Below are 143,082 nucleotides of genomic sequence, written 5' to 3'. Positions count from 1 at the left end.
GGACTGGATCAAGGGCTCCATCTTCCTCATCATCGCCACCTTCGCCTGGGCCTCTTTCTTCATCCTTCAGGCCATCACTCTAAGGAAATACACGGCTCAGCTGTCTCTCACCGCGCTCGTCTGCTTCATGGGAACCCTGCAGTCCATTGTCGTCACCTTTTTCATGGAGCACAGACCCCACGCTTGGGCAATCGGATTCGACATGAACCTCCTAGCTGCTGCTTATGCTGTAATTTCTCATTTCCCAAATCAATTCAAAAACTCCCACAACACCATCAACCAACTAACTGTATTATTATTATTATATAATAATAGGGTATTGTCTCCTCGAGCATTGCCTACTACGTGCAAGGACTAGTAATGCAGAAGACAGGACCAGTCTTCGTGACCGCCTTCAGCCCCCTGATGATGATCATCGTCGCAATCATGGGCTCCTTCATCTTAGCCGAGAAGATTTATGTCGGAGGGTAAATATAATTAGTGCCAGCAATAATTCGTTTAGTTTAGTTTAGTTTAGTTTAATTTACGAATTAAAGCGCAGGCTTCTCGGAGGAGCTTTGATCGTGGTGGGGCTATACTCGGTGCTGTGGGGAAAATACAAAGAAACGGAAGCGGAGGAGATTCTTGAGCCGGTGAAACAAGGCCAGGGCATGGATATTGAGGCAAATACAATGCAAATTCACGGAGATGACGAGAGAAGGATGCCTGCACCGGTCATCACGATTAGCGCGACGCCGATGCTAGCGGTCGAGGCACCCAAGCCATGAGTTTTAGTTACCACTTTGAGGAGGAGAGAATAAATTTGAGGTGGAAGCTTTTTTCAGTCATTGTTGCTTCCCTTTTTTGTTTTGGAATTAGAAATTAAGGAAGCTTGTAGCGTTTGAGAATTTTGTTAAATCAAGTCTTTTTTTATTGATGGATACTTTGATGCTAGTGTTTTTCCTTATACAACTCCACTAGTGGATTAAATTCTGTCCATTTGTTCACACACTGATTCATATTCGCACTCACGAATTACACTTCCAATCGTGTCTCATCTTCAATTTCATCAACATTGCTTATATATATGAGCATGTGTTTTCTATTTTTATATATTCCACCCATCCTATAGAAATATGTCACTAATTAAGTTGAGTCATATTTCTTTTTGGATGTCCCAGCTAAGATGAGTCATTTTTTTAAAAAAAAAAAAAATCCAATCACTCTTACTTTATTACTTGGTAGCATTAGTTAATATGTGATACTTAGGGCTGACGAGTGATAAATTGTAATACGGCAGTTTATGGTTTTTAATCGTGTATAACATTGTAATAGGAAGAAATAGATTTTACATAACTAATTTTGAATGAATACGAATCACTGAAATACCACATATGATACTCCTTCTATTTCCTTTGTAATTTATACCAAAAAATCTCATTAATTAAATTTCGGTGACTATACTATTCAGCAGGTACAATATGCACAGTATCAAAGTGTTTTTTCCTGAGTGGAAGATGGAATCTGAATTTATGAAATGGACAACATACATGGGAATGTTGGCCTAAATGCTTATTGCTTTGTTCACTTGATTCCACCCATCTATCTAGACGCATATTATGATGATGTAATTCATGTAACTAGTATAATTTATAATAAATTAAACAAACCCCTGATCACATATTTATTCGATAGAGATCGATTTAGAACATTTTAATATTCATATGGATCAAGATTGCAAACATATTGTGCATGTATATATCTTTATGTGGTAGCAAAATGTAGTACGATTTGATTGATTATGTAAAATCGTGGGTCGATGAAAATATATTCTTGAAGAAATTAATTAATCATCATATGTCGTCAAATTTGAAGATAGCATATTGCTGTTTATGTTCCTTATGAAGTACTCATGTAGAATACGAATTACTCATTAAATTAAATCGGCTGTAAAATATTTAATTATTCTCTCCGTCCCTTATAATTTGTCACTATTTGACCCGACATAGATTTTAATAAATGGAATGAAAAGTGGGTTAAAAAAGTTAGTGGCATATGAGTCTTACTTTTATGTACTCCTTCCATCCCATAAAAGATGTCACATTTCCCTTTTTGGAAAAAGTACCCTCTCACATGAATATAAAAATTATATTTTCTCTCTCCATTTAACACACAAAACAAAATCTTCTAAAATCCCGTATCGTCCCACAAGTGTGACATCTTTTGTGGGACGGAGGGAATATTAGTTTTATAATAAAATATGAGTGAGAATGAGTTAGTGGAATTGTGGGGTTCACTACTTAAAATGGTAAAAATGAAAGGTGACAAATTTTTAGGGACAAACAGAAATAGAAATAAGTGACAAATTTTCAAGGACGAAGGAATATATTATACTCCCTCCGTTCTATAGTAATGGAGGCGTTTCTTTTCGGCACAGAGATTAAGAAAAATTGTGTTAGGTGCGTTAAGTAAAGAGAGAATAAAGTGGAAAATGATTAAGGTAGAGAGATCAAGAGAGAAAAAAGTAAGAGAGAATAAAGTAGATGTGGAAAAATGTGTTGACTTTTACCAAAAAGGGAAATGACTCTATTACTATGGAATGTAACAAATGGCAAAATGACTCTATTACTATGGAACGGAGGGAGTATATAATTAGGGATGTCAATCGTGTCAATCCAGCGGGTTTCGGGCCAATCATATCGCGTTGCATGTTAATCGGGTTGTGATTTTATGTATTGTGCTAGCCCAACGGGTTAATAAGGTTGCTACCGATAAAATTAACATGCGATCAATCCAATAAATAATGATGAAAATTAGTTATATTTTTAAAATGTAAAACATTTAATTATGATATATTTGATAATTTGAGATACATGCTTAAACTCAAACATAAACATGATCAAATATTAATATGTGAGATCTGTGTAAAATGAAATATAAACATATTTCGAGAAAATTTAAAGCATGTTTTAGAAATTTAAATATTTTTTAGTAAATTTGGAGTTTCTAATTTATTTATTTATTATTATATTAATAAAAAAATTAATATATAATTTGCATATTTAATATAAAATTGAAAATTATTTTATAGGTTATCTATATTATAAAAATAATCAATGAAGTGACGAATTAAGAGTCAAATAAATAAAATAATAGAAATTTTATCGGATTTTTGGGTCAGCACATCGGGTTATCGGGTCTAGCCTTAACGTGGTGTGGGTTAATCAGGTGCAGGTTATTCGGATTGTTATTATATCGGGCTATAAATTTTCAACCCTAGCCCTTAAAATTTGGCGGGTTGTTCAGGTCAGCCCACAGGTTGTGGGCTGCACTGACATCCCTGTATACAATACAAGTAGTATTGAGTGCGAGTGTTATATATCAACCATATATGGAGTATCATATACGCCCTAGACGTGGTTTGATGGTTGCCTCCTAAGGATAAAAAATACACTCCATCTGTCTCATAATAAGACTCACGTGTGGTATGGACACAAGTTTTTAGAATGTAAAGAATAGTGGGTTGAAATAGTTAGCTGAATATGTGGCCTACTTTTTTATATTAATTTTATAATAAAATGTAAGTGAAGTGAGTGAAAACTGCTTTTCTTCGTACTCAAAAATTCACAAGTAAATTAAAAACACGTAGAGCATGCGCAACCTGATCAAGTCAAAAGATAACCGGTTCAAGTTGGATAACTACTACTGGTCGTTGGTTGTGAACAAGAGACGTAGAGAGCATTCAAAACCTTAACGCACAATACTACTAGACTAGTAAAGGGAAGTAAGGGTCGAATCCCACAGAGATGGATGCGGTTGGAGTTGGGAATGAGACATCTGGAAGGTTGGTTGCGGCCACGCTTTAGTTTGGGTTAAGTTTAACTAAGAGAAATAAACTGATCAACTAGACAAGAGACATTTTGGACAAGAAAATTAACTAGATCAACTAAGCTAAAAATCCACTGACACAGGCGCGTGCACTACGCAAAAGTTGTAAACAACGAAAAGGCGACAGTGGCTGCAGTTTTAACTAACTTCCTTCTACTTCCTCTCTAAGCAACAAGACGAAAACATAGAGCACAAATCTGAAACAGAGCACAAGCGTAAAACATGAAATCGAACAGAGCGAAAGTTGATCCATGAGAAATTCACGTAAGCAAAAGCAGATCTAAGCTAATTAAATTAATTCCATGCAAGTTGACAAACGAAAATGTTGATCTACCTATGGGAAAGCATAAACAGAGCAGATCCAAAGTAAATAAAAGCGATCAAAGCAGAAAACACTAAATCCAACAAGGCTTGAACTAAAAATTAAAGATCTTCGGTAAAAGGAAACGGAAATAGAATTCTAGCACAATCGTAAAATCAAACGACGATAAAAAGGAAACAAGAGTAGCAACTAGAAACAAACATGATGAAATAGCTAAGCGATGAACGAAAAATAGAATGTAAATTGTTAACCCCTTGGGTACTACAAAAACTTCGAGCTAAGTTGACTCCTACGTAGATCCTGTCTCGTCTCCCTGGATGAGGAAGAACAGATGAAGACTTGAAATGGAAACGGCGACTCCTCCAGCAGCTAGCTAACTGTACTCCATACTAAGAAAACTAGACGAATTGAGGTGACTGAAGATGATGAGTGATTGTGGATGTGTACTCTCGTCATATTTATAGAGCAAACGTTGGGCCCAAATCCCTAGGGTAAGCCCATCTGGTTCTTTGACAACTCTGCCCTTTTATGGCAGCATCTGTTCTTTCTCTCTCATGTGACTCAGCACTGCAGATGCTCGACTCCACTTGATCAGTTGCTCTATTCCATGTTGTTTTCACTCCTTCTCTGAGTTGATTTGGTCATTCTTGCACTTGCCGATTTCTTCGTTTTATAGCTCCTGCACACTCAAATTCGCCACTCTTTTGCACATTGTTAGTCATGTTAGTGTAATAAACCCTATAAACCATGCATGTAACAAGCCCGATCAGTGAGCTAGTGGAATGTGAGACCTACTTATCATTTATGGTAAAAGTGAAATAAAACTCTTATTGTGCGACAGATCGAAATGACAAAATGTGACTCTTATTGTGGGACGGTGGAAATAACTTATATGCGTTTGTATAATTCTCAATACGTAACTCCCATAAAGAACCAATCTTAAATTTTCTGGGCTATTCACTCATACTCCCTCCGTCCAAGGTAGTTGGAGCATTTTTTTGGGCACGCAATTTAAGAAATTGATATGTTAAAAAATAAAATTGAGAGAGTAAATAAGAGAGAGGATAAAGTAAGAGAGATGAAAAAAGAGGTACGAGAGAAATAAAGTTTTTACCAAAAAAAATGACTCAACTATCTTAAGACAACTCAAAAAAGAATACGACACAATTACTTTGATACGGAGGGAGTATTATTTTTAGTTATAATTCCAAAAGTCTATATTTTTATAGATAAGGGGAAATAGTAAATTTCAGTTTTCTTTCCCTAAACACTAGGGAAACCTTTTACTCCCTCCGTCCCAAGATATTAGAGCTTTTTCTTTTGAGCACAAGAATTTAGGAGATAGTGTAAATTTCAGTTTTCTTTCCCTAAATACTAGGGAAACCTTTTACTCCCTCCGTCCCAAGATATTAGAGCTCTTTCTTTTGGGCACGCTGCGTAATGAAGTTGGTAGTAAAATAAATTTTTACCATAAATAGAAATGGCTCAAATATGTTGGGACACCCCAAAAAAGAATAAGGGTCTAATATTTTGGGATGGAGGGAGTATATTCTTTTCCAATGTTAATTTTGTGTATCTTGTTCTCTCGTCCTTTTTGATGGGATTTATTTTCTCTGGGTTTTTTTGCCATTCTTTGATATATGTAGCTAGATAACAAATAAATTTCGTAAAGCATATGGATCACAGAGGAAAAGGGGTAATTAATCTTGCATGGAAGCCACTAAAAATATCCGACCATTAATTATGCTGCATCGATTCTCCACATAACTTTGTATAAACATTTAAAATTTTGTGTTTGCCAACCACCCATTCATAAACACCTCAAAATCAATATTTGAATCTCTTAGCTAAGGAACGTCAGTACGTCACACTATTCATAGAACACACCCCACTTTTATCCATTTCTTATTCTATTCCTTAACTAAGGAATAACACATCCAACAATCCATTCTTTCCTTATTTCAAACATACAATTAACAAAAATATGTCATTAATAATAATACTTCATTAAATAATTCGAAAGTGACATTATCAATTCCTAAAAATATTAAAGTTACATAATTTAAATCCTAAAAATTTAAAATTGCATAATTTAAAAATCATAAAAATAAAAAAATGACATACATGATTAAGGTCTTAAAAATTTAAAACTACTGTGGCGGCTATAGAGGTATGATTTGGAGAGGGGCTTCAGTTATCTGGCCATGCACAACTTGTTGTTGTGGATTCATTCGGGAAATATCAGTGTTGAGTGCTGCAAATAGCTTAATAAGATGTTTGAATTGGAGGGATAGGAGGGGGTGGACCTTGGGGGGTCAATTGGGCTTGGCTTTGTCTTACCCTGCGGATAGCTTTTGCCGCTTTCATCCTAGATGGACAACGGCGCAAACCGACTCCGACTTCGAACCTACTCGCACCGGCGTCAGAACTATCCAAATGAGCTTTAGCGAGGTGGCTTGCGATCTCACCCTCGTCGTGCTTGGCTTGCGACCCGCACACTTATCTAGATGGCGAACCTTCTTCCATGCACTAACATGCTTGAAGGGTCTTAACATGGTCTCTTGAGAACAACATGGCCGCTCGCTCTCATCTCGTTGATGTTGTACCCGATGAATATTTTGATTTCCTCGCTTGCTCGGGCTAAATGATTTCGCAGCATACTTACATTGCGCTGCACAGTTCTAGCCGACCGCTTTGCATTGTAGCTTTAGTTGACCCGCTCACAAAAATTCTTTCCGGATTGGTTGGTACCACAACGGAATCTTATGTGCAAACATACACCTCGAATAATTTCTCAGTCTCCGCCAAACTATTGACTCGCTTTTATTTCACTACAAACTATCCCACAGGGGTACGAGCCTAATGCGGCAATGACAAGTAAGAGTATTGTATTCCACAGAGACTATAGTGTGAATTTTAGTACCACGAACCAACTTCTAACTACAATCTAGAAAATCAAATTGATTTTTGTTTTAAAACTAATACTTAAATGAAATTCAATTAAAACATGAAAATAAACATAAACAAGAAAACATGGTTTGGAAAGATGAAATGGAACCGATGCTTAATTCTACGATCAATGTACGACAAGAAGCTATTACCCAAATCAATTTCCTTGCTTTAGTGTCTCTAGAATTAACTAGATTAAACCATCTCAATGGGTGGATGAAATATGGTAGTCGGAGAGATTAGGGTTTTAAAATTAGCTTAATAGCTTAATTTTTAGAGTATTTTGTTTGCAGTTTCATGGGTTTAGTTGAGACTTTTTTATTGATTTTTAGTTGACTTTTTTTGTGTTCTCTATTTAATAATTTATTAAGTTTTGTTCCAATTTTAGAGATATCATCATTGTTATTTGCATTCATTTATAATATGTACGACTATAATATCATTCTATAATTGGTGTCATATTTTAAAAAATACTCCCGCCGTCCATGATTTATATATATCTCATATTTAACTACTACGGATTTTAAGAAATTGTTTAACTTTGTAAAGTAAAGTGGTAGAAAAAGTTAGTGCAATATGTGGCCTACTTTTATATATTGGTTTAATAGTAAAATGTACGTAAGAGCATCTCCGGTGGCGCCCTTCCCACTAGGACTTCCCACAAAAACTTCTTGCCATGCCATCACTAGGACTTCCCATTCCACTGCCACATCACTAGGACTTCCCCTGCACTAGGACTTCCCACTAGGACTTTCACTAGGACTTCCCGCAATTAAATTCACAATTATTCAATTTACGGAATTAAAATGTCGACACGGAATAGGGGAAAATTCGAATACTTCATTAAAAAAAATTACTTAATACTTAAAAAAAACATAATTAAGTTAAAAATTACATAATCATAAAAAGTCGAGAAATACAACACTCGGCTCTCACTCCTCCTCGTTCTCGTCCTCGACCCCGTCGCCCGTGCCGCTGCCGCCTCCGACGTCCCCACCCCCAATCTCGACGCCATAATCATTAATGGGTGGCATTCCTAAATCGCGTCGACATGCGTCGATCACATCGTTGCACATCCTTATGTACGAAGGATCGTGCGTGCTAAACCACCTATGCATGTTCTGACTCAGGGTCTTCGTTAGCTGCACGTGGGCGAGACGGTCTAGTTCATCTGGGGCTTCAGGGGCCTCCGATTCGACCTCGAAGGACCCATTGCGGCTGCCACTTCCCCTCGCCATCCGCTGCGCAGCCTTTTGCCCCATCGGGCGACGACGACGGCGAGAGTCTGATCGTGGTAGCGAGGACACTTCCACGGCTTCGGGGAGCTCGTGCGAACCAGCACTGCTGCTGTACTCACCGGAAGAGTTGATCTTCGTCCGCTTCCAGCCTGAGTTGACACCCGCACAAAACTTTTGCGAACTCCTGACCACGAGAAAGGCCTCCCATTGGTCAAAATCTTTAAACTTCAATTCTTTGTCGGGGTACTGGGACAAGGCCAGGCAAAACGACTGAGCTTAGGCCTCAACCGATCCTACTGTTTCCGGCATTGCTCGGGCGTGCGAGGCTTCGTCCCAGCCGGTTTGAGTGTGAGGTAGGCCTCTGAAAGCGTGCAGGTTTTCTCTCGGTCAACGTATGTAATTGGGAGTGTATCCAACTGATCAGAAAGAGATTCCTGACCCAGCTGAGTCGTTGGTACGACAACCGGGACCTGATTTCAAACAAGTTTCCTTAACCCACTTCTACTGATTAGTATAGTGGAGGTAAGGGTCGAATCCCACAAGGATGGACACGTTCGGATAACTGCGGTGATTTTCCTGGGTGTTTTTGGTTAGCTAACACGCTTGGGTTGAGAATTTGCCTAGGCAAGAAATAAAGATGGTACTCTACTAACTAGTTGGCGTGAAAATAACAGGCATGTGGTTGTGTTCGTGAAAATAGGGGACAAAGTGTCTCAGAGGTATACGAAAAGTAGACAGTTACTAAAAGGGGAAATTTAGACAACAAGGTATATCTGGTGGCTGGTTGGTTTTCTGACAAGTCTGGAAGGTACAACTGAAAAGTATGGAACAAAAGTAAAAGTAAATTAAAAGTAAAGTGGTCCAAACTAAAGTTGATTTTGACGTTTTCTTCTTCACCAAGTATTAAAAAAAATCATATGAACACAAACACCATAACTAAACTCAGATTCATAACTTCAAACTCAAGATCCATAGATTAAAATGCTCAAACTTAAAATGAACGGCGAAACTGCAGTTTACCTCTACTGACTAACATGCTAGGTGGTGATTATAATGCAGAACGAAAGACTCATGCACGAAAATTAAACTGAAACATAACTACAACCTCAGATCAACAACTCCAGATAAGACAACGCTTAGAAATTAAAAGCAACGACTAGATCTAACTTTCCTAGGCAGAATGAAGCAAACTCGAACCAAAGGGACATTCGAAATAGAAATTTCATAACTAAAACGTTGGGATCTTCACCAAGTACTTCAAAAGGCAACAAAGATAAATGTTTGCACAGATCCAACGAAGAAAGCAAGTAAAGATTAAACTAGAAAGCGAGTAACGATTGTTTTTGCCACTCCGGACGATGATACTGCTATACTACTACGGAAAACTGGCTGGAACGGTGGGATGATGACTACTCTGGTAGACTCTTGGACGTCAAGTGACCAAAGCTGTGGCGAGTAACGAGGGATTGGATAATGCTGAAGGACTGATCTTCTAGAGAGAATTCTACTAAGTGTGTATGAGAACCGAGAACATGGAACTCCCAACCGAACTGAACTCCGCTTCTCTCTCCAAGTGGCTTCTTTTATAGGGAGGCTTGCCCTTGTTTTTAGGGTAGACTTCCTTCACGTTTTGACTTTTCTGCCCTTGTTAATGATCATCCCAGCTATCCTTCTTCTCCATCTCGAGCCTTTTCTCTGGCATGCATCCTAGTCAGTATTGCACCCTTCTAGCGCCCTTTTCACTTGCGTCACCTGAATCGTCTCCTACTGATTTGGATCCCTTAATCCTGCACACTTAAGCAACTGTTTTGCAGATAATACATGCATTTCACGACATACTGACCAGTAACCAAGGCTTAGAATACGACTTATCAAACTGCTCACACTTACCACATGCTTGTCCTCAAGCGTGAAGACAAACAAAAAGAAATAAGTCGAATTCGTGCCTGGTTACTCCCCCTGACCGACTCTACCTAACTAGACTCAAGACTCTGACGCAAAGGAAAAGAAAACAAACAACGACACAAACACATAACACATATAATTAACTTAAACACATAGAACAGGTTATATTTTCAACCACCCCTCCCCTCGAGATCAGGTGCGATCCGGCCTTAGGCAGCCTTGAACTTCCACCGCCCCCCTTTTCCTCCCCATTCAGTATATCTGCTTGTCAGGATCACCCAATCCTAGGCCAAACACTGGGTTCACTCAGTCACTCATTCCTCACAGGGGATGTTAGGACTGTTTTCTCTCAATGCTAAACCACAGATGTTTCGGACTCAGATCTCATGTGCAGCTCCTGAAGGTCTTTAAGGCTTGTTACGGGGCTATTGGTTTGTAATGTTTGGGGTAGTTGTTCCTAAGGCTCTAAGGTTCAAAACTAACTACTTATTTGATGAGGGAGAACTGTGTGTATTCGGGCTTCTGGCTAGGGCTTCTTCTTCGGCTGGACAATTTCTGACATTGGCTTCCAACTGGTCAGTAGCTTCCTTGTGGCTTCGCCACCCTTTTTCCTTCTTCCTCCTTTCTCTTTTTGTGGTCAAGTATCTGCGACCATTTTCTTCGGTTTTCTTTCCTGTGGCTTTGCCACCCTTATACCTTCTTCTATTTTTTTTTGGATCTGAAATTTTTTCAGATCGATTTTCTCCTTCTTTCTTTGCTTTTCTTTTCTTCACCTGGTTTCTTTTGTATGTCCTCCTGGGCAGTTACCTCCTTGCCTTATGCCTTGCACACACACAGTTCCAGTGGTTGATGGGTTATTTCAGGGTATAGATCAGGTTAGAAAATGGGGTTCTAAGGGTAGTGTTTTTTTTTTTCGGGGGGGGGGGGGGGGGGGGGGGTTTCCTACTGCCTTCAGGGTTTGCTACACGCGGTCACCTTGCCCTAGACATCATGTGGTAGCCACTCTTCTTTTTTTTTTCCAGTGTTTAGTGGAAAGCAGTTCCACTTTGGGGTTTCTAACTCACCTTTTAAGAGGGCTTTCGTGTGTGACCTAAGGGATGGGTTTTTCTTTCATACTTGCATCATCTATACTGACTAGAGGTTACTGGAGGGGGTGGTTTCTGTTTTCCGGCATGCCTTATCTCCCTCAATTCCCCTCACCGTCAGTTCGAGGCAATTGAGTTTTAAGCCCATTCATTAAAAAAAACACATAACACATAATTCCTAGACCTAAACAAACCCTAAAAAAAACTAACATGCACTGACTCAAATAACACATATATACATGTCATACTGGCCATTTGCTCCCCCCCTCTCACATCATAAGTGTCTGCCCCAGATACGGGCTGTGAAGTGAAAATTGAGAATGGCTAGTATGACAGACACACATTTATAACAACCACATACTATATCTAAAAACTTCTCACGCTTAGACTATGCAATAGGCTAAGTGGGAGAGCTTCAGATATATACACAGATTTACAAAACAGAGCTAAATATTTACAAAACATGATATATAAACATATAAACTCCTCACACTTAGACAACGCAGTAGGCTAAGTGTGAGGTAACATGCTTATGACAGAACACAAAAAGAAAAACATAACAAAACATATGCACCGAAGTAGCAAACCCTTTACTTCTCACACTTAGATTATTGAATAGGCTAAGTGTTATGAATGGGTTTTGCTCACATTTAATATACATAATTCTACCTATTTAACAAAAATAAGAAAACAGAAATAAAAGAAAACTAAAAATTAAAAAGAAAACTAACTGGTCAGTTTGGTGGGGGTCGATCAGACGTTCCTCCTGCTCCTCCTTGGCGCAGGGGTCTGTGCAGGTGGTTCCTTTGGTTCCTCTTCAGTGGATTCCGGTTGGTTGTCATCTGCCTCCTCTTGTTCATCACCTTCTTCTTCCTCAGGTCCGGTGGTTTCCTCGTTCTATCCTCCATATCCACTTGTTCCAGCTCTAGTGCTTTCCTTTCCTCTCGCCAATTCCTTTAGGATGCTCTTCATTAGGGTTGTCAGCTTTGCCATCTCTGCCCGTGATTGTCTATTCTCCTCCGCTAGCTCAATGACTGCCTTCTCCAGATTTTCTTGCCTCAGCCTTTGCACTTGGTCGATTTGCCCAGCTTGCCCCTCTTGGCCCTGTTGTGCCCTTCCACCGGGGGCTTCTCCCATCGGGTAGAATTGGGGCACTCCTTCTCTGTAGTATACCAAGTTTGTGCGGACGAAGAAGGGTATATCGAACAGAGCAGGAGCGTCGACCATGTACATCGGAGATAGGTCTTCTGCCTCTGTTATGATGATGTTGTTGCGCACGTAGGCTCCTAGTATGTGGCAGAGGGACAAGTTCGTAGCTGGGTGGGTGGCTATCAGGTGGCATTGGTAGGCTGTCCAAAATCCCAAATGCAGCCTCCTACCGCGATTAGCACACCACACCATGTACAATTCAGTCATAGATGTTCTGGTAGCCGAATTACTCTGTCCCAGTAAGTTGTAGCCCAAGTAGAGTTGCACTAGTCTCAGCATGGAATTGTTGAAATGGGTGGATCTGGATGTAGTGGAGGCGAACTGACAGCATCAGGGTGGGTTAGCTCCTCCCAGACTTCCTGGGGCTCAAAGTCTATGTGTCTCCTCGGTACCCCCCTCTCTCGACTTCTCCATTCTGGTCCTATAGCCTCCTCCAGGCTACACATTCCCAGTCGCACGGTCCACTCGATCAGACTCATGGACAGCTCTCCACCGAATATCCTGAAGAAAATTGACACCTCGTCTAGGTCCGTTGTGACTTGGAACCTAAACGTGGTGAAAAACTCATTCGCTAATCTCACAGATATCTCCGGGCCCCTATTCTCTAACAGCCACTCAAAACCCAATGCTTCCATACTGGCCAGGAAGGAATCACGAACAGATAACTCATCCAAAGAGGGTATGTGGAATACCTTTCCACATTTGACCTGCTTGCTGCTATCTTCCTTGTCGTCAAATGCGTCCTGAAGCTTTTTGGTGTTGTAGTGCTTCATGTCCTCCATAAGCTCATCAGTGAGCTCTACCCTCCACCGTCAGTACACGATCCTCTCTACCGGAGGGTGGACTAGTTCTTGGTGGTTGTCGGAGAGCTGCTGCTCATGGTACTCTTCCCCCTCTAGAGAGATATCACTCTCTGAGTCAGACTCTTCACTGGACGTGTAGTCGCTGTCACTTAACCTCCTTCTTTCTTCTCGCTCTCTGATCACTATGTTGGCATTGGCAGTGCGTTGTTTCTTTACGGCTTGTTTCTTCTGCTGGGGATTGAAGCCCCTTGCACAACAGAAGTCATGCATAAACAAATAAATCATGCATCCTAATCTATTTGACTGATTATGGGATCAATTAACCACATGTTAAACAATCAAAATTGCATACAAGAACGCACATAAATCATGCTTTAAGGAATTAAACCCTAATTCATGATATTCTACGGATTAGGGTTACCGATCTGATTCTCCAAAGATTCGACGATTGCTTGCTCCTTCTCCACATGAAGATCTTCGTACTCGACCACAAATCTTCTAATCTGTATCCCGAACTCAGATAATGACCTTTGGGTGGACAAAGCTTGTCAGAATCAAAAAGTGCTTGATTAGAAAGAAGATAGAATTTCAGATCTGGAGAGAACTGAAAAAAATCGTTCACTGCAGAGAGCAGAACGAAAATTATCAAAAAAAATTAATTAATCTTCTTTCTAATATCCTTTTATATAGAGTTATGATGGGCCAGATTAGGGATCCATGGAGGTTGGACTTGGGCCAAACCCGTTGGACTTTTACTAATTAAATTGAGCCCCAATTTAATACAAGTCCAACAGAATATTATAATCAGCCACTACAGTAAAATAATATTGACTGCCTGTCCAATCCCAAATTACGAGTAATCCGGGCTTTACCTCTTTAATTTATTATTTCTCGTGTTTAAGATATAAATATCCATTAATTAATTTAAGTCTGTTATTTGACTTTAATTAATTAAAATCTTTTTCCAAGAGTTGTCTAGTTCAAAATCTTTATTTATTATTCTGGAATAAATTCCAACCGGCCGGGTTTCTGAATAATAAAACCTTTTTCGAACACCTCTTGAGGATATTATCAAACTGGACTCACCCATCACACGATTCATTGCAATAACAATACTAGCACCTCTAAACATTGATCACCACTACCCAAGATATCAGGATTCTTGGATTGCGAAAAATCCACACCATTTGATAAATCAAAGTAGTGCATAATCAATATCGTATGCTCAATTTTATGTCAACAATGATTAAGAAATAACAATCACCGAGACCTTGTCTTTCGGTAAATAGCAAGAAAGACTTATCTCGACTGTTAGATCCTTCAGTGCTATACCACACCAGTGTCGTTTTTTTCCTAAGGTAAGGAAACAAGCGGACTGACACTGCAACCTTTCACGATAGGTAGCCAAAGCCTATCTAGGTTGTGAAATTCTATTTCTCTTCTACAAAGATCCGACTGTATCACCTTCTGTGAACGTCGTTCACGACCAGTCTACTATGTAGAAGAATTAGACTTATTTGCTTCTTATACATTTAAATGTTTGAGAAACATCTTATAAATGCACAAGCAAACATCAATGCGATAAAATTACTACTTCTCGCCTTGGGTTAAAAGTGGATTGTAGAATTTATTGTATCCAAGCAATTCTATCTGTGCAACATGCTCGAAATATGCTTTTCAGTATACCAATCCTAACAATCTCCCACTTATACTCAAAATCATGCTTTCGAGTATACCCACTGCCAAAACTCTCCCACTTATACTCTAAGCAGGTCTCGGACCATGATATATCGAACTACCATACTTTTCACCTCATGTGTAAAACATGTTTCCATATAGGCATTTTGTGAATAATTCTGCCAGGTTGTTCTCTGATGATATCTTGGTAACCATAATGTCTCGCTGCGCACTTTTTCCTTAATTAATTTCATACTTCCTCTCTATGTGATTGCATATCTTTATCAGATCGTGTTTCCCTCGAGTTAGACACATGTCTAGAGTAACCATAATAAAATATAATACTCATAGGCATACTCGAAATCACGGTCAAAGCTATTAGAAAGTTACTGAGATGAACAGCTACCTCAGTAGTTTCCTATGAAACCACACTTGTAATTATCATGATAGAGCTTGTGATGTAATCACACTCCTTCAAGACTCAGTTTTCAACTCCTAACGTGAACACATAGTCAGAGGATAACTCGATCACCGATCAATAATAAAATCGAGTCGATGTAACCTAAAGGACATAACATGGATGTCTGGTAAACTAGAGCATATCTTTTAGTCTTCTTCAAGTACTATAGTATACTCTTTACCAATCCAATATCCTTGGCCATGGTTAATATGATATCAAGCTTCTATGCCAACGGCAAAGCTAATATCTAACTTAATACACATCATAGCATACATGAGACTTCCAATTACGGAACTTGTCTCATTCTTCTTGATCTCATTTAGGGTTGAAAAACGCTTGGCTAGAGACAAGATAATTCCGTCTAGAGAAGTAAAACATTTTCTTGGAATTTTCAATGCTAAAGTATCTAAGTATGATATAGATGTAGGATTCTTTAAGAAAACTTAACATTCTTTTTCTAGCAATCTAATGACTTAGATGCTTAGAATGTAACTAGTTTATCTTAAATCCATCATCCTTAAACTGGGTAGACGACCAGTTTCCTACGCTAGATAACCCTCTGAGTTGTTTATCAACTTTTATAGATGTCATCATTGTAGAGTACCAAGAATACCAAATATAGTGCACTTTCAACTTTCTTGTACTTGTAGCACATAACCATTAAGATGCTACATGTAGATGATCTCCTCAAGACTTCTACTTAAAGAAATCTGTCTTGACAATCATAATACATACATCCTAATATATGTAAGCTACAATAGACAATATGATACAGATCGACTTAGGAAGAATGGCAAGCAAGAATATGATTCTCTCTAGGTGTAACCCTTTAGCCATTATTCTAGCCTTTTAAGATCCATGTTTACACTTGCAGATCCACTAGGTCCCACTGGCTAAAATAGTATATGGGTAGTATCGCAAGTCTTGCAAACATTCTTGTCTATCTTAGATTATTATTCAGAATCCATCATTTTATCAAGAATGTTTATCCGAATGAGTCAATGAGTCCTTGTAGTTACAGGGATTAGATTCAAGTCGATCTAAAACTGAGTCTAAAGACTCTCTTAGACCCATGAACTTTTTATGTTCGCAAGGAACGCTCCCACTACTACATGACTCTTATAATCTGAGGTACAAATGTTGATTTTCTAAGTGCATAAGTATGTAATGGTATGACTTCTTGGTTAAGATGGAAAATAGATATTCTCATTATCTTGAGAATTATCATGCTTGTTAGGCTTGTAGTTCTTCTCATATTCTTCATCAAAGAATCTAGTATTCGTGTAAACAAACACCTATCTTGTCGTGAAGATTATAGAACCTTTACCTTTTATATCAATTGGGACAATCTTAAAACATACCTCAGTACACAACTCCAATTATTTGGATACCTTTTCCAAAACATGTGTTGGAATAACTCCACACCTTGAGTTGTGTTGAACTAGACTTACCTCTAGTCCACAACTCGAGTGTTGTAGAAGGTACTGATATTATGGTAGTTTCTTTAAGATATAACTCGTTTCCAACGTATATCCCATCAATGATAAGGTGTTATTGAGTGAAATTGTTCCCATATCGAACTTGTCTTAGAGAGACTTCGATATCTTCTTATATGACTATCCCATTCTTTAGAAAAATGCTTGGAGTAGTCAACTAGGATTTAACTCCCACTACTAATCTTAACTCATTGCTCGTCTCTCATGGTGTAGACCATTGAGACTTGCTAGTCTTTCTATGTTGCATCTCTATAAGTATTCTGAATCCCTTGAACCACCAAAGGATCCTTACTTATAGTGCATCAACCAGACTTACTTGACTTTTGAGCTATTTAACAAGCAAGTTGTTAAAATCTCGATAGTCACTTGAGTTAGACAAAATCAGTTTGAACAATTACTAAGTAGTTTCTTGGCCTTATGTCTAAGTGCCATAAATATTTTATCATTCATTGTATAAGAAGTTGAACTGTTGTTCGAAACTCAATCTTGTTGCATTTATATTGTTTAGATACTATGATTTATAATTTATTTTTCTATGGTACTATGATAGATATTCGAATCACATTTCTTAATAATGCACGCATTATAAAATGACATCGAACATCATTTAATCATAAACAAGTTTAGAAACTGAAACTGAATTCTTTCTAAACTAAACTGTACCAATAAAACAAAACTCTAACATCAAAACAAAACAATTAAGTGAGCATAAATAAATAGCTTCCACTGCAACAATTGCCCAACTGGATTAAGATCTCTCCTTTAGGAGTTACATTGTTATCTAAGTCATTGTCTTTCTTTAGAAGAGGTCAATCCGACTTATAATGCATCTTCACTTTACCTTTTCACCTAATTTATCTTGCCTTTCTTGCTTTCAGCAGACATTGATGACAATTCAGCTATTCCTTCTTTCCATTACTAGTCTTCTGTTCGATTAAACTAAGACATAGGAAAGATGTAGCTTTAACGAATTTGTCATCTATCATGTTATCTTCCTCTATTAGTAATAAAGTGAATATCATGAAGAAGGCTTCCAACTTTTAAGTAACAACCTTCATACTATCACTTCCTATTACATTTGACGAAGAACTGAGTGTAGAAACTATTTTAGTAACTGAATCAGAAGATTCCTCAAAATATTCTATCTCTCGTGGATATTCCAATAGAATCTGGACATTGTCCTTATTGGATATTCCTCTTTCATCAATATAAACCAAGACGTGTCTTACTACTTAAAAGAAAGTAGTTTGACCTTCTATCTCAAAGAACTTGTCAAGTACATGCATAAAATGCATTCTTGAACTTTCTTTATAGAATTTTGTCAAGGAAATAGAGGACATGAATTGGTGAATACAAACTTTAAGTTTTCAGCAATGAGAATCTTATCCATTTACATTTCCAGTCTACATAATTTTGGCCTTCGAGTTTGATTTCTTTAAGGTTCGCAGACATTATTAAGAATTTGGCTGAGAAGAAATAAAACTATTTATCACATTCTATGCTTGATACATAATCGCAAACAACCACAAAACAATTTATGTATCTCGCAACTGCCAAAACCAAAATAAGTATGCCTCTAGGGAGGTCATACAAATTTCAGATTCCAACAATTTCCTGGTCACAATATCGACGAATAGTCCAGAGACCACTAAGGTGGCATGGCCGCCAAATATTGCCTAAGCTTTTACCATAAATATTAGCATCTAGGAATTTCATTTCTATTTTGATACTCCTTCTAGGGAAGGTCGTACGCCACTAACAAAATTCCATAGCTATCTTATAAATAAGTTTAAACAAATGAACTTGCAATTCCGTAGGATTATGGCCCCCACTAGGGTGGGTCGCGATAATATTAGAAACATGCTTCTAGTTTAAACAATTTACTATTAAGAAGTCTAATCTTATGACCTTGCTATTTCGTAGGATTATTGTTCCCACTAAGGTGGGTCGCGATAATATTAGAAATTGTTTCATATATAGACCAATTTATGGAAACCATATACAACACACTGTTGTAATTATCGCTTAGTTATTTTGAACATGGCTTTTGCATAATTATCACATAAGCAGATAAGGCAGATTAATCCACTTATAATAGATAATCACCAAATAAAAAGACAAATCCATTTACTTCATGGTAATTAATCACACTAGATAATTATTGAAATTATTTAATAAATCTAGGGAGATTTAATTAAATAATTAATTCCTTATCTTATTCCAAAATAAAAATTTCGGAAGATAAATTTATCTTGGATAATGGTTATCCAAATTAATTAGGATTTATCTAGATAGAATATAATCTATCTAAATCATCTTAGGATTATTCTAGATTTTACATGGATAAAATCAAATCCTAAATTCAAGATAAGATTGACCTAGGATTATCATTATCTAAATCATACCAGGATATTTCAGGATAAAAACAAATTTCTCCAAATCCATAAGATAAAGATAAAATCCAATCATTCTAAGATTTTAAAAAAAATCTTAGATTATTTAGAATAAGAAAGTAGAATATATCATTTCTATTAGGATTTATTCTAGATAAAATTAATTTTATCAGAAATCCAATTAGATAAGGATTATCTTGTATTATCTTTATCCAAATTTATCTAGGATATTTTCTAAATAGAATAAATCTATTTATATCCATAAAATTAGGATAAACTAGAATTAATATTAATTAATTCAGATAGGATTTAACTAGATAGAACTAAATCTATCTTAAACCAAAAGATAATAACATTACTGGATTAATAATTATCTCAATCTACTAAGATATATTCTAAATAGATTTAAATCTATTAATATCTATAAGATAGAGATAAATTTAATTATCTAAATCTACTAGGATATTTTCTAAATAGAATTAATTCTATAAATATCCACAAGATAAAGATAAATATGGATTTTTATTTTCCAAATCTACTAAGATATATTCTAGATAGATATAAATCTATCAATATCTACAAGATATGGATAAACATAATTAAAATTTATCTTAGTCTATCTAAGATTTATCCACATAGAATTAAATCTATATAAATCCATAAGACAATAAAATTAATTATTATCCAAATTTATCTAGGATTTATCTAGATATAATTAAATATATCTAAATCCATAAAATAAGGCTAAAATCCAAATATAATTAATTAATTTATCTAGTCTATCTAGGATTTATTCACATAGAATCAAATCTATATAAATCCATAAGAGAAATAAAATTAATTATTACTATCCTAATTTATCTAGGATTTATCTAGATAGAATTTAAACTATCTAAATCCATAAAATAAGGTTAAAAATACCTTTAAAACATAATTTAATTAAAAAATTAAATATTAAATAATCCACTTTGATATATTCAAATATTATTCTAAATAATATCTTGAATTAATTTTAAAATTAGACCCTAACTAATTTGGAAATTTTGACACAGTCAAACGAGTGCGGAAACGCTGCTGACGGGCTCCCACTCAGTCTGCCACCTGGGCTGCTTGGCAAACTGCCCAGCCCGACGTTGCTGCATCTGCTGTTCCGTAGTCTCCGGCGCTGCTGCTGCGTCGTCGGCGATCGCCGGCGCTGCACAGCGGGATACCGACGTTGTTGTCTCTGCGTCGTCGCACCCGCTGCTGCCCGATCGCCACTACTGCGCATCCAACAGCGTCGCCGCGCTGCTGCGCTGTGACTTCATATTCACGCCGCCAAAGATTGTTGTAACAAAGTAGCGTGAAAAACGGACACTCACCGCGAGCTCGAATTGATTCAGCACAATCAAGATTTTGCATTCATGTAATCAATGATTACATATAAAATTGATTCACGTACACGGAGCAATTGGAATCAACAAACAAAGTAATTATTACACATGACTGCACACATATATGATTAATAAATCATACACGTAATCAATTCATATATGATTATACAAATTCCGCGAATACTAACAAGAATCAATTGATTCTTGAACAGGTAAAAGTTACTCGATAGAGAAATCAACACATAATTCACGTAATTTGATAAAACCAACGCTTATGAAAATGACTGATGATCCGTGACATAAACTTCTCTCGACGAGGAGCCTAGCCGTTCTTCATTTTAGGGTTTCATTCCAAAAACAAATAAAACCCAAACCAAACAAAGAAACTCATGCATTCAAGCAATTCACATAACATGAAATTAATCCACATAATCAGAGCCAAAAATTGGCTCTGATACCAATTGCTGGGGATTGAAGCCCCTTGTACAGCGGAAGTCATGCATAAATAAATAAATCATGCATCCAGATCTATTTGACTGATTATGGGATCAATTAACCACATGTTAAACAATCAAAATTGCATACAAGAACGCACATAAATCATGCTTTAAGGAATTAAACCCTAATTCCGGATTAGGGTTACCGATCTGATTCTCCAAAGAATCGACGATTGCTTGCTCCTTCTCCACACGAAGATCATCATACTCGACCACAAATCTTCTAATCTGTATCCCGAACTCAGATAATGACCTTTGGGTGGACAAAGTTTGTCAGAATCAAAAAGGGCTTGATTAGAAAGAAGATAGAATTTCAGATCTGGAGAGAACTGAAAAAAATCGTTCACTGCAGAGAGCAGAACGAAAATTATCAAAAAAAAATTAATTAATCTTCTTTCTAATCTCCTTTTATATAGAGTTATGATGGGCGAGATTAGGGATCCATGGAGGTTGGACTTGGGCCAAACCCGTTGGACTTTTACTAATTAAATTGAGCCCCAATTTAATACAAGTCCAACAGAATATTATAATCAGCCACTACAGTAAAATAATATTGACTGCCTGTCCAATCCCAAATTACGAGTAATCCGGGCTTTACCTCTTTAATTTATTATTTCTCGTGTTTAAGATATAAATATCCATTAATTAATTTAAGTCTGCTATTTGACTTTAATTAATTAAAATCTTTTTCCAAGAGTTGTCTAGTTCAAAATCTTTATTTATTATTCTGGAATAAATTCCAACCGGCCGGATTTCTGAATAATAAACCTTTTTCGAACACCTCTTGAGGATATTATCAAACTGGACTCACCCAGCACACGATTCATTGCAATAACAATACTAGCACCTCTAGACATTGATCACCACTACCCAAGATATCAGGATTCTTGGATTGCGAAAAATCCTCACCATTTGAAAAATCAAAGTAGTGCATAATCAATATCGTATGCTCAATGTTATGTCAACAATGATTAAGAAATAACAATCACCGAGACCTCGTCTTTCGGTAAATAGCAAGAAAGACTTATCTCAACTGTTAGATCCTTCAGTGCTATACCACACCAGTGTCGTTTATTTCCTAAGGTAAGGAAACAAGCGGACTGACACTGCAACCTTTCACGATAGGTAGCCAAAGCCTATCTAGGTTGTGAAATTCTATTTCTCTTCTACAAAGATCCGACTGTGTCACCTTCTGTGAACGTCGTTCACGACCAGTCTACTATGTAGAAGAATTAGACTTATTTGCTTCTTATACATTTAAATGTTTGAAAAACATCTTATAAATGCACAAACAAACATCAATGCGATAAAATTACTTCTTCTCGCCTTGGGTTAAAAGTGGATTGTAGAATTTATTGTATACAAGCAATTCTATCCGTGCAACATGCTCGAATTCTTGGCAGGGGCTTTCCCCTTTCTCTTTCTTTTTTGGATGTACTTGGCTTCTTCGATTTCCATTGCCTCTGCTTCTTCGTCTACTTGTGTTGAAACGTCCTCCTAGGTGGTAGGCTCGGTCACCACACGGGTACTAGTATCACTTCTTGTCGCCTCCTCCCGACCTACTGACTCTGATGCGAGGTCCAGACCCTCAGCCACCTTGTCAGCATTCTCCTTCTGGTCAGTCGGCGTTGATGATAATGTCCCTGTTGCCATTTGGGTGTCCTTCTGGCTAGCTTTCGAGGGCTCCTCCCCAGGTTTTGTAGGAGTAGTCTTCTCGTCTTCGCTAGAGACCTCCACTGCATCTGCTGCTGTGTTTTTTCCTGCCTTGTTGGACTTCCACTTTCCTAAGCATCTCTGTGACACTCTTTGGGGTTTCTGCCTTTCTGCCTTGGGGTCGTTCTTCAACACTAGCCTCCTCTTTACTGGCTTTGGTTTAGTTACCACTGAGACTTCCTCTTGATGTGTTTCTGGTTCTTGCCTCTCCTCCTTAAGTTGCTCAGCTTTCTCCGGTTGTTCTTCTGTCATCTCCTCCACGGATTGGTGGACTACCCCCTCCGACTCATCTGTTTCCATGGCTGTTTCTCCCCTTCCTACTGCCTGGGATGCGAGGTCCAGTACCTCAGCCACCCCTTCAGGGTTTACCACGATCCTATCTCCCTTGCTCAAAACCGCTTGGAACTCATCATCCGTCATTAACCCTTGCTTTTTGGCCATTTCGTTCAGGTCTATCTCTTCCTTATCTGCTTCATCGGTTGTGGCTTCAATGGCCATTATCTCCTCTGCTTCGTCCTTCTCGCCCTTGCTTGCTCCCCCTCCGCTCTCCTTTTCCTCTGTTTCTCCCCAGTTGGGATCTTGATAGGCGGAAAGAGGGCTAACGTCGAGCGGCTCTGTTTGTGCAGTTACTGTTGGGGAGGTCTTTTCGGATGTCGGATTTGAGGTTTTTGGGGTGGTGGTGGGTGGGTTTACTGTGGTAGCAGTTGGGGTAGGGTTTGGTGTCGCCGGCATTCCTCCGGTCAGGCTAAATCCGGCCAGGGTCGCTGTCCAATCTTTGCTTGGGTCTTGTTGCCTTAGATACGCTGCCAGTGCGTCTAAAGGAACCATTGCCGGAATTTGTGTCGTCGGCATTGGCTGTGATCATTGCGGACTCGGCGGCCGTGATTCGGTTGTTGCTCGGACTACTGGGGGGTCTTCGTCGGTGGTAGATGCTGGGTTATCAGTTGCTTTTCTCTTCCCCATGGTCTGTATCGGTGGTGGTTCTCTTTTTCAGTTAGTGGTTCACGGTGGTTTTTGGATTTGGGTGGTAGTTTTCAGAGTGGGTGGTGGTTGTGGGTGAGAGAATGCAGGTAAGGGTTTGTAAAGTGAAGGGGAGTAGGCGGTGGGGTATTTTATAGTGGGGTGGGCAGTTGAGGGTTTTGACCGGTTGTAGGCGGTTGCCAGGTTGCGACGCTTCGGGTGGGAGGCGGTTGAGCATTCTCGCAGCTGATTGGACGTCTCATGTCACGTCTCTGCTCCACGCGCCCTCCCAGTCTCTGCACTCGCCTGCAAAGCTGCAACACGCACCAAAATTCAAATTTCACTCTATACCTCCCTCTCAACTAGCTAAAAATAGAAATAAAGCAAATAAATGGCTCTTAAATATAATTCAGAGTTTCACCCAAGTGGTATCCTCGTGGTCAGTACGGACTTCAAATTAATATTTAAGATCCGAAAATCTTTTTGGTGTTTTTCCTACTTAACTTAAGTTAAATTACTAAATATTCACAATATTTACATCATTACTAAGGGTATTTAAAGTTTTACCTGGTCAATAAGCACAAATCATATTACGTTGACCAGGTGGAACTCCAAACCCCTTTACTACTGGACATTTAGACGCTATTGAGATGTAGTGGAATTTCTTCCACTACACACATCTCTTCATTTTCCCTATATATTTTTAATCTATGCCCATTAATGACAAAAGGTTCAGAGTTAGGGACACTCCCTGAAATCTCGACCTCTCCATTAGCACGTAGTGCAGTGATAATGTAAGGTCCTGCCCATTTTGACATGAGTTTCCCAGGCATTAGCTTCAATCTTGACTGGAAGAGTAGTACTTTCTGACCAACTTGGAGATCCTTGGTTCTCAGATTTTTGTCGTGCCACATCTTTGTTTTCTCCTTGTACCACATGGCTGAGTCAAACGACTCCAATCTGAGTTCTTCCAGTTCTTGTAGCTGCAGCTTCCTTTCCTCTTCACAGGCCTTAGCATCCATGTTAACTTGCTTAACTGCCCAGTACGCTCGGTGTTCAATTCCCACTGGCAAGTGGCACATCTTCCCAAAGATGATGCGATATGGGGACATCCCGATAGGCGTTTTGTAGGCTGTCCGATATGCCCATAGAGCATCCTCCAACCTTGTGCTCCAATCTTTTCTAGAGGGGTTGACTGTCTTCTCTAAGATGCTCTTTATTTCCCTGTTTGAGATCTCTGCTTGCCCGTTGGCTTGAGGGTGGTAAGGACTAGATAGGCGGTGATGAACTCCGTACTTCTTCATCAATGCTTCGACTGTTCGGTTGCAGAAGTGAGTCCATTGATCGGAGATGATTGCCCTTGGTATCCCAAATCGGCTGAATATATGACTCTTGAGGAACTTGGTGACTTCTTTAGATTCACAAGTGCTCGTGGTTTTGGCTTCTATCCACTTTGATACATAGTCAACTGCCACCAGGATGTAGGAGTTCCCATAAGATGAGGGAAAAGGACCCATGAAGTCCATACCCCAGATGTCGAACACCTCACAAACAATTACTGGAACTTGCGGCATTTCGTCCCTTGCGGAGATCCCACCGGTCAGTTGGCAACGGTCACATCCTTTGCAGAACTTGTATGCATCTCTGTTCAGGGTCGGCCAGTAGAATCCGCTATCCAGCACCTTTCTGGCAGTCTTCCTTGGCCCGAAATGTCCTCCACATGCCAAGGAGTGGCAGTGCGTTAGTACATCCCGTTGTTCCCAGTCAGGAACACATCTCCTTATGACTTGGTCGGTTCCTGCCTTCCACAAGTATGCGTCGTCCCAGAAATAATACTTTGCTTCGCTCTTGATCTTCATCCTCTGAGCCTTTGTCACGTTTGGCACTATTGGTAGCTCTCCCGTCACTAGGTAGTTGGACAAGTCCGCATACCAGAGTTCATGTCCTACTTTCTCCTTGCCCTAGGTTGTTGCGTCCTGCCCAGTAAGCCTCATTATTTCTTCCCAATCGATCTTCCTTGCGGAGAAAATCACTTCACACAAATGCTCTTCCGGGAATCGATCTCTCACATCCTCACTGTTCCCTTCTTGTATTATTCTGCTCAAGTGGTCCGCTACTTTGTTTTCAACCCCCTTTTTGTCTTCTACTTCCCAATCAAATTCTTGTAAAAGCAGCACCCATCTGATCATTCGGGGTTTTGACTCCTTCTTCGCAATGAGATACTTAATGGCCGCATGATCAGTATAGACGGTGACTCTGGATCCCAGTAGGTATTGCCTGAACTTTTCGAATGAATAGACAACCGCCAACATCTCCTTCTCGGTGGTGTCATAATTCCGTTGTGCTTGATTCAAGGTCTTAGATGCATAGAATATCACGTACCTTTTCCCATCGATCTTCTGACCCAGTACGGCCCCCACTGCATAGTCACTAGCATCGCACATCACCTTGAAGGGGTAATCCCAGTTAGGAGCTTGAATAATCGGTGCAGAAATCAATTTTTCCTTAAGGAGGTTGAAAGCAGCCTTGCAATGCTCGTCGAAAATGAACTTCACCTCGTTCTGGAGAAGTCTGGTAAGGGTCCTTGATAAATCTTCGATAAAATCCAGCATGGCCCAAAAAACCTCTTATACCTTTCTGATCAGTAGGGAAGGGTAGTTTGGATATGACATCCACCTTAGCTTGATCCACCTGGATTCCCTTTTCTGACACCACGTGTCCTAAGACAATTCCTTCTGTAACCATAAAATGGCATTTCTCAAAATTTAAAACCAGACTCTTTGCTTGGCACCTTTCTAGCACCATATCCAAATTTTGCAAGCACGAGTCGAAAGAGTCTCCGTAGACAGTGAAATCATCCATAAAGATCTCTATACAATCTTCAATCAAATCCGAGAATATGCTCATCATGCACCGTTGGAAAGTACCGGGGGCGTTGCATAAGCCAAATGGCATACGCCTATACGCATAGGTTCCAAACGGACAGGTGAACGTGGTCTTATCCTGGTCCTCCGGGTTCACGTAGATTTGAAAGTAACCACTGTACCCATCCAAAAAGCAGAAGTACTTCCTCCCAGCCAGTCGCTCCAGCATTTGATCGATGAATGGCAGGGGAAAATGGTCCTTCCTAGTTGCAGTGTTCAGCTTTCGGTAATCTATACACATTCGCCATCCAGTGACTAATCTGGTGGGCACTAGCTCATTCCTCTCATTCTTAACCACATGGATCCCTAATTTCTTGGGGACCATATGGATTGGGCAGACCCATTCGTACCGAGTATATAATGCCCAGTGAGAGTAACTTCAAGATTTCCTTCAGTATCTCTTCCCGCATGTTTGGGTTCACCTTTCTTTGCGAATCTCTATGTGCCTTGGCTCCCTCCTCCAGCCTAATGTGGTGCATGCAGACGTCCGGGCATAGCCCCACCAATAGCCTTCTTGTTTTTGCTCAGCACAGTTAGTAGTCTTGCCTCTTGCTCTTTAGTCAGCCCGCTATTGATGATTACAGGGAACGAGTCTTCCTCCCCGAGGTAGGCATACTTAAGGTTCGCTGGCAACTTTTTCAACTCCACTTGCGGGGGTAGTGTGTCTGTGGGTATAGGGTTCTATTTTGAATCCTCCTCTCGCTCTTGTTCACCATCTGATTTTTCCTCCATACTGGCCGGTAGCAAAGCCCCTACGGATCCCGCTAGTTCCGACTTCTGACAGAATTCCGTAATTGCTTCTTCGATCTCCTCATCAGTTAACCCTCGGCTACTGATCAGATCACACCATGCAGCTGCTTCCACATCAGCCTGGGCATACACATCCAAGGCTTGGAGTTTTTCCTGCAATAATTCGGTCTCAAGAAATTCTTGGACTAAAGGGTCAATTACATCAACATAACATAGCTTTTCAGAATCTATTGGTTTTTTCATGGCTTCATTGATGTCAAAAACAAATTTCTCACCATTAAAGTCAATGCAAATTGTCCCCTCAGCCATATCCACAATTGTCTTAGCCGTTCTTAAAAATGGTCTTCCTACCAATATCCCGCTAGACTCCCTAGAATCTGGTTCACTCATTTTAATTACATAAAAATCAGCGGGATAAGTAAAGTCTCGTATCCTGACCAACACATTTTCTAACACACCCTCCGGATTTATACATGACCTATCAGCCAGTTGGATCAACACCCTAGTATTTGACAGTTGTACCCCCTTCAACCGATTATAAATGGATAACGGCATAACATTGATAGATGCTCCTAAATCGCACATTGCATGCTCGATTTTTACATCTCCAATTGTTATGGGTAGAGTAAACATACCTGGGTCGGCTCTCTTGGGTGGTAGTTTCTCCTGTACAATAGCTGACGCTATCCCTTCCACCATGATTTTTCCATCCTCCTAGGCCTTTCCGGCTATTAACTCCTTTATAAACTTCCCCAGAGGGGGCAGTCTCACGGCTTGGAGGAATGGTATTGTGACATCAGCTTTCCGAAGATTGACATGAAATCCACAGGGTTTTCTTTCCTCCTCTTCGTAACAAACCGATATGGAAACGGCTTCTCTCCCTTAGCCTCTTCAGTCAGCCTTGGTGGGCTTTCCTTTGGTGCCTCCTGGGGTCGAGGTCCCGATGCGGGTATTGCTCCTTCAGGTTGCTCGTTTCCAGGTTGTGTATTTCCCTCCTTTCCTTCCGCAGTAGGCTCCTCTTTCAGAAAAAACGGATCCTCCATCTGAGGCAGAGGCCTCTTGAGCTCTTCCGCTGAGACGGTGTCGCCCAACACCCTTGCTCCACTAGATTCCCCAATAGGGTTCTTGAGTTGAGGTCCATTATAGGCTGTTCCGGACCGCAGTGTAATCTTACTCACATTTGTCTTTTCAGGTACATGGACTGTAGATGGGAGTTTCCCTGAGTTCCCTTTCATTTCGCCCACCGAGTTAGCGAGATGGGCCAACTGCCTGTTCATCATATCCATATTTGCCCTATGCTCCTTCTGGGCGCTTTGCATCCCTTGCATTGTTTCATTACTGGACTGCAAGTCGCTTATAATGCTTTGCTGCGAAGCAAGCATCTCTCCCATCATGTCCTCCATAGACCTCCTCGACCTGTTTGGGTGATGGAATTGGGTCGAGCCCTGGTGCTGGTTATACTGGGGTGGTGGGTTTGACTGGTAGCCCGAGAAATTTTGTTGATTTTGGTTCTGTGGGTACTTGTTATACTGGGCAGGAGGGTTGTACTGGTCGTGGTTGTGCTGGTACTGATTTTGGTTTTGGTTGTGGCTGTTATGTTGAGGCCCTGGGTTAAATTGGTTCTGGTTTTGGTTCTGGTTGTTTCGCTGATGGGGTGGCACATAGGCAGGGTTCGGGTTCTGGTTTTGAGGGTTTTGGTTCTGAGGATGCTGGTTTCTTCCTACCCAGTTAGACTGGTAGTCAGGGTTCGTTGGGCCACGGTTGGGATTTTGGTTCGGGTGGGGGTTGGGTTGATTTTGAGCCTGATTTTGGTTCTGATTCTGATTTCCATCTCCCCATCGGAAGTTTTGGTGGTCCCTCCACGGTGCATCCCTCTGCCTTCCCAGAATCCAATTGCCGTTGGAATTATAGTATCCTGCGGCATTTGCTTGCTCCACATCTGGCGAGTTGTCCGGCTGATCATATGGTAGTTCTGGGGCCTCTTTGCCTCCAGTCGGAGAAGGTGGTGGAGTGTTCTGCTTGATTGCAGTCAGCAACTCCTTCTTTAATTCCTCTATCTTCAAATCCATCTGTTCCTCCTGGTCAGTAGCCGAAGCACTTGCTACCCTTTCTCTGCTGTACCCATCCCTTGCGTTGTCGTACGTCTTCTTCGCATTCAACAGCTTGCGTAACACCTTTTTGGCTTCACTGACTCTCAACTGAGTGAAATCGCCTCCGGATGATGAATTCGCCAGATCCTTTGTTTCCTTGTTCATCCCCTCATAGAAGGTGTGGTGCACCTCTATCTCCTTCATGAGATGGTTGGGGCATGACTCCAGAAGACTCATGTACTTCTCCCAGTACTCGCTTAGGGTTTCATCGTATTCTTGCCTTATGCACGATATTTTCCTCTTCAATGCACTTGTCTTTGAAGACGGGAAGAACTCAGCTAGGAAAACTGACTTGAAATCGGCCCATGTATTGATGGAGTCGGCTGGCAGGCGCATGAACCAGGTGTTGGCCTCTCCCTTTAGGACAAAAGGTAGGGCTTTCAGTCTGTAATCATCCTCGCTTGCTCCTGCTGGCCGCCTCTGCGCCTTACAGATTTAGCAGAACTCATTTAAGAATTCGTAGGGTCCCTCGTAACTCTTCCCACAGTACGTCGGTAGGATTGCAATAACGTGGGGTTTCACATCACAGGCGGTCTGGCCTGGGGTGACCACTATGGCTTGTGGAGGATCTCCGTCAGCGTGTACAGTAAGTGTTGCAAGCTCGGGATCGTCCTCACCTTGGTCAGCCATTCTCACTAGTGTTCTTACTGGTTGGGGTGGAAGCTCAGGGAGTTGGTACTCTAGATCTTCTTTCTCCTCGTCGCTGCTCGTGCCTAGGTCACACAGTGCTGTCGACAGGCCAGAACGACTGGTAACGAGTGTTGTACCTAGGGGAAGTATCCTTGGTCTCCACTGGCCAGGAGCTGAGCCACTTCTCATAAACTGAAAACAAAAAGAAAAGGAAAATTATAAACAGTACACCAAAAAGATCACACACAATAACAAGTATGAACGCCATCCATCCCCGGCAACGGCGCCATTTTGAAAGCCTGCAGGTTTTCTCTCGGTCAACGTATGTAATTGGGAGTGTATCCAACTGATCAGAAAGAGATTCCTGACCCAGCTGAGTCGTTGGTACGACAACCGGGACCTGATTTCAAACAAGTTTCCTCAACCCACTTCTACTAATTAGTATAGTGGAGGTAAGGGTCGAATCCCACAAGGATGGACACGTTCGGATAACTGCGGTGACTTTCCTGGGTATTTTTGGTTAGCTACCACGCTTGGGTTGAGAATTTACCTAGGCAAGAAATAAAGATGGTACTCTACTAACTAGTTGGCGTGAAAATAACAGGCATGTGGTTGTGTTCGTGAAAATAGGGGACAAAGTGTCACAGAGGTATACGAAAAGTAGACAGTTACTAAAAGGGGAAATTTAGACAACAAGGTATATCTGGTGGCTGGTTGGTTTTCTGACAAGTCTGAAAGGTACAACTGAAAAGTAGGGAACAAAAGTAAAAGTAACTTAAAAGTAAAGTGGTCCAAACTAAAGTTGATTTTGACGTTTTCTTCTTCACCAAGTATTAACAGAAATCATATGAACACAAACACCATAACTAAACTCAGATTCATAACTTCAAACTCAAGATCCAAATATTAAAATGCTCAAACTTAAAATGAACGGTGAAACTGCAGTTTACCTCTACTGACTAACATGCAAGTTGGTGATTATAATGCAGAACGAAAGACTCATGCACGAAAATTAGACTGAAACATAACTACAACCTCAGATCAACAACTCCAGAGAAGACAACGCTTAGAAATTAAAAGCAACGACTAGATCTAACTTTCCTAGGCAGAATGAAGCAAACTCGAACCAAAGAGACATTCGAAATAGAAATTTCATAACTAAAACGTTGGGATCTTCACCAAGTACTTCAAAAGGCAACAAAGATAAATGTTTGCACAGATCCAACGAAGAAAGCAAGTAAAGATTAAACTACAAAGCGAGTAACGATTGTTTTAGCCACTCCGGACGATGATACTGCAATACTACTACGGCAAACTGGCTGGAACGGTGGGATGATGACTACTCTGGTAGACTCTTGGACGTCAAGTGACCATAGCTGTGGCGAGGAACGAGGGATTGGATAATGCTGAAGGACTGATCTTCTAGAGAGAATTCTACTAAGTGTGTATGAGAACCGAGAACATGGAACTCCCAACCGAACTGAACTCCGCTTCTCTCTCCAAGTGGCTTCTTTTATAGGGAGGCTTGCCCTTGCTTTTAGGGTAGACTTCCTTCACGTTTTGACTTTTCTGCCCTTGTTAATGATCATCCCAGCTATCCTTCTTCTCCATCTCGAGCCTTTTCTCTGGCATGCATCCTAGTCAGTATTGCACCCTTCTAGCGCCCTTTTCACTTGCGTCACCTGAATCGTCTCCTACTAATTTGGATCCCTTAATCCTGCACACTTGAGCAACTGTTTTGCAGATAATACATGCATTTCGCGACATACTGACCAGTAACCAAGGCTTAGAATACGACATATCAAACTCACTAATGCGATGCCACAATCGTTGATAAGGATCCATGTATTTTATGATCCATTTCCCAAGGATTACCCATTTATGATGCTTGATCCAACTATTTTTGTGATGCTATTTTCAATTTATCAACACAAGACAAAAGATAATAGATGATCCAACCAACAAAAATTGAATCTAAACAAGAAAGGATGGAAGATTAGGAATGAAAAGCATGTGTATAATGATAAGATAAAAGAGCTACAACCATAGGACCTTAACCAAAAAGATAGAGACAACCCTAGGCAACTTTCAATAGCTCTATCACCCCTTGGCTCCACTACTCAATGGATACACCTCATTGATGCATACCTCTACTTGAATCAATCTATGGAATTGAAACAAGCAACCTTCAAGGAAGGAATTGGATACATTCCTCAAAGAGGAAAAACTCACTAGGGAGATAATTTCAATCATAATCTTATCTCAATCTAGAATGAAAAATGACACCAAAAGGTATTTATACTAAGGGCCCAAAATGTGGAAAAAGGCCCTCAAAAACTAAGTCTCGGGTGATTCACCCGGTCGGGTGAATTGCAGGGTGAAAAACACCCGCCCGGGTGTTCTCTCTGGACTCCCTCACCGGTTCTACGCAACTTCTGTAAAACCACCATAACTCCCTCATCCGGACTCCGATTGAGATGTGAAAGATACCCACGCGAAGCTATTTCCAAGACGAAAACGATGGTGGTAGTTTCATAGCTTTCGGATATCATCTCGATAGGACGGTTTCTGGTTGAATCCAGCTGTAGTTGAAATCCTTGACGCACGGCTTCCATGTTCGTATCATCCTCCCCTTCTTGGAAAGGATTTGTCCTCAAATCCAAGCCTTCTCTATTCCTCGCACCCTCGGGAGACCCTCTAGCTTTATTGAATCCTTGGCACGTCTTCACTCTCTTCCTTGGACCCCAATCAATCCATGGCTCACGTCGAGGTGAAAACACTTGATGTCTAGCACTCATGGTCATATCATTCTCCCCTTCTTGGAAAGGATTTCCCCTCAAATCCGGATTCCGCACACCTATGAAATGGAAAAAGAGTAAATCAAATATCAAAGTATGATGAAACGGATTAAGACCACTAACGGCTCTAAGAGACAATACTACACCAAAGACGTTGTATGGACCTCCAAATTCATGTTCCCTAAAGCTCAAGCCCAAGTCACAATAAATATGAGAACACAAATTAATGAATCCTCTCATGTACAAATCTCACCCATAAGGAATCAAGACAAACTCATCAAGATACCCTTCATACCAAAACTCAAACAATCTCACAATATAGGTATAAGATGTGGGTGCAAATAAACATATGCATTCCTTCATAATGTAGTCCCAAACAAAGCCATTAGATATGAAGTTCTTCACAAATAGACCATAAAACATCCCAACTCCATTGAATGGTTTGATGGACATGCAATAAAAGCAATCAACATGCCAAAACACACATGCCCTAAGCACCTTGTTTCTATTTGGTTTGACCATCCCCATACAAAGATGCTCAAACTCATGAACATCTTTACAAAAGATTTGGCATTCCCAACAAGACTAGGCATATATAAAAGAATGGATCCTCATATGGTGTATATTCAAAAGTAATCAAACAAGGTCTATTCACAAGATTCTCATTCTCAAGATTAAGCAACAAAAGATCATAAGGAACCATTGATACATCATTCTTGCTCACATGAGAAATACTCCACAAATTGACAATCCCATATTTAACACATTGAGTAGGTTCATCACAATTCACATCAAGTTTGCAAGAAGGTGTATCAACCAACAAACCAAGTTCATCAATATGGATTTCATCCCATTGCTCCATCAGATTATCAAAAATAAGGGAGCAATGTGTCCATAAACCTTCATGCACGTCATGGAGATAAAACACAACACCATGCATATGAAACTTGTAAAAAGCTACATCAAGTATTATGAGAAACTTGTCAAAATAAGCCCCACACAGTTGCCCCAACAATTTTAGACCACAACTATGGGAACAATGTATCCTTATGCCATTAAACACAACACGATCCACAAGAGACATATGAGTGGAAACATTCTTCACAAAACGACCATAGAACACTCCAATCCCATTGAAGGGTCTCACCATGTTACCATAAAGACATAGCAAATACCAAGCTCTAAAATCTTCAAAAATGTCACACTCTTTGGCCCTACTATCCCCAACAACGTACTCAAGAAACCCATAGTCAACAACAATTGAAAGCTTAGGTGTCTTAGCATCCAAAAGAAGCATTTCCACATTCATGCAAGAGTCCACAAGTGAAAGATCATGTCTACCATTGCTTGTATTTATCAAGAAAGGATCAACATATGATGCAAAGATAGGCTTAGGATTCAACAATTTAGACTCTCGATGCCACATAGCACACAAGTCAATAATGGTAAATCTATCAAAATAAATGGGCCTTTCTTCCAAGGGAGCATCACAAGGAGACAAGGATAGTGCAATTGAACCTTGGGCAAGGAGTTCACCCACTTGCCCTTGATCCTCTTTATCCTTCTCCGGGAGCATAGTTTCCAAGCCATGTGCAATTTCATGTTTCACTTCCATGTCTTCAATTAAATCTCCTACAAATTCATCAACACGAAAAGACATAGAAGAAGTGTTAGTGGGTAAGGGCTTATTTTCCTCACCAAGGGCAAGAGGCAAAGGATCATTTGGTGCCCACCCAAGGTTGGCCTTAGAATCTAACAAGCACCCTTTACTCCCTTGTGCTTTGATAGTTTTCTTTTCTCTCACCTCCACCACTCTCTCTTGACTTTTGCACCTCACACTCTTGTCTTTATCACGCTCTCTTGGCTTTTTAGACTCACTTTTACTCTCAAGCCTTTTCTCTCTCTCTCGTTCTTTTTCTCTACTAATTTGGTTTAAGCTCATCGAAGAGGAGACATTTCCATATACATCAAGAGGCTTATGTGAGAAATGGAAAGAAGAGGATGTAGTAAAATGACTTGATGAGTTACCTCTTTGGTTTGTATCAACACCACCATGTGGGTAGGTAGGCCTCAATTGAGCACTATATGGGTCTTCTTCTTTAATTGGCCTCTCAAACCTCTTATGGTTAACATGATCTCTCACCCTCCTAGAATGTCACTCTCCATGAGAAATGGAATCTCGTTTCACTCTACTTCCCCTCTCAAGTCCATCTTCATGGTACCTTGATTCATAGTCACCTCTATCATCATCATTCATTCCACACTCCTTGCCATCATACTTCCTATAGCCTCCATTGCCCCTCGACACTATATGTTCTATACCGGAAGCTTTGAGATGTAGATGGTCACTTTTAGGAGCGACGGATCTTGATGCACGGACCTCCTTTAAGGCTCCAACCAAGATGTTTTGATTGGATTTCCATCGGGTCTCGAACTCCTTCCTCCGGGCATCCATTCGGGCATCTCATTCTCTCATCTCTTGTTTGAGATCACGACTAAACTCTTCCATCATTTGGGACATCATGCTCACTAGATCCTCTTCGGGTTTGGAATTACTTGAACCCGCACCCTTCCCTACTTCCTCCTCATGGATGTCCCCCATCTTGTTAGATCGAGTAATAGGAGGCATCCAAGTTACCTACAAACACAAAGACAAAGACTAGGAACTAGCCTTAGAGATTAGTAAAATAAGGAAGAGAGATTTAAGAAGCTAACTCACCCCAATGTATTATCCCAACACCCCCCAAGTCACTCACCAATGTCACTCGGTAGGTTTAGAATATAGTGGGGCTAGTATCACACTTCGATCCAATTCCCACTCGTTGGCGCCCGGACAACTCAATCAAGGTATACACCTCAAGAACATATGGACACCAAGTAGTAAATACCAAAGTAATAATGATTAAACATATGAAAGCAAAGAAAACTAGGCCTAGAGCAAACACACACACTAAAGAACACAAGACATGGGATGAAGCTTTATGCTGAAATCTGGCGGATCTTTATGAATTTTTTTGGTATTGATCCCCGCGACAATTTGGATGAATTTTGGTGGATAGATTCCCAAACAAGTCTAGATCAAGGGAAAAATAGCCATATATAGTTAGATTTGATAATTTGATAGGTTTTGTATGATTTTCCCCAACTATGCCAAAACTGGGCAATGATGTTAATCTCCACAGTTAACTAGGCAAACGAAGGAATTTTTTGATGATATTTTGCAGGTAGCTAGGTCACATGACATAGATCATACACACCAAATTTCAGCTTAATCTAAGCATAATTGATAAATCCGATCATCCCAACAAAAACAGAGTCAAAACAAAGAACAAAAGGAAAAATAACTCAACCCAAAGCAACAATAGATCAAACACCTAGTGGGTACTAGGCTCTAGATACCAAATGATAAGGATCCATGTATTTTATGATCCATTTCCCAAGGATTACCCATTTATGATGTTTGATCTAACTATTTTTGTGATGCTATTTTCAATTTATCAACACAAGACAAAAGTTAATAGATGATCCAACCAACAAAAATTGAATCTAAACAAGAAAGGATGGAAGATTAGGAATGGAAAGCATGTATATAATGATGAGATAAAAGAGCTACAACCATAGGACCTTAACCAAAAAGATGGAGACAACCCTAGGCAACTTTCAATAGTTCTATCACCCCTTGGCTCCACTACTCAATGGATACACCCCATTGATGCATACCTCTACTTGAATCAATCTATGGAATTGAAACAAGCAACCTTCAAGGAAGGAATTGGATACATTCCTCAAAGAGGAAAAACTCACTAGGGAGATAACTTCAATCACAATCTTATCTCAATCTAGAATGAAAAATGACACCAAAACGTATTTATACTAAGGGCCCAAAATGTGGAAAAAGGCCCTCAAAAACTAAGTCTCGGGTGATTCACCCGGTCGGGTGAATTGCAGGGTGAAAAACACCCGCTCGGGTGTTCTCTCTGGACTCCCTCGCCGGTTCTGCGCGACTTCTGTAAAACCACCATAACTCCCTCAAATCGGACTCCGATTGAGATGTGCAAGATACCCACGCGAAGCTGTTTCCAAGACGAAGACGATGGTGGTAGTTTCATATCTTTCGAATATCATCTCGATAGGACGGTTTCTGGTTGAATCCAGCTGTAGTTGAAATCCTTGACGCACGGCTTCCATGTTCGTATCATCCTCCCCTTCTTGGAAAGGATTTGTCCTCAAATCCAAGCCTTCTCTATTCCTCGCATCCTCGGGAGACCCTCTAGCTTTATTGAATCCTTGGCACGTCTTCACTCTCTTCCTTGGACCCCAATCAATCCATGGCTCACGTCAGGTGAAAACACTTGATGTCTAGCACTCATGGTCATATCATTCGGTCAATATACTGGATCGCCCCGACATAGGGATCCTCGAATACACCGACCCAGGCCTTCGCAAGCGCAACATTTTCACACACGGTCCAGATCGACCTCTTCCCCTGCTCCTCCTCACTCTCCTCCTCCTCTGCCCCCGTTTGTGAGGAAGAGCTCGGGGTTTTGCCCTTGCCCCTACCCCCGCCCTGGCCTTGCCCTTGCCCTTGCCTTTGCCCCTACCCCTTGCAGCAGGCTCCGCCTCATCGGGAGTCTCACGGATCGGCGATAGCCCCAACTCCTGCCCCAACTCCTCAAAAGAGAGAGTCTCGATGCCGGCGTACTGAGTCTCCGGAACAGTACTAGGGGAATCATCGGACAACAAATCTATATATGGGCGATAGACAGATTCCCTAGGTGTCTGAGGGCTCCTGTGCTGCATCGTCTCACCCATCCCCGCCATATTTGGCGTCATACTCCCCATCTCCGAGGCCCCGGGCATCATCCCACCCACCCCCGCCATATTTGGCGTCATACCGCCCATCCCCGCTGCCCCGAGCATCATCCCACCCATCTGACTCATCCAACTGTACATATTGTAGAACATTTGGGGAGTAATCCCCGCCAACCCTGCCATTTGGGGATTCATCCCTCCCATTTGGGGATTCATCCCCGCATTAAAGTTTCCCTCCGTTCCGGCGGGAAACGTGGGTGTGTTTCCTCCGCTCGTGGTGGGGGAGTTCCTATTGTACTCCATTTATAGTAGAAATGAAACTTGTAGATTAGAGAGAGAAACTTGTCAACACAAGTGGTGTGAATGAAATGAAGTTCAACGAGCCGTATTTATAGAGTTTTAAAAAAAAAAAAATTAGTCGGACGTCCGACCTCGACGTTCGACCCACGCCACAATGGCGGACGTCCGCCCACCCGTCGGTATCCGAGCCCATCCGACCCTCACAGGACATCTGTGTCCTACCTTTTTCTTCACTACGGCAGACGTCCGGTCGGACTTCCGCGACGTCCGCCGTTGGAGATGCTCTAAAATGAGTAAGTGGAATGTAGTGTCGACATACCAAATATAGTAAAAGTGAAATAAGACATTTTATAAAAGGAAAAATGACACATTTAAGTCGGATAGAGAAAGTACTTTCCCAATGTATTTTAATACGGAGTACTTAATTTATTTGATTTTATGTGTTTAATTATTTAATCAAATATTATTATATACTCCCTCTGTCCCACTCAAATGTCCACATTTCCTTTTTAGCTTATCCCACTCAAGATGTTCACTTTCTATATTTAAAAATAAATCTTCCTCTTCTCCCTCCTAATTTAAAATATTTAACTATCTTTTTCTCTCTTACTCCCTTCGTCCCCCATTATGAGTCCCGGTCACTTTTGCTTACTCGTTTTATAAAGTAAGAAAGAAAATAATGTTGAGAACTTCTCAACATTATTCTATCTTGCTTTACTATTTCTCCACTTTAACTATTTATTACTCTCTCCGTCCATAGTAGATGGCACACTTGGGGATTGACATGTGATTTTAGGTGATGTTGTTTTGTGTGTTAGGTGCAGAGAGAAGATAGTATATTTATACCAATATGATAGGGAGTTTTATCCAACAAAAGGAAATATGACATCTTTTATGGGACACACTAAAAAAGAATGTATGACTTCTTTTTTGGGAGAGATGGAGTATCATTTTTATTAAACGAGTCGCAAAAGTAACTGGGACTCCTAATGGCGCACGGAGGGAGTACGTATTCCACCTAACAACTCCTAATATCATGTGCCACTCAAGATGTGGACATCTTGAATGGGAACGAAGGGAGTACATTTAGAATTCTAAATTCCATATAACGAATTATTTTTTATTTTGTTTAATTAATTAATTGATAGTATGCAAATTATACTCCATCCGTCCAGCACATTTGCCATTTTTAATTGTCAACGAAAAATATAGCACATTTAAAAAAAGAAAGTTTTTAATAACTTTTGTCTTACTTTTTTTCCTTCCCTCTTGCTAATAATATGGACCCAGTATTCCACTAACTCTACTTCTCTCTTACTTTTTTCCCTTCTCTCCTACTAATAATATAAACCCCACATTCCACTAACACCACTTCCCTCTTACTTTTTTCCTTTCTCTCTTACTTTACCAATTCCACATTAAAACCCGTGTCATTCACAATGTGTCCTATTTTTCGTGGACGGAGGGGGTACTAGTTATTATGACATAGAGAGGACGCTTGCTGCCGCTAGCTAAAAAAGTCCATAAAAAACTTCTATTATGAAGTTAATATGACAGAGAGGACGAGGGTGTCTAAACACAAAATAAAGAACACTTTCGAAAGGTAAATGGAAGAGGTATATCATTTATGTACCTTCTCAAAAAGTGAAAATATATCCTTCCAAAAAGTAACACATTTTAAAGGGAAAAGGTATATGAAATTTTTTTTATTTTTTAAAGTAAAATAATAGGACAAAATGCATTTTAAAAAATGTAATACCTTCTCAAATATCTTCCCTATAGGAGAATGGTTTTTTTTATAAAAAGAAGGCAAATATGACAGTTAAACCCTCCATCCATGATTAAATTTCCCATATTTGACCGGCATAGGTTTTAAGAAATTGTTTGACTTTATGTAGTAAAATAGATAGAAAAGTTAGTGGAATGTGAGACCTAAATTTTATATATTGGTTTTGTAATAAAATGTGAATGGAATGAGTTAGTGGAATGCAAGGTCCACTTACCAAATATAGTAAAAGTGAAATGAAACATTAATTAACGGACGAAAGAAAAAAAATGGACATTTAATGGCTGACGGAGTATAAGATTTACATCTCCATTGATAGTGAGCTAAATACACCTCTTCAAATGGGAAAAAGTACAATATCTTCTCAAAATACCTTCTCTTGGAGAATGATTTTTTCATGGAAAAGGGATAAATACAGTAATTATATGACTTTATCATTCAATTTACCTCTCCCTTGAAAAAGTCATATAACTACCATATTTACCTTTTTTTCATGAAAAATCATTTTCCAAGAGAAAAAGTAAATGGTGAGATAAAGCCTTAACTAACATATTTACCTTCTTTTTACGAAAAATCATTCTCCAAAAAGAAAAGATATTTGAGAAAATACTATACATTTTTTTAATTTTAAAGAGGTATCTTTACCTTCTTTTCATAAAAAATCATTCTCCAATAGAGAAGATATTTGAGAACATATTATAAATTTATGTTTTAGAATGCATCATGTACTATTTTTTTATTTTAAAAAATAATTTACCTTTTCATATACCTTTTTCCTTTGAAGTTTGTTACTTTTTGGAAGGGTATATTCCCTTTTTGAGAAAGCAAATAGATGATATAACTTTTCTATATACTTTCCCTCTGTGTCCCACTTCGACCAGACGCAGTTTTAACATATGTAACGAAAAGTGGGTTGAAAAAGTTTGTGTAGTTTCTACTTTATATATTAGCATTATACTTCCTCCGTCCTACAAGAGTATGTACTCTTAGTTGAGCATGGACTTTTTAATACACAATTAGTAAAGTGAGAGAGAGAGAAAAAAAATAAATGAAGTATTGTTAGTGGAGAAAGAAAATGTGTACTCTTATGTGACGGAGGAAGTAATAAAATGAATGGTAAAGAGTTAGTTTGTGGAATGTGATATCTGTGCCAAATATAATAAAAATTAAATGCGACAATTAATAAGAGATGGATCAAAATGAAAAATTGCGACCTAGTGAGGGACGGAAGGAGTAGTGTTTATCTTCCATAAAACACAAATCTTTTTTCAATCATGTCCACGAGCAATTACCTAGAGCATGAACCATTCAATTACCTTCGATCTATATTCACCTTGTAAGCAAAGAAGTAAAATCATATACGTGGTAAAAGTGAATAACTCTTTCTCATATAGTGGAGTAGCAAGTACAAAGAGTGTGTACATAATAATGTGCACAAATATTAGTAATAGTCGATATTAGTGGTGTTCGGTTTCCTAGATAAAATAGTACCAATGTATAATCTAGGATTGAATTGTGAGATTATTTTAGTTGGAAGGGGTTAGTTATAACTGATTATCCCATGATTATCCATCTAGGATTGAGTTATGAGATTAAATCTCATGAACCAAACACACTACTCCTACATATTTAATCCCGAGATACAATCTTGCAAACCAAACACTCCTAATTGTGTATATCGCAGTCGTATTCTCATAAATGGGTGCCCCCTTTGAACTATGGCATATTTAACAAGAATATACAAATCAAGTTTTAACAGCTTCAGGCACAGTAGATCACATGCCATAAAGATAATAGTTTCTTTTAAAAGTATGCGCTTACTAAGTTACTATGATGATTGTGTTTGCAGATCTCGTCCCTTAACTTCAGAAGCAGTCCAGGCTCTGCATTATCTTCAATGACCTGCATTCCACACGAGTGCCTCAGTTGAAAAATGAAATGATTTCCATAGTTAAATTAATTTATGGTGACAAGCATCACATGGCACATCTCCGGAAACAGTTCAGGCAATTTACCATCAACTGTTTTGAGCGATACCTTTAGGCCTCGGTCTATTATCGATACTTGAATGCAACCATTCTTTTTAAAACTGTAAAGAAGCAGGAGATGCGTGGATGACAGACTATACCATTAACCAGGAACACAAGTACAAAATATGTAGCTTCTTACCACGCTCAACGCCAAGAGCTGAAGATGTGATTGGGTGGTTATCATCAACCTCTTTAAATTCCTGAAGCTGCTTGAAATTCATCCATGGCTTCACCCACACTTTAGCTTCATATATCTTGCTTTGTCCCCCATCGACTGCCTCGACTGTAAGATGGTACATTGTACCAGCTACTACCTGTTCTTTCGCATCTACTACTCTTCCAAATTCAATCAAAGAGTTCTGCAGCAATGGACAAGTAACAATTCATATATTAATGCATACTATAAAACTTTCCCCCCAATCCAAAGAAGATCTCTTCTTGAGAATCTATATTATCAGTTTTATGCAACCACCAATAATTGAGATTCACCAGCAACAAATGTTATGCTACTTTAAAAACAAACCAGGGCTTTAAAAGAGAAACCTAAATCGCTCAGATGAACTAAACAACACATACATGATACATGGATGTGTGATCCATAGCTAGCTTTCTTAAATTGTTAACTCTGCTAACTCGTCAATGCAGTGTATTAAATATGACAAGACTATAACATTGAAATGTCTACATAAACTTAGCCGATTTTAATAAACTGTGTTGACATTGATATATAAAATGTCTAACACAAATTTGTGTTGATACTTTTGTGATCGTGCTGCGTTGATGAGTTAGCAATTTAAGAAGAGTAGCATTATAACGCACCCCCATGATACATGTCTATAAACCTAATCCATTCCAATAACAATTCACAACCAAATCCAAATTAATTGTTTCTCTAGCAAAAATCATGTCTTTGAAATAAATATATGCTGATGATCACCCAAGAAACCTAAACCACACCAAGAGATTTAATAAATTACAAATAATAAAACATTAGAAACAACTTTTCAACACATGATTCCCAAATAAATAAAAGTCCTAAACCATCAGTATATCAATTACATACAATTTGAAATCAAAATAAAACAAATAAAGTAGCTACAGAAGAAATAACCTGATTTTTGTTATGTTCTTGAACAGCAAAGCGGCCGATATCGTCAATCTTGAGACTGTTTTGAACCGTATTGCGTAGCCCTCCAACCTTCGGCGATTCGCTGCAGAATCCGATCTGACAAACTACAGCAGCCACCACCAAAAGCAAGCCGAAATCAATGGTCATTCGCTTCAAATTCATGTCGATTTTCAGTTGATTCGCAAATCCTATTATTCAAGACTGATCCTTTTTGTAATTGAAATTGAAATTGGATTTTGTGCGCTTCCTTTTAATTCTATCGTCAGATGCTGCTTTTTAGCTTGGCGGTTAAGAATTGTGTAATTTGACAACTTGTAGGCCAGCCAACAAAACTGGGCTGGGCTTATAATTCCAAATAAACTAATTGACTCATTTTTAAACCTAAACTCAGCCCAAATCCAACATTTCAGAAACACGATCATTATTACAAGTATTTCTTTTAAAATCTTAATATATATTTTATACTAATTTTTTATACTAAATACTTCCTTCTTAGCACAAAAAATTGACTAGTTGTATCATTTTTGGACCGTCCACCAAAATTAGACAATTCTAAAAATGATAGGGTACTTAAATGGTTCTCTGGTTCTCGGTTAACTAGAACCGGAACCAGCCAGTTAATTGAGGAATCGGGAAACCGGTTTCGATTCCAGTACTGGTTTCAACTTTTTATAGAAAACCGGTTTCGATTCCAGTACTGGTTTCAACTTTTTATAGAAAATCGGTTCCGGTTCTAACCAGAACAGACCGGTTCCTAACCAAAAATCGGATTACAATTCAATTTAATTTTTTCTATAATTTAATATAATAATTAATCTAACTTAATTGAATTAATACTGAATTGAAATAAAATAATTTGAAACATTGAGTGATATTCATATAGTGTTAAATTTGTGACCTCTGCTTTCAGAAGTATTTAAAATTCCTAAAACGTGATGCTTTGAATCTATTATATTTCTCCAATCTATTTTTTATGAACTAATTATTATGAGTAGAACACCATAAGTTTGTTTGGAATTTCCAAAAGAACTATACAAATACAATATCATTTCATATAATAGAAATTTAACTTTATAAAAAATTTATTTAACAATTCATTTAACTTTTATAAGTTTGTTTGTGAATGTTTATTAACTGTGATGTATTAAACCAAAAAGTCACAACAAGATCAATTAGTATTGGAAATTACATTGAATATTTATTTAATTTTAAAACTCCTTTTTTAAAAAATGCTATGCTTTAGAACTCTTTCTTTTATAAAAGAATTGACAACATAAATTAGTCCGACCTACTACACTTGGCAAGCATCACTCTTACCCATATATGAATATTATATTGTTGATTTGTATCTTTTGTGTATTCATTTGAACTTTTAGATATTATTGGTTATATTTCCAAATGTTGGATCATTATTTTATTAGTATTGAACTATTTAAAATTATAAATAAATTCAAATTAAAATTACACATCGATTCTTGTTTCGAATTGAAACCGACCGGTTCCTGTCCCTTTTCCGGTTCTAGGATTTATGAAATTTTGAAACTGGTTAACGGTCAACGGTGTGGTTAGTCTCGGCTGGCCAATCTCATTTGACAACTCTATTCTAGTCAATCCCTTTTGATCCCACAACTAGAAGAAAAAAAGTTTTCCTCAACTTAAAAATGAAAAAAAATATTTAAATATGTACTTCCTTCGTCCGCCATTAGGAGTCTCATTTCATGGCGGTACGCGTTTTAAAAAATGTTAAGAAAAGTGAGTGGAAAAAAATTAGTGGGATGAGAGTCCCACTTGTATATATTACTTTTAAATGAAATATGAGTGAAATGAGTTAGTGGAAGGTGGGACCCTATTATGATTTATGGTAAAAGTGAATTGGGACTTCTATTTGCGGATGGACTAAAATGAAAAAACGAGACTCCTATTCGCGGACGGAGGAAATAGTATTCTACTTGTTTTCCAGTTTTATCCCTAAGTGTGAAGGGAAAAAAGACTTTGAATATGCCTGACATTTTCAACATATTGTTGTATCATAATGTTATTTTGAAAACTGAATCTTATATTAATAGTATAATAAATTTTGTAAATAAATAGAATGTCAGAAATAATTAGAGGGCAAAGTTTTTTTTTTTTAATGCACTTTTTATAGCACTAAATATGCAAGTATACATTAAAAATAAATATTTATAAAATATTAGGAATATAACATCAAACTAATGTACTAGTCTAAAACAAAATCATATGAAAAGATTGAATATGAAGAATGAGTGTGATTAAGAACTTCTTGAAAATTTGAGCGTGCACTATTAGAAAAAATCTCATTATTGTCATTATTAATATATGCCAACTCAAACTTAGAATCATCAATTTGTATTTATGTGATAATTGAGAGATATTAGTAGGATTTGCAAATATGTAGATAAAATGGAATCAAATAATTAATGCGATATTGAAAATTAAGTGAGTAAGCAGAATTGAAGTAAGGAGATGATAATATATTAGTGTGTACTGGCAATCTGGCTTTATTTCTTCTTCTTCTTCCTCATTTCAATAGTCAACCATTTCTTCACATCTTATATTTTATTACCTCTATTTAACATACTAAAAAATAATAAACCTCACATTGAAAAATAAATATTCCCAGCCCCGACTTGGATTTGGCACAAGTTAGGAAATTTTAAAAAAAGAACTCGTAGAAAAAGTTAGTGACAAATAATTCTTATTTAATATTTTTATTAAATATTGAGTAAATTAAATTAGTAAATGTAAAGTTCTCTATTAAAAATAGTTAAAGTGAAATGAGACATTTAATAGTGGATATCCCAACATGAATAACCATAAAATGCATTTAATGATTGATGTATGAAGTATTTTGCTTTGAATGAGATTAAGAAAGTATTTTTTTCATATTATCTGCACATGCCTAATAAACTCATTGTATTGGATATCAAATAATACAAATTGATAATAAATTTAATTTAATTTGTTAGACATGGTAGGATTATAGTGTACATGGTATATATATGATTATGACTATTGTCATTTGCAGAGTTTTTCCCTTGGTTTGTACATGGAAATCAAATTGTGAAATATTAATAGACTCTGAAAATAATGATGCATAAATTAAATCATCCATTTCAGAAGGAAAGTAAAATTGTAATATTATTAAAGTATCTTGTCTTATTTTTGGATGTCTAATATAATAGTAGAAATCTAAATCGAAACAACAAGAGTAAATTTGATTCACTTAACACAGGATTGCTTATTAATTTCAATTTCCTATACATGGTACTCTCTCCGTCCATAAAAATATAGCACAATTACCATTTTTTGGCCGTCCATAAAAAATAGAGCATATTTATTTATGGAAAATTTTCAACAAATAATAACTCTACACATCATTCCACTAACATTACTTTTCACTTACTTTTTCTCCTTCTGGCTTATTTTTTTCCCTTCTCTCTTACTTTACCAATTCTACATTGGAACCAGTGTCATACACAAATTGCTCTATTTTTTTTGCACGGAGGATGCATTTAAATACATTTGAGATTATATTAATTTTATGGTCGCCAGAACAATATTATTACTCAGATGCTAAATAAAAATATAAAGAAGATATTGTTTAATATTTTAATCATTTTATAGTTATTGTTAATATAGTGGTACTTGATCTCCATAATTAGAACTTAGAAAATTGACATATCTATTGAGGAGTGGATGAAGATTTTAAACACTCGTTCTCATTCTTGTAAAATATTAAACTAGTAGATGTTTTAGCCATAAAAGAAAAAGGAAAAATTTACTTGAAAACAAAATAAATTACACATATAAGCTTGTCCTTGATATCTTTAGTTTTATAATAATTATATATATAACCATAATGTTAGTTAGAGCCGCACAAAATATTTTCTAAGAATTTAGTTGACTCATAAATATGTACGGTTCTTATCATGTTTTGTCTTATTTACTACCCGACCAAACGTAATCCTAAATATGCGGGAACATGTACGTAAATAATAAATAATTGCTCGAAATTCGCAAACTATGTGATCTAGAAACAGATATTTATAAATTTTTAGGAATATAACATCAAACCAATGTACTAGTCTAAATCAAAATCATATGAAAAGATTGCATATGTAGAATGAGTGTGATTAAGAACATCTTGAAAAATTGTGTGTGCACAATTAGATAAAATCTTATTATTGTCATTATTAATTTATGCCAAATTCAAAATTAGAATCATCCATTTGTATTTATGTGATAATTGAGAGATATTAGTAGGATTTGCAGATATGATAGGTTTAATCTGTAGATGAAGTGGAATCAAATAATTAAAGCGGCATTGAAAAGTAAGTGAGTAAGCAGAATTGAAGTAAGGAGATGAGAATATACATACTGACATCTTCTTCTTCATTCCAACAATTATATAGTCAACCATTTTTTCACATATGCCCAGTTGTAAACTTCCAAATTAGGCATAATCTTAAACCCATTCTCTTTATATTGCTTCAACTCTGGCTTAGGTTATCTTAAATATTTTCCCTCCTTTCTCATATCTCAACTATAAAACCCCACCATTTTTATGTTTGTTCCACCACCACAACCACAGACTTAAATCTAGCAAGTCGCAATGGAAGACGACGACAACAAGCAGGAGCAAGGCAGCCCCTCAGAGGAGCAGAGCAAGAGGGCCATTGGAGATCAGGCGGCGGTGGCAGATATAGATCGGGAGTACGGTTGCCGGTACTGCCACAAGAAATTCAGCAACAAGCAGGCACTGGGCGGCCACCAAAATGCGCACAAAGTAGAGCGGGCCATGGAGAAGAACATGCATGACAACAACTACTATGTCGAGGGCACGGGATCCCGTATGACTGTACCCACCCCTTTCTTCGGTCCGTACCACTACCGCCATGATCTCCCGCAAAGGTCTCTCTTCGCCTACAACCACCGCCCCTCTGGAATGTTGGCTGTGGCCCCATGCCTTCCTCCTTTCCATATCCGCCCCAGTCCCATGGCCCACGCCCAGAACTTCAGGCCCGTATTTAATCAGGCCCCACCCCTGGGCTTCGCTGAATACCTCGTCCAGCCCGGCCACCTAAATACGAGGAATGTTCCGGGAAACCAGTATGATGAATCAGGCTTGGATTTGTCTCTGAAATTGTGATGACTTACTTCATCATCTCCTTGTGCTTCAATTAATATTTCTACATGTTTTTGTGTTTAGTACCGTACTTGTCCCAACTAAACTTAAGGTCTTTTGAAATTAATGGAATAAACTACACATATTTTATTCTGTCTTTCATCATTCCGTAGATCCAAGTCTGACTTGTATCTCGTTAATTAGTCACAATTTAAATTCCTACTTTTTTTATTTCTTAAATAATAAGCATCTGAATGTAAATTATGCAAACATTTGATTTAAGATAAAACTGATATCATTGGTTAATCCATATACTCTATATTTGCAGTACATTCAAAGTTGACACAAATTAACAAAGAAAAAGATGCATTAGCGAACCAAAAAAATGCTGATAGGAGTTTCGTTGAGATTACTTTTATAGTTAAATGTACATAGATAGGTAATAGGTAGGTAACAATTATATTTATTATTATAATTATTAGTAGTACGGAGTATTAGATTTTAAGACTAGTACAGTAGTCTATTTATATCTTTGTACATTTTCTTTTACTTTCTACTCCTCATTTTTTAATATTTTCTTCTTTCTTTCTCCAATAGTTTTTTTGCATTTTTGTTCTTCATTTCTTTCTTTAATTTCAGTCATTTCTACTTAAACAATTGCTCTTCATTTACTTCAATTTAGTAAAATCAAAGAAGATCTCAGAAATTTCTGTAAAATTCAAGGAAAGGAAACGAGAAAAATATTTATGTGATAGAGGCTTAAGCTCTCTATTCTTATAAGGTGACATCATGGTTGTAGATTTCAATTTAATTAATATTTCTTTTTCATTTACTCTGGGAGAGTGAGGCGACATCAAAATTAGAGATGAATTTGTAAATTGAAAAATTATTATGATTCATATGTGCTAGTGATCTATCTGTGTTTACACAATCATTTGCAAGTAATGACATTTTAAGTAATTACGATTTTCCTTGGGCAATCTTTTAGTATACTCTCCGTCCGCCATTTTATGTAATACTTTGATCCGATGCGGGTTTTAAGAAATGCAATGGAAAATGGATTGAAAACGTTACTATAATATGGGTTTCAAATCATATAAATTGGTACGAAATTTAATTTAATTTAATTTGTTAGACATAGTATTGGATTATAGTGTAGATGGTATATATGATTATGACTATTTTTCATTTGCAGAGATTTTTCCCTTAATTTGTACAGGGAAATCAAATTGTGAAATATTAATAGACTACGAAAATAAGAATGTATGAATTATATCATCTATTTCAGAAGGAAAGTAAAATTGTAATATTATTAAAGTATCTTGACCTTTATTTTTTGATGTCTGAAATAATAGTAGAAACCAAAATCGAAACAACGAGATTTGATATGTAAATTTAATTCACTTAACACAAGATTGCTTACTAATTTAAATTTCCTATACATTGTATTTAAATACATTTGAGATTACATTAATTTTTACGGTCGCCAGTCCAACATTTTTACTCAGATGCTAAATAAAAATATAAAGAAGATACTGTTTAATATTTCAATCATTTTACCGTTATTGTAAATATAGTGGTACTTGATCTCCAGTATTAGAACTTAGAAAGTTGACATATCTATTAAGGACTGGATGAAGGTTTTAAACTCTCGTTCTCATTCTTGTAAAAAAACAAACTGGTAGATGTTTTAGCCATAAAAGAAAAAGGAAAAATTTACCTCCCTTTGATATCTTTAGTTTTATCTCCCTATATATATATAGAGAGTTGTAATCAGTGTCGAACCCTTCTTAAAGACCGAACTAGAGAACAAATCTGGGCCATAAGATCTAGTTTTTTGATGAGATATGTTGCTGTGTAAATTTTTTTCGCTCTTCATTACAAGCCAATTTTACTTCATTGTATAGGTTTATTACTTCATTTTGTACGTAATGCATTGAAACTACAACATGTTTTTACTTGCTTCAAGTAGGTTTTGAAATGATTCAACATATGCTTCGTTCGAATTCATTGACATGAGTTTTTACTTTATTCACATTAAAAATTGCAATTTATTCAAGTGAATTTATTACTTCATTCAGATGCGTTATTACTTCATTAGATAAGGTTTTTACTTCATTCCAGTAGGACTTCAAATGTGCCACGACCACAACTCCTTAGTGCTAGTGAGCGTAGCTATTTCGTGACTAAACAATTCTCAATCATCAAGGGACAACATAAAAAGGATGAAATCACTCAAATCAAAAGTATCAAAGGCATATGGGTACATAGTCGAAATGTGATCAGAGTAACAAGACTAAGTTCAAAGCTTGCTAGTACATAATTCTAGGTTTGCAGCGGAAGAGTCCAAGACAAAATAGCACGTATGAAGACATGCTACTTTGGGCTACCTAACTACTGATTTAATATGCTTGTCCCAACACCTTCGCCTGCTCGTCCACGTTCAACCTGCACATTTGAAAATAACATGCAGGGCTGAGTATTTGGTATACTCAGTGGGCACATTGCCAAAAATAGTTCTATATTTAATTGTCAATGCCACAGTTGAGTGATCACGGGGTTTTACTTAAAAGACCCGAGTCACTAAAATACTTTTCCTTTAGTAAAGATTTGATTGCGCAATCACATAACATAGATATACCATATCTGAAACTGATGTGAACCGGGAATGTGGCCACATTCCACGACGGTCACTGGACCGGCCAACCCCTTTTGTTAGCTCACGGTCCCCTTATGTGTACACTAGTCCGAGTAGGGTTTTCGGCCCTACTGGGACCCGAATTCGATTTAACTTGAATTGGCATAGCCAAGCAGATAGGTAATCATAAAACAAAACATGGCATGACAACATATTTGAGCAAAGAATCACATTTTCATACTAAAAACACGTTTTAAAAGAATGCCCACCTCAAAAGCTAAAGCTCCTTCCGAAATTTCCTTAACTTGGTTTTAGATGACGTTCGAAGACGTCCCTTTAGGAAATAAAAAGATACTTAATTAGATTTTGAGATAAAATTACTTAAGCTTAAACGTGAATGCATCCTAAGTGCGTGATCATTTTATTCTTCCTCTAAAATTTCTAGAAGAGTTCTAGAATTCTTGAGTATTAATTAAATCAGTAGATTTAATTAAATTGGGAAAATTATTCGCTTAGCTAGAGGGTGCTACCTCCTATGCTATTTATTCAAGTACCAAAAATAAGCTCGAGGTCTATTCACCGTTAGTGTACCGTGTTTTCTTAAATTTCAATCGTTAGGGCACTTATACTATATTCCGGAAAATTAGACTTATCCTTGTGGAAATTTACTTACGGACTATTAATTATTAAATCCGTAGTATAGGAAAGCCATGATTTAATTAAATTCCTAGTCCAATACTTTATTTAGTTGATAGCCCAACACAAAAAAAAATATTAAAGGCCCAGCTGATAAAAAAAATTTGGGAGGCCCAACAACTAAAGAAAAAGATGAGGGAAGGCCCAAAACCCTCCTACATCCATCGGTCTTCCCTTCCTCACATTCCCATTCTCAAATTCCACATTCGAAACCCTAAATCGAGAGAGAGCTCGGCGGCGCCTCCTCGTCTACCGCCGCCGGCTGCTCCGATCGGCGTCCCCCTGTGCATCGCCGGCTAGCTCGATGCCTTCCCCTCCTCTCTCTACCTCATCGAACACAAAACCCCCAAATTATACACAAACCCTAACTCCAATTCTCCCTTCCCTCTCGGCGAATCGCCGCCATCCACCGCCGCCTCGTCCTCGGCCGTCCGACGAGCAGGGCATGCCGCCTGAGGCGTCGCTCGGCGCCGCTCCAGGGTATCTTAGAGCCGTCGCCGGAGGTGTTACCGTGCGAGGCAGCTTCCGTTTTGGCCTCTGCAGGCTCTGCCCGTCTCGCCATCCGGCTCTCCGTCAAGCTGCGACTCTGCCTGCGGCTATCTCAGCCGTCGCAGCGTGAGGCTGCTGCGCGGAATAGCGGTCTATGCTATCGGCATCCGGTTCGCCGGCGTGCTTGCTGCCACCACCGCTCGTGAGCCACACCGCTTCGTCGGGCAGTAGCTAAGTGCTTGACCTCTCTTCCTTATCCTCACTTTCTTTTATTTTATTTTCTTAAGTTAATAGATATGTTAGGAGGCAGTAGCACCTCTATTTGGGTTGTGGTTTTGCTTATAGAATTGTGAAGCTAGCACCTTGATTTGAACTCACTGTCGGCTACTATGAAAAAGTTGTGGATGAAGCATTTCAAGTAAAGCTAGCATTTTCTTTGTGGATTTAACACTTAGCATGTTGTTCTCTGAGTTTCCCTTGTTTCATCTATGTGTTAAGGCTCTAAATTTTCTTATCCTAAGCATGGCATTCGAAACAAGGCAGGGGAGTGTTAAAGGTTTCATTGTTCTTCCATTATCCTATCATGCTGTTAAGATCTGAAGTGGTGGTGCTCTTAACATGCTTGTGCTTTATTTACTACATGCTGACATGAAATTTTGATTGGGAGGAGGGTGGAGGTGTATTACCTCTGAAAAATCGAAGGAGTGGCTGACTTGCTGCTGCTCACTACTTGCTCTACCCTCTAATTCTCTGTTTTTGCTGAATTTTGAAGTGTGTGTGAAAGGAGTTGGTGTGTGGTGTGGAGGGGCCTTTATAGGCCGAGCTTTGGTGTACTCTTGAGCCTTAAATGGCTGCTGTACCATTTGTTGCTATGTGGCAGAAAATCTCACCTTTAGTGATCCTCATGCAGCACTCTTTAACTGAGAATTGGTGGTATTCTAAGGACATAAGGACTATGCATTCATGCCATTTGTTGTCTTTCTTCTCCTTTTTGCAGGGGCTTGTTGAGGGGTCAAAAGTTGCAGCTGTTCTTGCCTCTTTTGGCAAGTGTTTTGGTCTACTCTAACAAAGGTATCATTGTCATCTTCCTTAAGTGAAATCTGTTGGCTGCTTTAGTACTCCTCAATTTCCCTCTTGTTCCCCTTGCATCTAATATACTTGTTTGTCTTTTGTAGGAGAAAGAGACAACTTGCTGCCACCCAACTGTCCCGGGAGGTAGGCTCGCTGCCTTGGTTCACCGGCTGACCGGGTGGGGTCGCGGTGGTGTGCGGCTCGGGCTCGGAAAAGAAGAGGCCCAACGTGTAGTAAAAGAGTCGGCCTTAGCTCTTAGCCTTTTAGCCCATACTTGTAAATTTGTGTACTAGCATTCTCATTTCCTTTTTCTTAAACTCACGTGTACTTAATTAAGTAAGCTAAAGTGTAATTTGGAAAGTAGTTGCACTTTCTTAGCTAGAAAGTAAATTCTTCACATTCTTCTTCGTTAGATGTGTATCGAACATATTTTTATTTTGCATCTAATCGGCACTTAGTAACACAAATTAACGAGTTCTTATTTATTTCATCATAAGAAGAGAGTGACGAAAATTTCCAAGTTGGTGAACCTTTACAACTCAACTTCAAAAGAAAACGAGCGGGTATTACAAAATGCTTCTACACATACTTCATTCATATAATTTATTATATTATTCCATGTGTTTATTACACCATATCAGCGTCGTAGCGGTGGTGATAGATATTGTAGAGAGAAAGAACGGCACGCGACGGCGAAACTGCATTTACGTACTAGAATGAAGTAATAATCCTATTATAATGAAGTAAAAACCTACCGGAATGAAGTAATATATTCTGGAATGAGGTTAAATATTCGTAACGTGTTAGTATGACTTATTTACCTTCGGATGAATAATAAAAGACTGGTGATGAAGGAGAAAATAATTTATACATTTTTAAATCTCATCCATAAAAAACTAGATCTAAAAACCCTAATTTGGTATGGTTCGGTGGTTCGGTCTTTAAGAGTGGATTTGTGGATAATGGGACTCTATAGATATATATATATATATATATATATATATATATATAACCATAATGTTAATTAGAGCCGCACAAAATATTTTCTAAGAATTTAATAAATATGTACGGTTCTTATCATTATTTGTCTTATTTACTACCCGAGCAAACGTGATCCTAAATATGCGGGAACATGTACGTAAATAATAAATAATTGCTCAAAATTCGCAAACTATGTGACCTAGAAATAAATATTTATTAAATATTAGGAATATAACGTCAAACCAATATACTCCCTTCGTCCCGGCTAAGATGACACATTGCTTAGCCGGCACGGGGTTTTAGGAGTTATTGGTTAAAGTGTTTAATTGGAGAGAGAGAAGGTGGGTGTAAGTATTAAAGTAGAGAGATAAAGAAAGATATTTTAATATGAGTGAGAAAAAATGGTTGAGTGTATTAATTGGTGAGAGAAAGTTATCAAAAAAGGAAATGTGTCATCTCAGCTGGGACAAACTAAAAAGGAAAACGTGTTATCTTAAGCGGGACGGAGGGAGTAATAGTCTAAAACAAAATCATATGAAAAGATTGCATATGTAGAATGAGTGTGATTAAGAACACCTTGAAAAATTGTGTGTGCACAATAAGAAAAAATCTTATTATTGTCATTATTAATTTATGCCACATTCAAAATTAGAATCATTCATTTGTATTTATGTGACAATTGAGAGATATTAAAAGGATTTGCAGATATGATAGGTTTAATATGTGGTTGAAGTGGAATCAAATATTTAAAGCGACATTGAAAAGTAAGTAAGTAAGCAGAATTGAAGTAAGGAGATGAGAATATATTACTCTCTCCGTTCCACTTTAGGAGTCTCGGTTTATCATTTTTGGGTGTCCCACTTTAGGAGTCCCGATTGGAATATTCCAAAAATGGTATTAGGCTCACATCCTACTAACTTTTATACACTCACATTTTATTATAAAACTAATATAAAAAAGTATGATCCACATTCTACTGTCTTTTTTCACCAACTTTCCTTTACATTTCTTAATACTCGTGTCGAACTCAACCGGAACTCCTAAAGTGGGACGGAGAGAGTAATATGTACTGGCAATCTAGCTTTATTTCTTCTTCTTCTCATCCCAACAATTTTTTAGTCAACCATTTTCTCACATATTCCCAGTTGTAAAGTTCCAAATTAGGCATAATCTTAAACCCACTTACTTTATATTGCTTCACCTCTAGCTTAGACTGTCTTAAATATTTTTCCACTTTCGCATTTTGCACGCAATCTCATTCTCAAGTTTAGGCATAATCTTAAACCCATATACAATTATAACCTATATATATGCAGTCCAGTTGTACTTTTAAATTTTAATTCAAGTTTGACTAACACATAATTTCCAAATTTAGCATCGAACTTAATTTACAACACACTCAAAGCATCTAAGGCTGTGGTTATGGAAATAGAAATTCACTTATATAAATCGTGTTTTTTTATTTTAACAAATAAAGTCAAGTATTCTTGTAACTTAAATTTGAATTAGCAACCATTTGTGATTAATTTTAAAATTTCCTCTAAGGAGATTTTAAAATGTGCCTCTGTGGAGATTTTTAAAATAGGACTCTATGAAGATTAAATTTCTAATGATTTTTCTTTTGAGACTTTCAATCTATATATTTACAGTTCAATTAACAGCGTGCTCTCATAAAAATAGTGGTGTGCCTTCCTTTATACTAGTGTAACACTCGTGCGATACACAAAATTTTTTATAGTAGTATAGATCTTAAAAAATTAAGTAGGCCATAAAAATAATATATAGTGGTGTGCCATCTATAGGCTATAAAAATAATATAAATAGCACCGATGTAATTAAATGCATAACTCTATATATTGTACAAACTTCAAACTATAATCTGGACCGTTAGATTTCATGATTTGATTTCAAAATATGTTACTTTGTTGTTTTTGCTAGCCATTTAAATCTCTGTTTGTACGTTGGACCTCTGCTCGCTATTTCTGGCTTTGAGCATTTCTAAATGCATAAAAAAGGCTTCTACAATTTATTATTCCCCACCGTATATGTTTGTATGGGTTTAATTCAACTTCGGTTGGGTCTCACATAAACAATGCTGACAAAGATGACGTAGAAGATGTGGAAGAGTTTGGAGGATCAAATTAAGTATGATATCAAGGAGATAATAAACTCTATAATTCACTTTTAACCCATATAAACAGTTGCAAATGTTAGGATTGGTATACTGAAAAGCATATTTCGAGCATGTTGCACGGATAGAATTGCTTGTATACAATAAACTCTACAATCCACTTTCAACCAAAGGTGAAAAGAAATAATTTTATCGTATCGGTGTTTGCTTATGCATTTATAAGATATTTCTCAAGCATTTATATGTATCAGAAGTGAACAAGTCTAACTCTTCTTCATAGTAGATTGGTCATAAACGACATTCACAGTATGTGATGCAGTTGGTTCTGTGTAGAAGAGAAATAAAATTTCACAATCTAGATATGCTTTGGCTACCTATCGCGGAAGGTTGCAGTGTCAGTCCACATGTTTCCCTACCTTAAGAAGTAAACCCACTAGTGTGGTATAGCACTGAAGTATCTAAGAATTGAGATAAGTCTTTCTTGCTATTTACTGAAAGACGAGCTCTCGATGATTGTTATTTCTTAATCATTGTTGACATAACATTAAGCATACGATATTGATTATGCATTACTTTGATTTATCAAATGGTGCAGATTTTTTGCAATCCAATAATCCTGATGTCTTGGGTAGTGGTGATCAATATCTAGAGGAGCTAGTATTGTTATTGCAATGAATCATGTACTGGGTGAGTCCGGTTTCATAATATCCTCAAGAGATGTTCGAAAAAGGTTTTACTATTTAGAAACTCGGCTGGTTGGAATTTATTCCATTATAATAAATAGCAGACTTAAATTAATTAATGGGTATTCATATCTTAAACACAAGATATAATAAATTAAAGAGGCCAAGCCTGAATTACTCGTAATTTTGGATTGGACGAACAATCAATATTATTATGCTATAGTGGATAATGATAATATTCTATTTTGATTTAAATTAAATTGAGGCTCAATTTAATTAGTAAAAGTCCATCAAGTTTCACCTAAATCCAACCTCCATGGATCCCTAATATTCTCCATTACAACTATATATAAAGAAGACTAAATAGAAGACCAACTTAATGGAATTTAATCATTAAAATTCATGCCCCTCTCATCCAGGGAGTGGACAAAATTAACTGAAGTTCAATCTTCTATCTTGTCGAGTCCTTTTGGTTTTGACAAGCTTTACCCACCTAAAGGTCATTATCTGTCACGACTGCATTTTACTAAGAATAGTAAAACCCGGATAACCGTGATTAGGTGTAGAAATTGAGAAGAGGTTTATGGACAATTCATATGATTACGAAGCATCTCAAATAGAATACTTGAATCGGATACGCTCGATCATAAAGATTCGAGTTAACTGTTAATACAACATTGTTTATTAATTGTCAGAGTCATACGTTAAAGCAGGATTTAACTTGCTTAAAAAGCACATAGGAAACAATTGAATGCGGTTCCACATATGAAGGCATGAACCTCCGAGAGTACTGCATAGACACAGGAGTAAGCCTTGCACACTTAGAAATACATGTTGGGTTGAGTATAAAGGTACTCAGTGAACACATTGTCAAAAGATAAAATTATACAACGGTTAGATCTTCCATTATTAAGCTTTTAAGTGGCTCTCGTTTCAACAGTAGCAACGTCGGTTTTGTACACAATCGGAGGTTCACACATTGTCCGATCATTCTGAAATTTTACCGGAAAGGTAAAAACTCATTCTACTTCATTTTGACCAAAGGAAATTACATTTGAACGGTTAGATTTACCGTTATTAATTTCCTAAGTCACTACCATTTCAAAATGGTTATTCTCAAATTGAAACATGGTAGGAGCTTTTTCTACTTTCTTGAGTTTGAAATAAAAACATAGTGTATTTGATAATAAAGAGAGCATGCTTGACTTTGATCTATGTTCTATATGGTTTTTCTACATGTTAAAAGAATATAAAATTCTAATAGAGGACTTACCCAAGGAAGAAAGAAAAGATTTTGGACTAAGCAACGAGGGCTTCAATTATCGGGTGTCTCCTTCCTTCGTGCTTAAAACTTGGATAAAAATAGTTTGGTAAGAAAATAAGTGTATGAGGGGTGAGTGGAGGTGAGAAACCATCTCCGCTTTATACTACTTCTTTTCCAAAAAGGAAGTAAGTACTACCACTATAGCATACGTGCTCATTTTCATGAAATTTGGGAAAACTTATGATGATTTTGTAAACATCTAATTGTCGTGTTGCAGTGAACTTTGAAAATGAGGGTATGCATCATGAAGGATTAAAAACATGTTTCTTATATGCATCAAAAAACTATGCAGCCACTATTTGATACGATTCATACTATTCACGACACTATGCATACTATTGACGACATTATATGTCAGTACCTTTTTACCGTGTATAAATTACTACATGCTGATGGGTCTTTCCATTCGCAGGAACATGCTCTGAGAATTGGAGTTTTTCCAATAATAGAGCACCAACTTTGTGTAGCTCGTCTTTGTAATAATATAGAAATGCTTATAGAGAAATGGCTCAATTTTGGAAATGGACATTTATTATCTATTTGAGCCATAATTGTACTCGAACAATTAGTCACTAACTTGTATCTCCTTGCACGACAAACCCATTGAGCATAATTACTTTTTCATATTGATACTTGGTTAATAAAACCCCAAATGATTTATAGTAACAAAACATGGTAGTTTAAAGTACCACTCACATTAATGTAAGCATTTACTTGATAAACGAACATATTGGCAAGCGTCTAACGTTATTTAAGGAACAAAGTATTACATTTTATCCCTTTTAAAAGAAATTTTGTCCTGAATTTTGCGAGATTCAAGGTGAATGAAATTTAGAAATTGCTACATTAACTCAATATACACTATTTTCTTAAATTTCGTGTCCAAAATAAATTCATCGCTTGTAGAGGGATGGAGGGAGTATTTATTATCATATACTCCCTCCGTCCCCGATTAAGAGTCACACTTTTCCATTTCGATCCGTCCCCAATTAAGAGTCACACTTTATTTTTACCATAAATAGTAAGTAGGTCTCACATTCCACTAACTCAATTCACTCACATTTTATTATAAAACTAATATAAAAAAATGGGTCTCACATTCCATTAATTTTTTCAACCAACTTTTCTTTACATTTCTTAAAACTCGTACCCGGTCAAAGTGTGACTCTTAATCGGGGACGGAAGGAGTAATATTTTTAAAATGAGTGAAAAAAATGACAGACGGAAGGAGTATAATTTAAGGAATATCAAAATTAAGAATTAAAATAAGGATGGGTCAATTTGTTTTCTGAAATTAATTTCGATTCCTGCCTAGTTCATAAAGAGTTGATTTCATGCTATTTTCAATTTATTTTTTCTAAAAATAATTGGAAATACGAATTGAATTATGCAACAAAAAGATTTTATATTTATTAGATTTATAATTATAAGAGTGAACTATAAATTTGGTCTTTTTGACTATTTTTTCCCTCACTTACTATATTTTCTCTACTTTTCTATCTTTCCTACTTTATTATCTCTTCACTTAATATATTTAATATCTCTTCCTGAATTTTTGTGCCTAAAAGAAGCTACAGCTATGGAACGGAAGGAGTATATTTTAACTTATACTCCCTCCGTTTGCGATTAGGAGTCCCGGTCACTTTTGCGCACTCATTTTATAAAAATGATAAAAAAAAATAGTTAGAGTGGAGAAATAGTAAAGAAAGAGAGAATAATGTTGAGAAGACTCTTGTCAACATTATTTTCTCTCTTACTTTACCATTTCTCCACTTTAACTATTTTTTATTATTTTTATAAACGGGTGCACAAAAGTGACCGAGACTCCTAATCACGGACGGAGGGAGTATATCCTAATCCTATATTGGATAAATACAAATTTCTATACTTTAGTTAATTAATTAATCTCAACCAATAAACTAACTTTCCCACCAAAATAACATTTCTTAAGCTTGAAGACAACGCTCCTTTTATATTATAGATATGATATGAAGTAATTTTTTTAAAAAACTTTTAATTAATATATTGAAAGTTCACGATATTTTTGGTACTAATCAAATATAGGATTTAATCCAATAATCACTAATTTATTTAGAATATTAGATTTATATGAATATAATCAATAATAACACAATCATACATCTCCTTTGCCAGTCATTACTTGTCACTAATTTTCTTTTTTATCCATCTACCAATACATGTCACACTTACTTTTTACTACTTTGGTAATAGACTCTCATTTCATAATACACTATCTCTCACATTTTATTATAAAAATAATATTTTCTCTGGCCCTAAAAAAATAGACAATATTTGAAACGAGACAAGTTTTAATGCAAAATTGATAAAGTAAAATAGAAAGAAAAGGTGATTGAAGTATTATTAGTGGATAATGAGACACAACTCATTAGAGATAAAATTTCCTTAAACTGAATTGGTCTCTTTTAGGGAACATCCCACAAATGTGGTGTATCTTTAAGGAACTAGGGGAGAATATAAAAGTAGGACTTACATTTCACTACCTTTTTCAACCCACTTTTTATTACATTTCTTAAAATTCATGCCGAGTCAAAGTGTGTCATTTAATGGCGGACAGAAATAGCAATTCGATTTACCATTATTGATATTTTATGATTATTAAGTTTAATTAATTTCAATTTTATATTTTAGAATACTATTTCCTCTCTCTACCAATAAATGTCTTATTTTATTTTTTCTATGTTTGGCAATGTAACATACATTCCACTAACTCACTCTATTCGCATTTTATTATAAAAATAATATATAAAAATAAGGCTCACATCTCACTAACTTTCTCTACCACTTTCTCTTATAAAATTAAATAATTTTTAAAAACCCAATACGCACTAAGAGAGTCAAAGTAAGAAGGTAAAAAGAACAAGAAAAAATTTTAAAAATACAAAAAAAAAAAGGTAAGTTTAAAATTGAACAATTAATTTCAATTTATTAAAATCGAACAATTAATTAAAATCAGATTACAATTTATTAAAATCAGAAGTGATAAAGTAAGACATTAATTTCAGATTTTGGATCATTTAGATTTTAAAACATCTACTCCAATCCAAACATCTAAAATTTTTGAAATTGAAATCTATATCTATATATATGTATATATACTCTTATAAAGGGAGACTTGTTTAGAAAATTTACACAAGTGCCACTGGGCTCACATTTGGGCGTGAAACGTCATGAAATATTGCCAGCATCTTACTTTATTTTTTATTATCTTATAAAGTCAGTTTTTTAATGTGTATCTCATGTGTGATTAATGTGTATCTCATGCGTGATTAGTTTTGTATGGACCTTCAGTGGATTTGCAGCCTTTTTCTGTTGGCCTTTTATAGGCTTGATATAAAATACCACTATTCTACTATTACAATATATCTGTTTTTTCCATTCTTCCAAAGCTAACACTGTTTCACTCGCCGGTTTCCAATGATTTTTGTCTGTGAAAAAGAAAAATTTAACACGTTAAATGCATATTCAAAACCTTTCATTTTTATGAATCCAAAAAATATGTCTAAAATTCATTTTTTAAAGTAAAAATCAGAAATTGTAAAAGTATTAATTACCTTAATGTAGTTATGAAATGGAGTAATATTGTTAGTCATATTGCAATTTGTCCCTGAAAAATATTCTATATGGTGTCAAGACGTGTCAACCCTAAATTCAGATACATAAATCTGCAGACAGTAAGGAATATATTTATCCCTAAAATTCAAAAAAAAAATCAGATAGTGTCAAGATTTGTCAATCCTAAATTCAGATGCATAAATTTGTACACATTACGCAATATATTGATCCCTAAATTTCATTTCTCTAAAGAAAATGGACAATCAGGGCACTAATTAACATTTTTAGAGCAATTTTTATTGTTTTGGATTTACATTAGTTAATATTTAGAGCAATGATATATCAGGTATATGAATTAATTTGTAAAAATTTCAAATTCTAACTATTTGAAAATGTTTTTGCGAACTATGAGACATAGATGATAGAAATCTTAGTATGTAATCTGCATCCATTTACCACAAATAGTTTATTTCGTACCTTGATATATTTATTCATATAGCTATGTTGTTTTGTTGCTGATGTAGTAGAGTAGGTTGTAGGGAGGCCACGCCTGCTACGACATTGGTGCTTCTTCGATGATGATTGCACCGTGAGGAGTGAAAGGCGCCTGTTTATCTTCTTCTTCTCTCCCCTTTTCTGTAGAATGAAGAGTGACAAAGGCGGCTGTTATTAGTTAAGGTTTAGATTTGATATAGGACATATTAAGTCATATATAAATAAAAGAAGAATAGGTTAATAAATGCATTAATATATTAAGGCTTAATTTAGGTTATATTAATGCAAACTTATACTCCCTCCGTCCCGCTTTAGGAGTCCCGGTTGAGATAAATTAATAAAAAATGCATACAAAGTGTTAAAAGTGGATCCCAACATCCACTACAACTAATAAAAAAGTGTTAAAAGTGGGTCACAACATCCACTATAACATTTATTTATTGGACACTCAATTAAAAGTGGATCCCAACATCCACTACAATATTTATTTATTACACACTCAAACACTTTTTTCTTAAAACATGTGCCCGACTCAACCGGGACTCCTAAAGCGCGACGGAGGGAGTAATATTTAATGGGCCTAGTTTATGACATGCTATTTTAAGGATTATATCATTTCAGTTAAAAGTAATTAACTTATATATTTGTACATATACAGTGTATAATTTAGACATTTTTATTCTATTAGTTTTCATATTAGTTTGTAAATATCTAGATTAATAACTGACTAATTGCATTAGATTTTTCGGTGTTTTTTAATTATTTGATTTTCTTTTCTATTATTTATTTCGGATTATTATATGAAAGATCATTTATGATGATGTTTTTATGGGGAACCTGCATTGTTTGTTATCAGCCTGCCGAAGAAGGGAGCCCTATAAATAACCCTCTCCTATCACTCCCATAACAAGTTACTTCCTCTCTCACAGTCGAAATCAGAAAGCAAAATCTATAAAAAAATATTTCAGTTTAGTTCTTCTTCCGTAATTCATATTCTCCATCATCTTTATCTTCCTATTTCTTCTTTATATATTATATTATGTATGTTCACACTCTTTACTTATTTATTTTGTTTCAGCTTTTTCATTTTGTTTCCGCGTTTAACACTGTGCCGGTTAATTTAGTATTCTTACGTTGAATCTGGCATTCCTTCCATTTTGTTATTCTTGAGACCTTGCACTGCTTCTACATTTGAGTTGTTTTTTCCTTTTTATCCCTGCATTTAAAATTTAGAAGGAGATTATTAGTTTTTTCTATATTCCCTGCATTTGAGTTTATGTAGAATGTATATACCGACCTCTTATTTCAATTTAGCATGCAATATGTGTTCTTTGGATTCCATTCTTCTTGAAATTTTTAAAGATAATTCTTGCAAAATATGTTGCTGCATTCATTGACTGGAATTATAAAGCTGTAATTAGCAGTTTTGGTGGAAGAGGTTGACAAACTGACTTTAACTCAAGCATAGATATTGCATATCTGATTCCAAGTATATAAATCTCAATTTGAAGTATACTTAGAGGTATGCTCGTAAAGACTGTTATACAAAAGCATATTCAATCTGAGTATACTTATCGGGATGTTTTAATGAACATGCCTGCGAGCACTAGGTGGTTAATGTGGTTAAGGCACTTGGTGGATAGGTAATGCTCCCAATAGTAAGTATACTTAACCGAGCCCAAGCTCATTCATTTGTGCTAACACACTTGGAAAAGCGATAAAACCTTAATGCCCCGACCAGCAGATACTACCATCAACTATAAACCATTTGCATTTCTAATGAGTTGTTAAAAGTTTTCATGGTTCAGAGAATTATACCAGAGCGGCTTCGTTAAGGGATATCCGACTTACCTGTGGGCCAATTCTGGAGGCCGAGCTTTACTTAATATCTGTTTTGTTTTGTAGAAATTTTAAAAATTCAGAAACACCTGATAGTCACACCATTTATCATAATAGGTAGATTACTTAGCTTTAACTCCTTTTGTAAAAGTTTCTTCCCTTTGTTTTCATGCCATATCTAAATTTAGGGCAGAGGAGTACCATTTGTTCAATCTTTCTGCTATTTTTTTCCTATGCAACAAGAGTTTGTTAGTGTTTTAGTTGTGAATAGATCGTGCTCTACTTTTTCACTCCCAAATTATGTAAAGTGTCCAGGTTCGTTTCTTAGCAAACGGATATTTTCTACCTAATTAGCCGAAAATGGATTGACGCACTGAAAAAGGATTTTGAACATTAAGGAATAAATTTTTACCTAATCTGGTGATGGTGAGGATTTCGTCTCTGTTGCGGCATCTGTGTTCGAGGCCGTCAAATGAGAGCAGGAGAGAAAAGTAATTCGCATACGACTTCGATTTCTCCAATTTTGTCGGAGTAATGGCAGGATCTGAAAGATTTAAGGTTTCGTCGGAGAATTGGTGTTTGAGACGGTGAATTGACAACACCGGAGAACACAGATCTAGGGCACGACATCGATTTCTTCGATTGTGTTGGAGAATGGCATAAAAGTTGGAGAGCGATTTATGGTTTTTTCTATTTTGTGGTGTTTACGGAATTTTGGATGGTTTTTGTTTCGAACAATCTGTGAGAAGATGTAGAAGCTTCCGATTTTGCGGTGTTTGTAGTCATTGTTGCCGTCGCCGGTGACATTTGTCGTGATTGGCTGCAAAGTCGGTGAGGTGCAAGGAAAGCTAGGGTTTCAAATGTCGGCGCTGAAAATGGAGTGTTACATTTCTATTTTTGATAATAATAGTACGTTACTCTCTCCGTCCACAAACAATAGATCTATTGTTGTTCGGCACGAGTTTTAATGTAGAATTGGTAAAGTAAGAGAGAGAAGGAGAAAAAGTAGGTAAAGTAAGAGAGGTAGGGAAAAAAAATGAGTAAAGTACGAGAGAGGGAAGAAAAAGTGGGAAAAGTATGAGAGATAAATTTTCCATTTTAAGAAAGTGATCTATTTTTTGTGTACGTCCCAAAATAACAAAAGTGATCTATTTTCTGTGGACGGAGGGAGTATTAAATTACAATGTTTACTAATAAGTTTATGGAATATATATTGGGCTGCTTTATTTTTTGTTTTGGGCTTCTGTTATGGAATATATAATGGGTCCTTCATATTTTTCGAATTGGGCTGTTTAGAGAAATCTTTTTATGTTTTGGGTTGGTTCCAGATAAATAGAAATATTGGGCTTCTCATTTTTCTTGTGGGCTTTTCTTAAAAAAAAAAAAAATTTAAATTTTTTCCTAAATTGGGAAAATTTTAAATATTTTATTGTTTTAAAAAATTGTTATGTTTAATTATGTTAAACAGTAGTTGATGTGGAGCATCAGTTCAGTAATCCTATAATTATAAGTGTATTGTTACTGCTGATCAAGGTTTGATTGGATTGAGTGAAAATAATTTGAATTCGGCGAATTTGAAACAAGATGAATGTATTGTTTTACACGTTGTTCTACGTACGGTTAATTTTATTTTATTTTTGTGTTAATTTTTATTATAGCGAAAATATATGTTGTATTTATATAAATTTTATTAAATTATATTTTTAATGTTAAGTGTATCATGTTTATTAAAATTTAATCAGCAAATTTATATTTTTTTCAAATTATGTCAATTAGGTTTACATTATAGATATAAATTTAAAAACTTCTTTTAAATTTAGTTGATTTAAACTTATTTATCAAAAATATTAAAATCTTCATTTTATTTATATTGCATGTTGAATTATTATTATTTGTTTTGCATATTATTATGATATTACTTATTAGTGATGCTTGTTATTCGTGTTCAACTTATGAAGCATTTTTTGGTATTAAGAACGGTTGGGCAAATCGTATTAGTCTACTAATCATAAATGAAAATATAAGTATTGGTAATCATATTGTATGAACTAGTATTTTTTTTATGGACTTTAATTTATTTGTATTTCAGTAGTATATATTGTTTGTGTATGTTACTACAAGCATAGTAGAATGGCTTATGAGTAGCATGTGAAGATCTTTTAGGGCGTAAGAGATTTATTGGCTGAAGCAAAAGATCATTTACTACATCCTCATTTAATATATGATTGATTTATTTCATTTTATTTTACTCTTTTTAGGTCATAAATTAAAGTTGTAGGCATCGCGTGAAATGTTTTATTTAGATTGAGTTCGAAGGAGTACGTTTTCCTTCTTTTAATTCTTAATAATGTTATTAAATATTTATACTTATTATAGTTAAAATATTTTTCTAATCATAAACACCATTGTTATTCTCTTTATTTATTTATTCTTTATTATTCAACATAATTTTTTAAAAATTGTTTGACCCATGCATAGCACAGATGTTAACACTGGCTCGAATCAAATTTCAAATTTTAATTTAATTATGATCTAATTTTTGGAATTGGGACATTATGCTAACTCGCTAACAAATAGTTGCAGCTTACCTTTACTGAAATAAAAGGTACACGCATACCTAATTACGCATATACTCTCGTCTCGTATGCAAACACACACTTGATGTGTGAGTGATTGGTTTTGCGGTCTGAATATTGAGGAGTGAAAATCAAAGAGGGTTTCTGGCTTTCCGCTTGCTAGGGTTTGCCACACTTACATTTTTTCCGCCCTCACGGAAAATTTGTGGCTCTTAATTTGTAACTGCGCCGCTTCTAGGGTTTCGCCTCATTCCTCAACGATTTTACCACAATGACCGGCAAAAATGTCATCTCCGACGATGAAGGTACAATTTTCCCGATATTTATCGGAAATTTCGGTGTGCTTGTTTTGTCGATCTGATTAGGTCTTTTCTCGCAGATGAGATTGGAGTCGAAGAAGAAGAAAGAGACGAGGAGCCTTATGGAGACCGCGGCGGTGATCCTGGCGGTGACGATGAAGATGAAGAAGACGACGGTAAGCCCAGTGCATTTCCAAATTTTTTTTTTTTGGCTAAACTTTTTGGTATGTTGATATTGTGAAATTATGTTGTGGATTCTCTATTCCATTCTGGAAAAATTATGTTGAAGACCTAATTCTTTTCGCTACTAAACCAGTTTAAATCGTTTGGTTGAAGCACGACGAGGGTTCTAGTGCATGCAATTAAAAAGCACTCATCACTTTTTTCTGTTTCTTCATTTTTGGGAGGGGATACAATTATTATCTGTTTTTTTTTTTTTGGATAAAATCATTTATCTGTCCATGGAGTAATTACCTTAAGCAGACTAAAGGTTTAGTACAGCACAATCACCTAATGTATTTTCATCTTCAATTATTTATAATTAAGAGTACTGGTCTATTTAACGGTGGGTTGGTGGTGACTGTCTGATGGAAATCATCTATTTTGAATAGAGGAAGGACAGGATGAATATGAAAATGATGGATTTATAGTGAACGATGTCGATGAAGAAGAGGATGAGGAAGAAGATCGAGTTGATAGTGATGAGGAGCAGAAGAAAAAGAAAAGAAAGAAAAGGTTGTTACTTTTATTCTCACTTATGAGGTCTTTTTATTTGGTAGATATAAAACTTTTGACCATTGAAGACACAGAAAAGATTATTTTGATCTCATGATAATGAAATGGATCAACATAGGGATCAATTCATGCTTGATGAGGATGACTATGAACTCCTCCAAGAAAGCAATATATCTGTCAATCGTTCAAAGCTCGTGAGTTCATCTTCTTTTGGCTTTTTCAGAGTCTTTAGGCGCATTTATGCCTTTAATTTTTTACTGCAGAAATTTTTTAGTTTACCTTGCTATTCTGTGTTTTTATTAATTATAGGAAAGTAAGAAGTTTAAGAGACTGAAGAAGGCTAGGAGGGATGCAGAAGAAGAGCCTTCCGGGTTTTCCGATGAAGAAGAATTTGATAGAAGTGGGAAGGGTGGGCGTACTGCAGAGGAGAAGCTCAAGCGTAGTTTGTTTGGTGATGATGATGGTAAAACTTCTCATTGCAAGTATGTTTTTACCTTGAGCATTTAGATGTATAGATGAATAGTGATCTTGGGTTTTCTCACCTATTGCAGGGCAACCTCTTGAGGATATTGCAGAGGAGGATGAACAGCTTGAAGAAGAAGATGATGCAGACATTGGTGAGGAGGATGAGATGGCTGATTTCATTGTTGATGAAGAAGAAGTTGATGAGCATGGAACCCCTGTTAGGTCTTTCAACAGACCTTATATTTGTAAATGTTGCTTTTGATCTAATGTTCTCTATATTCTGTATATAACAGTTTTTCATCTGCACGCAGGAGAAAGAAACCTAAGAAAAACAGACAGCGCCCGGGGATTTCCTCATCTGCACTGCAGGAAGCACATGAAATTTTTGGTGATGTTGAAGATCTCCTGAGGCTTCGCAAGATAGATGTGCGAGACAGGTTTGGTGAAACTAGTGAAAGGAGTCTTGAAGATCAGTTTGATCCAAGTGTGCTTTCTGAAAAGTACATGACAGAAAAGGATGATCAAATACGGGAAATCGATATTCCTGAAAGAATGCAGGTTTACTTAGTATCTTGTGGCATATTTGTGATCATAGATGCTAAGTCTTTGGCTGTAAACTCCTACCTTTCTTTGTAGATATCCGAGGAAAGTACAGGCCACCCCCCAACAGATGAGTTCAGTGTCAAAATGGAGACCGAGTGGATATACAATCAACTTGTCAGTGGTATGGTACCTTTGTTCAACAGGAGTGGTACTACAAATGAAGAAGTAGATGATGAGCTGAAGCGGCATATAGCTAGATTCTTGGAGTTGATTCACGTTCAGAATTTAGACGTATGGTTTTTAGTAAAAATTGTTATTAGGAATTATTTAAGAGTATCATATTTTCTGATTTTCGTTGCAAGGGTAAGTCGCTGATCTGTTTATCCATATTGTAGGTCCCGTTCATTGCTATGTACAGGAAAGAGGAAATATTAAGCCTTCTAAAGGATCCAACTGAACGCGAAGCTGGCATTGAAAATGATATGAATCAAAAGCCCACGCTGAAGTGGCACAAGGTGCTCATTTATTAATTGCTTATGACTGGTTCCTCTTCCTCCTTTTAACTGTGGTATAACGGTAGGTAACCGTTTTAAGTCGAAAGTGTTTGTCCCCTTTCACCGATATGTTTGATTTTAACTGATGTGCTTTTTATTTATGGAACCCATGAAGTAGCTAAAAGAATTCCGTAATAGAAAATTTTTATCGTATATTTTGTGCGTTTGACTTTCAATACCTCATAGATGGAAGACTAGCTTGTGAGTTTATGGAGATACTTAAAGGACTCGTGTGCTGCAGGTGCTTTGGGCAATTCAGGACTTGGATCAGAAATGGCTTCTTCTTTTGAAAAGAAAAAGTGCTCTACAGTCATATTATACTAAGCGATTTGAAGAAGAGAGAAGGAGAGTGTATGATGAGACACGCCTTAGATTAAATGAACAGCTGTTTCAGTCAATCACTAAGTCACTCGAAGCTGCTGATTCGGAAAGAGAAGTGGATGATGTAGACTCAAAATTTAATTTGCATTTCCCTCCGGGCGAAGTTGTCCTAGACGAAGGCCAGTTTAAAAGACCAAAGAGAAAGTCACATTACAGCATTTGTAGTAAAGCTGGACTGTGGGAGGTTGCAAGCAAATTTGGTTACAGCTCTGAGCAATTTGGTTTGCAGATATCTCTGGAGAAAATGGTAGGAATTTTATTTCTGAATGCCCTTCTTTTATTGATTGATCAAGTGGGCTTTGTTCTTTACAGAGAATGGATGAATTGGAGGATGCTAAGGAAACACCAGAGGAAATGGCTTCTAATTTCACCTGTGCAATGTTTGAGATACCTCAAGCGGTATTGAAAGGTGCAAGGCACATGGTATGTAGAAGTTTCCTTATTCGATAATTTTGTTATACTGGGTAGATTTTTATATGGTTTAAAATATTTTCTCTAACTTCTCATGATAAAATTATGAACAGGCGGCGGTTGAAATTAGCTGTGAACCATGTGTTAGGAGACATGTGCGCAGTATTTTTATGGACAACGCTGTAGTGTCAACTAGTCCTACACCTGAGGGAAACACAGCTATTGATTCTTTTCACCAGTTTTATGGAGTAAAGTGGTTGAAGGACAAACCACTTAATAGATTTGAGGATGCTCAATGGCTTTTGATTCAGAAAGCTGAAGAGGAGAAGCTCTTGCAAGTTACTATAAAGCTGCCTGAAGTAGTCCTTGATAAGTTGATAAGTGACTCAAATGATTATTATTTGAGTGATGGTGTAAGTAAATCTGCTCAGTTATGGAATGAGCAGAGGAAACTGATTCTTAATGATGCATTTAACAATTTTCTTCTTCCTTCAATGGAAAAAGAAGCTAGATCACTGCTGACAAGTAGAGCGAAATCATGGCTACTATCAGATTATGGGAGGCTATTGTGGGATAAAGTATCTGTTGCACCATACCAACGGAAAGAGAATGATGTCAGTTCTGATGAAGAAACTGCACCCAGGGTTATGGCTTGCTGTTGGGGCCCTGGGAAGCCAGCGACTACCTTTGTGATGTTGGATTCATCTGGAGAAGTTTTGGATGTGTTGCATGCTGGTTCCCTCAGCATTCGTGGTCAAAGTGTCAATGAACAGCAACGTAAAAGAAATGATCAGCAGAGAGTGCAAAAGTTTATGATGGACCATCAACCACATATTGTAGTTTTAGGAGCAAATAATTTGTCTTGTACGCGGTTGAAGGAGGACATTTATGAGGTAAATAGTTGCACTATTTTTGTTTCTTTACTGTAACTTCTTTGTATGTCATACATTGCAATCTCTATCCTTTATTTTGGAATTTCTTTTTCATTAACTCTAGAAAATATTTATGAGGTAACGCTTTATTTTATTGCCCATTCTGTTATCAGATAATATTCAAGATGGTGGAAGATAATCCTCGTGATGTTGGTCACGAGATGGATAATCTGAATATTGTCTTTGGCGATGAATCTTTACCGCATCTGTATGAAAATTCTCGTATCTCAGTTGATCAGCTTCCTTCACAAGAAGGTAACCTTGATTTTTTTTTACATGATCACTTCCCTTTACTTATTCTTTATGTGGATGTTGCTGCCACCATAGTACTATGCCAGTTGTATGCATTATTTTTTCCAGCTTACTTATACATCCCCCCCCCCCCTTCCAGGTATCATTAGACGTGCTGTGGGTCTTGGACGTCATCTTCAGAATCCATTGGCAATGGCTGCCACATTATGTGGGCCGGGTAAAGAGATATTATCTTGGAAGCTTAACCCTTTGGAGAACTTTCTTACTCCTGATGAGAAGTATGGAATGGTTGAACAAGTGATGGTAGATGTAACAAACCAGGTGGGCCTTGATATTAATTTGGCTGCCAGTCATGAATGGTTATTTGCTCCTCTACAATTTATTTCTGGTCTAGGACCCAGAAAAGCAGCTTCTCTCCAGAGGTCCCTAGTAAGAGCAGGTGCCATCTTCACAAGGAAAGACCTGCTGCAATCTCATGGGCTTGGCAAAAAGGTTTTTATCAATGCTGTTGGGTTCCTACGAGTGCGACGTAGCGGATTGACTTCCAGTAGTAGTCAATTTATTGATCTGTTAGATGACACCAGAATTCATCCAGAATCATATATTCTCGCACAAGATCTGGCCAAGGATATTTATCGGGAGGATGGGAATGATGATGCCAATGACGACGACGATGTCCTGGAAATGGCGATCGAGCATGTCAGGGAGAAGCCACATTTACTGAGAGCTGTAGATGTTCATGAATATGCTGAGCAGAAAAATCATCTGAACAAGAAAGAAACCCTCAATGATATTAGATTGGAATTGATGGAAGGTTTTCAGGATCGTCGCAGACCCTTTGTAGAACCAAGTCAGGATGAAGAGTTTGGCATGATCACTGGAGAGACTGAAGAGGAACTCTCTGAAGGAAGAATTGTGCAGGCCACAGTTCGAAAGGTTCAGGGTCAGAGAGCAATTTGCGTCCTTGAATCTGGATTAGCTGGCATTCTCAGTAAGGAGGATTACATGGATGATTGGAGGGATATCAATGAGTTAAATGAGAAGCTGAGTGAGGGTGATATTTTGACTTGCAGAATTAAATCAATTCAGAAAAATCGCTATCAGGTGTTTTTAACTTGTAGAGAAAGTGAAATGAGGAGTAACCGTTACAAGAGTCACAGAATGACAGATCCTTACTATCATGAAGAACGCGGTACTCTGCAAACTGTTCAGGAAAAAGCTCGCAAGGAGAAGGAACTTGCAAAGAAGCATTTCAAGCCGAGAATGATCGTTCACCCACGCTTCCAAAATATAACGTCTGATGCTGCGATAGAGGTTTGTTGTGATCTTCTATTGTAGTCTTTCACAATTCATTTGTGGGCCTGCTTGGCACTTGCGTATTTATTTGGTATTTGGGATTATTGATTTTTTTTTTCTTGGACTTGATATGGTTTGATTACCTTTTAATCTAAGGTTCATTCACATGCGAAGCGTAATTTATGCTGGTGAAGATTCGTTTTATTGAGTCCAGATTGTGATATCATTCCAAAAAGTGCATTTACATGATTTTTTAATAGCTTACTGCTGCTACTTACTCTTCCTGTTTCGAAATGCTTTCATGTCTTTGAGTTCTTATACCCTTTGATTCCTGTCAACAGTTTTTGTCTGACAAGGATCCCGGTGAAAGTGTCATACGCCCTAGTTCTCGTGGGCCATCATTTTTGACATTGACTCTGAAAGTTTATGATGGGGTATATGCGAACAAGGACATTGTAGAAGGTGGAAAAGAGCACAAGGATATAACCAGCTTGCTTCGGATCGGGAAAACACTGAAAATCGGAGAGGATACATTTGAAGATCTTGATGAGGTAATTTATGGAGCTGTTATTTTGGAGAGTTACTGATCATAGGCTATGGAATTGTATTATCTGAATAAAATATCTTATGCCCTTTCCAGATTAGATATTTTATTTCCCTGAAAGCATGCGAGTTTGATTAACCCTCATGCAGGTAATGGATCGTTATGTAGATCCACTGGTAGCTCATTTGAAGTCAATGCTGAATTACCGAAAGTTCAGGAGGGGTACTAAAACTGAAGTTGATGAGCTCCTCAGAATTGAAAAGGCCGAGAATCCTATGAGAATTGTATATTGCTTTGGAATATCTCACGAGCATCCTGGCACATTCATCTTGACGTATATACGGAGTTCTAATCCTCATCACGAGTACATAGGTCTCTATCCAAAGGGATTTAAGTTCCGGAAACGAATGTTTGAGGATATAGACCGTCTTGTGGCTTATTTTCAGAAACATATTGATGACTCATCTGACTCTACTCCATCGCTACGATCAGTTGCTGCTATGGTGCCAATGAGGAGTCCTGCAACTGGGGGCTCATCTGGGTCTGGTGGTGGGTGGGGCAATTCATCCAATGATGGAGGCTGGAGAGGAGGCCAGTCTTCAGACAGAGACAGGAATTCTGGTCCTAGAAGTGGTAAGATTTGAAATTATTTAATTCACTTGTGCATTTCATAAATAAATTTTGTGAATAATAAATGTGCATCAATTTGCTTTTCCTTGCAGGGAGGGGTGATTACAGAAATGGTGATGGGCATCCCAGTGGAGCACCTAGACCATATGGTGGGCGAGGACGTGGACGTGGCCGGGGCCGTGGGTCAGATTCTTATGGTAATGGCAGGGGTGACAGGCAGGACCAAGACCGTGGTTCACAAAGGTGGGGTTCCAAGGATGGCGATGGTGGTGGTGGATGGGGGAGTGGCTTCTCTGGATCAAAAGCCCAGGATTCACCGGGCGGTGGTAGTTGGGGAGGCGGCGGTGGTGGTGGTAATGCTGGTGAGGGCAGCAGCACTGGTTGGGGTAGCTGGGGAGGAGATGCTGGTGGTTCGGGTGCGGATGCAGGTAATTCAGGGTGGGGAGATGCCAAGAAGAGTTCAGATGGTGGTGGTTGGTGATAAATATCAGGATGTTCTTGTAATTTTTATTATCTATACTACTGAATTCTCGTGTTGAATAGGCGTTCAGCTCCTAGCTTCTTTCTTGGACAATCTACTATCAGTTGGTCTATTTTGAATCTTTCATTCTGATTTCTAGATGGTCTTCTATTGCCTTTTTTTGTTTCTCTGTTCAGCAAAGGCTATATATTTTATATGGAAGTCAGTTCTGTCACAATGAAATTTAGCCTGCTGGATAATTCAATGTCAAGCGATTTTATATGCATTTCATTAAAACTCTCCTTAATATTACGACTAAGTTAAATACTAGCACGATTTGTTGTAATTGATAAAGATCAATACTCATGGCATGGGACCGGGCTTGGTTCGACTGTCTCAGCAGGTTATGAGTGGAACGAGACGAACGAAAAGGCCACAAGAAAGACCACCTCCTCCCCCTGTCTTCCCACATTCTCCATTGCTGCTGCTGTTGTTTCTTCTCTCCAACTCCTGGCGACAGACTGGATACGAAGCTCGTTGTTCCATGGCATTATGCAATCTGAGTGGTACCTGAGATCCCAGTTCGAAATCTTCTCTGCAAACAGCACGTGTCTGAGTTAAAATCTTGATGGTCAGTAAGGCATCAATGGAGGCACGCTCTGATCACTCTGTGTCACATGTTGAAGAAATTCCTCAAATCCTGGTCAATACAAGAGTTACGTTCCAAGAGGCCACTGCTGCCTGGCAACACGAGGAGTGAATTCCACGATGCCCCAATCAATCCAAATTCGAGAGGGCTTCCATACTAATTGCATCGTCAAGATCTTGAACAAAACCTTGTTCACTTCCCAGTTTGCACAAACCAGATTGAGCCCGGGTTCCTGGAAATTAGTATACCACCAATGAGCTGCCCGTTGGCTCTCGACATCTATGATCTCTCTTGCACAAGGTGTTTGCATAAACAAGTAATTAAGCATAGGGTCAATATAAAACTTGTGAAAAATGAAGGCAATAAACAAAAATCAGTCTACTCAATCAATTGACTAAGCACAGATCAACAACAGTTAATATTCAAGGAAAGCGATCGCCATTTTTTTCCAGCAATATTTCCGGTCACATAAGAACATTACCAGATTCATACTAAAAAACTATCACGTGATAAATTCAGTTTGTATTACTGACATAAACTTTCAAGAAAACAACTAGAGAGGAAGCAAGAACTGAGGAATTCTTGTCTTTATCCATACAAACATGCAGCAACATTGGAATATCAGTAACAACGTGTTTTCATAATTTGATGAATATTTTGCTTCTTTGTGATAATCGTGCAGTGAAAATGGATGGTGCAACTACTAAGACAAGAAGCTGAAATAGTGATCATAAACTAACCTCTCATCTATATTCAAATCATGTAGTGAAGACAACAAATAACACATGCAATGGATACAAAACAACAAGGCCAAGTGCTGCAAAAAAAATCTCTTCATATAAAATAGTTTACCATTATTCTCTACTGCACCTTTTTTTCCTACTCATTCATTGTTCTTGATATTAACATTGACAACTTAGTATATTTCATAATATGCTTATATTCTTAGTCAAAAACAACAAGGTATTTTTGAAAGTTTTGTTGCTTTTCAAGATTCTTACATGTTAATCTATTTATAGCATGAAAAGAATTACTAATATTTGATTTTACTGAATTAAGGCCCTTGAAACTTGCATGATTTTAGTCAAGTGATTTATGCTCCTTCATTCTTCAACACGAGCCATGACTACGAACAGGCAAAGGACGCTGATCATCCATGATGCTTCGAAACAGCTCAGTATTTCTCTTAGGAGCATGGTGGTTCAGTTATCGCTCAGCTATGGTAGCATCATCAAGCTTCTTGTGATCACTGAAGCTTTTACAGAGAAACATAGATTTCAAGCTAAGAGATGTGGCCTCGTGCTAAGTAAGAAATTACCCTTTTCTCGTCTATGTGATGATGATCCATTCGAAGATAAAATCTGAGTACTAATTCATGACATGTTTAAAGAATCCAAGACGCATTCAAGTGCAACGATTAACAAACACAAGGCAGATATCAAAGAAGAAATTTACAAGACACTTGTCAGATACTCAACCTCACTGGAGTTTAAAGAGATGTTGGTTGCTGCAGATATGTTACAGGTGATTGATTTACTAATATTAGATAGCAAGACTAAATTTCTCTACTATATCTGTCTATCTATATGCTATAAAATGAGTTAACATTATGTTGTAAATGTTTAGGTTGAATTTGGGATCACGGTAGAAGCCGGCATGCTGAAAGAAGTAGCAGTCGAATACGCTAAAAGTTACCAGGCCACGCATGTAGTTCTTGGAAGGTATTTGTAAATCTATCCTCAATTACTATTGTTAAGAATTGATCGGATAGCTATGAACAACAAACAACCAAGAACGAGTATCCAATATACCACAGCAACAATGATATACGTGGTTCGATCAATGTGATCTACATCCACGGGAAAAACACTCGATCTTTATTGCTCATTCACACACAACAATTACAGAAAGTGAATTCAAGATCAAACGCAATACAAATGATGCACTCTAGAAATCAATCAGCTCAACCTCGCTACAATGATTTCCTCACAAAGACTAATGCACCACACTCTTTCTTGAGCTGAAAACCGTCAACTCCGAGCCTTATATGCGAAGGTGAGGCAGCGTAACAGAATGAGCTCAAGCTCCAGCTCACAATCCCCAAATTAGCCGTTGCCTAACCTAATTTCAATTCACTCTTGTAACTTTTTGCGCATTAGTCCCTCAGCTTGCCCATTTGTGAAGTAATGGCCCACACTCCAACAACTACTCAACTGAACTAGGAAAATGAAATATAGGTAAGACTACTCAACTCAACCGTAGAATTGCTTATACGAAAACGATTCTCGTAGGAAACTGAGGAAAGAAACAAAATACTTCATCAAAAACTTGTCCTGTGGAATATCAAGGATCAAATCTGACCACACCATTCAGATTTTAAGAGCACCTCAAATCGACGAAGCTGCCACAAAAGGGGAGGTTACTACCGACCAGAAGAACAGTAAGTTATAGTAAAATTTCTAAAAAAGTGTGTGTGTTAAATACTTATAGTTGAGGTGCAGGGGAAGAAGGGTGGGAAAGTAGCCACTTGCTATGTTGTTCATGTAGAAACACAAGGCCATGGTATAGACAGAAGATGAACTTCACTTATGCTGAGCTGCAGATTGCAACAAATGGCTTCTGCTCTCAGAACTTGATGTCGGATCATGGAAGCAAAACCTATCTCGGATTGTTGAACGATCAGAGGAAAATTCTGATCAGGGAGACCCCTTCAGTAACAATGGGAGAGGAAGATTATCAGAGAGAGGTTCGGATGCTGGAGGGAGTTAGGCATTCGAATGTGGCGTTGCTCATAGGGTCGTGCTCAGAGGGACCAAACAGATTCCTCGTGTATGAGTACATCTGCAACGGTTCTCTCAACACACATCTATCTGGTGAGTAGAGACAGTAGTGATCTCAATCAACTTACAAGACCTATATATATATACATACATATCTCTTTTTTGTTCTTTTATCTTTGAATGAATGTGATTTTGTGCAGATGGAAACAAGAAGATGACATGGGAAATACGAATAAACATAGCATACGGTGCAGCTAAAGGGTTGGCATACTTGCACGAAGAAGGAATCTATGGAAGCATGAGGCCAAGCAACATCCTTGTAACACATGATTTTCAACCGATGGTAAAGTTTTTTGATATATTTGAAAAGAAATATGATGGAAATGGATATAGATGATCTCTTACAGCGGAAACATGTGTGATCAGCTGTCGTACTACGGATTTATGAATGAATACGAGACGTTAGGAGAGCGGTCAGCCATGAAGACTTATGAACACTTGGCACCAGAGTACGATGAAACTGGGAAAGAAGTGAGTAAAGCTGATGTGTTTGCGTTTGGCATGGTGCTTCTCGAGCTGATCACAGGGAGAAAGACGATAGAAGACACCGATGGCCAAAGCTACTTGAGATGGGTAAGTTCATCTTCACAAAGGCAATGCCATTGTTTGTAGGAATTAAACTCACAATTTTGTTGCAGGCGAGGCCGCTGCTAAGGCAAAAGAAATACACAGAACTAACAGATCCAACGCTGAAAGATAGCCCCGATGTTTACCAGCTCTACTGGTTGGTTCGCATGGCTGATAAATGCCTCAGCTTGGATCCCAATAGTAGATACTCAATCAACAAGGTAACTTTAATGCTAACTCTTTCCATTGCTTTCTCTTAACATTTTTGCTCATCTTTTTTTTTCCTAGGTTGTGAAAGCATTGTCGGACGTTATAAATCGCTGTGGTGTTGAAGAATTCTCTCCTACTGAATCTGAATTGTGAGAATTTGGTGTATTAATGTTCTACCTTTTGAGAGATAAGTCATGCTTGATGATACAATGATGAATTTATTATTCCATAAATTATTTTATTGAATATTTATTAATTTCAAAATATAATATCCATATATTAATACTCCCTCTGACCCAACTAAGTTGAGACATAACTTTTGGGCACGTAGATTAAGAAATTATATTGAAAAGTAGGAGAGAGGAATGAAGTAGGAAGATAAAGAGAGAGTAAAGTAGATATTGAAATAAAGTAAAAGTGATTGGATGTTTTGTTTTTTTTTTTAAAAGAAATGACTCAATTTAGTTGGGACATCCCAAAGAGGAATACGACTCAACTTAGTTGGGATGGAGGGAGTACAAAATTACTAAAACTAGTTTTTAAAAAATAGAGATACACAAAGATATGAAGATATCACTAATATATTCTTGAATAGGTTTGTGTTAAAATGACAACACTTTTTAAAGTGACACCGTGACACCATATATACAGCAATATTATAAACGTTACACAGCAATATTACAAACACTACACAACAATCTATAGATTGTTGTATAGCGTGTTGGATATTGCTAGACAAGAAAAATTGTTGTATAAAGAGCAACAAATCGCTGGCCGAGTTTTTCAACTCTTTTTTTTTGCCACGTGGCAGCTTATTATTCGTCCACGTGTACAAATGATTGGCTAGGAATAGTGGTATGGTGTTATTTTAAGGGATGGTGGCACCCTAACACTCCCCTTCTTGAATATCAATAATTTTATATTTTGGGGTGCGTTATATTGCTAACTTTTTAAGTTGTTAACTTTGTTAACTCATCAATACAGTGTATTAAAAATGTCAATACGGTGACTTCAAAATGTCAACACATAATATCAACACATTATATTGAAGTTCAACAAAATTATGTGTTGACATTTTAATGTCATTGGGTTGACATTTATAATATATTGCGTTGAGGAGTTAGCAAGTTAGCAAGTTAGCAACTTAAGAAAGTTAACACACCCCTACAATAAGATCATTGAATATTGATTAAAATTTTGACAAGTTTATTAATTTATGAAATATATTCGTCAATATTTTTACTATGCGCGTTTCAAATACTTATGAGGATTCAAAATTTTCATTATTCAAATTGAAAAATACTCCAAGTTAACATCCAAGGTGACTATCATCATATTGCAACTCTTAACATGGAAAAATGTAAATAGATAAATTTTAAAATTAAATTCATATTATATATATATATATATATATATATGAATGTTATTTTATGATAATTTATTTTTATTAAAATTATAAACTTTCTATAATTAATTTATATACTTCAATTTAATGTCAGATTTATTATCATAAATAATATTCCTTCCGTCTCATAAAAATATAAACAATAGGTAAGAACCGGAACCGGAACCGGAACCGGAACCGACCGGGTAAGAACCGGCCGGTACCGGTTTCGAACCAGAACCGATTTGTAGTTTTAATTTTAATTTAAGTATACTAATTAACGAAAAGTTGTTTATTATTTACCTAATTTTAATCTGACACCAAACTAGATTTAACTTATATATAACAACAATTATATTATCTCCACTTAGTATCAAGAAATATGATTCTCACATTAGCCCACGAGTTATCTGTGATGTCAAACCAGAATTACGGTATATTCTTTCGCATGTTTCCTCAATTGGTAACCTCCACCTTGACTCCTCTAAGAGCTTTCATGATCTGTTAAAATTATTTTTGTTTAAAGAACTCAAAGTATAATGGTAAATAATGATCCAAACACATAAATTGGAAAATTATATTGTCAAACAAGAGTAGCATTTATTTTAAGCAATATCAAAGTAGCAAATGAATACATTCAGTAATACTAAAGAATCAAAACCAACCTTGATAATAATAAATGAATTACCGTTAATTACTATACTTCAATTTTAGTAAAAAAAAATTAAATTTAATATATATTATTCGGTTCCGGGTAGGAACCGGTCGGTTCCGGGTAGAACCGGAACCGGAACCGGATTCTTCGGTTCCGGTTCTTCAATTACCCGATCGGTTCCGGTTCCGATTCCGGGTACCCGAGAACCGGAGAACCGGTTAAGCAGGCCTAGTGTAATTAATGAAGTGAGAGGTGGAGTGTGTAATAAATGAAATGAGATGGTGGAGTGAGATGATGTAGTGTGTATAAATGAAGTGAGACGATGAAGTGTGTAATAAATGAAGTGAGTTGGTTGAAGGTGGATCCCTCTTTGACTTTTTGGTTTTTAATTTTTGTTTTGATTTATTTTAATATAGATAATGACATTTGAGTGTAATTTTAGTGAATAAGGAGATAAAATTTTATGTACAAATATGGTAAATTCTAAATGTTACTCCAAATGTGGGACGGACTTTTATGGCAAAATGTTACTACAAATCTGGGACGGAGGGAGTAATATACTTTTTTGGCTATAGATATTGCCTAAATTTTTATAATTTTGATAAATATAAAAATAAATTAGTTCTCCGTAAGTGTTGGTTACACTACTTGCATAAACTGACCCCAGTTTCTACTGCTAGTACGAAACAACCTATTGCTAGTATTAATATTTTTTAAGTACACACAATGAGAAAAGTAAATTAATTAATTGCATGCAAACAAGTGAAACTATAACATTTGCTTAAAAACTAGAAATGCAATAAAAAAATGTGCATCAATTTTTTTCTAAAAGCTTCTCTCGGCCCAATCGATCTCCACATAGTCAATAACTATCTTTGGAACTGATCTAATCATATGCCAATCTGCACCTTCTTGTACTCTGCATCTATCTGTGAGAAGACCACTGTCTGAAATTGTCACTTCTGCAAGAGAACCAGGGAGACCATCATGTGGCAACGAACGAATTTCGGGACATTGATTAATGTCTAGAGAATGGAAACGAGTAGCACCCACAAGCGACGGCAGATTGGTAAGCATCGGACAATCATTAATGTGAAGGGTGTGAAGGTGAGGGAACCGGCTGCCACGGAACATACACCATGAAACCAAATTTGGAATGTTCTTCATTGCGAGATACTCCAACGATTGAAAACCAGAAAAGTCTTGGTTAACTTGAGACCAATTAGCCATGTCATCGATCGTAAGAGATTTCAAATATCGAAGCTTTGCAAGAGGGGTAAGAATGTGGCAGTAGTTGCAACTCTGCAAGTTGATACTTAAAAGCTTGCAGAGGGGACTACTAAACCAACCCGGCAATGAAAAACCATTATAGTTGGTGAGTAGTAGCTCCTTCAAATTTTCATGTGGTTGAAGACCATGAAGAATTTGTTCATGATGGTTACTGTCTCCACATCCATTCCATTCAAATTCAAGCCGATCAAGAAATGGTTTCGTGAGCAGCATAGCTTGCTTGGCCTCGTCCACAGTTGGCACATTGTCAAGATTCTTGATAGAAAGACATCCTCTCAAGAACTTCATGTTCTTAAGCTCTTGAATTCCATGACCTTCAGTTCTTCCCACAATAAATGCAGGTAGAGTTTGAAGATTGACCAACTTTCCCAACTCTGATGGCATTCCATTGAGCTGCTTTATGTCCAAATGAAGATACTGCAAACTAACCATTTTCTTCATATTTCTTGGCAGTTCATGGAGATTAGGACACTGCTCCAGCTTTAGTATTTGTAAACTAAAAAGATTGGCAAGCGACTCAGGCAGTCTGGTGAAGCCACCATTCTCAGATAGATTGAGATAACGCAGATATTTCAAGTTCTCAATGGACTCAGGCAGCTCAACAAGGCCTGTGCGGCTCAAATCCAACACTCTCAAAGACTTCAATTTCAAAAAAAGAAGGTATGAAACTTCAATACTGCCGCCACATACAGACATGACTTTAAGCGTTCTCAAATTCTCATACCAAAGGTAGCCCTCTAACACTCTTGGTTGCCTGCTTGGACAATCCAAAGATAAATGACGAGTGTTTTTGAATAATTCAAGATTTTCATTTGATTGGCTATCTTTCAGGTGCAAAGAAGTACGGGATGAGACTAATTGAGCCATGCTGTGAATAAGATCGTGCATCTTATACACTTCTCCACCACGAACATTAACACCCGATGATTGGAAAAATGACCTCTGGAGTAGATTCTTGAAGTAGTCATAGCCAAGATCTTCTATCCCCATATTTCTGGTGGGATGCACAAATCCTTCAGCTATCCATAGAAAAACCAACTCACTCACTTCAAAGTCATGATCCTTTGGAAACATAGCACAATAAGCAAAACATTTTTTCAAATGTGGCGGCAAATGATGATAGCTCAAGGCTAAAGCTGCAAAGATGTCATTGCCATTCATGTACAAGTCCCACCATTCACTGTTTAGAATAGAGATCCATTCGGTTGGATCATCTTTGAAGTGCAGCATGCCTCCAACAGTCTTTGCTGCTAAAGGCAGCCCTTTGCATTTTATCGCTATCTCTCTTCCAATTCGTTCAAATTCAGATGTAAGATTTCTAGCCGATGTTGCTCTTTGCTTAAGCAGTTCCCAACTATTGTCATCACTTAAGGTCTCCACACAATGTGAATGAACTGCTCCTACAATTTGTGACACAATCATGCTTCGCGAGGTCAACAAGATTTTGCTACCAAATGCTCCAACTCTGAAAGGAGAAGACAAAATATCCCAATCTCTGTACTCTTCACTCCAGTAATCATCCAACACAAGTAAAAACCTCTTGTCACGAATCAACTCCTGAAGTTTAAGTTGAAGAGGATCAAGGTAGGACAAGATGCAGTTTTCCCCCGACGCAGACTCTATGATCGACTCTGTGATGGAAACGGTGTCGAAACCCATTGACAAAGAAGCCCACATCTTCAGATCAAACTTATCAACAACTCTGTTGTCATTGTAAGCAAGTTGAGCAAGAGTGGTCTTCCCAATCCCACCCATGCCAATTATGGAAACCACAGAAACTCTACTTGTGCTCAAACCCTCATCCAATAGCTTTTCAACAATCACATTCTTATCCCCATCGCGCCCAATCACAGACCCCTCATCCACCAAAGAGCTTGTAACACCATTGTAAGCTGGCCTACATTCATAGGCACAGCCCAATTTTGTGAATTCGGTCTTATAAAGTACATCCATTTCATGGGCAATCTCGTCCAATTCTCCCCTAATTTTACTCAATTGACGAGGTAGGGTCAAGTTGAAAGGTGAAAGGATGATGTCGGGTACCTGCAATTGGTCTCGATTGGCAGCGTGCTTTGCGAGATCCAGAGAAATTCCGTCGAGCAGATCATCGGCAGAGTAGGAGAGCGCGTCCACGTGTTGTAGCCACATCTTCCACGCCTTACCGCTGATGGTGTTGGAGAAAAGGGAGCGACTTTCTTCTACACGGCCAACCATTGCTCTGATCCTTTCAAGTGTTCGTTGCAGCTTCCGGAATTCGTCATCGCCGCCTAATATTACGCTCGCCTCTCGCACAGCAAAGCTCGAAAACTTGTCAATTAAGACTTGCAGCGGCGCCGATACAACACCAGCTTGAAGAACGGAATCCATGTGTGTTTGAGGTTTAGTGATGGATCGATGTTGAATAATGGAGGAAATGTAGAGAAAGAGAAACAAGTCTTCGCTGTAAACTCCAAGTCTACGGTGGTGTGTTTAATTGAATTTCCATTGAGAGTTTATTCCTGCACTAAACTAACAACCAAAAATTTATGTTGTCCTTCAAGGATACACTAATCATAATTCATTCCCACTCTACACTCACGACAAAATCAAACAGGGTCCCGATCACTTATTAAAATCGCTCATATTTATAAAATTATTTTATTTTATTATGAGCGTAGAAAAATAGATTAGAATTAATGGAGTAAGTGATCCTTGCCACATTTTGTCTGAGAGCATTGCATCAATTGGATCGATGAAGAAAAAATATAGTATATGAAAAAGATTGAAAAATATAAAGTGAGAGAATAAAGTACTCTATTCGACTTCAAAGCATATGCATTTTGAATAAGGCACGGGTTTTAATGCAATATTAATAAAGTAAGAGAGATGTAGAGAGAAAAAATAATTAAAATTTTATTAATGACAAATGAGTCTTACCTAATTAGAAAGAAAAGAGTTTTCAAAATTAAAAAATGCATATTCTTGTGGGATAAACTAAAAAGAAAATAGTACATATTCTTGTGGGACAGAGGGAGTACTAAGATAAAGTAATGTAAGTAAAAAGAAATGTGTTTACTTTTATTAAAATGATGACTTCACTATTACTATTATACATGGACCGTACCAAAATTGCAAAATAACTTCTCTATTATAAAATGGGAGTACGTGGTGGGTTTTAGTTTTTAAATGGAGGTGCAAAAATCGACTTCCATTTCAATAATAACTACTCCCTCCGTTCCACTCAAGATGACCACATTCTTGAGTTACACGAAATTTTAGGAAGTGTTGTTAGATGGAATAAAGTAGAGTGGAAAAAGGTAGTTGAATATTTTAATGACGATAGACGAGAGAGAAGGTTACTTCCAATTTTGGAAAATGATCATCTTGAATGGGACAAACAAAAAAGAAAAGATGAGTATCTTGAATGAGATTGAAAGAATAAATTTTAAAAGGATAAGCTAATATCTAAATTTTGGATGGATTTTGCTACTATGACTTTTGCTGCTATTGTTGTCGATTTTCCACGACCCTAATATGGAAATGAAGTCATCAAAAAGTAAGTACTCGTTCCGTTTTATAATAGGTGTCATATTTTTATTTTTAGTTTGTCCTATAAAAAATATCACCTTTACTTTTTTTGAAAAAGCTCCCTCTCACATTAATATAAATATATTATTTTCTCTATCCATTTAACACACAAAATAATAGGAGTATCACCTAAAATATCATGTCAATCCTCAAGTGTGCCATCTGTTATGGGATGAAGGGAGTAGAATATTATTGAAATTAGACGATGATGTCATTTTTCGACATGATTAGGTAGGCATAGTAGTGGGAAAAAATACTAAAATACCACACTTACCGTACTAAAAATATCGATTTTAGATATACCATAATTTTTAGTACAGTAACGATATCAATTTTTCTGCACCGCGGTAATATCAAATATTTGATATATACCGTAGATTCGATATATCGTACCGTATTTCGGTATACCGCAATAAAGGTAAGACAACGGTATAAAAAAATAATCATATCGAATACTCGGTATAGTATCAGTATGATATTTTGTCATACCGCAATTTTTCGGTACGGTATGCAGTATGATATTTCGGTAGGTATGCAGTATGACATTCTCGGTACGGTATATCATACCGACCAACCCCTAGATTGGCATAGGTGTATTGGGGGTATGGTGAATCATGCAAAGTAGAAGACTTGCATAAACAAATAATGGATATATTTGATCGATAATTGCATATTAGAACGCAAAGAATTTAAGATTAATTGCTATGTCTCCATGTGAAGTTCTTCTTACTCAATCACAAAACTTCTACTCCCTTGGTCCTTAATAATTTGTCACCATTTAACTTGACATGAGTTTTAAAAAGTGTAATAGAAAGTGAGTTGAAAAGGTTATTGGCATGTGAGTCTTACTTTTATATACTTCATCCGTCCCACTCTAAGTGGAACCTTTCTAATTCGGCACGGGATTTTATGTAGTGTTGTTTTGTGAGTAAAGTGGAGAGAATAAAGTAAGACAGATGGAAAAAAAGTAGAGTGAGTGACGTTTCTATATTTAAAAATGTGTCATTTAGAAGAAAAAAATATGTCGCTTAAAGTGGCACGAAGGGAGTACTAGTTTTATACTACGTCCATATTTGAATAATGGAAACATTTAAAATGAATAAAGTAAGAGAGAAAGAGAAAAAATAGTGAAAGTAGTGTTAGTGAATTGTGGGGTCCACATCCAAAAATAGAAAGATTTTAAAGTTTCTATTTTAAGAGACGACCCAAAATGAAAATAGTTTCTATTTTTAAAATACGGAGGTAGTAATGAATGTGAGTGAGATTGAGTTAGTGGAATGTGGGTCCACTATCAAAATGATAAAAGTGAAAATGTGATAAATTTTTAGGGAAGATAGAAATGTAAATAAGTGACAAATTTTTAGAGACGGGTGGAGTAATATGTAAGACCAATAGAAGATAATACCAACTTAGAAGGGAGAAGAAGTTGGATTTTCTCTCCTTTGAGAATTTTGAAATCCTCAAATTGTGAGAAAAATTATTTATGTCTTTAACTCTCAAACTCTAAAATTCACAAATTCTCAGATTGTGAAACTATTTTACCTCTAGTCTCCTTTATATAGAGTTATTATGGGTTAAATTAGTGATATATGAAAGATGGACTTTGATCAATCCTGCTTAGTCTTTTTTAAAAAAAAATTAAATTGACCCTTAATTTAAATTAAGCTCAAACAAAGTAGTATTATTATGAGCCATTGTAGATAAATAGTATCTAATCACAAATTCTTCCTCTTTAATTTGTTATTTCTAGTGTTTAAGATATGAATATTCACTATATAATTTAAGTCTATTATTTGACTTTGTAACTAATTTATCTTTTTCCAAGAATGGTCAAGTTCAAAAATTTTATTTATTATTACATAGAATAAATTTCAACCGGCCAGATTTCTGAATAATAAAACATTTTCCGAACACTAATTGGGGAAATTATCAAACCTAATTCGTCTGATACAAAATTCATTGCAATAACAATACTAACACTACTAGATACTCCCTTCGTACCAAGGAAGATGACCCCTTTCTTGGGCGGCACGAGATTTTATATAGCTTTATTTTGTGTGTTGAGTGGAAAGAGTAAAGTAAGAGAGAGAATAAAGTAGAGATAAATGGTATTTCTATTTTTAGTAATGAATCATCTTGAGTGAGACAAACTAAAAAGGAAAGTAAATCATCTTCAATGAGACCGATAAAGTATTAATTATAACCACACAAGATATCAAGATTTTCAAATTACAAAAGACCCACACCTTTTATATGTCAAGATGGTGAATAATCATTGTCAACAATAATTAAGTAACAGCAATCAACAAGTCTACTACGCATAAAAGTTGGGCAATCAATAATTAAGTAAATATCGAAGAAGGACTTATCTCATTTTTAGATCAGTGTTACACTATTGTTACTTATTTTCTAAATTTGCGGACTGACACTCTAATTTTTCTCGATAGATAGTTAAATTCTTCTATCTAATCGTTTTACTTTAATAAAGAACCGATTGTGGTTACCTATGGTAACGACCATGTCCACAACAAGTTTACTACGCATAAAAGTTGGGCATTCTTATACGTTAAAATGTTTGAAAAATAGGTTAATCTGAAACTTCTTATACCAGTCCTAACATAATGATGTGAAACTAATTTTTCATTTTGTAACTTTTTAATCATATATTCAAAACGTGTCTTTGTATAAATTTCTTCTCACTTTAGCTTTATTTTAGCCACATTAATTTTTAATTTGCCGTTCATGCGAAATCGTCAACAACATCAAAATTAAAACTCCATCATTTTAATAATAGATTACATTCGTCAATTTGGATGCCCCTTAAAAATAGAACAATTTTAATTAAGAAAAAAAAAATCACTCTAATGAAATGAATCTCATTCTCCACTAATAATACACCAATAAGGATGGAGAGACCATCCCAATAAAGATGACTCATTCCTTGAGCTGAATGTGATTTTATACAATTTTATTTTGTATGAGAAATGAAGAAAATAAAATAAAAGAGATAATATAAAGTAATAGAGATAGAATAAAGTAGAGATAAATGTGTTTATATTTTTAGCAATGTGTCTTCTTAGTTGAGACAAACTAAGAAGAAAATTAGGTCTCATGAGTGTGGGACGGATTATTATTTATGCCCAAAATTGAAGTTCGTACGAAAATTTGTGATACTATTACCTACCATTTTTAATTGACACATCGACTTTAACTAAGCCATGGCAATTTTAATTTTTGGGATCTGGAAAATCAGCAACAAAAACAATAAAGTTACTATATTTATAACCAACTTTTAAGTTCTTGGGGAAACTAAAACTTATCCAAAGTTCTTTAAATTATCGATCAATTTCCTTATTTAAAACTAGATTTGCCGATTTCGACTTGGAATTGAACCATTAACACTATCAATTCGAAATTTAATATGTAATGAGTTAGCTAAATAGTTGAAATCGCTAGTTAATTGGTAGAAATTATATTTATCGAGATGTTGCTAGATTTGAGCGTTTGTTACATTGTTTTAAAAATCGGACCAACCGACCGATTCGGTCCCAAATCGATGTGTTTCAGTCTGAATTTACCCTAATCTAAAGGGACAGTTTGGTGAAAAGACATTTTTGCCCTTTTTGGAGGAAAAATGTAAAGCTATTTTATTTACCCTTTTGATCATCTGGAAAATGGTTACTATTGGATAGCAAAAAGGCAAATATTATTGGACAAAAAATTGGTCTAATGAAATAGTGACTTTTCAAAGAAGATAAAACACTTATACATACACACAACTTTAATTTTATCCGCATATTTATTGATTGATTTGCTGATAATTTTATATTTGATTGCAGCATAGCATGAATCTTGGAATCCGGCAACAGCTCCGTCGATGGGTGACAAAGGCGGCAAGGCTGATGGAGGCGGGGCAGTGGCGGCAAGGCAGCGACTGCCTCTGGACGAGAATCAATGCAAAATTTCCCAAACACTTTCAATACACAATGCAGACGACAGAGCTTCCCAAATACTCCAATACCAAATTTCTCCCCTCTATAAATACCGTAGAAAAAAGAACATGAACTTAACGAAATCTATAGAAAAACATAAAATCAAAATACTTGAATTAAGTACTTTCGACACCGGCATAGCAGCCGAACTGTGGGCGGAGCATGGTGGAAAAATATTACAGCAAACAATAAAAAAAATTGGGAATGAAGAAAGTTGAACCAAATCAAATCTTGAAATGCCGGATCACACAACAACCTGGCCGGATGTGGTGAAGCAGGAACGGTGGGGCAGGCGGTGGTCGTGGCGACGCCGATTTGTGGGAGAAGCAGAGAGAGAGGCGGGTGGCGGCGGGCGTGAAGCACGCGGACGAACTGGCGAGGCACGACGGAAGGAGCGGGGAGCCGGGCGGTGGTCGTGGCGGCACCGATTTGGGAGAGAAAAATGGCGGCTGGCGAGGGAGGAAGAGAGAGAAGCGGCGCTGCTTTTAGGTTTAAGGGTTTATTAATTTATTCATAATATTGGGATTTATGTTGAGCATTAAGAATTTATTTTTTATGGTATAATACTTGGATTATTTTAAGCTTTAAATGTGTGTTTTATATTTTAGAGTTTAATAATAGTCGATACTAATTTGGTAAAAAACTTTTAGTAAATAGAGTTCAATTTGAGTGTTTTGTTCAATTGTTATGTCTTAAATTAATAGTATGTATTTTTAAAATTAAATTTATTTCAATTCAATAACTGATTTATTAAATACTCCATTTTTAATAATCCTTTAGATATTAAAATTATCGTATGCAATATTAAAACTAAATTTATTATTTATATTTAATATTAAAGCTGTATATATTTACATTTAAATTTAGTGTACATAATTAGAATTGAGTTGATCTGTATTTATACTATTAAAAAAAAGTAGTTACGAAAAATGATAGTATTTGAGTGATGGTATTCATCGGATAAGTTTATGACAAAATAATTGTGTCGTAATCGTACTCTTTGAAACACATTTAAAATAGTGCACTACCATTAATTTTTTTGTAAAATAAGTTTAAATTAGAATTATGCTAAGTTTAGTTTGTCTTCCATTTATTTATGTTAAAATTGAGATTTAATCCTTTATTGCAATTCTTTTTCTCAAATTAATTCATAAGGTAAACGACAACACAAATATGTAATGTTTATAATTTTCATTATATTTACTCAATTAAAGTTTTTTATTCTTATATTTTAATTCACCTTTAATTAATTAAACAATACTGCTAAGTTTTTAGATTAAATTACGATGAAATTATATATATTTAAAATTAAATTTAACTCATAAAGTTTGTATAAGTTCTTAATATAAATAGTAGTGTAATTTGTCACATTATTCAAAACAACAAAGATACATAAAATATTATCGTTATTTTAAGTGATAGTTTACTTTTTATACATATATGTGGTGAGAAGTAAGAAATTTATTCTTTCCAATATTAAAAATTCATTTAGTGTTTGACCATGTATATCAAGTGATGCTATGGTCTCAAGTTAAACATAAGAAATATATAATCAACTAAAGTGTGATTATTGGATAATACAAATTTTTTAACTTGACTTCTCAAAGAAATTTTAATTTACCTTTTATTTGGATTAATGACTATCATAGCATTGTTTTACTCGCACATATTTTCTTTATTTGTACTCCATATCTTATTTTAATTAAGTCATATTCTTTGAACATAGTTATATATATTCTTTTTGTCATTAATTTTTATTGTTTTTACTCTATTTAGATTATAAATTGAAATTTTATAGATATTGCATTCATTAGGAAGTAGTAAATTATTCATTTAGAGTTGGATAAGATAAATACATTTACTTTTTTCAAATCTTCACATTGATTTGAATTTATATTTTTTATATATTTTTTATAATTTTATATTCATTATTTGAAATTCTAATGTCCTGTGCATGGCACAGGTGTTAATATACTAGTTAGATATAAATTGCAATGTATTTGGACTACCACGCACATGAAAAATCAGTCAGTTTAACTGTCAACTACTAACCAATTGAGCCAATTTTATGTTTCTTCTTTCTTAAATCTCTTTTCCTTGGTCTTAAATATTAGTACTAGTAGTATAATGCATTTGTTTGATTTTGTCTTCCAAGAGATGTCAGATCTGATAAGTAAAGTCATGTTTGCTCATTATAAAATGTGCATCAACTCGACGTAAAATTCTATGCCGAAAACCAAATGTTTCGTATTTATTGGGGTGGAGGGATCATATAGATACTATTTTCCTTTTCTCTTCACTATTGGGGGTCGACCGACCCCTCCCCCTTGCAGTTAGCACCGTTGGAGTCAGGATTTGAAGCTGCCATTGACCTACGGCGGCACCGATTCGATCCCACTGTTGCAGGCTAAGAGCTATGAAGGAAGGAACGCCAACACTGGTTTATTGACTGTTAAATTCTTTAAATCATTGTCCCACATCGGCTTGGTGATGATCCTAGCTTCTCTATATAAGTGTGGATAACCCTCCCCCTTATGAGGCCTTTTAAGGGGTGAGTGGCCCATTTCTAATATGGTATCAGAGCAGGGCCCAAGTCGATGATGGTTTATCTCTTTATCTCTTCTCTTGCCTACCCACGTGATGGAAGTCCGATGTGTCATTTCGGCCCACACGTGAGGGGGCGTGTTAAATTCTTCAAATCATTGTCCCACATCGGCTTGGTGATGATCCTAACTTCTCTATATAAGTGTGGATAACCCTTCCCCTTATGAGGCCTTTTAAGGGGTGAGTGGCCCATTTCTAATATTGACTAACAAAGAGCACAAAGAATGATGGAGTTTCAGGCTATACGAACTATGAAATGACTGTGGAGGAAGGAGAACTACTGCGTTGGTCTATTGCTAATGAAGAAGATAATACACTATTTTAGGATTAAATTATTAATACACATAATCTTTTGTATCAGCTAACACCTAAGGCCATGCTTGGTATGATGGAATGGAATGAGGAGGGAATGGAATGGAGATGGGAATGGAATGAAGGTGGGAATGGAATGACAATTTCATTCCATTCTTGTGCTTGGTGAATGTAAGGTTTACAAATGGAATGGAATTGTTATTTCTTGATTGATTTCATTCCTATGCTTGGTAACTACAAAATAATATATGAATGGATTGGAATGAAATATGAATACTTAATATGTTGATTCTATAAAAAAAATATTTATTCAAAAATATTTTTGTCAATATTTTGGATCATATAAATTTGTACGATACACGTAAATGAGTGTGTGCATATGTGGTGTATGCATGTGTTGATGTGTGTGTGTATATGTGGTGGTGTGTGAGTTGTTTGTGTGTGTGTTTTGCCATGTGCGTGTTGTGTGTGAGTTGCTGCGTGTGTGTGTGTGTTTTGCTGTGTGTGTGTTGTGTGTGCTGTGTGAGTTGTTGTGTGTGAGTTGCTGTGTGTGTGTGTGTGTTTTGCTGTGTTTTGTGTGTGTGTGTGTGTGTGTGAGTTGCTGTGTGTGTGTTTGTGTGAGTTGGTGTGTGTGTGTGTTTTTCAATTATTAAAAATTTTAAAATTTTAATTTATGCTAAAATTGAGATGATATTAAATTTAAATATAATATTAAATAATATTTATTTAATTTTGTTAAATTTTAAAATAAGAAGAAAGGAAAATGAAATGGAATGACCATTCCTTAGCTAAATGGATGGAATGGGTATTCCCATGTGGAATGGAATGACCATTCCTAATGGAATGGTGATTCCTAAGGAAAAAATTTACCAAGCAAAGGAATGGAATGGAGGTAGGAATATCATTCCATTCCCTCATTCCATTCCATCATACCAAGCATGGCCTAATAGGTTTTCCAAAACACAAGGCAAGTTCATGTGATATTGGATCACTTCACTTCGCCCAATTTAAGTTGTATGTTTACTTTGACAAACAAAGCTCGAAACAAGAAATGGACAAAGAACACGAGCTCAGTTACTCACAAATGTGGACTGCAAGCCCTAATCTAAACCTAATTTTTCAAAATCAATCCATATGTTTCTCACAGCAGCAATCTTGGGCCAATCTACTCCATCCTTGCGACACCTCTCGTTTATTCCTGGGCAGCATCTTATTATTAGAGAATCAAGCGAATCAGGCAATGACCCTTCCGTCAAAGAAATCAGTTGCTTGCAATGACTTATTTCCAAGCGCTCAAGAGAGGAGAGCTGCGACAATGGAAGAAGACGAAGTTCCGGGCAATATCTTATGGAAACTTGGGCAAGGCAGGGGAAATCACCATCCTCAACTCCTGTCCATTCTTCAAGGGCAGACATGCCCTCAAGAGTCAATTCCTCCAGCCTTGGAAATGCATTAACCACTGTAGTTACAATATTCCTGCAGAACAGTATGCTGATGTTCCTCACATTTTCCATGTGGAAAATGTTGAGAATCTTGAGAGACGGAAGCTCCCCAATGGAGGGCAGGATAGCACAATTTATACACTTGTACAGAGTCATGGTCACAAGATCGGTATAGAATGGGTTGCTCATCCAGCTCGGAAATCTTGATCCACCATAAAATGACAGCAATAACTCTTTCAGGTGAAAATGTGGTTGCAGGGATTCTAATATTTCAGCTGTATCCTGGGAGTCGGCATCTCCAAAATCATTCCATCGTAACTCCAGCTTGTCGATATATGTTTTATGCAATAGTACAGCTTCCCTTGCTTCCTCTGCACCAGAGACATTTTCAAGCATTGATATAGAAAAAGACCCTGAAATCTCATTCATGTTTTTCAGCTCTCCTATGCCGCATCCATCATTCTTTTTCCCCACAATAAATGCTTGTAAAGTTTGAAGCTTTACTAGATTTCCCATCCCTCCAGGCATGGACTTCAATTGACTAATAATGTCGAGGTCTAGATGGCGAAGTTCAACTAACTTCCCCAATCCTCTTGGTAAAGCAGAAAGTCCAACACAATATTTCAGATTTAGTGTTTGGAGACGGTGGAGGCGATCAACTGATTCAGGCAGCCGCTGGATTGGAGTCCCAGACATGTCAAGATATCGCAGTGATTCCAACTTTCCAATTGAACCTGGGACCTCTGCTATATGAGTGCGACTCAAATCCAACGTTCTTAAAAGCTTTAAACCCAAAAAGAAGTCGCTTGGAAGTTGGCCAGTGACAGCACAACGATCCCCAAGCACAACAAGCGTATGCAATTGTTTGAAATTTTTCAGAGCATCAGAAAAGCTTCGATCAAGCGTCTTACACTTCCATGTCAGATGCAATGCTCCGCTGTCGATCTCATTCATATTACTTGGAGTGATCCTCAAATAGTTACCTTGTTTAAGGAGTCCATCCGGCACTTGAGATGTATTAACCTTGTACATCGTCTGCCTGAGAATATTATCAAACTTGGAAGGTACAATGACTTCCCTCTGGATCAAAGCATCAAAATACATGTTACCTACATCCTCCATTCTTTTAGTCGCTCCCAATTCAAAGCATTCTTCAGCTATCCACATCCTTACCAATTTATCCTTTTCGAATTCACAATCTGGAAGAAACAGATTGCAATGTTCAATGCAGCTTTCAGGAACTTCATGAGTAGTTGAATCTTTTGGAGTTTCCAGATTATATACTCTATCCTCATCCTCAGTAGAAATTCTGGGTTTTTTCCTTACAGGACTCGTCAGTTGCTCTCTTAGATTAAATAGATCCTTCTGCAAAGTGCACTAATAATATTATCCATAGTTGAACAAACAAGAGGCACGGCCACAGAAACTCAACCGAAACAAGAAATGAAGATTGTCCATAAAACAAAGGTATCCAACATTTCAGCTATTGCAAAGATTAGTTTAAGGGACTATAACTCTCTAAACTGCTAGTTAAATGCATGAAAATTGTCTCTTCTGATATCTTCCCGGACTTTTGATAATATGCCATTCTGAAATTTATTGATAATGCACACAAACAGGTTCAACTGAAGATCTATTTATTTCAATATAAGATTGGTGTAGCAATCTGACCAGTGTTAAGAGAAGCAAAATTGAATATAGTTGAATTACATTGACAATAAAGACTAGTAATTCTAACCTCTTCGATTATTGATGGAAGTTGAATCTCTTTGTTCAATTGAAGCTCTTTCTTGTGTGAAAGCTGATCAAAGAAGGGATGGTGAACAAGTTGTTCAGCCGTCCATCTCTTCAAAACATCTGCCTGCATACAAGCTGAGAGAAACCTCAGCAGCTCCGTCGATGGCTGTTTCTGAACATCTTCACTTTCACTCAATCTGCCAGACAATTTGCCCAATTTGAGAATACACAACCCCACACTCCATACATCCCAAGAGAATTCATCATGTATTGCTCCAATTTCAGGAGAAAACGGCGTCGTGTTAGACAAAGTCTTCCCTAAATACAAGAGCTTGACTTGGCCGTTAAGATCAACGAAGATATTGGCGAGTTTGATATCCCCATGCCGGATTCTCTTCCGGTGAAGGAAATTCAACCCCGAGAGAAGTTGGTAAGCGAAAGTAAGCAGATCGAATTCACAAGTGACGCTGGAAAATCCGCGATCCAAGGGCTCGAGGAGGAGGAAACTCACACCGGCATCACCAAAAACGACGTCGTAGCATTTGACGAGGTTGGGATGATCCAATTCCTTGAGGATCTGGACATCGGCGCTGATTTGTTGGCGTTGGGAGGAATCATCGCGGAATTCCTTCAAGGCGTAGGTGAGGCCGGTGTGCCGATTGACAACTCTGTAGACCTTGCCGGTGCCGGATGCTTCAATTGTTGATTTCAAGTCCAAATCAGGTAAGTTAGGCACCGTCTTGTTCCAATTTCGATCCGTCCCCAATCGGTGCAATCTTAGGGTTGCCACGACGGCGTGCTTCACCACTCTCCATCTGGATATGTATCGTGAGTTTTCCTGCCAAGCACTAGATTGAAGTAGACCTTCACTTGAAAATGGAAAAGAAAAAGCTTCAAAAAACGAGTATGGAGAAGAAGAAGCTGAAGGTGCAGAAGAAATGGTCTTGGTTTGAGGAGGCCTTGAAGGGCGACGGAGGATAGAGCCACAACCGCCACATCGATTAATAGAGAAATCTGTCACCTCCGGCAGTATTTTCTCACACTTGGGACAACGAACTAAACCAACTTTATCGGTTTCAGACATTATCTATCTCTCTACAAAATAAATTGGGGGAAGAATAACATGGAAACTAAACAACACTAATAAATATTGGTGTGTGCAGAGTTCTTATTTGACTATTCATATCAAAATTTGCAATTGTACAATATAGGTGAGTCCAGTTAATCTTATGATTCTTTGATTGTTTGGTGGCTTTTTGTCAGAAATCATAGTTTTGTTTAACTTCTGATTGATTGGGGAGCTACGAAAACATGTTTGGTTGAAAATGCCCTGAATTTATGTCTAGTACTCGCACCGTCCCTCTATAGTAGACACGTTTATTTTCGTCATGAGATTTAAGAAAAATTATATTAAATGAGTAAAATAAAATGAGAATAAAGTAGAAATGAAGAAGGTAGAGAGAGTAAAGCATTTTTTGCCAAAAAAAAAAAATTACTTAGCTATAGTGAGACAACCGAAAAAGGAATACAATTCAGCTACAGAGGGACGGAGGGAGTACAACTTTGTTCCCAATGAACTCTATTTTGGGGCATATTTTTCACCCCACTCCCACCCTCACAAATTCACCAACTGAACAAGGAAAAATTTTATTTCCACGGAAGAGGGTACGTGCGAGGTCTGCGGCTGCAAAGCAACACTGTCCGAAGACTCATAATCATCCCCGCTATTAATTCTTAGGGAAATTGGTCTCTAAAATCATGAACTTTACCTAAAATTTGGTATTTCCCATAAACTTTGAAATTGGTATATAATATCACGAACTTTGCATTTTGTTTGGTATTTCCCAAACTCACTCAAATAAGATATTTTCATCAAAATCTTATTTAACGTAGGCAACCGTGATATGTTTTATAATATTTTGAACCACTTTTTAAGTTCATAACATGTAGGATAAAAAGTTACGTTGAAAATCACGTTGATTTAATTGTGTGAAGTATGATGAAAAAGCCTCGTAAGTTAGTCAAATATAGTAATAGACATGCCGTGGGAAATACCAAACAAAATGCAAAGTTCGTGATATTATATACCAATTTCAAAGTTCATGGGAAATACCAAATTTTAGACAAAGTTCATGATTTTAGAGACCAATTTCCCTAATTCTTATCAATTTGCTTTCAGAATATTAGCATGGCCTTGGCGCGCTGCAAAGTGTTACGCGTTTTAGCCATTGGATTTTTGTCTCGGGTGAGTCAAGGATCCTTTGCGAGCAACTCCTTTACAACCGGCTAGATGTCAGTTTGTCGCGCTGCAGATGCAGTTCCACATATATGAGACGAGTTGCATTTGATTAACCAACCATTCGTACAATATTTGTAGAAGATGCAGTTTGTGTAAGTCGGCTTTAGAACGAGAAATACTAACATTTATCCTCGCAAAGATCCAGATAATGACACTTACTAAACTAGATATATTGATTAGGAAATTGTAGTTTATCAAGACCTTGGTCTTTCAGTAGATAGCATAAAGACTTGTCTTGTTGTACATCAATGTCATCTTATTTCGTTAAGATTTGGAAATATACGGCCATCTTATTTCATTAAGGTTTGGATATATATGGACTGATATTGCAACCTTTCATGATAGGTAGTCAAAATCTATTTGGGTTGTACTGTTTTTCCTTTGTTCAGAACTGACCGTGTTACATTAAAGTGAACTTCGCCCACAACCGGTCTACTAAAATAAAGACTTGGACTTGTTTCGTTTCTTATATATTTAAATATATAAAAACAATCATTAAATATAAAATCATAACACCATTACGACAAATTAATCTATTTTATTCCATAGGATATAAAATAAAAACTTTTATTATATCCCATCACTCGAAAGATGACGTAAAATATACAAAACTCTAACAAAAGCACGTTTAAGCTAAAATGTAAAAAATGAGTTTAAAATGCAAAAGTTCATAGTATTCAAATTTAATATACCATTAACCTCGTGATAAACAAATATGTTCATCCATAAAATAAACCAAACTGTCTCACAAATTTTAATTTTGAGCATATTCTAAAGGAAAATGATTTTTTTTAATATTATGACATTACCATGTAATAGAGATTATATTAATTTTACTTTACATTTCATTATTTATTAAATTTATATTTTGTATATGTACATTTTTACCTTTGTATTTATACGTGGAAGTAGTATTGCTTAAGATCTTAATAAGGTTAACTTGATTATGAAAAATACTCCTCGTCCCATAATAGGAGTGTAAAGAATAGTGAATTGGAAAGTTAATGGAATATGAGATTACTTTTTTATATTGGTTTTATAATAAAATGTGAGTGAAGTGAATTAGTGGAATGTAGGAACTACATATCATTTATGATAAAAAAAATAAAGTGTTGACTCTTATTGTGAGATGAACAAAAATGGCAAAGTGTGACTCTTATTGTGGGACTAAAAGAGTATATGCGAAAGGAATTGCAACCCATAATTTTTAAGCCATACTTTTAAGTTTGACATTTTTTTTCGTATATTCCTTCAATTTTTTTATAATGTTCTGAAATTAAAGAAAGTAAAGGATAAGAAAATGTTTATCAATTTTACTAATTTTATATTAAAAATGAAAAATATAATACTTATTAAAAATGAAAAATATATGAAAGAATTGCGACCCTAAAATTTTGAATGATTTAATAATTTTATCATTTTAATTATGGACAATTTTTTTCATTTCTCTCTCATACTTTATGTATTAATTTTTGAAACGTTATAGCTAACCTAAATAAAAAGATAATCATACAGATACATATTCAACTCGTTTGTTTTATATTTTAAAGCTACAATATTAATATTTTTTACGTTTTCTTTCTAGAATATTACAGTTCTTATTCACTTTACTATAACATACAGAAAATTAAAATTTGATATGTAGTACTATATTATACTTATTCATTTTATGATTATGATTTTCATATTTTAAGATTTTGACTTTTATTTCTTTTTTTTTAAATATTAATTTTTATTTGGAATGCTATTTTGTTTTTTCAGAATGCTATAGTTAAACATTAATAAAAAATAATCACATATTTTTTTTTAACTCATCTAATTAATATTTTAAAGCTATATGTTTGATATTTTCTTTTTTATTTATAAAATATTAACAATAGCTCAATCTAGTATTTAACGCAACAAACTAAAATTTGTAGTATATGTTGTTTTAATACCAATTCTATATATAATTTTGATTTTATGAAATTTATCATTTTATCAAAATTATTTATTTACAAAATTTAATTCTTTAAATTCTTAATATGTGGAATGTTACAGTCAAACCTAGACAACACAATAACATGTTCCTAACTCATTTATATAATATTTTGAAGATATATAGTACTATTTCATATTTTCTCTATTGCTTTAGAAAATATTAGAATTCTTAGATTTCTTCACTGTATCATGAAACAATTTAAATTTGATATACGATATAGCAGTGATAATAAAGTTCAAGGCTACTATTTAAAACTTTTATAAAATTCTAATTTTTGGAACATTACAGTTGCACCAGCATAAAAGAACAATTGTATATATGTTCCTAATTTATCTATATAATATACTCCATATTATAAAGCTGTATATAAAAAAATCTCTTTTGCTTTATAAAAGATTGGATACCTTAGCTCAATTCACCATATCATAAAAGACTTTAAAATTTGATATATTGGTTTTTGATTTAATAATACACCATATACTATTTCGGAACCTATTTCCTACTAACAATACTTTAATTATTTTTACTTTCTATCTCTCTCATACTTTACCAATTTTATTAAAACCCATGTCGATATCAATATTAATAGGGTTGGATCTTCTGTTAGCCGATTCTTAGTTAACCAACTAACCTAACAAAATTTAATCAGTTATTAACGGACCGATAACCGAAAATTGCAGTTTCGGTTCGGTCACGGTTACTGCTTTCATGTAGAAAACCAATAACTGAACCAAATTAACTGATAAGTAATTAACTTATTAACTTTTACTATTAACTTATAAATTATAATGTATAGACATACTCTTATACACTCTTATTGCATAAATTGCATAAATGCACACTTATATCAGCTTGGAAGCTACTATATTTTATAGGAGCATGACTTCAATTACCTTCCATGGGAAATCGGTGTGGGAAACTACAAAAAATAAATAATAGAAATGCAAATGCATGCTTGGAAACTACTACTTTATTGATGTATTGATGTATTGAAATGCATGCTTGGAAGCAAATCGAATAAGTGAGAAATTTGTAAATTTATTAATCATTGTCCATTGATATATGTAAGTAATAAGGGATAGAGAAATAAGATATAAACTATTATCTTGACATCGTAATAAGGGATGAGAAATAAGATATAAGCTATTATCTTGACATCTCTCGTAACTGTTTCAGTGGAAACATTAATTAAAATTTATCATTAAAATTAAATATATTTATCAAATTATATAAATTGCATATATAATATATATAGAACACTTATTTGAATAAGGAGTAGTCATTTATTTAAAATGCAATATTCTTATATAAAATGTTGGATTTCAAACGTAAGTATGAAAAGCATGCTAATGTAATCCTTGCTTTGTGTGCATTTTGAAAAAAAAATGGAGGCATAAATTTATCCCACATCGAATATGAACAAAATATGGAAAAAGAGTTTAGCTATAAATGGGATTGGGAGTAGATTTTCAAATCCTCCCCCCTATTTAATGTGCTAGCGGGTCTTATTAGCTTGTCAGCCAAGGCATGTTAAAATTTTTATTTCGGTTAAATTTAAATAATCGACTAAAAACTGGTCGGTTAATTTGGTAACCAATTTTATATCGGTTCATTTTTGGTTTTATATATATGCAGATATATTTTTTGGTTAACCAACTTTTTGGTTCGGTTTTTAACCTAACCGACTGAATAACCCGTCCTTGGATGGGGTATATGTGATATGAATAACAATCGGGTTTAAAATTTTAATTTTAAGAATTTCATGGAATAATTTTTATTTTAATTGTTAAACTTTAAAAATTTATATATATCTTTAGATTCTTAATTTTTTTACTGTCGAAACCTCCATGAAAGATAGTAATACAGAATATTATTAAGTAGACTTTAAAAATCAGATATGTCTATAATAACCTTATCAAACAACTAAAAACATGAGATAAAATAAGTTGAAAATTAAAATAACATAGACACATGTTGATTAGAACAATTTTGGATCTTAGGGCATCCATAATATTGGACATAGAATTGCCCAATATCCGCCAACAACCCATTTTTCACCTACCACGGCAACATTTTAAATTTTAGCCCAAACACATACAATAGCGCCGATCCCAAAATCTGCCAACTTATTTCACCAATTTTCATACTCCATTTTGTTATTCTAAATGTCGATTTAGAAAACAAATGACATAGATTAAAATACCAATACGATAGAAGAATAAAGATATTTAAAGATAGAATAATGTAAGTATTTAAAGTAAATAAACACAATCTGGCAGAAAACGCTTGCAATAGTACCGTGGAACCCGCCGCTCGCATGGGCGAGTGCGCTAAGCGCTCCACCATTTTCCCACATGCAATAGAGCCCCAAAAACCGCAGCATGCGACCGGCCGGTTTCCAGGCTCTATTGTGGATACTCTTAAACTAAAACGGAGCAATCACACTTGAACAAAATATTCAAACATTAATTTTTGGAAATTTAATATGCATATGCATGCTATTAATAAAAAGAGTGAATTATATAAATGGTACATGATCTTTCAATTTCGCATATAAATGGTATCTGATCTTTATTTTATATCATTTGTGGTACCTATTAATCAAATTTTTGGTACTTAATGCAATTTTCTCCCTAAAATACCCTCTAAACAAATTCATTTTTCCATTTGTATCACAAAGGATATTTTGGGTATTGACAAAACTAGTACCAAATGTGATATTATTAATCAATATTAATATTATTATTTTGATGTTATAAATTAATAATTAATTTATTTTTAATATCATTTAAATATACTTAATCATAATTATAGTTATAATTATATTTAATTATTATAATAATATTATTGTTATAATAGTAAAAACTAGTAGTAATTAATAAATAATTACTATTATTTTATAATATTAAATTAATAACTAATCAATATAGTTTTAATCAAAATTTAAAATTGTGAATTGTATTTATAGTGATAAAGAGTTGAATATTTTTAGTTAGGTGTTTCACCGTAAAATGAGTATAAATAATTTAATTATAAATATTCAATTGATTCAATTACTCTAAATAATTAATTTAATTAGGTGTTTTGTTATTGATTTATATTATGAATGCAATTAGATGTATGTATAAAACACTAAAAAGAAAGAAGAAAAAAGAAAAAAGAGGAAACATAAACTAAGGAGAAAAAAGAAAGAAGAAATGAAGATAAATACTAAAAAGAAAGAAGAAAATGAATAAAAAAAGAAGAAGAATAAACTAAAGAGAAAAAAAGAAATAAGAAAGGAAGAAAAAAAGTCACATATTTGATTCAATTTAATTGAAATTTTCAAAAATATTCTCCATAACAAAAAAATCATATATTTGGTACCTAGAGTTATTTTTGTAATGGGGTACCAAATACGATATAAAATTAAGATCAGATACTATTTGTGTGCGAAAATGAAAGATCATGTACCATTTATATAATTCACTCTAATAAAAATTACCAGTACTACTATTCAACTTAAATATTTGTATTAAAAATATATTCAACATTTTCCATTACAATAAATTAATATTAAAATTCATGGCTTAGGGAGACGGAAGGATGGAGTTTATCAACATGTAGTTTACACTGATGGTAGGGAATATAAAGTATATGTCATAATTGATATATGGAGTAATTTATTATAGTTAACACAGTTAGGATGCATGACAAAGACCAAATGCATATTATTAGAGATATGCAAAATGATTTTTTACCAACCAAAATACTTCTTTGACATAGATTATCTACAATTTAAAAGTTTACAATATGCCTCATTATGTGTCAAACCTCGGTGTTGCACGGTTCAAGCAATTTCTTCACTCTATATTGATATTACCAACAAATCAAATAAATAGAGTAACAATAAAATCAAACGGGGGTCATAAATCAATTCTATAAAACAATAATTAAAATAATTTTAAATCAATACTTGAAAAACAACGTCACTTCAATTATTATAATTATTAAAAATATAATATAGAGTTCATTGCTTCAAAATATTACATCCATCAAGATAGAATTATAACATCATGAACCAATAACATTATTATTTATAAAAAACTTTTTTATAAATAATATTAATAATAAAATTATAAGTACCATCAACCTCGTATATAATATAGAGTTCATTGCTTCAAAATATTACATCCATCAAGATAGAATTATAACATCATGAACCAATAACATTATTATTTATAAAAAACTTTTTTATAAATAATATTAATAATAAAATTATAAGTACCATCAACCTCGTGGTGGCACATTTATATATTAAAAATATTCGATACTTTAAGTGTATTAATATGATTGATTTAGTGAATTTTAAGAAAGTTTATATAAGTTAAACCAATTCAAGAGTGCAAACCCAAATTGTTATTTTTATGGAACAGAACAAAATGACAGAAGCCATCTACTTTTATGGAAGTGAGAGAGTATTATTTTTAAAATTAAAATGAGTATATAAAAAAAAGTACTCTTATGACAAATTATTACTAGTCCGTAAATTAAGTAAATTCGGGCCGGGTTATACCGTGTGAGGATCCGACTAAAGCGATTTACGGGTCGGTACGGATCCAAATAGGGTGTCAGTATATTGAAAAAATGAAACGGCATTGCGCAATTGATATTTCGCATCTCCTTTTGCTGCAGTCGGTTCAGCTGAAACGGAACAGGTTAACTCTAATTTCCCCATTTTGTCGTCAAAACCCTAGGGCTATGCATCTCCGCATTTAGTCCATTCATGTTAGTTTTTTGTTTTAATCTAATCTCTGGATTACATCATTTAATTTTCTTAATCGTCGATGAAATGCGTGTTTTTCTTTGTATTTCATTTCTCGCACCATTCAATCGTTCCGAGTAAAGAGGAGAAATAATTTTACTCAGTTTCTTCGATTTAAACTATAGGTTGTTGTTGCTGGTTAATATTTGTATGTAATATGTTTAAGTGAAGTAACATGTTTTCCTGTTTATTTTGGTATTTCAGTAGGTTTCATGTTTATTATAACTTGCTGGTTCGTTTATTTGCATTTTCAGCTTTGGGGATAGTGAAGATGGATGACGATTTGGAGATTCAAAGGTTGAAAGAGGAAAGGCAAAAAATGGAGAAGGACCTTGCTGCACTCACTTCTCTAACCTTTGACACTGATCTCTATAGTTCAAACAAGTTTGAAGGCTATGAACAATCTATAGCTGTGAACGAGGACGATGATAATGCAGATCCAGCTGAGAATGAGATTGCTCGAAAGATGGCTTCATTTACTGCTCCAAAGCAATATTATAAGGAGACTCTGAGGTCTGGGGAGGAGGATGAGATGTCTGGGTTCAAGCAGCCAGGCAAGATTATTGACCGTGAAGATGATTATAGGAGGAGAAGGTTGAATAGGATTATATCCCCAGAGAGAAATGATCCTTTCCAGGACAAGACCCCTGGTCCTGAAGTGAGGACTTATGTTGATGTGATGAAGGAAGAAGCGCTGAAGCGTAAGGAAGAGGAGGTGAGGAGGGAGATAGCAAAAAGAAAGAAGGAAGAGGAGGAGAACAAGGAGAAGGAGAAAGATGTTGAGAAGCCAAAGAAGAGGAATAGATGGGATATGTCCCAAGATGAGAATGCTGGTGGTACAAAGAAATCTAAGGCAGCATCTGACTGGGATATGCCTGACTCAACTCCTGGAATTGGGAGGTGGGATGCAACACCGACTCCTGGGAGGATTGGGGATGCAACACCCTCGCTCTCTAGGAAAAATAGATGGGATGAGACTCCAACCCCTGGACGCCTTAATGATTCTGAATCAACTCCTGCTGGAGGTGTTACACCTGGAGCAACACCTGCAGGAATGGCTTGGGATGCCACACCTAAGCTGGGAGGGCTAGCCACTCCGACCCCAAAACGGCAGAGATCCAGGTGGGATGAGACTCCAGCCACTATGGGTAGTGCTACTCCTGGCGCAACACCTGCTGCGGCATATACCCCTGGTGTCACTCCTTTTGGGGCTGTTGACATGGCTACACCCACACCAAATGCTCTTATGCGAAGCGCGATGACTCCTGAACAATATAATCTCTTAAGGTGGGAGAAGGACATTGAGGAAAGGAATAGGCCACTGACTGATGAGGAGCTGGATTCAATGTTTCCAGAAGAAGGGTATAAGATTTTGGAACCCCCTGCCTCCTATGTTCCTATCAGAACCCCTGCTAGGAAACTTCTTGCTACACCGACTCCCATGGGAACACCTCTTTATAACATTCCAGAAGAGAATCGAGGACAGCAATTTGATGTTCCTAAAGAGTTGCCTGGTGGTTTGCCATTTATGAAACCAGAAGATTATCAGTACTTTGGCTCGCTGCTGAACGAAGAAAATGAAGAAGAGCTGTCTCCGGAAGAGCAGAAGGAGCGTAAGATCATGAAACTCTTGCTAAAAGTTAAAAATGGCACTCCTCCACAGAGGAAGACTGCTCTGAGACAGCTTACAGATAAGGCAAGGGAATTGGGTGCTGGGCCTCTGTTCAACCGTATTCTGCCACTGCTTATGCAGCCCACACTGGAAGATCAAGAGAGACACTTGCTGGTAAAAGTTATTGATAGGGTGCTCTACAAGTTAGATGAACTGGTTCGTCCATATGTCCACAAAATTTTAGTGGTTATTGAGCCTTTGTTGATTGATGAAGATTACTATGCTCGTGTAGAAGGTAGAGAAATCATCTCAAATCTGAGCAAGGCAGCTGGGTTGGCCACTATGATTGCTGCAATGCGTCCAGATATTGATAACATAGATGAGTATGTTAGAAACACCACTGCTAGAGCTTTTAGTGTCGTTGCCTCTGCCCTTGGGATTCCTGCTCTGTTGCCATTCTTGAAAGCTGTCTGTCAGAGTAAGAAGTCATGGCAAGCGCGGCACACTGGTATCAAGATTGTGCAGCAGATCGCTATTTTAATAGGCTGTGCAGTACTTCCTCACTTGAGATCCCTTGTTGAGATCATTGAGCATGGGCTTAATGATGAAAATCAGAAAGTCAGAACAATTACAGCTCTTTCTCTGGCTGCTCTTGCTGAGGCTGCTGCTCCATATGGTATTGAAAGCTTTGACTCTGTGTTGAAGCCTCTTTGGAAGGGTATAAGATCTCATCGTGGGAAAGTACTTGCAGCTTTCCTTAAGGCGATTGGTTTCATCATACCACTCATGGATGCTATATATGCTAGCTACTATACAAAGGAAGTCATGGTTATTCTGATTCGTGAATTCCAGTCTCCGGATGAAGAAATGAAGAAGATTGTGCTGAAAGTGGTGAAGCAATGTGTGAGTACGGAAGGTGTTGAGGCAGAATACATCAGAAATGATATCCTTCCTGAATTCTTCCGCAATTTTTGGGTCCGGAGGATGGCCTTGGATAGAAGAAATTATAAGCAACTTGTGGAGACGACGGTTGAGATAGCTAACAAAGTTGGGGTTGCTGATATAGTTGGAAGGATTGTTGAAGACCTGAAAGACGAAAGTGAGCCTTATAGAAGGATGGTAATGGAGACAATTGAGAAGGTGGTTGCCAACTTGGGGGCATCTGATATTGATGCTCGCTTGGAGGAGCTATTAATCGATGGTATTCTTTATGCATTCCAAGAACAAACTAGTGATGATGCCAATGTTATGCTCAACGGTTTCGGCGCTGTTGTGAACTCCCTTGGCCAGAGAGTGAAGCCATATCTTCCCCAAATATGCGGTACCATAAAATGGCGTCTTAACAATAAGAGTGCAAAAGTGAGACAACAAGCAGCAGATCTTATATCTAGGATTGCTGTGGTTATGAAACAGTGTGGAGAAGAACAACTGATGGGGCATCTTGGCGTCGTGTTGTACGAGTATCTGGGGGAGGAATATCCAGAGGTTTTGGGTTCAATATTGGGTGCTCTCAAGGCTATTGTCAATGTTATTGGTATGACTAAGATGACTCCACCTATCAAAGATTTGCTTCCTCGGCTGACTCCTATATTGAAGAATCGTCATGAGAAAGTCCAAGAAAACTGTATTGATCTCGTTGGAAGAATTGCTGATCGTGGTGCTGAATTTGTTCCTGCAAGGGAGTGGATGAGGATATGCTTCGAGCTCCTGGAGATGCTCAAAGCACACAAGAAGGGTATCCGCAGAGCAACAGTCAACACTTTCGGTTACATTGCTAAGGCCATTGGGCCGCAAGATGTTCTCGCAACATTGCTGAACAACCTCAAGGTTCAGGAACGTCAAAATCGTGTGTGCACGACTGTGGCCATAGCAATTGTTGCAGAAACATGCTCACCGTTCACGGTCCTTCCCGCATTGATGAACGAATACCGCGTCCCTGAGCTGAACGTGCAGAATGGTGTCTTGAAATCGCTGTCTTTCCTGTTTGAATACATCGGTGAAATGGGAAAAGACTACATATACGCAGTGACTCCCCTGCTGGAGGATGCACTCATGGACAGGGATCTAGTTCATCGGCAAACGGCAGCATCAGCTGTGAAGCACATGGCTCTTGGTGTTGCAGGCCTTGGATGCGAGGATGCTCTTGTCCACCTCATGAACTATGTATGGCCAAACATTTTTGAGACGTCGCCGCATGTGATAAATGCTGTCATGGAAGCTATCGAAGGCATGAGGGTGGCATTGGGTGCTGCCGTTGTGCTAAACTACTGTCTGCAGGGGCTGTTCCATCCAGCAAGGAAGGTTAGAGAAGTGTACTGGAAGATCTACAATTCGCTATACATCGGTGCTCAAGATGCGCTCGTTGCTTCGTATCCCGTACTCGAGGATGAGGACAGCAATGTATTCTCTAGGCCTGAACTGCATATGTTTGTCTGATGCTAGGTGACATAATATTACCAAGATTTGCCACTTTTCTTTTGATTATTACATGTATTTGAATGGTTAAAATTGTCTGCTCGCACATATTAGGATATGTGGAACTAGTTTGCTCGCATGAATGAATTGTTAGAATTATGTTCTGCAGTTTTTGAGGCAATGTGTTTAACTGGTTGATTGCTGCAGTTTGTGACGCAAGTCAGCACAGTAATAATATAGAGATCTATTTACATCATCAATTCATCATCTGAATTAACTCTGCAAGGTTGGGATCACAAAATCATTATCTTTCGCTCCATTCTGATGTTGAGGAACTTCTCTTTCTTCATCATCTTCTCTTTCTTCATCTTGGTCTTTCAGTTTCCTAGTATGACGAGAACCCAACAACATAATCACCAACATGAAGAACGAGAAGTTCATCAACATCAAAATGGAACACCACCTGTTAACGTCATCTTCTGCATCTCTCTAATGGGTCCCACTTTATTAGAGAAAAAAGAGTTTCTAAAATTAGAAACTTCATACTCCCACCGTCCCAAGATATTAGACCAACTTTCCTTTTTGGGATGTCCCAACATAATAGACTCATTTCCTTTTTTAGCAAAAAGCATCTATCTTATTTTATTCTCTACCTACTTTTTTATCTCTTCCCTCCCCTACTTTTTTCCTCTCTCATACTTTACTCTCTCCACTTTAACTATTTAAATATTAATTCCTTAAATCATGTGCCCAAAAGAAGTGAGTCTAATACTCCGGGACGGAGGGAGTATATTTTTTGGAACAAACTAAAAAGGAAAGAATGCATATTCTTATGAGACAAACACAATATTAAAAATGTATATAATCTAATTACTTTTAAAAAAAGAAATATACTACCATTCTAAAAAGTAACAAATTCCAAAAAAAAAAGATATACTCCATAAATATAGAAAGGTTAATTATTTCTAAAATAAAAAAAAAGTACAAAATGCATTCTAAAACATAAAGTATAATACCTCTCAAATCTCAATTACATTCTCCATTGGAGAATGGATTTTCATGAAAAGAAGACAAATATGGTAATTATAAGATTTTAAAGATACTTTTTTAAAATTGGAAAATGTATAATACCTTTTCAAATACCTTCCGCTTGAAGAATGATTTTTCATGAAAATAAGACAAATATGGTAGTTATAAGACTTTACCTCTCCATTTACCTCTTTCCTTGGGGATATTCTTAGAATTCAATTCCTTTTAAAAGGGTTTATTTACATTTTTGAAAAAATAAATAAAAAATATATCTTCTCAATTTATATCTTTCTCTTGGAGTTGTTCTTCTGAAATGTATATAGTCCGATTTATTAAAACTCTTTAAATGTTTTCGAATATTTATAAGAGTTTATATTTGGGTGTTGTTTCCTAAATGTTAAATAGAAAGTGAATACTTCCTCCCGTCCCCTAAAATTAGAAATTCGTTATAAAAGTTTTTAATTTTAGGAGACGAAGGGATTATATTTTTTGTTATCACCCGTTCCATAAAAATAAGGATATTTTACATTTTGATAACTTTATTTTTTCTAATAAGATAAGTTACATTCTCCCATAATAATACTATATATCTTTTATTTTATTGCATTAATTCTCGTGCCATTGTAAATATTTATATTTTGTGGGAGTGAAGGAGTAGACGAATAGTATATTAATGTAAGAAAACTTTTTTTTTTTTTTTTAAAAGGGCATGGATAAATTGAAAAGGAATATCACAAATCCCTTTTATTTTCGATATTCAGAAAAAGGCTTATCCATATTGGAGGAATGGCTCTCCTCTTCACTTCTCCCCTCTCCTACGTGTGTCTCACTTCACCCTCAACTTCCAGGATTTCTGCTAATCCTTGTAAGTATGATGCCATTAGATGCACTGATTTCGTTGAGTCGCGCCTTTACATTTTTATTTTATATAAGAATTGTTGAGTTTTTTTCTCCATATCTTTAATCGTTTTGTTACCGATTTGAAGAAAGACTGAGTTTTTGGTTAGGAAAGATGAAATACGTTTTGCTCGATTCCTTCTCTTGTATTTTTTGACTAGGAATTAACGAAAAATCTTGTTCTTTGATATGCTTTGAGCTGATTTTGGTTTTCACTGTATAGTTTGTGCTATTGTATCTATCTGCTTCTTTTAGATATTTTCACAAGCAGGTGGTCTGCATTTTGATTGTAGATTTCCGCTCCTTTGCAGATCATGCTCATCTTATCCTATCCTATAAATACATCAAAGTTATTGAACTCTGCTTATTATCAGTTGTATTTAATTTATTATTCTACTATTGTTGTGACAGTTTGCAGGTCATTCATAACATGTGATAAAATTCATAGGAATTTGCTGAGTTGATAATGCAAATGTTTTGTTACCAGGCACCAGGTTGACCCACAATGCCATTGCTATGCATCAAAGAGCCTTTGTGGGAGGCCGGATTCAAGCACCCTTTTTTCTCAACAACAGGGGTGCATTGATCGTTAAGGCCTCCTCTGATGTCGATGGAACAGAATCCACTGCCTCAGAGTCTCCCGTCCCTGCTTCAGGCGGGAAAGAGAAAAGCACTCCCGTTGAGAACCTCCCTTTGCAGTCAAAGGTTCAGGAAGTGGAGCAGCAGAGGATCAAGATGAAGCTGGCCAAGAAAATCAGGCTGAGGAGGAAGCGCCTCGTGAGGAAGCGACACCTGAGGAAGAAGGGACGATGGCCGCCTTCAAAGATGAAGAAGAACAAGAACGTTTGAACATCATTTCCCTTACTTTTTTTGTTATCAAAATTCACATTATGATTATTTCATCAACTACCAGTTTAGTTTTGGATGGACTATGATATTTTGAATCCAAGTTTTTCCCTCTCCTTAGAATGTACCCCAACCTTTGAATTCTTAACTTGAAAAGGAATCGATTTTGTTTTCTTGCAACATCAATTTAGGCTCATCCGATCATCATTTGAAACCAACACCAAAATCTTGACTTCAGCAACTAACTTCTCAAGATCCAGATCGTTTCATCAACCTACAATTACACTGTCAAATTAATGAGGATTGTATAAAGGAAATTCAAGTCTTGGTCTCAACTTGATTGGTCGGAACTGACACTGCAATAAAAGAAAGTTTGACTTTTTTTTAAATCTCTTTCTTAGTGATGTAGTGTGGGTATTAATTTGACATGTTTTTTTCTATTTAAGTTTAAAAAAGAACTGGTCTGAACTCACCAACTGGATCTTATTATTGTGAACTTTTGACTGACAATCAAAGCATGGTTATGATTGGTGAGCAATATTGTGTTTGACTAAAACCACTAACCTAAAATTGTGTTAGCAGAAATGTCACACTTACTTCCATAACCCAATGTGGTGGAGCCTATTTACTTGAATATTTTCAGTGGGAAAACTCCAAACTAGAAGGAAAACCCATAAAAGAAGAGCAAGAAGCTGCTTGTTAATTTCTACTATCATAGCTAATGGCCAAAACGCCCTTCAAATATAGTATCATATTGTAAATCTTCTTACAACTAAGAAACCACAATACAGAAAACTGCTCTACATTTTTACAGGATTCACCTTTTTACCAATATACAGTAGCTGGCAGATCAGCAAGAATTTGCTCTGCTGATCCTTTTTTTGGTGATCCGGTAAAGTTACTCGATAGTAAGTATAAGGTCGGGATTGGTTAAACCAATGTGTCGCCTCTGAGAATGTTGAACTTGCAAAGAGGGCACGTTGCATTGATGCGGAGCCACTTCGTGATGCATTTGTGGTGGAAATGGTGGTTGCAGGGAAGGGTGCAAAGCTCTGCTCCGTCTGCATACTTCAAAAGGCATATGCAGCATTCCTGCACGGTGAAGGAACACTTTCGATCAGATAGAATTGAGCTGATATATGAAGGTATGCAGCAATTTAAGTGACAAAAATATGTTCAAAGAGGTGATTAGCAGTCCATAATGTTGTAGTTAAAATAAAAAAAATCTTCGTACTATTTTATACTACTTGTAAGGAATAATCAAAATGACAATGCACCGAATAAGTTGAAGGTCAAGTAGTTTCTTTTACCTATTCGAAATTGAAGGGTGATACAAAAACTGGATATTTATGGCATCAGGATAATTTCATAATAATTTGAAGTTCCGGCTCATATCAAGTTAACTAGTACGATTATAATCCATCGCACAAACTAGACAGACAAAAGGTGATGAGAGGAGTACTTCATTCGCTTCCTCCTCACATGACGTTGATGCTACAACATATGAATATTCACAACGAAGCATAAAACCCATAAGGTAGATTTTAATATTTCCTATTTCCAAACTTCTAAGCATAACAAGAAAAACAATCTTCTTATGGGTGATTGGCTGTTGCATTTTAAGCATTCAAAGTTTGAGCGTAACTAACCAAGCTGCCGAACGAGGTTAGTACATAAAAAAGCGATAATAGATACTTACAGAATCCTCTGGATGAAGAACAAGCTCTGCCATGGAGATGCTATCGCCTTCCAGTGCAGTTAAATCAACCTCTTGTTTCTTTTCATTTTGAAATGCCCCTTCAGTATCCTGTGGCCTATATATATACTTGGGAAGAGACCTGATATCATTTTCAGAGGCTCCGTCTCCTATAGTCATTGCATAGGCGACTGTGGCTAAGATCGGGAAACAACAGAACATCAGAAGGAAAATGATGCACGCCATCGCAATGCAGAAGATCATGAAAAACACGTCGAAGGCTAGAAAAACCACTGACAACCTGCAATTTAGGGATCCCACTTTATTAGGGCTTTGGTGTCCATACTTCTTAATAGACAAAACTGGTATTATTAATTTAAAACTGTATTTCAAGACTTTGATACTTGAATGCATCAAAGTGTATAAGGAATTAATCATAGCATACCAGTAAAGACGAGGTGAATCTTGCAGAAGTGGCTGGCCTCCGATTACTATCCAATAAAATCCAAAAACCCACCAGACGGACGAAACAATAGTATTAACTGACTCCAACTTCTTGATGATGCTGAAAATTATAGAAAACAAAACGAGAAATTCATATATCCGACTCTTCATTAATTCAGTGATTTATATTAAATGGCAATAGGTAAGAAACTTATTATTGGGAACGGTTTCACTAATTACCACCTCGCATTGCAACTATATGTCACTAGTCATCAACCAATCATTTCTTCACAGAAACTTTGCTTGCCAAATACTGTTCTATTAACTTCATATATATCACATTGCGTACTATGACATTGAATTGTGAACATTCATATCCCTTTTCAGATTTGAAGGAATCTTCATTACCATTAAATATATATGATTGTCCCATTCAATAAAACCATTCATATGCATAAGTACAATAGAATAGATTCAACACCAGCAACTTTCTCCAGGTCTCATAAGTTATGTTGAGGTCATGAAAATCTTTTAATGACAAATCGACGTATAAAATATGGGTTTCATCTATTCCTTGCCTTGATTCCTACTTATTGAAGCACTGAGCCACACTTATAAGCACTAGTCAAATATATATCTGGTCTTTTATCCTCTTATCTGAAAAAAAACCCATCAAGGTTCTTACTTCTTACATAACATCAGTAAGAGAATGCCTGATGGGGTGTCATATGAGTTGTAAACAATAAGTAGCAAAGGCTAACCTATGGCATATAACAAACTACACAATTTGGTATCAAACCAATACCATAAAACCGGGGCCAATATCTAACCCCCTCGATTCTACTTTTATGATTACACAATTTACATGGATGAAAGCTATCATTGCTTCAGGATCTGACTAAAATAATCAACACAAATGGATATATTCTGAAAATGCAGCAAAGATTATTCAAAGCTCAACCTCATACCCCTCAAAACAATAATAGAGTACCAATCATATACAGATATATTAAATATTATAAGGAGCCCTTTAAATTAACAAAGTCAACACCTGCAATGCAATTTCCCCTAATATGCAATTTGCTAACTAGTAACATAGAAAACATAATTAATCACAAAACAAAACCCTCCAAAACCAACATGAATGAATCACAAATTCCCATGTCCAAACAGTCCATAAAGAAATGAAGATGAAGTTACCTATTGTGAGAGAAAGCTGAACACAACAAGCCTCTTGGAAAACAGCAGTCTTGGTGATCAAGACTTCGCCTTTGGTACTCATCCCACACAAACCCCACATGCAGAAGGCACTGCAGAGCGTAGCCAGAAAGCCACAACCTCAAAGGCGTGGAAGGGCGCTCTCGGAGGGTGACCAGCAGCACCAACACAGACACCACAACAAATGCCAAGTTCCATATCATGTCCAGAAACAGAAACGGCCTAGAATAGCCACAATCACCACCAGCATCCTCGCCATTGCTGTAAATTTCAGGTTCAACATCAATCAAGACTTGATTTTGATCGGAGTTGGCGGATGTTCTGGTAAAAGGGCGTGACAAGGAGGTGGCTATGGAAGTTCTTGCAAACCCCACATCGCTGCCGCCGAGTAAAACCCGCGGAAATTCTTGGTTCATCACTAGAGAGAGAGAGAGAGAGAGAGAGAGAGGAGAGCTATGGAGTAGGGGGGTGAAGACTGGTGGAGGAACCTATTGGGAAGGGGAGATGAAAATGGTTCAGTGTAGTTTGGTGGTGGGGTCCAGTGGGGGGGCAGGTGAGCTTAGTCATACGACACAAATTGTTTGACTAAACGACAAGTAGACAACCTAAATAAATCCTCGTTCAACTGCAATGAAAATTGAGGGAAATAGATTTGAAGGGGGAAATCAAAAAGCCGATTTTCTTTGATATTTGTCTCTTATTTAGCACCATTTTCCTGAATATGAGATCCTTACATTAATTTGGTATATGCTTTTTGATAAAAGAAAAATAATGGGGAATCGTAATTGTGAAAAGGAGATGGATTTAATCGTGATTTGAAAAGGACACTATGCTGAAAATGTGACGAAATAGTGAAATTAGTTAAAAAGTGATTACTTTCTACCACAAGAAGAGAAAATGGAATGAGATGCCTTCGCAAGGTTAATGTTGTAAATTCAAGCACCTGTCGCCTTCTCCACAGTGTTCATAATAATATCAACAATCCACCCATTTTTTTAAAAATAATTTAACATGCTACTTTATAAATTATTTTGAGCAATTTACTTACTGAAAATGAGAATAAGAGGTTGTAGATTTTGGACAAAATAAATGTTTGCAGTAAAATTATTACTCACCAAATTAAGTTGGTTGGGCTTTTGACCCAAATATTTAGACCAAATCTAGCCCTTTTGGTTGGGCGTATCGCAAGTCTAGCCCTTAGGTTATTAATACTAGTAGTTCATCTCCTCTTTTATTTTGATGATTTTTATCTCGCCTGAAATCACTAAATATTTTAATTGTGAGAAATTTACTACTTTCTCTATTCCATTATAATAAAGTCATTTTTCCATTTTCGTACGTTCTATAGCAATAGAGTCATTTTTTTTTGTAAAAAGTCTCGCTCTTACTTTTTCTTATTTCTTACTTTGTTCGCTCTACTTTTTTCTCTCACCTCCTTTTTATTTTTTTTATTTAATATATTATACATCTTTTATTAATATTCATGCTGGAAAGAAATGCTTCCATTCCAATGGAGGGAGTATAATTTAGTATTTTCATTGCTACATTCATATGATTGCAAAACTGACTATAGGTTTTCTTTAAGCGATCATTCATAGAAACTTTTAGCATGAGTTTGTAGGGATATAAGATATTTTGTTGGACTTATTAGATTGAAGCAAGGTTTGGCCGAATTTGTTGTATCCACCACATTTTATTTGATTTCTCAAATATTAATTTTTCTTGTAATACATTTCCATATCGGTGGCAAACTTGTACAGTGAGGATAGTAACATGCCAGCACATGTAAATATTGCTTCAATAACTGAGAAACCCACACTAAACTTATTAGTTTACATATTACCATTTAAACTTATTAACATTACACAATATTCAGACAGAACCATTCCTTTAGTAGGAAGATACATCAACAGAATTTGATCCCATGGTTCTGATAGGGTTGGAATTTATTAACAAGTCAATTGATGTCAATGAATGGGGAGAGACCACCACATCCATCTCCTCGCCCACTTCGTCCAGCTGACTCTTGATCGGGACGATCTGCAAACGAGAATAGAAGATGAAACACGATCGGAATTACTATGGGGAATGGGGTGTGCACGTTGTTACAGTGCAAAACACCCGGGCCGGGCCAAATGCACTATTCGGGCTGATTTTGACAACTCAGTGAGCTAGCTGAAGGAAGGAAGATATGTGATCCAAGTACCTTATTCGGAGTTTGGAATGAATTCTCATCCTTCGGGTTGCCAGATGTCAGTACGACCTTTGTCGACCCTGATGATTGCAGCGAGTTCACCTCCAACCCATCAACCGAAATCTGGAGCGTCGCGTTGTTGCTTCCGAAATTCACCACCTAAAAGAAGTATGTTAAACTTTTTGAATCTTTTACTACATAAAAAGCCAAGAATTTTAGCAGTTAAATTCAACAGTAACACCTTTATTCTCAGGTATTTCCTGCTGTCTGCATCTTTCCATGTTATAGCAGAAGCAATGAGAGAGCTTGCAGGATTGGATCGGAGGGAAGAATCAAGGAGGGTCGCCCCATTTGACTCCCGGAAGAAATGCTGCATCCAGTAGCTAGGAGTTCCATACACTTTGGAGGAGTCGAACACTATTGCATCCGGGTTCCACCTAATGCAAAATTGCAGCTTGCCATGAGACTCTAAAAGAAACTATGTGAGACAAGCGAATTAGAGTGAAAGAGCCAACACATACGTCCTGTCATTCGTGTTCACAAATAGAGGTGCGTAACTTGCCATCTCAACAGCATCACTGTAGAGGGAATGCGAAGCATTCATCAGAATTGAAATCACACAGCATGTGCGTTTTCAAATAGGACAAGATTAATACCAGTTCTTTTCAAGCCCGATGAGAAACCCCGCTTCAGCTATCGCTGCTATGAGACTACCCTTTCCAGCATCGTCTCCGGTGACAGCATACTCGCTCACAAAAGCCTGCACCATTTAATCACATCATCCAAGCATTAGCCTGCACCGAACTTGCAATGCTTGAAACTGGAAAATGCTGAAAGCATACCTTTGGACCACTTCGTGGTGCTTTATCGAACTTTTGAGCTGTTCCAAACACACTACTTGCACTGCTGTATATCTGTCAGCATGGAAATAGAGGATAAGTGATCGATACATTACATCCACATTGTACGAAAAAAGACAAATCCTTACATGATAATCGTAAAAATCAGCTGGATGATCCAACGGTTTGGAAGAACCATCACAGTTTGATATTATTTTGATGTCGGGATAAGTACGCTTTATTGCATTGTAGAACCTGAGGTAGTTCCCTGCATCATCAGAAAATAACAAGAAGCTCAACCTGCTATACTATCTTGAATTATAATTTTGGTTAATTATTTTATGCATGTTCTTTTGCTCCATTGAAGGATAGATGAACAATGGGAGTCAAGAATTATTTTTAGTACCAAGGTAATACTTCTTTCCACAATCCTCATTCCCCACTGCAACGTATTTAAGGTCAAAGGGTTCCGGATGCCCCAATGCTGCTCGAACTGAACCCCATTTTGAATGAGCATCGCCTCGTGCAAACTCAAGACCATCTAATATTTCCTGCAGTCGCATAAAGAACATATTTAACCATGAAACAACATGCTAATGCAGATCTCCAAACCTAAGAAGCAGTCAACCTTGTAAGCATGAAAATTCCGAAATTTCCTAACAACGTCTACTAACAATGTTTTAGCAAGAAGAAAAAGAATCCATCTACTTTTGAGACAGAAATTCGACTGACTAGATCCCAAGAAGCTGGTCAATGTTATACCTACTATATAATTTCCTTACAGAAAACATTACTATTTCCTTAACAAGCAGTGGATTAAAAAACATAGTTCGAGACAGTACTTGTATGAAAGGGAAGACGCTGGAAGTCTCGACTTCATCATTGTGGCTGACTCCTGAAAGCCATATGAGCAGAGGAGTTTTGAGTTAAATCGGCAACAAATATAGAGATTTAATTATGTAGTATAAACTGTACCATTGTTGAACACCCATATCGGTGCTGTACCCAAATCCTCCGCTAGCTTCATGATAGTTGTATTAAATGGACAAAAAAGGCATCGAGATAGAGTGAACATGAGTACTGATTCGTGTATACTAAGCTGCAAATACAATGAAATTATAAATCTTACCTGGAGGAATTCAAAATGACCAAGCCCATCGTCAGTCCAATAATGCCAGACATCACCAAAATGCCCTGGCCGCTCCTCCCATGGCCCGATAGTTTCCTTCCAGCGGAATGCGTTTCTTAACCAATCACCTTCAACAAAACAACCACCTGACACCGTAGATAGATATTGTACCCAAGGTGAGGCACCACACAACAACATAGTACAGTATAGTTGTAGAGAATTTCTTATGGAAACTCTGAACAAAAAATTAACACAAAAAGAGTGGATCTGCATTCTGCACTATAATCAGCTGCTGGTGTTCAGTGGCCAACGTCTGTCTAAGCTAGTGGAGTGGAGTGGAGTGTTTCCCCGTAACAAGATAGCTATGGCCACGGTCATATAAATTAAATGACCACCTATATAGTAAATCTTATAGAACTTGATATTGGTAACAATAATACAAATCAGATTAATCTTTGCATCAAGAAGATTGAAAAAAGAAAAAAAAAATATTGGCTGTACCTGGGAATCTCATAAACCCCGGTTTCAAATCTTTCAGCATCGCAAACAGATCATTGCGAAAACCATGTCCCTGTGTTAAGAAGTAGCTTTTTAATCAAGGTCACAGTAACACACATTTTTCACCATGATTAAATGATTGGGCTTGAGATTTGGATGCTCACATAAGAGCCCATTATTCAAGGGGCATAATGGCGTGAAATTTAGCACTGGGTATGCATATACCTTGTATGTATCTGTGGGCATCAATGATACTTGATCAAACCATATGACACCTTTCCTGGTTGTTGTCAGTTGAAGTCTAGCGTTTGCATCACTTCCTTTCGCTTGTAAAGTAGCTTCCATCTTAGTCCAGTTTGAAACGTCAGAAGCTCTGCAACACCATGTACAACTCGAGGCTTAATAGAAGAAAAATTAGATAGATTATCAAAACTTAGACATCTGGGAACTAAATAAGGTACAAGCCACTGATTCTTACACAATGCTAGTAGATGCCAGCGTCTGCAATCCAGTGGATCCAGTCAGTGACACAGACAAATTAATGGACCCAGATGAACGAACATAGAACACCAATTTATATGTCTTCCCTTGTTCAACATTCTGCAAAACAAAATAAGTAATGCAAAAGTCAGCTAAAAGTACGCGTGAAACTAATCTTCACTCAGATTAATTCTGGTTGCAAGTTTTTAGTGCATGGTACTTTATATAGATGTTCAAAACATCGTAGAGAAACAACGTCAACTGTTAAACAGTAGTCACTCATGTATGTATCTTTGTCAAGATAGTTCGTAAATCATGTCATTACCATAAATTATACTCCCTCCGTCCGTCTGAAGATGACCCACTTTCCTTTTTGGTTTGTTACAACTAAGATGACCCATTACTAAAATTGAAAACACTTTTATCTCTACTTTATTCCCTTTCTCTTAATTTATTCTCACCACTAAACACATATAATAAAGTTTCATAACCAAAGGAAGGGGTCATCTTCCTTAGGACGGAGGGAGTATCTATTTATTACTGAGGCCTCTACAGTTCTAAAGAGAATGAGTTATACTTATACCATTCCCCAAAAGCCAGGGTTGTATATGCCGACTCCTCCAGCTGGACAAGCTTTGGAACCTTCACCACAAAGCACCTCCATCCGTAATGCAATTTTATTTCGCTCAAAGCATGACGAACGGTCTGTTGACACAATCACAGATGATTCGTTCCCAATGAAAGACCATGGATCAATATTCGAAGGCACATTAGGTCCCCCAGCTTCAAAACCTGCAGTTACTTGCATAAGTCTCCACAGGCTAGTTTCAATCTAAGAGACAATAATTTCTAAATCTATGGCATTGTTATTATTTTGTTATTTACTAGTAGTATTTTGGTAATGAAATTAAAAATCAAAATTCCTCATAAAATCAAAATTGTTGTAGCATTATTATCAACACATGCAGAAGAAAGTATTCTTCCACCGACCTCTGTTGCTGACAAGCTCGGCCCATAATCCTCCAGCACCAGCATGATTAATCTCCTGCAGACACCTCAAAGAATTTCATTAGCTCAATATAATTGGCAACATGGCTAAGGCTTCATGTGTCGTTTTAATAAAAAAAATATATTTTCTGCTTTTTAGCTGGAATACTAAATTGAGAAAACAGTTGGAATGACTAAGATACTCTTCTGATGCAAGATGTGATTGATGCTGATGAGATAGCTGTAGATAAAAAACCTCAAGGGTGCTGATCAAACTCACCTCAAAAAATATACCAAACAAGGTTTTTGGTATCTTTTTTGCTGATTTTTCAGATGCGTTTACATAAAGAGCAACAGGCTGGTCTGCTTCAATCCCATCAGCAGAAGATTGGTGAAAGTAAAACGCACTCAACGCAATGAAAATCAAGAAGACAATTCTGGGCCACGTTGTAATTGCACCCATCTCTTCTGCAACGGATCCAGTGTATGTTTGGGCTACTTCATGAAAGATGAATGCTAATTCAGTTTTCTCATATCATTTAAGAGGAGAGGAAGAAAGAGGAGCCAAACCAATCGACAGAAGCAAAGAACCATGTATAGTCGTGGAAAAAGTTCTCTTTCATAACAACTTAATCTTAGCTATATCACAACAGGAGTAAATTTAGCTTCAAACTTTACTGTTGAAGATATTAACTTGTAGAAATTACTACCATTTATGACATAAATAATTATCTTTGGTTTCTCTCTTCATTTTGTGTTTTTGGAATTTAATGTGATTTTATTTAGACATTGACATGAACACAAAGCATCCAAAGAAGTCCATGGACCAAAATATCGTCTGAAATCAGAAAGCCAGTTTGTTTAACAAGAGTTTTCATACATATTAGTGTGATCTTCCATGCCACATTCTAGAAATAATCCATATATGAAAAGTTACACTTAGCAACAGAAACAAAGAAGTGATAAGCTAAAATTGGCTAAACTGCATACTTCAAAAAGGACATGCAACAATCATTTTCAGCAATTTATAATCATAAATTGGGTTTTCTATCACTGCCATTTCATTTGCAGTCCGAAAAGAAACATGTTTAAATAAGAAATATAGTATTAGTCAGGTTTGAAATTCGGTGGTCACTCTACCTCGGCCAGAGGCTCTTCTCTTCCTTCTTGATTTCAAAGTCAATGGTTTTGCCTAAAATAGCAAAAAAAAATCCAACAGCAGAATGTGCCCTGCGCAATACCACCATTTAAGGAAAATAAAGAAAACAATCTTCCTCTATAAATTATCCATTTCTATCAAGAATTCCATAAATAGAAGAAAAGCTGGATTTAAGATTGACATCAAACGAGAAAGGATTGTAAAGAAAAGGAATAAGTAGTTAGTAAAGACTGAAACTTTATTTAGTAAAGCTGAGATTTCCCTATTTTATCAAGGTAATTTTACCTGGAAATGGTCAAGCAGGTAAGAGGGTGTTGCGCCGAGACGTGTGACTGTGTGAGAGAGTAGAAGAGATGTCGATGATGATGAGAGGGAGAGAGGGGGAGGGTTGCAGTTATATATAGCAACTCTTACTGAATGGATGGATGTTTGTGAATTGTGATTACCTTTAATCACTTTAATGGCGTTGAAATTTGTTGCCAAAAACACACTCAGTGTGTGTCTTTTTTCTTGCTTGAAGACACAAAAATTATGAGTGCGCAACTCCAGATTTTGATCTTGCCTTTGGCTTAACGAAACTAGTTGCCTTCCCTTAAGATTGGCCTTTCTTGCAAATGTGCATTTGTTTTTTGACAAATTCAGGATTACTAGCAATCATCTACTCCTCATTAACTAAAGTAGTTACTTAGAATTTGTCATTATCCTATATTAATGGTCTTAATTTCTATCAATTCATAATTCCTATTTTAAGTTTTCAGTACTCTTTTCATCAATAAATACTAGGAGTACTACTATATAGTATATACTACAGGTCTACAATCATCAATTAAGATGGACTTAATTCAGTTTAAACTAAAAACATTGCCTACTGGATTATAAATATATACCAATCTCGGGTCATTCAACTTTTTTCTATTTAAATTTAAACAAATTGATAAAATAATACTTTGAAAATTATTTTATTTAATGTCAATTCGATGAATCTGATAATAAGTTTTAAGGTGATAGCATAATACAATTGTTACACGTGCTTCACACATCATGATAAAAGAAATGGAAAATATGTGAGTTTGTCTCTTAGAATTTTAATGAAAATATCCAATAGGGATAGCGAGAAAATACTTATCTCTTCAATATTCGTTTAAAATATCACAAGAAAATTTTAACCCCAGAAACCCCAATCAAAGTCAATATACTTCCTTGACTACTATCCCTAAAATTGTTCATGCGTGACCTTCCCATGTAGTGGAATGTCAGTGATTGTCGTGGCGAGAACAGGGGGTAATGATTTTTAGAAATGTAGTGACCAGTGGCGGACATATATAATATGTAGGGCTTTGGGGGGATCCATGAAACCCCAATAATTTCAAATTTTACTATATACTACATTTTATAGTCATGAAATTTGTGCTAATTTATCGGCCTTAGTGGTTATCCGCTAGGCCCAGCAGCCTCTGGGATTGTGTTCAATTTCCCACAAGCTCAGTTTTTTCTTTTATTATTTCAATTTGTTTTTACATAGTATATTAGTACTCATTAACTAACCTATCTCAAAATTTATCCATAATTGATAATCAATTTTTATTTATGTTATTTATTGTGATGGTTTTTTTTTCTACAACTACAAATAAAAAATTTCAGATTTTATACTTCATTAATTAACTTATTCAAAAAATTTATAAATAATTGAATTATAAACTACAATATGTCTCAAAACGGTAAATATAGATATTTGCATATTTATTTATTTTTTACATTATTATGTTATATTGTAACGAGGTCTGCTTATTATGTCAATTCCAGTTAATCGGTTATAGATTTTGGCTGATCCTATTACCGAAATCAAACCCGAATCTTAATCGATTCCTACACTAACTTGTCGGTTGATAACTGACCGATTAGTGTAGGAATCAAAATATCCAAAATCGAGTAGTAATACTAATATTCAATAACAAAACTTAAAATTTCAATAAATTAATATATAATATCAAATAATTCACACCTAAAAACCTAAAAAATCAATAGAAATTAGGAATAAATCCAAGGACGGTTAAAATTTTCAATTACATGGAAATATCATTAATCTTCGATTAAAAATTTGTAATTGTGAATTTCAATATATTACATTATATTATATTGGAGAATCAATTGTATATAATATTGGATTAATTGAGTTTGTTTACGACAATAAAGATTAGTTGTTTTGTAGGACTTTATTGTATCATTTTTACCTTTAAATGACAATTCATTTGATACAATTGACTACTACCTATGCTACCCACATTTTTCTTTTTTTCCTCATCCAAAACTTACTATATATATTTTAAGTAAGAATTATTGTACTCTCTCCGTCCCAAGGAAGATGACCCCTTCCTTGGGTGGCACAAGATTTTATGCGGTTATATTTTGTGTGTGAAGAGGAGAGAGTAAAGTAAGAGAGATAGAATAAAGTAGAGATAAAAGTGTTTCCATTTTAAGTAATAAGTCATCTTGATTGGGACAAACCGAAAAGAAAAGTGGGTCATCTTCAATGGGACGGAGGGAGTATTTACTTAATATATTAGAGCTAATTAACTATTTTCTTATTAAGTGTCCTCTTATTACACTTAAAATACTAATTTCATTACATTAATTACTCAATCTTTAATTTATGACCCAAAAAGAAAAGTGTAAGTAGCACGAGACGGACTACGGAGGGGGTATTTATTTTCAAAAATAATTTTTTTTAAAATAACAATATATATTTTGCTATGGTTTTGACATAAATCAAGAGTGTGCACTAGCAATAATTTACACAAGGTATAATAATTACTTATGTTTTCTATATATAGGATTTTGATTGATTTTATTTTTAATTTATTAGTTAAGTTTCTCAAATGATTTTCAACTAAGGGTTCAAATTCAGTATAATTGAACTACTAAGAGTTCCTATTAATTTTTAGATGTAATATAAAAATTTTAAAAAATCTAATTAATCATATATTCTAATAATGGATTTTTTGTTTATTATGAATTGCATAATAGTTCGTGTCTCAATTATTTTTTGAACCATTCAAGATTTCAATTAATCTCCAACCATCAATTTTTTAATAATAATATATTTTCTATATATACTTTTAATATTTGAAAATCTTTTCTCAAAAAATTTGATTTAGTATATAAAATAATTGTATAGTACAATGTTTACAATTATTTTATTTGTAAGTTGTTTAAATATTAATGTTAAATATAATACTTTAAACTATTTCATTTGTAAGTGAATCTATATACATAATCAACAATTATAAAATTTTAATATCATAAAGATATATATGTATAGGGATGTGATCAGGTCCACAATAAAATCCCTTCAAAAATTAAAGCAAATCTCAGCTATTGGATCATGTGATGTAACCGTTAGATTAATGTCACGTGTCATCTAAAAATGTAGATTGTATAGTCTAATAATGTAGTTCGGCTAATAATGTAACGCGCTTTTAGTCTAATAATGTAGATTGTGCAGTCTAATAATGTAGCCCAGTTAAGACTGTAACGTTTTTAGTGTAATAATGTAGCTCGGATATTATGATCACAATCATCTAATCTAAGGATCCAAGGACTAAAATTTGCTTTGATTTTAGATAGAATTTGTCTTATGGATCATAGTCCGTCCCTATTATATATATTAAACAATTAAATAACAAAATATAAAAGAATAAATAAAAAGTTTACAAAAAAACCGAATAGAAATCTGACATAAGAAACGAAAGTGAGCTACATAGACAAAGTTGAATGTTTCCAAGACGATATGATGACTTACTCTTTTACATGTAATTATTTGTGGACAAAGGGTAATAGTCTTAGAAAATTGTTACTTTTAAGTTGAATTAATTCCAAGTAAATTAGTATTAAATATAATAATTTTTTATTAATATTTTATTTTTATAGCTGACCACGACCAATTAGCATCACTTTTTTCAAATAGTCTATTGAATGCAAAGTTGAAATATTCTAGATTTGTACCGCCATATTTTTTCAATAGTGAGTTTTTTGGGATGAGGGGAAAAACACGAACATGATATTCAGTAAAGTTAAAATCCAATAGCAATTTCATCCCAATAAAATTTTTACAATTACCTAAAATTATGTAATATTTTTGTTAAAATGCTAAAACAAGACAAAATTGAATATCTCTCTTTATAAAATAATTTTCTATGGAATACGCCCAGAAATAATTTTCACGGTAAATCTATGTAATATTGTAATGTGTTCCATTTTCAAAGGATATGTTTATTCTATCATTCCTTGCCACGCTTGTAAGACTTCGATAACGAAGTAAGCAAATTTTCTACAAATAGCTTTTTCTTCTTCATGAAAACTACTAGTATTATTCTTTAAGTTAATTTTAAAAATAATATGTCGAAGGTATTATGATTTCGGTGACCATAGTGATACGCTGTAATAAAATGTTTACCAATTATTCATATTCACTACGCATTGTTTATTATACCGACTCACCGATATTTGTTAAGGAAATGCATTTTTAAATAAATAAATTGGGCATATGAAGTAAAAATGGGAAATGAGGCAATTAATCCTTGAGCATATTGTTGCAAGAGACCATTCTAATTCATATTTTACGGTAAGCAATCTATATTGGTCCCTACTTTTGTGTTAGAATATCTTTTTGGTGACGGCAGCGGATCCAGAAAAAAAATAGACAGGAAAGAATTTAATATTTGAAATATTAATTTAATTTCATATTTAAATTTTAAATGTAATTAAATATAATTATTATTATAAAATAAAATAATATTAATATTCAAGTAGCACTAGCTCCTTGTGGACTGGCTTACAAAAATAAAAAGAAACATTGTAAATGTTTAACAATTCCAAAATCATTGCAAGTATTACGCAATTTGATAGTATATAAATTAGAAATTATTTGAATCTCATAAAATATGGATTACTTCCACTGTCCCTAGAAATAAAAAACTTTTGAAATGACATGAGTTTTAATACAAAATTGGTCAAATAAAAGAGATAGAAAGAAAATTGTATTTCATGAAAAATGAGTCACATCTCATTAGAGAGAAAGAAATTTCCTCAAATAGAAAATTTTTATTTTTAGAGGACAAATTAAAAAAAAAAAAAAGAGTTTCTAATTTTAAAGAACGAAGGGAGTATTAAATATTAATTTTGGTACATAAAGAATAAGATACTATATAAATCACAAATAATAAGTACTTTAGGACTAATAAAACAAGCACAGTATAAAAAATGATTTAACTAAAAAATAAATATAACAAAACAATATATGCAAACTATTAAAAGTTTAGATTTCAAAAAGTATTTAAAGGAATGGAAAAAATATTTCCGTATTCAGAATTGAACCATATACCACATCATTAAAAGCCTAAAAACTAAACCATAGGACTACTGAATTTAATATGACATGCATTGAAAACAAATACAACTTCATGTTTATACTCCACAGAGAGGGGGCAGACATGCTAATTTTGGCTCGACTCTAAGAAACATTTAGGTTTTCGAACAGTCGGTAGGAGGCGGTGGACCCCTCCCGCCTTCTGACATTGTTTGGTGATTATGTGATCATGGTTATTTACAACATTAGCAACGCAAAGGGACGCATCACATTTCGAGGGGACGAGGCGGAGCAGAACGCGTTGAAAGCGTCCTGCCCCCAAGTATGCCACGCATTCAAGGGACAAAGAGGGTTGTCCCTTTCCCCCTCGACCAATCAGAGGTCATTTATTGCTCTGTTTATTTTTTTAAAAAAATATTAAAATATGTAAATACTTTAGTTCAAAATTTACCAACTATTCAAAATATATCCATTATAAAACAACTTTCTACATAATTACTTTTTTATTTTTAATATCTTTCTAAATTTATTTATAAACACATTGTTTATATCATTTTATTCACACCAAAGAATCACTCTTATCCTCAAAATAAAATCACTCTATCTTGGAAGAAGGTTAAGCACATAGGCAAGTTCGAGTTCGACTTCAAAATGAATAAAACACAACTGTTGGAGAAATTTTGAACTAGTGACGATGATCAATCCACTCCTGCGAGTGAGGGAGTGATGAGCCCATAGCCACGTTTGAAATTGGCCCGCCTAGTTGTGCTTTGTTCATTATGAAGACGAACTCGAACTCAACTCTATACCACCAACACACTTGTCTATGTACTTAACCTTTATCCGAGTTTGAGTGATTTTAGATAGAAATTTTGAGCTACTTTTTCAATTCCGCACCCACTCGTAGGAGCCAATTTTGAACAAGTTTGAAACAGTGTAAAAGTAGTTTAAATGATATTAAATCGAAGTTTATGAATTTAAGATGATATTTTCAAATGTTACAAACCAAGATTGGTCATATATAATGATTGAAATACCGTTTAATTAATATAATATTTCTTTTCAAAATAATAAATTGATGTTTGAGTCACATTAAAAGTGTGTAAGACTTAACTTACTAGTGCATATTCTAACTTATCAGATAACATATTTTTATTTCAACAAATAAATTGAGGTTGGAGTTATATTAAGTGTGCAAGAAGCTAACAATTAATAATTATTGAATGCTTATATATTTTAATTTAATTAATAGTAAGATATTTTTCTTATAATCAATAAATCGAAGTTCGAGTGTGAGGTCGAAGTAACCTCGAGTACATGTGAGTCTTCTAGTGATTGGTTATACTCCTATCTTTCATTATGTATGTATATCATGTCACGGTCAAATATTATATTTTGGTATAATTAAATCAAGATAAATTATATACTAAAATATCAGTAAAATATTATACCCTAAGGGCTCGTTTGATAAGTTGTGTGGGATATGCCCAAGATAGGGCCGGTCAAGATTTAGATCTATGTTACGAAATAAATTGATTTTACTTTAATACGTTTGATAAGCTAGTTAAATAATTAATTATTAGTGACTTGCGTTTGATAGGGAATATTTATATCCAAGTAAATAATATATATTTACAAATTTGTCCTTCTAAATTGTATATCTCCATCGGCTGCTTGGAAATAAATTCACCATCTTCATAAACCTAAAAGGGGACAATTTGATCAACATCAGCCATAGCTAAAACACAGCTGCTGTTAGCTTGACTAATGTGAAACAAATTACCATTGAGATCAATAAAATCACAAAAAACTTCACAGAAAGTCACCTGCTCGAAAACCCTCATATGAGGCGAGCTATAGATCTCCCTCCAAAAGAAACCCAACTCATTTGACCATACCTCCATCTCAAAATTGTCAACATATAATATCATCATATCGGCTTTCCTCTTCTTCGCCAGAGGAACGAACTTTACAAATGAGGAAATAAAGGGAGGTACACATTTTTGGATCCAAGAGTGAAAAATTTGGAATAGGTGCAATGAATAAAATAAAAAGATGCGAGTGTGCAATGGCAATGCAGTGAAAATTTCACTTTCACAGTTGGCAAATGTGAGTTGCTTGGCGAAGAGTTGGAGATGGAAGAAGAGCATTGGTGCTGGACGAGAAGAATGTGAAAAAAGGGTATAAAAGGGAGTAATATTTTATTTCTGGGTACACAAAATCAGACAGATTTGTATCTATACAAAATTGTAAGTTACATATCATTTCATTTCTAGTCCATTTCAGCGGGCCGAGATGGGCCATACCCAAAAACAAGGGCTGATGTGGTAGGCTAAATAGACTATCAAACGGATGGAAATATGAAGATATGTATCTATTTCTTGACATTACTAAGCTATCAAACGAGCCCTAACACGAAATGCCTCCCAAACATAATACGTCTATATTTCAATTGTCACCATACCATCAAGAATTAACAACAAACTTTCTCAATTGAGTAAAATATCAGTGAATTAACCAACCAATTAAAACATAAGGTGGAATCAAACATTATTATTCTCAAGACAAAATTAGGGCACATGATGCTGTAATATGAGGATCAAAACCAAACTTCCAAATTAAACTTTCACCAAAATCATAAATGCTCACATAGATAAAAACAACCATGTTGAAAGAAGTTAGTTAACAGTGAATAACTAAGGCAGCATAATTTCCAAGGAGAAACTCAATATTTTCTGAAAGTGAGGTTGAGGCGACCTGGTTTAAGTCCCGTCCTTTCCAGCAAAACCAAAGGAGCTGTGTCGGGAAGAATCGCTTTCACCCCGTGATATATATGCCTTGATTCACCACCAAAGATTAGCACGTCTCCTGATTCTAGTAAAACACTCTTAGCCTTGTTAACATCTCTTTCCTCGCCATATAGAAATTCAGCTGAAGCGCCAATAGAGATTGACACAACAGGTAGCCTTTTATCAAGACTCTCTTGTGTTTCATAGCGATCCTGTATGAATCAAAAAATTTGCATGCGAAAACTCTTTAACTGATCCAAATAAACAAAGGCACATTGAGGACACGTATTTTTCAAGTTCATAACCAACCTGATGGAAACCAAGCCAGCCGTTGCAAGGGTAGAAGTTGACAATGCACACATCAGGAGACATTTTAGGAAGTGTATCGTTAATATTGTCAACCTTTAGGTTTCTTTCTATTAGAGTGTGGGAATGGTCAAGTGCTCTGCACACTAAAGAAATAAACTCATTAGGAAGAAGAGGAGGTGCAGCATTGTCGTGGCAGCGCCTCTCTCCATAGCTTGCTGTTTGAGGATTCCAGCCTAGACCCAAACACATCATGTAACAGTGCAATTTTGCACCATCATTATAACCAGGTTGATAAAACCCCCCAGGACCACAACCTAATTCTCGACACTTGTTTATAATGTTCAACTGCAAGAGAGGTAGGGACAACTAAATACCAGAAACAGTGAATGCAACACATGTCTATGATGGAAATTTCAGCATTTGAGGACTACCTGCTCCAACAAGGGAATATAGCACTTGAGTAATATCATTCCAGGCCCCAACACCACTGCACTTTCTTCAACTAAGTCTTCCGAAGTTTGAGGAGAGCATATATCAAAAGGCTTGTCTATTTTAGTAGTGGAAAAGGGCTTTGGTATTCTCTTGGTCTGTTGCTGTTCATGATGAGTTTGGCGAACCTTCAGATTTTTAGAAGGATAAACTTGCTTCTTCATAAAGCTGGTGGCCAAGCCTGCGTCATAAAGGTCACTAGTTGAAATAGAAGCTTCACGGTGTGATCTGATGTTGACAGCCTCCTCCAAATTGTGCTTGTAACAAGTGATCAAGTTGGCCACTTCACGTTGTAATGGCCTTATGATCTGATCCACCAACTCCTCAATAGAACAGGTGCTCGAGTTAGATGCTTCACGTTGCAATGGAATAACGTTCTGAGCCATCTCCGGTTTCTGTTTAGGACAATTGCCCAAGGCTGATGCGCCAATGATAGTGAAAATTTTGTTTGTAGTTGTACCATGAATGCTGCAGTCTCGGGGAGGAGCTTCTATGCCTGTAAAAATAATCACTTACTTGGCATCTTAAAATCGATATTCCAAAATGATGATATCCACAAAGAAACAGTTCTTTCTTGAAACCCAGCTTTAATATAAGAGTGAACTTCAAAAATGGTCCCTGGACTATGAGTTTATCTCGAAAATGATCCCTGAACTTTAAAAATATCACCAGTAGTCCCTGGACTAAGGGTTAATATCAAAAACGATATTTTGAGACGAAAATGCCCTTTTGAGGGGTTTTGGGGGTTTGGGCAATTTGGTCTTTTTACACTTTTAACATTTTAAATCTGATATTATTTTAGTTATGTACTAAATCTGATATTATTTCAAAATTATCATTCTTCTTCCCTTTTGTCATCCTTCACTTAGTTTCTTTATTTCAATATTAGATTTAATTTTACAAAATTAAATTTTAAATTTCAATTTTTAAATATCAATAATTTTTTTTAATTATAAAAATTATTAAATAACAAAAATTATTAGTCATAATCATTATTTGATAGTGTCTAATATTTAATCAATAAGATATAACAACGTCTTAGTTTTAATCAATATTTAATAGCTTTAATCATAAATAGACAATATAACACGATTTATTCTGAAATAAATATGCGTCTAATGTAAGACTAATATAATTTTCGTTTATTAATTTGAAAACAATCAATCAAAATGACTAGAAAATTTCAACAAAAATACTCCTATACAAAATTTTTAGTCGACTTCATAATATTCAATCACAAGCAATTATAACAACCAAACGAAGGTTAAATAGAATAGCTCTTATTTTTCCATCACGATTAATATTATTTTTCTGTACTTCTTCAATTCAGCTTAATATTATATTAAATAACAAAAATTAATAGTTTTAATCAATATTTATAGTTTCCATGAATTAATAATTTTAATTAAAAAAATTTATTGATATTTAAAAATTGAAATTTAAAATTTAATTTTGTAAAATTAAATCTAATATTGAAATAAAGAAATAAAGTGAAGGATGACAAAAGGGAAGAAAAATGATAATTTTGAAATAATATCAGATTCAGTACATAACTAAAATAATATCAGATTTAAAATGTTAAAAGTGTAAAAAGACCAAATTGCCCAAACCCCTCAAAAGGGCATTTTCGTCTCAAAATACCGTTTTTGATATTAACCCTTAGTCCAGGGACTACTGGTGATATTTTTAAAGTCCAGGGACCATTTTCGAGATAAACCCATAGTCTAGGGACCATTTTTGAAGTTCACTCTTAATATAAAAAGGACATGAACAAGATGAAGCAACCGAGGAAGAGAGATGGCTATACCATCTTTTAGAACCAGAACACATGCTGTTACAATGTACACCAGACTTAAAAATGTTGAAAATACCAGCCAAGCTTGTAATGCTGATAAATGGGGTACGACAATTGCAAAAAGGATACATACGAAGCCAGAAATTGCAATGCAGTGTGGAAGCTTCATGCTCTCTTCTAGGAGGAGCGCATAAAGTGCCTGCATATAACATCAGTGGAATCAAGAAATCAGCCGAAATCCTAATATTTAGCAGTAACCTAAGGTGATGTGATCCAAGAGTTCAAACCTATGGATGGAGCCTGGAGGGTAGCTTTGTAAATCCCTAAATTTTAACTCAATTCACCTGAGCAGTGTTTCACTCTAAACACAGAAAAAGGAATATTCAGTTCATCTCGTAAACTTTGACAATTCAAATTTCTTTTATAAACCTAATTCAGTTACAGCATAAGAATCGTGTAATTCATATTAGGACTACATAATCATTCGATTTCGCAGGCTAAAATAAAGTAGCTGAGTCCACTTCTTCATTAAGACCATCTCATTTTGCATTTTGACTGCTATTTGGGTGTTTAGTGTTTACACTATAACAAATTAACAAGTTCAAATATTTTTTTGAACTTTGATTCATTGTATTAATTCCACATCTTAGATATTCAGAAAAAAATGGGAAAAGAATAAGATGAACAAGAAGAAAATAATTTAAAAAACTTACCTACAAAAATGGCGGAATCGCGAGCTAGAATGAAGAACCTCCAACATGTAAAGGTTCATAAATACACCATATTTAAGTGGATTAGAATGGGCTTATTGCGCTTTGGGCTGTGTTAATTAAATGGGCCTAATGAAAATTTTTAACTTATATTCATTTTAGTCCCTCTATAAAAATTTGACAATACTTCACTTTTACTATTTTTAATAGGGGATCTCATATTCTATTAATTCAATTTCTCTCAAATTTTATTACGAAGTATAAAATTACTCATAATATATAAAAGTAGGATCCACGTGGTACTAACTTTTTTAACCCACTTTCTATTATATTTTTTAAAATTCGTGCCAAGTTAAATGGTGACTAATTATTATGGACGGGTGAGTTTAGTTTATGAAGAAATGAATTTTCTATTTTTACATTAATAATTTTATATGACTATGAAATTTAATTATGCTCAATCTACAGCTTCAAGCAACATACTCATGCACAGAGATAAAACAAAACCTAACCAGCTATTGTAAATACAAAAGTTCAATATACATTTGTGAACTTTTAAATGGATTTCTGCAAATTGTATTTTAATTATAGGCAAATTGCATTTTAAATGCAATCCGTCTATATATAAAATACAAATTAAACGATCTATATCTAAAATACAAAACTCAACAATTTAAAGGCAATATGTCTATAACAAACATGTAATCTGCTGAAATCTATTTATTACTTCTACAAATATATATTGCAGTTTAGTTTTTATAATATTACATGTTTCGTGCTCATTTTTGTTCCGATTATATGTGTATTTAATTTGACACTATCATTGGTTGTCTTCCTAAACAGCCGCCGAAACTGGTCGGCGAGCTTCGAAAGAGGGGTAATTGATGATGGAAAGCGGAGGCGACAACTATTTTGAATGACCCAAAACAAGGTTATAATCAATGTTTTAAAAATCGGACCGGCCGGCAAACCGGTGTCATTACTGGTTCACTGGTTCAACCGGTTCACTGGTCGAACCGAAATATTATTATAAACATATATAATTAAATATATAATATATAAAATATATATTAAATAATGAATGATAGATGTAATTAATAATTTATCACTAAAACACATTTAACATTACGTATACTTATATAAAAATATACTATTACACAAAGAATAGTAGTAAAATATATTGAATATTAAATTTATACTAATATTTTTATAATAAAATATATTTTAAATATGCTAAAATTTTGTTGATATTTTATGATAAAAATAAATAAAGTTCATTTTTTCAAAATATATTTTATTTGAAGAAATAATATAAATATATATAAAAATGTAAATGCATACTATATACATTAAGATTTAATAAATAACAAAATGCAATTAATAATATATAAAAATGTTAAACCTTATGTATAACTGATTATATAAAAATAATATTAAAATTTAGTGAGTGCTAAATATAGTTATAGATAATAAAATTGATAATTATTTATTAAATTTGGATTATAAGTTAGTGTCAATAAAAATTTATCATGTTTAATATATAAATTTAGTTAATGTTCATGTCATATCACTCAAAGCATTGTGGTAGAGTGGTAAAGGTGTTACTAATTTGACAAGAGGTCTTGGGTTAAGCCTCCCTGACAACAAAATTTTAAGCATTTTTTGTGAAAATCGATTTCCGGTTCGCGGTTCATCCGGTCCAACCGGCCGGTTTCACTGTTTCAAGGCAGCTCAATATATAGGCGGTTTATATGAGCAAACCGGACCGGACTACTTACCGGTTCGCGGTCCAACCGGTCGAACCGGCCGATCTGGTCCGGTTTTTAAAACACTGGTTATAATGCTGTTTTTAGGTTAATATTATTTGTTTGGTTAATATTGTTAAAATATGCTGAAATGGTTAGTGTCAATGTGTCTCAACATAAGCTATAATTTTTTCTACAAATTGCGTTGAATTTTGAATCACCTTCAATAGGTACTTTTACTCAATAGGAAATGGTTAAAATTCGAACATAAACAATGATTTAGAAAAAAGGTTGAGGAACATCTGATGAAAATTGTTTTAATTTTTATGTGATTGTGCTTATCTGGTTTTAGGGCTTTCTTACTTATTTTTTTGTGAACAACCACGTTTTTGTACAGTAAATATGTTGATTTCCCATGGTCTTTAAAACAATGACCTATTTGTTGCTACTAAATGACGTATTTATCAAGTTAATAAATTGTTTTGTTGATGTAATCGGGTTTATACAAAAATGACCTGAATTTGATATTAAATGATGTAATATGACATATTTATTTTGTAATGTACTGTTCAGATGTTACTATGCTTTTAATATGAATTATGCTGGAAGTATGTATTCATTGTACTTTACATGTTGTTATGTGTATCCTATTATGTTGTGTATTGACGTTCAGTAAATTAATGACTCATGCTCTTATTATAAATTAATGATAGTCTCATTATTTTTCAATATGTTGTAGAGGTGTGTTTAATATTGCAAACATATGTTGCTGTCAGGGCCACTAGAGAAGGCGTCAAGAAAGTGTGTCAGTGGCGGATCCAGGGGGCAGGAGGGGGCGGTCGCCGCTCCCCCGAAGGCCGAGAGGGTTGAATTTTCTTAAGGCTTGGCTGGAAAATTCCATGGTCGCCCCCTCCTTAGAAAAAAATTGAGAGAGAAGAAGACTCCTTAGCTGAGCGGCAATGGAGAACTGCGCAGGGAGGAGGGAAGAAGAGAAGATGGAGTTATTGAAATATGAAAATAATGGTGTTAATGCCGGAATTGGAGATTTTAAGGGTCGGACGGAGAGAAGATGACATGTGATTGGGCTGCATTGTTGGGCCTAATATTAATTGGGCAAATTTAAGAAATTAGTAGAGTGACTTTCAATAAATATATTACTCCATTTCTCCGTAGAATTAATTCATAAAAATAATTACTAAACGTAGCCCCCGAGATTTTATTACTTCAAAGTCTTAATCAATAATGAAATTTACAAAAGAAATATTGTTATGGGTATATATTAAATTATATTAGTTGATTATATTTTTAAAGCATCAATAGAGTTTATTTTATACCGTATTACTTTAAACTATAAGCTATACGTTTATACTACAATTTTATAAACTAGTTTTTATCGTCAAGTTGATTTTTCAAAAGAAAATTTTAGCGATCATATTGTCCATTATTAATTTTTGACCAAAGCATAAATATTTAGAAAAAGTTTTTTTGAGCAAAATGTATGAAACCAATTTAGGACTTTAGTTTATTGGATATATCAAATATAATATTCCCTCCGTCCCGGCTAAGATGACACATTCTTTAGCCGACACGGGGTTTTAGGAGTAATTGGTTAATGTGTTTAATTGGAGAGAGAAAATGTGGGTAGAAGTATTAAAATAGAGAGAGAAAGAAAGGTTAATATTTTAATAGGGGTGAGAAAAAGTGGTCGGGTGTATTAATTGGAGAGAGAAAGTTTCCAAAAAAGGAAATGTGTCATCTTGGTTGGGACAAACTAAAAAGGAAAACGTGTCATATTAAGCGGGACGGAGGGAGTAAGAAAATATGATGATGATTATGAGTGAAGTTGTTGTTACGTGTATTTGAAGACAAGCAAACAAAGTATAAGAGAACACAATCCCGCCCCCTTCAAAACACATTTCTGGATTCGCGTGAATATGTGAACGAAATTGAGAAAAGAGAGAAAGAAGAATTTGTAACTGAGATTGAAGAAAGAGAAGAAAATTACGTGATTCACGGTTGAGAGAACAACCTCATGAAATATGAATTACTTCTCTATCCTCACGCGATTTTCAAAAAAAAATTAAGTTTAGTAAAATAAAGCCTGCCTCGTGGCAGTTTAAATCACCGTTCAATCCTAATATCACCGTTCAATCCTAATATCAACTGCGGTTAGGGTTTGGATCCCCTGCTGTGCAATTAGCCACATCAGGGGGTGCTGTTAGAAACATCATATTATTTTATTAAAATAAATATTAATATTATAATATATAAATATTTTATTGCTGTGCATCTAACAGCATCCCCTGCTGTGGCTGATTGCACAGCAGGGGATCCAAATCCCTGCTGTTATTGGTGGTAAGTTGTCATCTTAAAAAGTGTTGTCATTTTAATATAATCCCATATATAAATACACTAAAGTGCTATAGGTTTTGTAAGAAAGGAATGTAAAGTGTGATATTATTATACTCCTTTTGTCCTGAAAAGTATGAACATTTAATTTGACATTTGATTTTAATGTATAATTGGTAAGATAAGAGAATTTGAGAAAAAAGGGTAATGTAAGTGGTGTTAGTGGAGAGTGGCTTCACATCATTAGTAGTGTGATGTAATGGTATAAGTTGTAAATGTGTAGGGATAATATGTTGTTTAACTATTCTAAAATTAGAAATTTCATACTTTTCAGGACGAACTAATAAGGAAATAGTTTATACTTTTCAGTGACGGAGAGAGTATTAAACTATGTAGTTTAATTAATAATAGAGGAATTGGCGTTTATTATAACATTAGATAAATAAAGATAGTTTTAACTAGGGATGTCAATCGTGCCGCCCCGCTTGAGTTGTTGGGTTATTTGTTGCGGCTATTCGAGTTGTGTCTTTTTCGGGTTATAACTTTTTGACCCTAACCCTAATCTTCAAGTTTCGGGGTAACTCGCTAGGCTAATTGGGCCAAAGAAAATTAATTCGTTCTAGTTTTCATTTCATTAAAACTTAGAATTCATTTCCAGTACTTCACATAATAAAGTAATTGAACTACTTAATCTTCTTTATTTTTAAAAAAAAATTAATTATTATAATGATAACACAATTATTGTACTCCCTTCGTCCAATGCTACTAAGACATTTTTCTTTTTTGGATCGTAAACTAAGAATTGAGTAATTTGTAACGACCCGCTAAGACGTTACGACTAGAAATAATAATTTTTAGCTTAATTATATATACTTTTGCTTGTGACATTTTGTGTGATTACATCTAAGTTACGATAGATTGTCGTCGTCGTTTATTTTCAACATTAGGCAAATAAATAAACACACACACATATATATATATATGTAGAAATATAATAAGTTTAATTAGACAAATAGGATACCAAAACCAAAATTTTAATGTCCGATACATCCAACAAAAGTTTAATTTATACATCGAATGTTCGAAGAAGGCGGGTAAATCAACGAGAGCAGCCACGAACTTGGACCGGTTTTTCCTACACCAAAACAATTCAAATAGATGAGTAAACCAAGATTCTAAATCATGATTAATACAAATACATTATGTAAAGAGCCGGATCCTAGAGGATCATCTTTTCAGCAACATTTAATGCTGCATTTATTGATATGGCAGGAGAATCATAACTCTCCTGACAAAAAAATATACTGGCAGAAGAATGTCAGCCAACTTGGCTTCCTTACACATATATACCGTCACTTTCACTGCCACACTCTTTCACAAACCAAAATATTCACCTCTAAAAAGGCAACAAAGGCAACAAGAATCCTTCCAAGAAAAGGACGTTAACATAGAGGAAAATCCAGCTAACAACAAATCCTTCTTTTTTCCACATCACAACAAGGTGAGTACCAAAAATCCTTACTTTCCTCCCCATATTCACAACATGACATATAGGTTTCAGCATGACATATAGACCAAACATGTCTCTGCCAGAATTTCAAATAGGTAGAACCCCAATTTGGCATCCATGAATATTTTACACATAGGCAAAGACGTCTCTGCTCAAGACACAAATTTTTGTATCCAAACATGTTGCACGTAGGCTTAAAACAGCCTCTGTCCCAAAATGCTAAATTAGTATTTGATGGAATTAGTACCTCAAGAACTTAGTTGCTATAGGCTCTCAAGAACTTAGAAATGGCAGACTTTAAGGAGCACTAAGAACTTAGCTTAAATAACATAGAAATTTGCCGGAGAGACTTCCGGCAGCGAACTCGGCACTCCATCGCCGACAATCGACAGCCCACGCTCCGAAATTCGCCACTGTTTTCATTCCTTAAAATCTGAAATTTTGAATTTACAAGTTCCAACTTCAAAAATAAAATCTTGGTAAATAAAAAGGGGGGGAAAAGAGGGAAAAAAAATAGATGAACAAGAAGAAGGTTGATTACCCTATCTGTCGGAGAACGACCTCGGTGGCGGAGGCGGTGCATGCCGGCGGTGAAGGGAGGAGGACCGAGAGAGGGAGAGAGGGAGGCCGCCACGGCGAGCCGCCGTGCTCTCAGCCATGGCGGATCCAGAAAGGGGTCGGCGTCGGCGCTGGGGCAGAACCGTGGTGGCGGTGGCGTGACGGCAGGCCCGAGGTCGACGGCGGCGGAGTGGGGGAGACGGAGATCTGTAGAGAAAGGCGGAGAGAGAGAGAGAGAGGGAGAGAGAGAGATGAGAAAGGAGGGGGGGGGGGGCGGAGACGCCGTCGAAATCGGCGGCGGTACGATGGCGGCGCCGGAGGGGGGACGTTCGGCGGGGTCAGTGGAGGCAGGAATTGCAGCTCTTCTATTTTAGGAGAAATGAGGGAGGAAGATGAAGTTAGGGTATTTGAGTGTGGGTTTGTTAATTGGGCTCATGAATAAATTGTTTAGGTTATGTAAAATATAACATCAAGCCCAACTGCTTTTAATTATTTAGGCTTGTAGTTATAATGGAAGTAAGCCCAACTTTGAATTTAAATATTCTGGGCCTAAGAGTAAATGGTTAAGCAACATATTTAGTAATGATCCAAGTTGCTATAACTCGTGGAATACTATTAAGACATGGAACCCAATTTTAATCAGAATCGGAAATAACAAAAGAAATCATAACCAATAATGTAAGTTTAGAAATTTCTTAAGGATTAATAATAATAATAATAATAATAATAATAATAATAATAATAATAATAATAATAATGTTAGTATTAGTAATAGGTTTAAGCGTGAGATCTTCATTCTAAATTGGATAAGTTTTAAAACTAAACTAGTACTTTCTCATTGTAAAATTTTCAAAAGGGTACGTTCGCAAGTCGAGTTGGAACGAAAGATTCAAGTAAGGAAACTAAACGACCAAGGTGAGCTTTCTTATACTAAAAATACAAATTATATTTTGTGAAAACTCGAACACATGTTCGTGATTTTAATGATGTTGTCTTGCCATAAATGTTTTGTGTATGATGCCTATCTGTTGGCTAAGGCCAAGTGAATTATGAATGATGATATATAAGTCGAATTCGGGTCCCAGTGAGGGTGGTGTCCCCGCTCGGACTAGTGTACACGGGATACCTCTGGCCGTGAACGGACGGCAGAGAAGGTGACCGTGGAAGGTGGCCACCTTCCCGGCACAAGGATACCTCTGTCATGATGGGCAGGGAAGGTGACCGTATGAGAACACCATCTCAGCGGCACAAGATGATCAGATATGGCTAAGTACAGGAAAAAGGGGCTGCAGCCCAATGTGAATAATTTTAGTAAGCTCGGGTCTTTTAATAAAATCCCTGAGTGTTACTGTAGTAATGGCTTGACAATATTTTTTAAAAAAAATGTATATGTGTATTTTTTTTTCGGCAATATGTTCACTGAGTACCTTCGTACTCAGCCCTGCATATATTTCTAAATGTGCAGGTTGATCGTGGAAGGGTGGATCAAGTGCTGTGGAGGGCAGACTAGTAGCTATATAAGAATAAAACTCTCGGAGGTTCATGTCTCCACACATGAACCGCGTTCTTTTGTTTCCGCTGTGCCGTTGATAAGGGCTCGCTTATTGTTAAATTTCTAAACTCTGATAAGTCGAACTTGTAAGAACAGTCTCTCGAGTCCCCTTGATCGAATATATTTTGTTATAAGTAATATCCTTTAATATTATAATCGTGTGTCTCCTTATGTCTCGACTTTAATCTCCCCTAATTTCTATCCCCGCTTCTTATAATCCCTCCTTAGTCGCGATAAACCGAGTTATGCTATCCTTAGCTAATTGCGGTCGTGACAGAGTGGTATCAGAGCCAGGTTCCATGCTCTGAACCCGAGAGTCTTTTCAATAATCTCTAGTCTAGCATTGTTCCGCTAGACTTTTCGTCTAACAAGAGAGACTCCCAGCACCCACCCCAACACGCTCAACCAGGCAAAGGTAAGTTATATATATATATATATATTGTTTTAAAAAGCAAGCGTGTATCTCATATTTACAGATTTGTGTATTGAATATTATACTTAGCCGGGTAGAGCAGAAATGTATATTGCCAACGCTTTCCTGAGCTAGGCAAACGACACCAAGAACTTTATAACTACTATTCTCGAACGATAGTGAACATGTAGGATGTGATACAAAACTGACTTTTAGGACTCCTTCTAGTGCTCAATTACGACATAGTGAGGATACGACTCGTAGTGACATAGCATACGTATTGCATCACGTTTACTTTCTTACGCTTTATACGCACATTTATGTATGAGTATACGAGGATCTGATCGACACACACATTCTTTGTAGATGGTGTATCCCACGGTCTCAGACATTTTGTTCGAGTACCTCACCTTCGTGATGCTTGAGGGTGATGATCTCGGACTATTGTTAGCGCACTTCAGATGGCTTTGGGCGAGGGGCCTACTCCGTCGGGGTCTCACACTTCGATGGTATTCAGCGACTGATCAGGCTCCTGCCCTCTGATTGGGTAGGTTACGCCCTTGACCTCACTCGTTACTACTTATTCCCTGTGCCCCCGTTCTTTGACGTTGTGGGGAACTTTCCGGAGTTCATCGGAGAGCTCCACCTATGCTTCATTCTGCACGGGCAGGCACCGAGGGGGCCATACGTACGCCCAGGCGACCTGGCAGCTGTAGGGTTCGCCGGAGTGTTCCTGCAGCCGGTACCACCGCCCGAGCCAGTTGCTTCACCACCAGTTGCCCCACAGCCAGTTCCCCCACAGCCCGAGGACCTATTCCCTCTTTCGCCATCTTCCCTGCTAGGACGTCGGACTCGCAGGGAGTTCGAGGCAGGGCCATCCCGTCTCCCCGTGGATGAGGATGACCTCTACCACATCAGCTCCTCGTCACCGAGCCTAGCCGGGACATCAGCGACCGACTCTGAGGCCAGGGAGCTACGAGCAGCTGCTGCGGAGAGGAGGAGGAGGGGCAAGGCCCCCATTTCTTCTTCGGAGATGGAGGAGGACGAGCCGAAGGTCGTTGTGGGCACCGGTCGTCTACAGCCACTGCCACTCCCTACTGAGACTCGCCCAGAGACACCGCCGGGAGAGATAGTTCCTCCTACTCGCCAGGAGCCCACACCATGGGAGCGTAGGCCCCGTGCGTGGGCTAGGCGCCATTGGGGAGTCATCACCCGAGGACCACATGCGCCAGGAACCACTATGGAGTCGGCCTTCAACATCGACGAGAGCTCGGACGAGGAGGAGCCCGAGGAGGAGGAGTT

The 143,082-nt window shown here is 36.1% G+C and overlaps 13 protein-coding genes, 2 long non-coding RNA genes and 1 pseudogene across 21 annotated transcripts in view; 8 read left to right on the top strand and 8 right to left on the bottom strand.

The window, feature by feature from the left end:
- LOC125187494 (WAT1-related protein At5g07050-like) overlaps window positions 1-933 on the top strand; it is a 1,780-nt gene extending 847 nt beyond the window's left edge. The window contains exons 2-4 of the mRNA XM_048084091.2: window positions 1-229; window positions 316-467; window positions 542-933. The exon at window positions 1-229 is cut by the window's left edge and continues 303 nt beyond it. Of these exons, the coding sequence (XP_047940048.1) occupies window positions 1-229; window positions 316-467; window positions 542-767 (607 nt within the window). The 3' untranslated portion in view covers window positions 768-933. The remainder of the gene's footprint in view (window positions 230-315; window positions 468-541) is intronic.
- Window positions 934-32,341: 31,408 nt separating this feature from the next.
- Window positions 32,342-37,736, bottom strand: LOC125186050 (uncharacterized). Its single transcript, XM_089058499.1, has 2 exons — window positions 34,718-37,736; window positions 32,342-33,258 (listed from the first exon to the last, which is right to left on the bottom strand). Exons 1-2 carry the CDS (start codon window positions 35,139-35,141, stop codon window positions 32,732-32,734), a joined length of 951 nt encoding a protein of 316 aa, XP_088914625.1. The 5' UTR covers window positions 35,142-37,736; the 3' UTR covers window positions 32,342-32,731.
- A 4,050-nt stretch (window positions 37,737-41,786) lies between these two features.
- On the bottom strand, window positions 41,787-43,533 carry LOC125186051 (cysteine proteinase inhibitor A-like). 3 transcript variants are annotated; one of them, XM_048082369.2, is made up of 4 exons: window positions 43,239-43,533; window positions 42,267-42,486; window positions 42,113-42,186; window positions 41,787-41,999 (listed from the first exon to the last, which is right to left on the bottom strand). In XM_048082369.2, the coding sequence occupies exons 1-3, from the start codon at window positions 43,416-43,418 to the stop codon at window positions 42,152-42,154; spliced, it is 435 nt and encodes a 144-aa protein (XP_047938326.1). In that variant the 5' UTR covers window positions 43,419-43,533; the 3' UTR covers window positions 41,787-41,999; window positions 42,113-42,151. The 3 variants fall into 3 exon arrangements, with proteins under 3 accessions (XP_047938326.1, XP_047938325.1, XP_047938327.1); XM_048082368.2 differs by having other exon boundaries at window positions 42,135-42,186; XM_048082370.2 differs by lacking the exon at window positions 42,113-42,186.
- Window positions 43,534-47,749: 4,216 nt separating this feature from the next.
- LOC125189597 (uncharacterized) lies at window positions 47,750-48,552 on the top strand. Its single transcript, XM_048086859.2, has one exon. It carries the CDS (start codon window positions 47,890-47,892, stop codon window positions 48,424-48,426), a length of 537 nt encoding a protein of 178 aa, XP_047942816.1. The 5' UTR covers window positions 47,750-47,889; the 3' UTR covers window positions 48,427-48,552.
- Window positions 48,553-51,946: 3,394 nt separating this feature from the next.
- Window positions 51,947-53,693, top strand: LOC125198478 (uncharacterized). The gene is made up of 2 exons (XR_007172413.2): window positions 51,947-53,296; window positions 53,401-53,693. It is a non-coding gene; the product is annotated as an uncharacterized LOC125198478 (long non-coding RNA).
- Window positions 53,694-61,719: 8,026 nt separating this feature from the next.
- Window positions 61,720-65,204, bottom strand: LOC125190875 (uncharacterized). 3 transcript variants are annotated; one of them, XR_007170984.2, is made up of 5 exons: window positions 64,756-65,204; window positions 63,638-63,720; window positions 62,487-62,645; window positions 62,009-62,061; window positions 61,720-61,882 (listed from the first exon to the last, which is right to left on the bottom strand). It is a non-coding gene; the product is annotated as an uncharacterized LOC125190875 (long non-coding RNA). The 3 variants fall into 3 exon arrangements; XR_016130139.1 differs by lacking the exon at window positions 63,638-63,720 and having other exon boundaries at window positions 61,722-61,882; XR_007170985.2 differs by lacking the exon at window positions 62,009-62,061 and having other exon boundaries at window positions 61,723-61,882.
- Window positions 65,205-66,958: 1,754 nt separating this feature from the next.
- LOC125189598 (transcription elongation factor SPT6 homolog) lies at window positions 66,959-74,580 on the top strand. Its single transcript, XM_089058244.1, has 17 exons — window positions 66,959-67,224; window positions 67,299-67,394; window positions 67,830-67,953; window positions 68,072-68,147; window positions 68,263-68,416; window positions 68,505-68,640; window positions 68,730-68,976; window positions 69,055-69,252; window positions 69,357-69,476; window positions 69,757-70,143; window positions 70,209-70,319; window positions 70,421-71,200; window positions 71,353-71,494; window positions 71,631-72,805; window positions 73,129-73,338; window positions 73,481-73,964; window positions 74,054-74,580. The coding sequence occupies exons 1-17, from the start codon at window positions 67,191-67,193 to the stop codon at window positions 74,440-74,442; spliced, it is 4,863 nt and encodes a 1,620-aa protein (XP_088914370.1). The 5' UTR covers window positions 66,959-67,190; the 3' UTR covers window positions 74,443-74,580.
- Window positions 74,581-76,186: 1,606 nt separating this feature from the next.
- On the top strand, window positions 76,187-78,925 carry LOC125189600 (putative serine/threonine-protein kinase PBL7). Its single transcript, XM_089058084.1, has 9 exons — window positions 76,187-76,376; window positions 76,461-76,594; window positions 76,697-76,791; window positions 77,362-77,510; window positions 77,572-77,943; window positions 78,051-78,193; window positions 78,277-78,483; window positions 78,549-78,698; window positions 78,766-78,925. Exons 1-9 carry the CDS (start codon window positions 76,193-76,195, stop codon window positions 78,838-78,840), a joined length of 1,509 nt encoding a protein of 502 aa, XP_088914210.1. The 5' UTR covers window positions 76,187-76,192; the 3' UTR covers window positions 78,841-78,925.
- A 2,528-nt stretch (window positions 78,926-81,453) lies between these two features.
- Window positions 81,454-84,568, bottom strand: LOC125186774 (putative disease resistance protein RGA1). Its single transcript, XM_089057986.1, has one exon. The coding sequence runs from the start codon at window positions 84,381-84,383 to the stop codon at window positions 81,552-81,554; it is 2,832 nt and encodes a 943-aa protein (XP_088914112.1). The 5' UTR covers window positions 84,384-84,568; the 3' UTR covers window positions 81,454-81,551.
- An 8,895-nt stretch (window positions 84,569-93,463) lies between these two features.
- Window positions 93,464-96,938, bottom strand: LOC125189132 (putative disease resistance protein At3g14460). The gene is made up of 2 exons (XM_048086366.2): window positions 95,672-96,938; window positions 93,464-95,298 (listed from the first exon to the last, which is right to left on the bottom strand). The coding sequence occupies exons 1-2, from the start codon at window positions 96,752-96,754 to the stop codon at window positions 93,592-93,594; spliced, it is 2,790 nt and encodes a 929-aa protein (XP_047942323.1). The 5' UTR covers window positions 96,755-96,938; the 3' UTR covers window positions 93,464-93,591.
- A 7,645-nt stretch (window positions 96,939-104,583) lies between these two features.
- On the top strand, window positions 104,584-108,949 carry LOC125187807 (uncharacterized). 2 transcript variants are annotated; one of them, XM_048084450.2, is made up of 2 exons: window positions 104,584-104,647; window positions 105,009-108,949. In XM_048084450.2, exon 2 carries the CDS (start codon window positions 105,026-105,028, stop codon window positions 108,800-108,802), a length of 3,777 nt encoding a protein of 1,258 aa, XP_047940407.1. In that variant the 5' UTR covers window positions 104,584-104,647; window positions 105,009-105,025; the 3' UTR covers window positions 108,803-108,949. The 2 variants fall into 2 exon arrangements, with proteins under 2 accessions (XP_047940407.1, XP_088914979.1); XM_089058853.1 differs by lacking the exon at window positions 104,584-104,647 and adding an exon at window positions 104,667-104,717.
- Window positions 108,950-110,516: 1,567 nt separating this feature from the next.
- Window positions 110,517-111,739, top strand: PSRP5 (plastid-specific 50S ribosomal protein 5). Its single transcript, XM_048083395.2, has 2 exons — window positions 110,517-110,675; window positions 111,195-111,739. Exons 1-2 carry the CDS (start codon window positions 110,597-110,599, stop codon window positions 111,554-111,556), a joined length of 441 nt encoding a protein of 146 aa, XP_047939352.1. The 5' UTR covers window positions 110,517-110,596; the 3' UTR covers window positions 111,557-111,739.
- A 507-nt stretch (window positions 111,740-112,246) lies between these two features.
- LOC125187255 (E3 ubiquitin protein ligase RIE1-like) lies at window positions 112,247-115,433 on the bottom strand. Its single transcript, XM_048083810.2, has 4 exons — window positions 114,894-115,433; window positions 113,695-113,814; window positions 113,253-113,550; window positions 112,247-112,645 (listed from the first exon to the last, which is right to left on the bottom strand). The coding sequence occupies exons 1-4, from the start codon at window positions 115,325-115,327 to the stop codon at window positions 112,484-112,486; spliced, it is 1,014 nt and encodes a 337-aa protein (XP_047939767.1). The 5' UTR covers window positions 115,328-115,433; the 3' UTR covers window positions 112,247-112,483.
- A 1,262-nt stretch (window positions 115,434-116,695) lies between these two features.
- Window positions 116,696-122,659, bottom strand: LOC125189196 (alpha-L-arabinofuranosidase 1-like). Of its 2 annotated transcripts, XM_089059395.1 has the most exons (20): window positions 122,644-122,659; window positions 122,483-122,529; window positions 122,179-122,268; window positions 121,319-121,533; window positions 121,042-121,096; window positions 120,635-120,843; window positions 120,050-120,171; window positions 119,797-119,944; window positions 119,575-119,644; window positions 119,074-119,219; window positions 118,920-118,965; window positions 118,787-118,839; window positions 118,351-118,495; window positions 118,094-118,212; window positions 117,948-118,019; window positions 117,762-117,865; window positions 117,627-117,683; window positions 117,347-117,542; window positions 117,118-117,264; window positions 116,696-116,951 (listed from the first exon to the last, which is right to left on the bottom strand). In XM_089059395.1, exons 4-20 carry the CDS (start codon window positions 121,499-121,501, stop codon window positions 116,802-116,804), a joined length of 2,022 nt encoding a protein of 673 aa, XP_088915521.1. In that variant the 5' UTR covers window positions 121,502-121,533; window positions 122,179-122,268; window positions 122,483-122,529; window positions 122,644-122,659; the 3' UTR covers window positions 116,696-116,801. The 2 variants fall into 2 exon arrangements, with proteins under 2 accessions (XP_088915521.1, XP_047942419.1); XM_048086462.2 differs by lacking the exons at window positions 122,483-122,529; window positions 122,644-122,659 and having other exon boundaries at window positions 121,319-121,536.
- A 7,596-nt stretch (window positions 122,660-130,255) lies between these two features.
- On the bottom strand, window positions 130,256-134,634 carry LOC125189601 (DNA N(6)-methyladenine demethylase ALKBH1C-like). The gene is made up of 5 exons (XM_089059173.1): window positions 134,626-134,634; window positions 133,074-133,143; window positions 131,092-131,645; window positions 130,661-131,005; window positions 130,256-130,563 (listed from the first exon to the last, which is right to left on the bottom strand). The coding sequence occupies exons 1-5, from the start codon at window positions 134,632-134,634 to the stop codon at window positions 130,288-130,290; spliced, it is 1,254 nt and encodes a 417-aa protein (XP_088915299.1). The 3' UTR covers window positions 130,256-130,287.
- A 7,563-nt stretch (window positions 134,635-142,197) lies between these two features.
- The window catches only part of LOC148926558 (uncharacterized), a 910-nt pseudogene continuing 25 nt past the window's right edge, over window positions 142,198-143,082 (top strand).

Source organism: Salvia hispanica, chromosome 5 (genome assembly GCF_029641045.1).
Source record: "Salvia hispanica isolate PSC_SH4W2 chromosome 5, Shi_PSC_v1, whole genome shotgun sequence".
NCBI classification, from domain to species: domain Eukaryota; kingdom Viridiplantae; phylum Streptophyta; class Magnoliopsida; order Lamiales; family Lamiaceae; genus Salvia; species Salvia hispanica.
This window is presented reverse-complemented; position numbering and strand designations above follow the sequence as displayed.

Excerpts from the sequence above, each read along its gene's own strand:
- LOC125189196 (XM_089059395.1), bottom strand. The coding sequence starts at position 121,501 with ATGGGTGCAATTACAACGTGGCCCAGAATTGTCTTCTTGATTTTCATT. Across the intron at positions 120,844-121,041 it reads CGAGCTTGTCAGCAACAGAG|GTTTTGAAGCTGGGGGACCT; the intron begins GTCGGTGGAAGA and ends AAGTAACTGCAG. Across the intron at positions 119,220-119,574 it reads GGGGTTTATGAGATTCCCAG|GTGGTTGTTTTGTTGAAGGT; the intron begins GTACAGCCAATA and ends CTACGGTGTCAG.
- LOC125186774 (XM_089057986.1), bottom strand. The coding sequence starts at position 84,383 with ATGGATTCCGTTCTTCAAGCTGGTGTTGTATCGGCGCCGCTGCAAGTC.
- LOC125187255 (XM_048083810.2), bottom strand. The coding sequence starts at position 115,327 with ATGAACCAAGAATTTCCGCGGGTTTTACTCGGCGGCAGCGATGTGGGG. Across the intron at positions 113,815-114,893 it reads TCAGCTTTCTCTCACAATAG|CATCATCAAGAAGTTGGAGT; the intron begins GTAACTTCATCT and ends TATAATTTTCAG. Across the intron at positions 112,646-113,252 it reads TTCTTCATCCAGAGGATTCT|GAATGCTGCATATGCCTTTT; the intron begins GTAAGTATCTAT and ends TTCACCGTGCAG.
- LOC125189601 (XM_089059173.1), bottom strand. Across the intron at positions 131,646-133,073 it reads TGCAATTTCTGGCTTCGTAT|GCATAGAAGCTCCTCCCCGA; the intron begins GTATCCTTTTTG and ends TTATTTTTACAG. Across the intron at positions 130,564-130,660 it reads GCTGGCTTGGTTTCCATCAG|GATCGCTATGAAACACAAGA; the intron begins GTTGGTTATGAA and ends TGATTCATACAG.
- LOC125189132 (XM_048086366.2), bottom strand. The coding sequence starts at position 96,754 with ATGTCTGAAACCGATAAAGTTGGTTTAGTTCGTTGTCCCAAGTGTGAG. Across the intron at positions 95,299-95,671 it reads TTCCATCAATAATCGAAGAG|AAGGATCTATTTAATCTAAG; the intron begins GTTAGAATTACT and ends TGCACTTTGCAG.
- LOC125186050 (XM_089058499.1), bottom strand. The coding sequence starts at position 35,141 with ATGAGCTTAAACCAAATTAGTAGAGAAAAAGAACGAGAGAGAGAGAAA. Across the intron at positions 33,259-34,717 it reads GGGTGAACTCCTTGCCCAAG|GTGTGCGGAATCCGGATTTG; the intron begins GTTCAATTGCAC and ends TCCATTTCATAG.
- LOC125189598 (XM_089058244.1), top strand. The coding sequence starts at position 67,191 with ATGACCGGCAAAAATGTCATCTCCGACGATGAAG. Across the intron at positions 71,495-71,630 it reads TCAGCTTCCTTCACAAGAAG|GTATCATTAGACGTGCTGTG; the intron begins GTAACCTTGATT and ends CCCCCCTTCCAG. Across the intron at positions 73,339-73,480 it reads CATTTGAAGATCTTGATGAG|GTAATGGATCGTTATGTAGA; the intron begins GTAATTTATGGA and ends ACCCTCATGCAG.
- LOC125186051 (XM_048082369.2), bottom strand. The coding sequence starts at position 43,418 with ATGAATTTGAAGCGAATGACCATTGATTTCGGCTTGCTTTTGGTGGTG. Across the intron at positions 42,487-43,238 it reads AAGAACATAACAAAAATCAG|AACTCTTTGATTGAATTTGG; the intron begins GTTATTTCTTCT and ends CCATTGCTGCAG. Across the intron at positions 42,187-42,266 it reads AGCTCTTGGCGTTGAGCGTG|TTTTAAAAAGAATGGTTGCA; the intron begins GTAAGAAGCTAC and ends GCTTCTTTACAG.
- LOC125189597 (XM_048086859.2), top strand. The coding sequence starts at position 47,890 with ATGGAAGACGACGACAACAAGCAGGAGCAAGGCAGCCCCTCAGAGGAG.
- LOC125189600 (XM_089058084.1), top strand. The coding sequence starts at position 76,193 with ATGACTACGAACAGGCAAAGGACGCTGATCATCCATGATGCTTCGAAA. Across the intron at positions 76,595-76,696 it reads TTGCTGCAGATATGTTACAG|GTTGAATTTGGGATCACGGT; the intron begins GTGATTGATTTA and ends GTAAATGTTTAG. Across the intron at positions 77,944-78,050 it reads TCTCAACACACATCTATCTG|ATGGAAACAAGAAGATGACA; the intron begins GTGAGTAGAGAC and ends GATTTTGTGCAG.
- PSRP5 (XM_048083395.2), top strand. The coding sequence starts at position 110,597 with ATGGCTCTCCTCTTCACTTCTCCCCTCTCCTACGTGTGTCTCACTTCA. Across the intron at positions 110,676-111,194 it reads CAGGATTTCTGCTAATCCTT|GCACCAGGTTGACCCACAAT; the intron begins GTAAGTATGATG and ends TTTTGTTACCAG.
- LOC125187807 (XM_048084450.2), top strand. The coding sequence starts at position 105,026 with ATGGATGACGATTTGGAGATTCAAAGGTTGAAAGAGGAAAGGCAAAAA.